The sequence below is a fragment of the Teleopsis dalmanni genome, chromosome 1, assembly GCF_002237135.1.
Source record: "Teleopsis dalmanni isolate 2A chromosome 1, ASM223713v2, whole genome shotgun sequence".
NCBI classification, from domain to species: domain Eukaryota; kingdom Metazoa; phylum Arthropoda; class Insecta; order Diptera; family Diopsidae; genus Teleopsis; species Teleopsis dalmanni.
Genome location: NC_051846.1, coordinates 178,231,791 through 178,375,969, shown reverse-complemented (window position 1 = coordinate 178,375,969; position 144,179 = coordinate 178,231,791). Strand labels below are relative to the sequence as shown.

The 144,179-nt window shown below is 27.7% G+C and overlaps 11 protein-coding genes across 18 annotated transcripts; 4 read left to right on the top strand and 7 right to left on the bottom strand.

Annotated features, from left to right (window-relative positions):
* Positions 1-31,796: 31,796 nt before the first annotated feature.
* LOC119671261 (mitochondrial amidoxime reducing component 2-like) lies at positions 31,797-34,956 on the bottom strand. Its single transcript, XM_038081810.1, has 3 exons — positions 34,178-34,956; positions 32,095-32,399; positions 31,797-32,039 (listed from the first exon to the last, which is right to left on the bottom strand). Exons 1-3 carry the CDS (start codon positions 34,742-34,744, stop codon positions 31,913-31,915), a joined length of 999 nt encoding a protein of 332 aa, XP_037937738.1. The 5' UTR covers positions 34,745-34,956; the 3' UTR covers positions 31,797-31,912.
* Positions 34,957-38,852: 3,896 nt separating this feature from the next.
* LOC119670424 (mitochondrial amidoxime-reducing component 1-like) lies at positions 38,853-41,319 on the top strand. Its single transcript, XM_038080680.1, has 4 exons — positions 38,853-38,997; positions 39,069-39,685; positions 40,722-41,008; positions 41,066-41,319. The coding sequence occupies exons 1-4, from the start codon at positions 38,991-38,993 to the stop codon at positions 41,184-41,186; spliced, it is 1,032 nt and encodes a 343-aa protein (XP_037936608.1). The 5' UTR covers positions 38,853-38,990; the 3' UTR covers positions 41,187-41,319.
* Positions 41,320-43,860: 2,541 nt separating this feature from the next.
* On the top strand, positions 43,861-45,337 carry LOC119671244 (mitochondrial amidoxime-reducing component 1-like). Of its 2 annotated transcripts, XM_038081797.1 has the most exons (4): positions 43,861-43,995; positions 44,065-44,681; positions 44,739-45,025; positions 45,111-45,337. In XM_038081797.1, the coding sequence occupies exons 1-4, from the start codon at positions 43,989-43,991 to the stop codon at positions 45,217-45,219; spliced, it is 1,020 nt and encodes a 339-aa protein (XP_037937725.1). In that variant the 5' UTR covers positions 43,861-43,988; the 3' UTR covers positions 45,220-45,337. The 2 variants fall into 2 exon arrangements, with proteins under 2 accessions (XP_037937725.1, XP_037937717.1); XM_038081789.1 differs by lacking the exon at positions 43,861-43,995 and having other exon boundaries at positions 44,012-44,681.
* Positions 45,338-46,675: 1,338 nt separating this feature from the next.
* Positions 46,676-51,086, bottom strand: LOC119670423 (vesicle-associated membrane protein 7-like). 4 transcript variants are annotated; one of them, XM_038080678.1, is made up of 6 exons: positions 51,048-51,068; positions 50,925-50,956; positions 50,497-50,860; positions 50,197-50,425; positions 48,596-48,663; positions 46,676-46,927 (listed from the first exon to the last, which is right to left on the bottom strand). In XM_038080678.1, exons 3-6 carry the CDS (start codon positions 50,698-50,700, stop codon positions 46,769-46,771), a joined length of 660 nt encoding a protein of 219 aa, XP_037936606.1. In that variant the 5' UTR covers positions 50,701-50,860; positions 50,925-50,956; positions 51,048-51,068; the 3' UTR covers positions 46,676-46,768. The 4 variants fall into 4 exon arrangements, with proteins under 4 accessions (XP_037936606.1, XP_037936605.1, XP_037936604.1 ...); XM_038080677.1 differs by having other exon boundaries at positions 50,497-50,956; positions 51,048-51,086; XM_038080676.1 differs by having other exon boundaries at positions 50,497-50,970; positions 51,048-51,085.
* Positions 51,087-52,656: 1,570 nt separating this feature from the next.
* LOC119670421 (transcription initiation factor TFIID subunit 5-like) lies at positions 52,657-54,950 on the top strand. Its single transcript, XM_038080674.1, has one exon. It carries the CDS (start codon positions 52,875-52,877, stop codon positions 54,897-54,899), a length of 2,025 nt encoding a protein of 674 aa, XP_037936602.1. The 5' UTR covers positions 52,657-52,874; the 3' UTR covers positions 54,900-54,950.
* A 70-nt stretch (positions 54,951-55,020) lies between these two features.
* On the bottom strand, positions 55,021-56,084 carry LOC119670420. The gene is made up of 4 exons (XM_038080673.1): positions 55,774-56,084; positions 55,532-55,707; positions 55,206-55,475; positions 55,021-55,139 (listed from the first exon to the last, which is right to left on the bottom strand). The coding sequence occupies exons 1-4, from the start codon at positions 55,972-55,974 to the stop codon at positions 55,055-55,057; spliced, it is 732 nt and encodes a 243-aa protein (XP_037936601.1). The 5' UTR covers positions 55,975-56,084; the 3' UTR covers positions 55,021-55,054.
* Positions 56,085-56,831: 747 nt separating this feature from the next.
* Positions 56,832-60,275, bottom strand: LOC119666801 (luciferin sulfotransferase-like). The gene is made up of 5 exons (XM_038076079.1): positions 59,898-60,275; positions 57,732-57,966; positions 57,459-57,663; positions 57,266-57,392; positions 56,832-57,205 (listed from the first exon to the last, which is right to left on the bottom strand). Exons 1-5 carry the CDS (start codon positions 59,980-59,982, stop codon positions 56,832-56,834), a joined length of 1,026 nt encoding a protein of 341 aa, XP_037932007.1. The 5' UTR covers positions 59,983-60,275.
* Positions 60,276-60,284: 9 nt separating this feature from the next.
* On the bottom strand, positions 60,285-63,526 carry LOC119670419 (probable tyrosyl-DNA phosphodiesterase). Its single transcript, XM_038080672.1, has 8 exons — positions 63,404-63,526; positions 63,238-63,327; positions 62,971-63,182; positions 62,638-62,917; positions 62,472-62,574; positions 62,023-62,412; positions 60,616-61,207; positions 60,285-60,545 (listed from the first exon to the last, which is right to left on the bottom strand). Exons 1-8 carry the CDS (start codon positions 63,414-63,416, stop codon positions 60,417-60,419), a joined length of 1,809 nt encoding a protein of 602 aa, XP_037936600.1. The 5' UTR covers positions 63,417-63,526; the 3' UTR covers positions 60,285-60,416.
* Positions 63,527-65,263: 1,737 nt separating this feature from the next.
* Positions 65,264-82,095, top strand: LOC119670418 (protein phosphatase PTC7 homolog). The gene is made up of 6 exons (XM_038080671.1): positions 65,264-65,367; positions 65,423-65,992; positions 76,926-77,105; positions 77,971-78,287; positions 78,356-78,494; positions 81,527-82,095. Exons 2-6 carry the CDS (start codon positions 65,755-65,757, stop codon positions 81,574-81,576), a joined length of 924 nt encoding a protein of 307 aa, XP_037936599.1. The 5' UTR covers positions 65,264-65,367; positions 65,423-65,754; the 3' UTR covers positions 81,577-82,095.
* Positions 82,096-82,521: 426 nt separating this feature from the next.
* Positions 82,522-87,626, bottom strand: LOC119670417 (derlin-2). The gene is made up of 4 exons (XM_038080670.1): positions 87,266-87,626; positions 86,836-87,192; positions 83,093-83,256; positions 82,522-82,980 (listed from the first exon to the last, which is right to left on the bottom strand). Exons 1-4 carry the CDS (start codon positions 87,353-87,355, stop codon positions 82,749-82,751), a joined length of 843 nt encoding a protein of 280 aa, XP_037936598.1. The 5' UTR covers positions 87,356-87,626; the 3' UTR covers positions 82,522-82,748.
* An 8,506-nt stretch (positions 87,627-96,132) lies between these two features.
* On the bottom strand, positions 96,133-141,505 carry LOC119670416 (broad-complex core protein). 4 transcript variants are annotated; one of them, XM_038080668.1, is made up of 7 exons: positions 141,117-141,505; positions 129,347-129,535; positions 128,871-129,270; positions 127,656-127,911; positions 127,444-127,586; positions 126,129-126,179; positions 96,133-98,033 (listed from the first exon to the last, which is right to left on the bottom strand). In XM_038080668.1, the coding sequence occupies exons 1-7, from the start codon at positions 141,300-141,302 to the stop codon at positions 97,390-97,392; spliced, it is 1,869 nt and encodes a 622-aa protein (XP_037936596.1). In that variant the 5' UTR covers positions 141,303-141,505; the 3' UTR covers positions 96,133-97,389. The 4 variants fall into 4 exon arrangements, with proteins under 4 accessions (XP_037936596.1, XP_037936597.1, XP_037936593.1 ...); XM_038080669.1 differs by lacking the exon at positions 96,133-98,033 and adding an exon at positions 102,304-102,982; XM_038080665.1 differs by lacking the exon at positions 96,133-98,033 and adding an exon at positions 109,457-110,922.
* Positions 141,506-144,179: the final 2,674 nt, after the last annotated feature.

Sequence of the window (144,179 nt, the reverse complement as noted above, 5' to 3'; positions counted from 1 at the left end):
GTCCACAACAAGTGCACTTTTCCCATCGATCAACAATGTAATCATCGACAGTCTATTAGTGTTCCATCGAAACTTTAAGAACGCAAAATTAAACTTAGTTGAGAATAAGTCTCAACTTAAGGTCTTAGAAGAAACTTCTGCTTTACTTTATTGCACGTTGCAGCCTTTCTTGCACGTTGCAGCCGTTCTTGCACGTTGCAGCATTTGCAGCAACACCAAAAGTTGTGGAGCACAATATCTGCTGTTTTTATTAATTCTTTCTATTTTTTATTCTTATTTTTGATACTCTTATTGACTTGATTATTATTGTTTTTGATGTCAAACAATTTCCTGTAGTTGCACAAAGACAACAAAATAAATTAACTAAAATCAACTACTACTAGCAATTTTCTTGATTAGATTTCTCTGGTGAAGTTTTCGCTGGAGACCTAATGGAGCTCCAGTATGGTAGCTACAAAAATTGACAATAAAACACAAACAATTTTGTTAAGCCTGAGGCTTTAATCAGAAAGCAAAACAGTTTCCGCTTTTAATTTCTTTCGGTTTTTCATTTATTAACGAAAATTTTGAAAATAACAGCATTTTTCTCCAATTTTCATTAGCTTTTGTGAAATATTTTTAGGCTATGAGAACAATTAAATGACAATTTCAGTTAAGCATCATACGAATTTGCTATGACAAAAAACCAATATTGGAAACTGACAAGTAATTTACTGTCGTTTTTCGATTTTATAATTGCTTTCAGTGCAATATCTTGTCTATTTGTTTATGCAGCAAAGAAATATATATGAAAATTCATAATAAAACTCCTTCCAAATTAAGTTCTCCCATTATTAGAACCAACAAGTATAACTTTTATCTATAAAAATGAGTATTTCGCAATATATAGAGTACAAGTAGAACATAACTGCCATATATTCAAAAATTATAAAGTATCTATGCACCTGCGATTATTGCTTCTTTTTCGTTACCACAAATTTCAACGCAACCATTCATTTGCCTTGCAAAAATACCAGAATTCAAGTAGATAATGCCATACCTACTATATTTGGCATTGTGAGCGATTTTGCTGTCATTTTCGTGTTCCACATACACGCAGTGAAAGTAAAGTATTTTTACATACTGAACATGAATTTTGATTAAAAAAATATGATTGGAGTATTCATTTTCTTGTCCAATTCTGTTAAATTTGTGCTTAATACCAAATCACAAATCTACTCCAGCATTCAAGTGCAATATACGACAGCGAGAGTTAAGCCATTACATTTTAATGTGACCAGTCTAAAGGCAGGAAACTACCTGCCAGCAATATAACAACTTCATCGCCACGAAGCAATGCTCACGGATGTCTTATTATAATTGAATTTCTAGTTTCTACACATATTTACCCAAATTCAATCTGACAAACTTAATCTTTGTAAGGTGTCTATTAAAAGATGCTCCCGTTTGATTTAAGCCCCAAACATGTTTCCAAGTAGTTTTGAAGTAGTTTTTGTATATTTACTAGATTTTTTGCATAAATGCTCTTCACATAGTTGAAGTAATACTTGTAGTAATTTTAAATCAAATATCGATATTGCTTGTTGACATAAAAAATGACTGAATAATTAAAAACTTTAAGTAAATTTTGTTAAAAACCTGTAGTATTATACGTTCCTGAAGTATATAAAGAAGCAAAAGCTTTTAATAAATTTTTTAATAGTTCTCATTTACACAGAAAGTAAATAAGTATTTCTCAGTTCAAAACAAAACAAAAATTTAAGAATGACGTTAACATATATATAATGTAATCAGAAAACTTAAAATAATATACAAGAAAATAATCAACATACATTCATATATAAATTTCTAAAAAATCCATAGCAAACAGAGTTGGTTAAAACAATACAAGTACTTTAGTACCTAGCAAATTTCAATGTATATGTAAAGGAAAATCTAAATTATACTAAAGTAAAATATACTTAAGAATTTTTAGTAATAATATTCTTGCACTGTCAGAACAGTATAAAATCTTTTAAGCCGCCATTAACTCAGTACAAAACTATGCGTCAGAGTTTGAAAGATGAAAAGTAGTGAGAATATAGAATAACTACTCTCTTACTTTTTGACTGTATTTTTCTACTACCGTCGAATACTCTAAATTACGCTATTTACTTAGAAAGTGGCCAATAATTAATTTATGTTGAGAATCTCATATCAAAAAACCATATCAAAAACATGAGCATTACTATGATCCCATTGGATAATAGATCTCCAAAACAGCTTGCTTCTCAAACTGCTATATAATAGAGATTTGTGTTTGTAAGCATTAATAGGAATAACAGAAAGTCGCTTAAAACAGATAAAATTTATATTGACATCGACTCGCATCAGCGGTAACTCATAAAACAAAATCAAGAACAAAGAGAGATCACTATATATATAATGCAAAAATATATTACTTCAGACGAACTTACGATATGTTACACTCAGGCCCATAGTTAGAAATTTACTTGGGATGACTTTGATAGGTGCATCGACTTCCATCAGCTCAAACTCTTAAAACAAGATCAAGCAGTGAGAGATCACTAAATTCACAACGCGAAAGGGTTACTGTAATATGTTACTCCAAACAAATATACAACGAACGAACAACATCCTTCAGTAAGTTACAATTAGGCCCGTAGTCAAAAATTTACGGTGAAAGCTTTTAGATAATATGTTAAATTAATTACAATTCTGTTTACTATTGTCATTTCATGGAGCATTAATAACAAATATTACTTTTATGTAAATTAAGGAAATAAGTAAAATAAATTCAATTCATTTTATAGAGGCTTCAGACCTTTAACAAACAGCCATTCAAACCGCTATGTGTCCGTTTATAACGCAATCTGAAACATTTAAACTACACGTGCAATTTTTATATATGGTATATTATTATAAGCAATATCTTGTGATTTTAAATGATGATGTTATAAAATGATGTTATGATTTAATATATAAGTGGATTTTGCATTATTATTTCTAACAATTAGTTACATATATTGTCCTAAACTGCTGAAACAATACCCAGGTAAACAATAACATAAGTATTTTTTCTCTTTAATTTGCCTAATACAGGTTTTATTATTATTTTTTATATAATTTAGTAAGTCAATTACATTTCTTAATCCTAAAGCAACTTATTATTTCTTCTTCAACTTAATACTTCTTTTTTTTTATAAAATTGAAGAGTGTTACAGCCGTCTTTACTCTTTAATTCCTCAACTGCATCCTCTTCCCTAGTGCATTTTCTTTTTTAACCAATCTTGAAGAACCCAGAAACAGTTAAATACTTAAAGCTTCCACGAGTTTTATTTTTTTATTTTCCTGCCTAAATTTTCTGACTACATAACGATTTTTTGTCTCTTTCTTACCAATCAAGTAGCTGGCTTCAAAAATTTCATATATTTTTCAAGTATTTTATTTTATATGTAGTTACTTATTTGAAATTTATAGGGCTCTTCCAAAGGTGTAAAAAGTTTTTAGTATAAAAATTATTAAACAAATGAATGAATATTTAAATTGATTTATAGAACCTTAATCCATCATTCCCTCTTCACTCAAATAAATTAATATGCATAAATTAAATGAGCCTTAAAATATATTTGAACAATCTCCATTTAAATCAAGATATTAAAAAAAAGTTCATAATTTTGGTCAACCTTCACAAATCTTTTATTATCAGTTCAAAAAATATATTTTCCGCTCCATGAACTTTGCCACATTTACTCCCCACCATTGCATTTTATTCTTCAGCACTGAACACGGAAGAAATTATTTATAATATTATTTTAATAAGAACATGCGAACACGTACGAAAACATTCCCAAATTTTATGTAGACTAATTAACGATTATGCTGTACATAAATATTTTAGGAGTTGGGAGCTACGACTTACAACTTACGACTTACAACTCACAGCTCACAACTTTTAGTAAAGTCAACATTGTTTAGTTTACGAAACACTAATAACAGTAAATTTACAGGTGCAAACGTATGAAAATTTCCGGACATTTGACCACCATAGGAGATATTTGGTAACACTTACATATGTATTTGTGTGTTTGGCTGCTTGTTGTTATTGTTGTAGTTGTTGTTGCCAACGTGTAGTTGGTGTTAATGTCTGTCTTTGCATACGCTGAGACTCTTGCTATTGTAGTTGTTGTTGCTTTAGCTGCAGAGTTGGTTGCATTTCACATTGTTTTTTTTTTGTTTTTTGGTTATTAGTTGAGTAATAGCACTAACTGTTGTTATTGTTATTTTTTGTTAGTGTTATTGTTGTAGTTTTTTTTGCTGTTCGTGAGTTTGTACTTACTCTTGCCGACAGAGGGTTACAACTATCGTAAGTTGTTTCTGTAGTTGTTTAGGAATTTGTTGTTATTGTTGTTGCCTATTGTGCATGGTCAAATAATTTCAGTTGAATAAAGTAATTAATTTATTCTAATGTGGAAATAGTTGAGCACACTTATAATTATTTTTGTATTTTATATGAATTTAATTTTTTTTTTCTATAAGAAAAGTACAAAACATGAAAGTATGTACTGCACTTTAACTTACTTCTGAATATGTACACTAAAAAGTAATAAAAATAATATTTAAAATTCATATATAATAAGTATAAAGGTAAATAAATTAAAATTGTGATTATATAGTGATTAAAATTACGGGGTATATATAAAATTAAATAAAAATGAAATAATTAAATTAATAAAATTTAATACAAATTAAATTAAATATATTAAAATATGAATTTAAACATATATATTTGAATTTTATATATTTTATATATATTGTTTTACACACATCACTATATTCTGCACTCTTAATAATCATAATGATTAATAATTAACTACTATATACAATAAGTACATATTTTCCGAATTCCCTAACAACCACAGTAAAATTATATACACTATAGTTTCTCAATTTCAAATATATATTTTGTTTAGCCGACGAGTTTTCTTAAAAACTACTATATACTGCAAATAATATATAGTATACCATTAATAAAACTTTTTTCTAAAGAGGTTTTTCGAACAGTAGTGAACTACAACAACAAAAATTTATTTTTTATATTATTTTAATTAATTTAATTTTTGGCTGACCATACAGCTGTTTCGAGTATTGCCAAATACCCATCATCAGTGGTCTTGGAAATAATTCTTGTATTTAATTATTCGTAAATAATTATTTTCTAAATTCACTTACAATCCGGGACTATATATTTCAATTATTTCATATATATTTTCATTAATTATTTCAGTGATAAACTTTTACTGATGAACTGAGCACAAACTATGTATACCCATAGATTACTCAAACACCCTTAAAAACAAGCAAAGCAACTTTTATTAATTCACCACCCAAGAAAATTATGCTGGGTTTCTCGTAACGAGCTAGCCAGGTGGGTCAGTATTCAGTTTATATCGGTACGTGTGCATAGGGAAATCTCGAGTAACTGCACAGCAGACGAATTTTTCAAGACAGACACTCCGACCGACAAACAGTTCTTAGATATTGACATCCCAAATATAATAGCCAAGCTGGTGATAAAAAAAAAATAAATTAACATAGCTAAACAAACCTAGATGAACCCTTTTGTCGGCTCCAAGATCAAACTATCTCAAACTCAACAAAAAAGACACCAGTCAGCTGCTTCAACTAATTTGTAGCCAGCTCAGCACTATGATATCGATACTGACGAGTCACTGTTACTGGTACTAGGAAGACATACCAGAGTCTAGGTAAGCCTTATAATGACTTTTGTCGAGATTGTGAAAATTATACACTACCTCATTTATCTGATTATCCATCATTGACTAGGAGAAAATTTAAAATCTTGGTAACCCAACCTAAATAAACTGTCGTTTATTTCGTTTAATAAACTTGGACAAGTTTATTAACTTGTCAGGTTGATTTACTTTTACTTGGAAGAGTCGTGCCTTTTAGCATTGTTTGTACGCTGATGTCTAATTTGTGTATGAACAACATTAATATGTGGTATCACAACGAGCTATTATTTGTGCTCAAATGGACTAAGGAACAAGGCCACCATTTTAACCTAATATAATAAAAAAGATTTAAAAGAAAGGTTTTTGGGTTTATAAACGCGACTTTTAAATGAACATGACAATTTTTGTCCACTTGTTTAAATTGTAATTATTATATAATATCCAGTATTTATATACTTTTTTTCACGTAATAGTAATATAAAAATTTGATATTTTAAAACGTCATATCTTAAGTAAAACTAAATACCATATATCGTACATCTATTTATCCATATCTCTTATAAATCTATAACTGTATTTTAATTAATATATTTCATCCCATTTTACTATATGAGATTAAATAAATGATTTATTAGTTTTAGATTTCAAAAAATTATTGTTCGTTTCTAATGAGAAAATCCAATAAATTAATATTCATATAATACAACTGAAAAAGTAAAGATGTACGAAGTTAAACAAAAGATTTATCTGTTCTTATTCAACCTAAAGCTCTACTGCAATAAAAATGTTCCATCTCTCAAAAATACCTTTAGTCATTTAGGACCTATTATCTTATAGTTATACCTATGAAACCACCAAAGATTAAAATAAATTAAAAGAGCTTTTTTCACAGATGCAGCTGTTTTTAGTTTAGTTTATATTTATTTTAATAATAATAAATTCTGTTATTTTAAGTTTAACAAAATAATTTCTACAGTTGCATTTTTTAATATTAATAAAAAAAATTTCAAACAAGAAGTATCTAAAATTCTAAAAATATTTCATATAGGGGATATGGGTTTTTATAAATTGCCGCTCTGGTGGTTTAACTAGCTAAATGGATTTACCTCTCCTACTTTTCAGGTTTACGATTGGCATTAAAATTTAATTTATGAAACATGTTTGCTTCTGTTTGTTTGGTGTTAGAAGAGCAAAATATTCTTTCAACAAAAGTGTATTTTACTAAAATGGAAGACCTCATAGTTAGAAATAAAAGGGGTGATATTTTATAATTTATTAACAACATAAAAAAAACATTTCCACGATGTATTTATTAATCAGTTAGTTGCATTTACCGCTTGAATGCGTCGCTCATATATTTGTTAATAATTGAAAAATGTGCAGGTGTGGCTCATTGGCTCATCTTGAACAATTAACCACACGCAGCTCAAAATGAAATATATCTTTTTAATGGATTGTTTATACCAGATTCCTATAAAAGAATGCAGAACATTTAATTAGTTAATTGAAAATTGTACGTTTTTAATCACTTTTCACAAATGAAATAATTAAAAATAATTCAACCATGGGACAAATGTGTGCTGCTTCTTGTAATAAATATAAAGGTTAGTTTATAATACAAATAAACATAGATGTGAACGATGTCATTAAAATAAAGTAATAAAGTTCTTAATTTAGCCAAGGCAATTATTTATCTCAATTCGTTTCATTAAGCGACATAGTACTCACAGTAAAAAAAACATATCTAGAATTTACCTTTAGGTCAATAAAATTATCACTTCGATAGAAAAGAGTGTGAAGTTTAAGCGTAGTCTATGATTTCATTACCGATTTCCTAGTATATGTAGATAATTGTAAGACAAAACTAAACATAGATAAATATTTTATTCCACTTCTATTAAGGACCTAGCCAAGTTAATTGAATTATCAAGTTGCTTCACCTTGACCTAATGGGAGAGTCGTATCTTTCGGGTTTGCTCTAGTACTGACCTTTAATCGGCGCACGTATAAGCACTTATTCCGTGATACTACAACGGGCCATTATTTGAGCCTAAGTGAGCTTTGGACACAAGACTCCTTTTTCAACCTAACCTAATACTTCTATTGGCAAATACAGATTCCTAAGATTACTTTGGCTTTAATGACATACCTAAAGATTTCTATACAAAGATGATGAAGGAAAAAAACGATGGGACCTTCCATTAAAAATATTCATTTTATTTAATTAATTTTTTTTATTTCACTAAAATAAAAAAATAAAACATATACAACAAATTGATTAAATTAAATGCTTGTTAATTACTAAATGCAATTTTTAATGTTCAATAAAGGATTCATTAAACTTTTGCAAATTAATTAACATTATAAGAGTCATGAAATATTAGGTATCAAGAGAAGTCATTGCCTTTTATGTTCATCATAAGAATTCTAACATTGAAATTTCATCAAATTTTAAAAATAGTTGAAGGATTTTAATTTTATTATATTTTTATTTATATTTTATTGTTACTACGATACGTCAAACATAGTACTTGTATCTTAAAATTGACAATTAATGTTGCATTTTGCGTACTAGGGGTATTTGAAAAGTTTTTCAACCGAACAATAAAAAAATATTTAAGAGCCTAAGAGTCTTAAAATAAGCATTAATTTTGAACATCATTTTTTTGGTTTAACTATAGCATAATTGCTATAATGTACGGAATATATGGTCTATTGCATCTGCTAGCTGTTACATACACAAGATAAGGCAGCAATTTAAAATATATTGCAGTTTAGCTGCTCACAATCACAACTAATATCTTTTAATATTATACTATTAGATCTTATTATAATATTATAGATTATAAAATCTAAGTCGTTGATTTTCTCCAAGTTCTTGATTTTTTGCAATGTGTGATCGTTGGACACCAATAACCCAACAGAATATTAGTTATTGATGATTTTTCTTTCATTAATGTAGTGCCCAATTTTATCATTTAGTGACAATATTATAGATTATTGATATTATTGCTTTCATACAGCACTAAATAATTTTTCAAGTAAATAAAAGAATAAATAAATGTAATATCATGTGTTAATAAAATATCTTGCCTCATTGATATGAGTCGATTTTGTAATTTGCAGAATGAAAACTCCAAATTCAAACATTATCAATCAATTTATTTTAACAAAGTAGAATTATTATAACGTATTATGATTATTATGTAAAAGAAAAGTTTTTCAATAGACCATATATATCACTACTGTTTATTATCTAAAGGAGTTGTTTCAATACACCATTTAGAATATTTTATGCTCAACAAACAATAACATATATAATTACCGGTTCAATTCAACTATTGAGCAGATTTATACTTAATGGTTCAACATTATATTTTAGCGATCAAAAAACGTCTGCTTTAGCTGAGAAAACGTTTTATTTCGTGGAGATAATGTACCGGCTTACATTTAAAATTGTAATTGATTTATAAAATTGGATCGCATTTCCAAATCCCCTATATTCAGTAGTCTTGGACTCCATTGATTATATTGATTTTTCAGAATTATAAGGTTATATTAAAGAACAAATAATCGCACCACATGAGCGGCGATAATAGTTAAGTATTTTGAACACATTTGTGTAAGTTCCTAATTATGATTTTAGAGTTGTTCAAGATATCATGTTAAAAAGATTTATAAGAAAATATATACAACAGAATATGCAAGCACGCTCCTTACTGTTTCAAATGCAAAATTTTTCAAGCAACCCTCGTACAATTAATTGAGTTTCTTAACAACTTGAAATGTAAAGGCTTAAATCAGTGTTTCCCAAAGTAAGACATGTGCTCCACAAATACACAATTCTTGTTTAAGGAACAATAGGGAGCATCTTTTAGGGTAATATTAATACAGATTATACGCACGTTGAGACTATTGTTAGGGTTTTATATTAGCTAGAATTAGTGACCAGGATGAGTGAACTATAAAGTGTAAGTTTTATCGGTCAAGTGAGAGCTTTAAATCTCAGTTGCGTACTAAGCCAATAGTAGCCTATAAGCTGCTAAATGCTTTGATAAATAGTGTGTATTACAATTAGCTAGATCACTTAAAAGGAATTAGAACTTGGCTTTACTAAAAAAACTTTTCGTTACTTCGCTAGGAAGCAAGAAGACTAAAAGATTATAAAGATTGTCAGTTACTGCATAGCACGAAAACTGTTGGGAAACACTGCCTTTGATCATATGTTGCATGCACGTAAATTAAATTACTTTTATATCATTTTTGAAAACTTATAAAAATAATTAAAATAAAATTAATTGCTAGTATTGTCTTCAGGGTTTTCGATTAAAATGAGAATTATTACTGCTAATTCAAGTTTCATGTTTAACCAACTGCTGCACTAATCAACTACAATTGACTAAGGAAGTTGAAGCCATAAAAACGGATATGCAAAATTGTACATAAATTTTATTTTATAATATATTTTCACACATCTTTTATGCCAAATTAAATGTGCTTAATTGACATAATGATACAAAATTACCTAAAATATTTTCGCTGTCCAATCAAGGTAGCCAAACGAAATGCCCATTAAGCAACCAAAGAGAACCTTGCCATTCTCTGTGATTTAAACTGAACAGCTACACCGCCACTCAACGGCTGCTATTGCCACTTTATCAATGATTTAGTGCATCATTGCTGAAAACACTTTGAAGGCACTCATCGTACTTCATTTCATTTTTATTTCATTGGTCGTTTAAGCGATTCGATACAGTGCGCTGCAAATCGCAAATGAAACAAACGAACAACATTTCTACACATCGCACCATTGCCAGCGAATCTTCTACTATTTGCCACTATTGCCACCATTACTTGGACGCATTCTGGTTGCTGCTTAACAGTAGCTCCTTTGCGCTTTGCTGTGTGTAACTGATTTCGCTTTGGTTTTTCACTTTTTATTGCTTTGAAGTTTTTTGCCGTTTGGTCGCTGGCTAATAAATTTCTCTAATCTGACACGATCTGTGCAGTTGATCGGAGCAGTTGAATATATATATTTATACATATATATATAGTATGCTTCAAGTTTAGATATGTTCCGCTTTGCATTTTACCCTCAAACATGCTCATATGCCCTCGTTAGATGCATGGTTCGAGTCGTTCGAGTTTGTTAAAACAACAAGTAACAGATACGACACAACAACAACAACAGTACCAACAACAGCACAAGTGTTGCTAGTGCAAAAACGTGGCAAGGAAATTGTAGACGAACAATGTTACACGTGAATCAAGTCAATGCCTATATGAACTTACTTGCATCTTAGTGTTTGTGTTCACTGATAAGAACAGAATGGCAGCAACAGGAGCAGCAACAGCAGCAAAAGAGTAGCAATGCATCGCATATCAGCGTATCACATCGGATCGCTGCGCTAAAAGTAGAAAGAAATATTCCCAAGAGATTTCAGCGGTGCAACTAAAGATGCTTGCGATAATTATTTTGTCTGTGGCACTTATCAGGCTCGTTGCATTCAACAACATTTTTGGTGTGTTGATACGCTACTCACAGGTTGGCTGTCTCCCAGTCTGTCCTTACATCTGTCTGTGCCCGTCTTTGTGGCTGTGTGCGTTCGATTGGGTAGAGTCAATGTCGTTTTGTTAAATACAGGTAGCAAGGCAAGTGCATTTTGCCATATTAACGCCACAGGTGGTCCAAGTTAATGTTGCCTTTTGGCTTGATTTAGTTTTCCCATCAACAATTGAACGGATTGCATTGCACGCTGCATCGGATTGGTTTGGTTCGTTATATTGTAGTCCATATTACAGTAGTATATACCACTGTACTGGTATGGGGAAAAGAGTAACATGAACCAAGTGTTGGCAATGATGAGATAAGCTTATCTTCTGCACAAAGTATGCACATTTTAAGTGGTGGTCAGATTGCAGCACACATAAGCAATTTTATTGTCAATTGAATTGTCACATTAATGAAGCCTTTTCGTTAATTGATTTATAAGGCAATGAACATTTTTAATAAACCTCACCTTAATAAAGGTAGTTTCGAATTTTCGTGGAATTGGAAGCTAATAAGTTTTATATATCAACAATTTAATAATATATGTGCTGATTTTTAATATTGTTTATTAAATTAAAGAATTTTGAGATTTTAATATATATAGTGAAATGGTAACATAAATGCCTTAGTGAAAGTGTCAACATACTGCATTTATCCGCGAAGCGCATTTTACTTGATTATTTTATGACTAAATTTATAGCGCATTTAAAAGTAGAAAGCTTCGACAATTTATCCGATTTACCAGTCACTCCCATTTGACAACGGACTTAAAAAAACAGCTTTTAAACAACTTTTTCTACTAAAAAATATTTGTCAACACAGCTAAATTTCAAGATATTAGGTTTTACAGTTGGAAGTCTTTACAATTTTAATCTAAATAGAATTTAGCTAATTCCACTACTAGCTATAAGACTTTAATAATTAGAACATACTGTTCTCATATATATAAGTATAAAAAACAAGAGTTTTTTGCCAATAAGAAACCTTATTTCTGAATTTTTTCAGACTTTCAGATGCTCCGATTATCCGTGCACGCGCATTTCACAACGGATTTTATTATAGTCAGGTCTTGAAGTATCAAGATTTAAGGTTCAACACTTTTTACATTGATTTTACTATTTAAATCCATCTAGCAACATTTAGTCGATCGGAGCATTTTCCTGCTGTTGGTGATCTTCATAAAATGTTTTTAATTATAAAGTCCGTTGTCTCGAGAACTATTACCGTATAGCTTAATGAAAGAAGTTACTCTAATTGCAGTCTTAGCTTAAGTTCGTTGTGAAGTGGACGGGGTCGTAATAGGAAACGTACGCAGTTCTGCATACCAGAGCAATTCATTTTACAATTCACGTCTCATAACTACCGTGCATTTCCATTTTAAGGTACAGCATGTTTGCGCCCAATTCTGAAACCATTTTAAAGAAACGTTACAGGTAGTAAATTCGAATTGGCATATAATAGTTTAATTGATATAGAATATATGCATGTCCTAACCGATAACAATAGCTCACCTCTCTCTATCCAATATAATTGCCGTACTGGCAAGATATTATCTAATATGGTGAATAAGTATGTCGTACGGATAGTGGATCAATCTGAAGACTAGTGGTATCTGAAGACTATTCTAGTTAAGATAGAAAAAGGAAGTTTTAAACAATTTAAGTAGCTTAACTTATATGATTTTTATAGTAAACTATAACTTATAGCAACGATGTGTCCGTTGAAATTTCACTTGTGAAGACACTTTCCCACTTTTTTCTGCTGGTATACAAAACCAGGTCTTATATGGTAAACATTTTTTGTCGTTTTTTGCCATTGATCATTATCAAATTCTTAATATTACTAGTGATAAAATCATTCATTTCATCTGTCACTTTATGACAAAAAAACTATGACCATAAAAACTACGGTATTGTAATTATATCATTTTGAAGGATTAATTAGGTCATCATCTATAAACAAATAGATAAGTTGCAACTGATATCTATTAACATTTCTGGCAAATAATAAAATAATTCTATGAAACTATAATATTAAAATTAACCTTTACAAATAAGTGCTTGCGGAGAATACTTAAGCTATCTGGAACCGGACAAATCCGCAAATAGCCGATTGAGATTAAGAGCAGTAAATGGCATTGAATTGAGCACACGCTTCGAAAACCTGCGAGCTATATTGCGAAAGCATTTCGCTAGAACCCTCAGGGGTGTCGACGTCCGGAGACTAGTGCCCGAACCTGGCGCAGAATCATTGACACTGAATATAATGCCGCAAACTACTCATGGAATGAAATTTATAATGATACTCGAAATAGATTAATATTTAGAGCTGTTGTAGAGGCCCCATGCTTCATGACGAGAAGTGGACTACAGTAAGTAAGTAGGTAATTATATTAAAATTAAAGCACATTATTTAGCAAATTATTAGCTTGAAGATAATAATATATATTTAGAAATTATTTGAGTTATTTGGGGAATAATTTTAAAACGCTGATGGTTAAGTAGTAAATATTAAAAACTATTTTAATAAACTAATAGATTCATTGAACATGGAAAAATATTTTTCAAAAAAACTTGTAATAAATTAATTCAGAAAGGTTTTCAAATAACAGTGAAACAACAAAATTTTATATATAATTAATTTTATTTTGGACTAAGCATACAGCTGTAACTTGTCTTTGTAAAATACCTATTATCACTGATATTTTTAAAATACTACTTATATTTAATTATTATTATTTTTTTAGCCTGCAGTTTTTCTTTTAAAAATGTGGTTTCGTTCGTCATAATTAACTTTAATAATCAAATTTAATATAAATTAATTAAGCTTTGAAACGTATCGTTAATTATCATAACACTATAAACTACGCTATAAACTTAGTATTATTAAAATTGTGGAGTTAATGTAATTATTCAAATATTCATATAATAAGCTTATAAAAAAGCTATAATTTTGAAATAAATCAATTTAAATTTAATTTTCATCAAATTAATTCTACGGAAGTTAACTTTGTAATTTATTTACATTTTATGCTAAAGCAATAAGTCAACTAATTTTCTAAGACTTTGAATTAAAGATGGATTTTTTATCATTATTATTACAATTTTATTCCTCAATAAACCCAAATATACTCTGTTGGCAGTAACAATAGTACTGTTTGGGAAAATAGTAGACCGGATGTTACTGTGCTAACCAATTTTCATTTGTACTGTGGCTTTTGACATAAGAAGGAGCAATTTGCATAATTCATTTTTATGCTTTTTTTATTTCATTTTTCCAAATATTTACTTTTGTGGCTGCGTTATTGTTTAATTTAATTATTATTTTCATCTGTCTTAACTTCGCTGTCATTTTGCTGTCATTCGCTATGCCGCGCCACTCCACGCCACGGACTACCTTCGGACTACTCCCTCCACACAGCAACAAGTTGTGCGTATAATCGTTTTACGCATCTCTTTCATAATGGTTTATGTTAATTTTTCCTTCAATTGTGATGAATGAATGAATGAATGAACTGAAGCGTTTTAAAATTTCATAAAACATTTAACAGATAAAAGCCAAACTAGCAAACAGCAGAAATTATCTACAGCAAATGACCAGCAGCGGCAAGAGCGGCAAGAGCGACAACAGCGGCGGCAATAGTACCGCGAAGACAATACAACAGTCAAAGCCGCAGCACATTAAATGATAACGATAATTTTAATTTAAATTAATTATACGCCGTGTATTTGAACGGGCCTCAAAATGGTTAAAGTAATTTGAATATGAAATAATTGCATTAAAATTTTGTTGCTCTCATTGTCCTTTTGAATTTTTTATTTAAATTTAATTTTTGAAATATGAAAATATTTTCTTTACTCGCGTCGGTAGATAACCGAGCTCAGGCATTTTGTCTGATCCCGCTATACATCTGTTGTTGTAAATTGTATTGTATGCTTTATATCGTTTAAAACGCGGTAATTTAATCTCATAAAAATGTTCATAAACTGCAACCAGAATCAGTGTTTTCTGTCCCTGCTGTGGAAATGTTGGCTCCCATTTATTCAGTTTTTTACTATATATTGAAAGTTGAAAATTCCATTGAACCACTCGCATGCATTGTTGCCTTTGTGTATAATCTCATTTGGTCAAAATGGTGAACCACATCAAACATCAAAGGAAATTTTTCACAAACTAAACGTGGTAAGACTTATCGTTCAACGTAGCGGCCTACAAGGAACAGTGGGTGTTAGTGACTCTGAACGTTCAACACAACTCGTCCTCCTTTAACTAATTTGGAACATATTTTTATGCTTGGTCGTCCTGCGAGCGACCAATATTTCTAAAATAAAAACAGCACAAAGGCATATTGATGTGGTACGATAAGAAGAGTCCTTGCGGTGTTGTTGATGTACAGCTTAAATTTTGTTGCGGCTTTTGTCAAAAAATGAATTTGGTTTATTTTTGTTGTGGCAAAACATATTTTTATAAATATCAAAACATAAATAAAAATTTTTATATATTCAAAAAAAATTATTTAAAATTCCACATCCTTATATTTTAAAGTAAAGGAGATTTTTGGTTATTAATTCAAAATGCAACCACATTTTTACTTTGTTAGATTTACATAATATTTTAAAATAATTAATAGTATTGCAAAAATGACGTATGCTGTATATGTAATTAACAAAATCTTATATAAATATATTGTTCTTATTTTATATTATACCTCCTGTAAAACAAGAATCACGTTATACTAGTCTTTTATCATGCCTGTCTGCTGCATGATGGAGAAACGTGGACAATAACCAATTGCGATGAAGAGGCAATAAAAGCATGAATCCAGTATTATTTAGCGTGGGCACCTGCCTGTAAAGGCTTAAGACCACGGCGCTTTAAAAAAATACGCGCATCACGAAATGCGGTGATAAACCCACCATTGGGAATTCGAAGAAGTTTCCAACCAGCACCAATTGAAGTTGTGTATATGGCATAACTTCCTCCTTGATAAGAAGCGAGACCCAATCTACTTCTACTGATCTTTGAGTCACAGCATCCAGTGACTTAATGCCGAATGAAAAATAAAATACAATCATTCTTTCCGCGTAAATTTTGCATATTAACCACGGCTACTACCTTCGGTTGGGTGTCGGTACCATTAACACTCCAAACTGTGAGGGAATACCGCCGAGATTTTAGTCGCCTCTTACGATAGGTATGCCTTACCTCGGTTATATTCTAACCCCTTACCCACAGGGGGAAAGCATTAGGAGCAAAATTTGAAATTATTTAAAAGTCGTAGTTTTATCGTAGTTTTATTAAGACATTGACATAATTAAACTTATCACCACGAAATGATTCAGCCAGAAAAGAATAGTACGATAATTGAGAGGCGTAGACAATAACAGACAGCCATATAAAGGCTTTCGAATAGTCAAAAAAAATATAAATATTGATAATAAAATATCGCAATATGTCTTTCTAAACGCTTCTGATGCGTGCTTACCTTCTTCAATCTCTTTCATCAAGAGCAGTTAGTGCTTTCTTGATTTAATCAATGCACCCGAGACACGGTCTATCTCTATGCGTTTTTGCTCCAACTATCCCTTCAATTACGTTTTTCATTGAAGCATCATCATCCATTCTCTGGACATGACCAAGCCAGAGAAAACGCTGGATGATAATTCGCTGAAGTGTGTATGTCAATGTCGTGATAAGGCTCGTGATTCATGTAGCTATGATAGTTGTCATGAACTCTTAGAGTACCAAAAACTTACGAAGAACTTTTCTCTCAAAAACTCTCAGTATTGGTTCATCATTCTATGATACCGTCCATGCGTTATACAGAACAATATTTAGGATAAGACAGCTACAGAGCATAAGTTTTGTCTGTCATGAGAGAGCACTTTCTTCCAATTGGCAATAGTGATTTTTCATCTGATCTCTAAGCAGAGAACGTTGTTGTTACGACAGTGTCAAGATAAATGAAATACTTAACTGATTTGTATAAGTAGTTTCCAACCACCAGCACGGCATCCGAAAGATACACATTTCTACCAATAGCCGATTTATACTTCGTTTTGAATTGATTTACCGCTAAGCCCATTTTCGCTGATTCCTTTTCGATAGCAGCAAAGGCAGCTCTAACATCGCGCTTGCTACGCCCAATGATATCGATGTCGTCAGCGTAAGTACAGAGCTCGAGACACTTGTAGCATATTGTATCACTAATTTGATTTAATATATAATTAAGTTTAAAACCAAACATTACGAAGAAATATTATTTATAGTGTCATAGAATTCAATTTAACTATAAATAAATCAAAATATTTTGATGTTAAATTAATTAATATATATTATATCTGCAATGAAGGGATCAGAATCTATATTTGAATAAGTTTGACAATAAAAAGAAAGCATTTTTAAAAATTTGAATAGAAACTGTGGCAAACTGAATAGATAACAAACCAAAATGCATAACGCCAGCAACTCCTCAAAGTTCTTAACAATTTAATTTTCCCATAATGCAAATAAACTGGCTGCGGTGCTAATTGATGTTACTTCTGTGGCTAATAATCCAAAGTAATTTAACTCGTATAAAATTCGCTTAACGCTTGGAAGCGTTTGAGCAAACTTTCACTTTAGTGTGTACATATCTCGTAACGCCGAAAAGCATGCAATGAATATTTGAGGAAAAAAATCGAATGCCAACAGCAGATTTGCACACAAATGCAAATTATTTGACTTTTCAACTCATTAAAATAATTTCACGCTGACCAAACAGCTGCCAAGAGGGATATCACGATAATGTTGAAGTTCATTTAAGGAAAGCATGTGAAGTCAGTGGAGCCACTGAAACCAGTGATGCCAGTCAGTCCTTTACTATTGCACATAACGTACGCACTCCAGGGTCAAATGAAATTCTTACCACAAATTTCTATAACAAAAAATAAAAAAGGAAATCACCTAAAATAGACAAAACTTTGCACATAAAATGGGATAGAGTTTGTTTTTTATATTGCATATAATTTAAGTTTCATCTCCAACTTTTTTGTTCGTTCTCGTAATTTACTTTTTTACACAATTTCGGCATTTCTCAGTGCAATTTTTACTTGATGCTCTTAAGCTCCTTTTGTTACACTTTACCGCTCAATTTTTAATCTACGCCCATATCCGAAAGTTGGAAATTATAACAACTGCTGACAGTTTCTCATAAAGTTACAAATTCCCTTTGGTGTTGAATGCTGCTTGCCGTGGCGTCCTTCGTTAACTTGTTTGACTTAAGTTCTCATCAAGGATTGTCACTGAAACATTACAGCTATGGAATACACCAACAATGTGTTGAATGAAACAAAGCTGATTTTAGCGCAAACTGAGAAAATTAATGATGCAAAGAATTCTATTTTTTTTTTAATATTTTTCTTTTAACCAAAAAGTAATATGTAATGAAAAATTATGTAAAATAAAAAATATTAAAAAATGCATTGAGCTTTAGATTTAATTAAAATCTTGCAAAAGTCAAATATTAAAAATTGAACGAATTACAGTGGCACAAAAAAAAACAGAGTCTTTTTGTTTGAACAGAGTCTTTTTGTGCCACTGTGCAAACTTTTTAATGCAAATATTTTACTACTATTTTTACTCTTGTTTGTCTTTATTTCTGTTAAACTTTTTTCATTCTCCTTTGTTTTGTTTAACTGCTATTATTATCGTTTACTTTTTATCACAATTTCACAATAATTTTCTATTTCTTGTCAAACATGAATGTTTGCGCTTAAGGAAAAAGTAATTTTAAAGTTTTATTACTTTTTCACATTCCCTCATCACAATCAACAACATCATTATCAACAGTAACTGAAACAACAGCAACAGCTACAGCAACAGCAACAGAGTTCTAAGTCTTGTCCTGCTTGGAGTTGAAAGACAATAAGATATGATACCAATGCCAGTAGCAGTGGCAATAGCATCAACTTCAGCAACAAGCAAAAATTATCAACAACAGCAACTCTGTCAGCAGCAACAAAGACCAACAATAAGTAATGCTGCAGTGCTATTGAGTACACGCTCCATTTCCATTTGTCTCAGTCTTGAGTTTCACCTTCACATTATAATCAACACAACCATAAAATGACACAAAACGATATCCTGAAAATGAAGTCTTTGAGCTCAATGGCAGCAAATAAAAATTAAAATGGAAGAAAAAAATTATAATAAATTAAAAACAATTTGAATGTTACTCGAATCTTAAGGCTCACATTACATTCGCTTCGTCGTTATGCCCGGTCCAACTTCTATTACTCCACCAACATTTATCACAGTCCCTATTCATATAATAATTCAAAACTTTAGGTTTCATAATTTTACATTGAACTTAGATACATTTTTATTATTTTTTTTCAAAACTTTAGGTTTCATAGTTCAACATTGAACTTAGATACATTTTTATTTTTTTTTTGTTTTTGTAGCTGTCTTGGTTTAGAAGATTGCATTGTCTACACCGTAGAGTTAGACTTACAGTACAGAAATAAATGCGTTGAAATTTAAATCTCTTTTTTTTTCAAATATATTTGAATAGCATAAATTTGATGAGATATATATCAAAAACCATTAAAACCATTAAAATTGAATTAATAGTACTTTAGCGCTATTTGCTCCTCAAACATTAATGATGTAATGAAACAAACTCTTTCAGCAACCAATTTTTCAAAACATTTAATAAAATCATTAGTACAAATCAATCCATAAGTCACGAGCAACTTTTTATGCTGCATTGTATACAACAATCTGTATTGGGTTTACACCAATGCCCATATAGACTAAACCTTAAGTATCTATCTTAATTTTGTATATTTTGCTTAAATACTTGACGGATTTTCTTATTCATTACTTATGTACCAATATTCAATTCAGAGTTATTAGTAAATATGCCAACTACATTATATAAAATGATTTTATATATATATAGTAAGCTGTAGAGTTGTAAATATTTCGATTTATTTATTCTATTTACTTGGTTTACATACATTTTGTCATTAATTTTTTGTACAACCTAAATGAATACTAATTTGCAATGCAGTGATCCATCAGCTGTTGGGACGTATATACCTAAATGAACACTAATTTATAATGAGTTGATAAACATAATTAAACATTTATTCTAGTATCACTCCTAACAAAAATTATAGAGATTAGAATGAAAAAATAAGTAAATAAGTTTAGTGTCACTCCAACAAAATTTAGCAATAAGTTTGGAAGTTGTGCTATATTCATACCTCATGGTTTCTAAACAGAAATATTCAATTACTATTGTAAATAAAAGATTTGTGAAAACTGTTATGGATGTCAGCTGTAGCTGTAGCCGACCAACAAACCTTGTTATATATACAAATATAATATATATTTATATTTACGTATATTTATATACATAAATATATATACTGATTGATTACATATTACAGTATTTTATAATAACGCAATGAATATTTTCGAATCTTATTCTAATATTACACTAACAGAAATTAACAATTAGTTTAGAAATTTTAATCTACTTATTCTCTAAAATTTCTAGCAGTACAATCGGGCTTGCCAAGGCAAGCAATATGCTCACTGCACACTCACACTTCTCAGATCTCAGCCTTTTATCAGATCTCAACATCGAATTGATCCAAACTGAATAAAAAGCGTACCAGTCAGCTGCTTCAACTAAGATGTAACCTATTCAGTACTACTGTATCAGTGCTGACGAATCACTGCATATTAGGAAGCTATACTATAAGACTAGGCCTATTCTATAATGCCTTACGTCGGGGTTATGACTCTGCGAATAAGAGGGAAACTGCACTCCACCTCATGAGTCAGTGTCCATCATTGACTAGAATAAGATTTAAAGTCTTTGGGGCCCCTTATATTATTACCTACCTAACACAGCTGTCATCTTACAAAATTAGAGGTTTGCCCAAATTTCTGAAGTTGCAGATTTGTTCACTATTACTTAGTGCGAGTCACGCTTTTCGGTGTTCTTCGAAGGCAGAGTAAAAGTTTACGTAAACTCAAGTGGACTTTATGTACAAGGCCGCCACTTCAGTTTTGTGTCTTAAACTAACCTATCTTGCTATCTCTAGAATGTAGCCTACCAGTTAGTTTAAAAGTTATAATTTATTCATTTATTATGAGTAACCGCTGATCATGCATTGCTCGCAATCAATCAACTTACCTTACCCTTTGTTGAAACGATCCTTATGAAATTTTTTCCCCCCTTTCTGATGTTCCCTCTATGTTTATCGCTAGTTTTCTATTGTTCTTCATACTCTATATATTATACGTAAATGTTCCAGTAATTACTACAATCACTCCCTCCATGCGATAATTATAAAGAAAAGAACTTTAAACATTTTTACATTTATTTCTTCTTTTATTTTATACAACTTAAGCATAAAAAACAACAAAGGAAAATGTAAAACTTTTACATACACAAAATTTACAATAGAAAGGACGAATTTTGGAGGAAAAGCTCTTGTGTGCAACATTTTTGCAATGCAAGCTACTGACTACAATGCGAAGTGGAGAGAGTGGAGGAGTGCATGTACGCCTCATTATATCCTCAGTTTATTGCCATATTTGCAGTTATTAAAAATACTTAGCAGCAGTAAAAATGATAAAAGACTTTTGTGTTTAAAGTTTTTATTACAACAAAGTAAATATGTTTTGTTAAAGTCTTCAAAGAAGCTCAAAGAAAAATATCCATTAAAATAAACTTTAATATTTAACAATTAAAATTTTGTGCATACAGACAGAAATGTTGGCGTACTTAAAAAATATATAAAAATAATAAAGAATAAAAAACAAGGAAGCAAATTAAAAATTAAGTTAAGTAACAAAATAAACACATTAAAAAATTCCTTATGCAAATTTTATTTAAATTTCATTTTAATCTGCATTAATCAAGCATGAAAATAATTCATCATGTTTGCCAACTGAAAGCAAAAATCACACCAAGTGAAGGATGAAAATGTATTAAAAAAGGAGCAAACAGAAAGTAAAAATGGAGCCTGAAAACCAATCGAAAACGGAGGCTTTCGAATGTCTTTAGCTACATCGCTGCACAGAAACAAGTTAATCGAATAATAATGTACGTCTAAAATGCCGTATTGCCTTACAAGTATTTATATAAGTGTATATATAGTAGGTACATATATATCTTGTATATATATATATATAGATATTTATAAGCTAAGGTATGTCTCAACTATGCTTGCGAACAATGCTCCGACCCTAATTTCAAATTCAAAAAGTCAACTTGAGGGTACGTTAAGAAGGCCAAAATTCAAATTTGCACATACATCAAGCATCGAAATCGAGGTTTGATTTTCTCGTATTTTCATTTGAAATTATTTCAGCACGAAAAAATTTGCATTAAATATTCATTGCCTACTTCCGTATGTTCTGCTTTATAAAGTTCATTCTTTTTCTTATTCCTTTTCTTTTCTTTTCTTTTCTTTTCTCATCTTTATTTTTTATTATTTCCTTATTTTTCTTTCTTTTTTTTTATTTTTGATTGTACGAGTATATCGGTGCTTGTAGGTAGTGGCTTGATTTATTGCCTACTTGTAATGTAAGTAAGTAAGTACGTCGACAGTCGAAAATAAGTGGGGTTGAGTTTGGTTTAAATAAGAAAAGCTTTGGCATTGTACCTACAACAGTCTTAACACGTAGTGTCGGTTCCTTTAACTGACTTTGACTCGATTCCACTGACTGCCTATACCCGAGTCGCTTCTACCAAACAAATCGAATGTTACTCATACGCAACGTTGTGCCACTGTTATTGTGTCAATGATATTTGTACGATTATTTTAAAATGAAAATTTTTGCATAATTTATTTTCATTTTCGTTCACTAAATAGGTACGTAAAAACTGATTTCTCTATACAAACTCAGTACGATAACAATATTTTCATTGTACTTTATTTAAATTGTTATATTACTTTTACGTAAACAGTGGCAGCCATGGTAACTCAGATTGCCTTGCAATGTAAATACTTTTCTTGTGGCTTTACTGAGTAACTAAGAAAAAATCTTCCACTTTATCTACTTAACCACCTCAGTAGCTGATGATACTGGTGATGCTGTTGATGATGATTCTGCATTCATCTCAATTTCAATTTAACATTGAAATCGAGGTATACTTTATTTTATTTTTATTATTGTTATTGTGTGTATTATGTGTGTGAGTGTGTGTAAATAATGTAGATTTGTGCAGCTTCTTTTTGTGTCAAAATGTGAAGAAAAAATTGCACGACTTATCTTCTCAATTTTAGCTTTAGGGTTTCAAATCAAATTGTTGAAGTTTTAATTCAATAAATTCACAAGGTTTTCATTTCTTTCGGTTAGTGCAGCTTCTCTTGCTGTCAAAATATTATTTAAATTTAAATTGAAAATGGAAATGGAATTGGAATTCCTAGAAATACAACTTGATAACTGACAATGAGCTCGATTACTTAAGCTAAAATTACTCGCATGGCTTATGGTACCCCTAGATGCTTTTTAAATTTATTCTCTTGTATATCACATAATTTAAACATTTAACTAAAATCTTGAGAAAAAGAAATAGTAAAAATTAAACTAATATATTCAAACATATTACTGCCTCACTTATTTATAACTTATTCAGTTACTTGGCCATTATAGACGTGAGTCGTGCTTGGCCGATCAATGGCTTGTTGTCTCCAGTTGGTAGTGCGGAATGTCTTTATATTGTTGGTCACCTGGCTATTCACCAAAGATGCGTAAAGCCTCATCTTAATGACTTTCTACTTCGGAATCTCTTGGTATAGTTGGCTACCTAATATTTTCACCGAAGATGTGGGCATACTCTGCCACGTTTCTAGCCGAATTTACAAAAGCAGATCCTGCACCAATTACTTTTATAACCAAAGCATTTGACGAATATATTAATATTGTTGGCACCTAGACTCTCCACCAAAAAAGCGGGCAGCCTCCACACTATACTTTAAAGGCGGTTACTTAATCAGAAACCTTTCGCTGAATTCTTATGCGCTTAAGTATCTCAATGTTATGGTATAGCTCATACAGCTCATTGTTCCATCTAATTCGATACTTATTTCTATCTCTTAAGGAAACGTAGATCTTTCAAAAAAACACTCATCCAAATACTTCTAATGTCGCTACATCACTATTAGTTATTGTCCAAGCTTCTGTATAGTGTGTACAGCAGCAAAGGCACGCTTGTAGAGCGTAAGTTTTCTTTGTCGAGAGAGAACTTAACTTTTAAATGCCAACTCAGCTAACATATATTACCAAAAGTGAGTATTAGTTGAATCTTAATCATTTAATCATTATTGGTGTTTACGCTTATCTGCAAATAAGTTCATGACTCATGCCTTATATTTATTGTGTTGGATATTATCAACATAGTCTGTCCTGGACCAGATAGGACTAATCGAAAAACAACACAAACTATGTATTATTGTGATTTTTTGCTATTCAATTAATTAAATATAAAAATTTTGATGTTGTGATTCATAACTATTCAGAAACTTTTCTATTTAATAACTATCAAGGTTGTCCTGATTATTTTCTATCTACTCTGAAATATTCTTCGTTTGGGTTCTTTTGGCTTTTTTAATAACTTCTATCCTGCATTCTATAGTTTTATTATTGGTATGTATTTAAAAATCCACATTTCATCACCAAATGCAATAACGAACGTTTTTATTAAATTATCTTTTGAAGATTATACAAATCGATTTACGATATTGAACTCTTTAGTTTTTCGGATCGCGCATCAGAATATGTGCATACGTGACGCACAAACTTTCTGTATGCCAAATCTTGAGTAAAAATTTGACGAAACTGGTATCTTAATTTCCTCTTAGATGAGACTCATATACAAATATCAATGTTTTGATAAATTTTTTTAACCTTTTCAATATTTCATTTTTGATATAATTGCTTGGTCATGTTCTTCAAGGTCTTCCAACCGTCACAGCATCGACCAAGCCAAGGAAAATCTGATGCTCATGATATGCATCATTAGTCTAAAAATTATTTACCTTTCATCTATATCGCGCTACTTTGACCAAAATTCAGAACTCGTTAAATATTCATCCTCTTTTCAATTAAAAGTAATATCAACTCTTCATACAGAGTTTAAAATCCTCATTAATTCATTTGAGACTACATAATTATACACTCTGTTAATACAAATAGTTTTCCTCTTTCAAACTATCATAATGTGAGATATTTTCATTTACGTTACTTTTATCAGAATTATCCTTGAGTAATAATTACGTCTATCCTTTTAGATGAACCAGACCGTTACTTGTCTGTTTAAATGAATAAAGAAGTTATGAAACAAGTTAAGAAAATACATTGATTTATCGAACCGAAACAAAATTTGGCGAGACAATTTCTAGTCATTGTCAATTTGGACAAAAGTAGACTAACAAAAACATCTAACAATCCGGGGTAGTTTTTGCGATAAGCCTGAAAAGTGAAGAGAAACATCTTCATCAGCAAAACCACAAAAATAACATATTGCAAAGTTTTTCATTTGATAAAATCTGAAAGACATGAAATGGTAGTGAGTTAGATATTTTGCTGCAACAACACTTTTTCGTTATTAATAAATTCAAACTGACTTACGATAAAAATACGTAAATCATATCAAATGTCCTATGAAATATTATATTAAATTTATTGTATTATTGTATTGGTAGCGATTGATTATTTTACTATCAGTAAATTTCACTACACATATGTTATATAGTAAAAATATATTTAAAGTAGAAACTTATACTGACAGTTATAGTTGGAATTGTTTCAAGGGTTTTGTGAATAGTTTTGAGATATTACTGCATACTAATTCAGTAGATATAAATAAAATATCTATGTACTTCTTCGGTAATTATTACAAGAAATAAAGCTTACTAATAGAAAACTGGTATCTTCTTAATAAAATTGATTTAAAAAGTAACGAATCACAGAATCATGCATATAGTTATATGTATTAAATAAAAACAATATTTACCTTTTGAACGAAATGTAAAATGTATCTAATATATCTCCTAATTCAATGGAACGATGAGTTTAAAACAAACTTTATTTATGTCTTCTTCTCGCGCTGTACTGGTAACATGACCGACTTAAAAATTTGCTCAAAAAACAACAACAACTGTAACTCTTGCGGAATTGTGTCTTTGATGACACTATTTCATCGATAACATTTAAACATGGATTCAAAAAAAATATATACAAAGTCTCCAAATGGTAATCCTATAGGGACTGCAAAATATTGGGTGCAAAATCCATGTCAGTCATTGAATGAAATACACAAGGTTCATGAAAAAGGGGTAGCCCAATCGATTACGATCGGTAAGAGCAGAATATCGTGACAGAGGCTTTTGGCAGGAAATAGAAAGAATAGCACAAGATTGACAAAGCTGAAGGGAATTTTTTGGTGCCCTATGATCCGCAAGGGGCGATATATAATTTCATTACTTGTGTTTAGCCAGATAATGTATCTATTTATGTATACATACTTCAACATACTTCTTAAATATCAAGGAAAATACAAAAAAAATTTCTACGTGTCCATTTAGACTAAATCTATGTATTAGGCTGGCTCTTTTAGGTGTACCCATCTAGTAATACTGTTACTTTGGCAAGATGGGTGAGAGTGATAGCATATGTTTTAAACGAAAGCTCTAGGTAAATTGATCTTTGAGCTGTTCCCACCATCCTTATAGAACACACTGAACCTAGAAGGATTTTTCAAACAATTATCGTAAGTAATAAGGCTTATTCCATATTGACTGGAACTATGAACTATGAAAAATACTTAAATTATTGAATAAGCACCTCTGTTAACGTCAATCAGGTGCGTTATCGAACAATGTTAACCCATTTTTAACTTCATTTTTAAACTTAACTTCAGTTTAATTGCGACATTTTACAATTTTTTAAAAAAAAAATGTTTAGATATAATAATTTACAGCTCTCCTTGTGGAGAGCTTCTTTTTCTTAAATTAAGATTTTATTACATGATCTGGAATGATATTTTTCTTTTAAGCCTAGTAAAAATTTTCGGGGGATATATCAAATTCAAAGCAAGGTGTTTGGAATAAATCTGTATTCGTTCGTTTTTTTTCACGTTTTTTTTTATTGTCAAATCATATGGTCCAGCTTAATCATATGGTCCAAACTCTTTACTCTATAAATTTCAAAGTTCGAAACTTCTTAACAGATATGCACCTTTCAGTTCATGGCGATATTAAAAGTATCAGTATTATTTTTTCTCTACTTGTTTAAAATGGAATTGTTTCTGATTCATTTGTGATTTTATTCCTACACATCAAGTTAAATTTTTATTTTTCTGTAATTTATATTATTAAGCAAGTAAAAAAATTAAATATTATTTTTAAAAAAAATTTTTCCCTCTGCACTCATCAGCAGCACACAAAAATCAATATTGAATTTTATCATATACTAAAAACAAAATCATTTTATTCCACTTACTTAATAATCCTTTAATTCCACAATTGCTAAAAAATAAAAAGGACAATACAAAAATGCAATAAAAATGCAATACCAAACAATGGAAAACCAAATCCCATAAGATCCACATATGCACTCGTAAGTAACTTCATAGTCTGTTGCATTCTCATATACAGCATACGAATTCCGGATGCGCTTGGCATTCCCAAAACAGATGTTTGTTCGTCTATCCGTCAGTGTACATGCCATCCAAGGATGACCACATAATCAATGTAAATACACACAACAGCATATACACAAATCTACCCATACATGTCTACTTAAAGCCAAATAAAAACTTAATGCCGCCACAAACTCATACTTGCCAGCATACGAAATAAGTTGCTGGTGCATTTTATGCCATTCGAAAGGAGTAAAACAATTTCATGCAACTTCCGTTTCATATTAAAGTGACATTAAAATTTCGCCCATGTGTTACTTCTTGTTTCATTGCATTTCAGTACAAATACTCAAATACTCAAATACTCGAATACTCTTACAAATACAAATGTAATCATACTCGTACATACAAGTGCACAACTGCACTGCTACACATTTATAATAAACTGTTATACTAACAGCTTGATAGCATATCAACGATTGTGGTTATGTCGAAACGGAAATGCGTCGGACTGACCGGAAGAATGAGTATACAGTTTGTGCATCAATATTAACAAAGGCACAACATGTACACAACACCATCACAACACGATGACATCAAGCCAACAAAAAGTGATGCGAATATTGAGACACACAATTTCAATCTATCCAAAGTCCTATAAAACACATCGCATGCCCTGACTGTCTATGGTGCACCTGTGCCAGCATTTGTGTAATAAGTATTTTTATTTTTGAAATTGTATTCAATACGAGTGTGCACCAACATATCAACACACCAGCATACCAACTCACTCCCAGTCAAACTCGATAGCAGCTCAATTAAAAATGTTCTTAACGTTGTTGTTCACGTAGTCAAATTTCAATCAAGACCAACGCGTTCACATTAACTACAAACCACGTTCAGGATGCATAAAGTTCCTCTCGCAATACCAACTATTGCATGCGCCTGTAATGACAAGTAGCAAAATTTCTAATCAACTCAAATGCACTTACACACACAGCTGTACACACATATACACACATCCACATGCACTCAGTCGCAGCGACTGATGCATTTCTATAAAACCAAATTGGCAAAGTTTGAGGAAAATTGCAATTTTCCTGCTTCAGCTTTTGTTGCTAATGCAGTTTGTTGTTGTTATTGTAGTTGTTGTTGTTGCTGCTGCTGCTGCTGCTGCTGTTATTGTAACATTTGTAGTAATGCAGAAATAATGTGGGTTTCCATTTTTAATTAAGTTAAAAAATATACTTGGAAAAATGTTTTCTGCATTTTCCAAATATTAAAACCACATTAAAGAAGCTTAAAAGCAACCACAGAAATGGCTTATTTTAATATTTTTGGTACGTTGATTCAAACTAAAATGTGGCCAATGTGGAAAATTCAACAGACAAATAAAACAAAATTTTCCTCATTATGAAGTTTAATTATTAAATTTAAAATATAATTCAAATATTTTTCATTAATAATATTATTGGAAAATAAGTATCTAATTTAAAAATTAATGCTATTAAATGAAACTAATTAATATTGATACCGATTGTGTGGGAAAGAATATGCTATAGAAAATTATAATTTTATAAAAATGCATTGGAAAACTCAAATTATAACATATTGTTTATTAAGCCTGTAATGTAACGAATAACAGTACAATATTTTGACATAACTTCAATTTATTTATCAACAAATTCTCCTTAAAATACATCTCTACATGGCACATCAGCTGGTAAGTCCATAAGATAACCAACAAAACCACAACTTTTTAGCACAGTTTGAATCAATTTATCAGCAAAGTCTTCCTTTTTTTGATTTATTTTGTGCGGGATGAAGATCGCGGTTCTACGCAAGGGGATCCAGCGCCACAGAAAGTGAGCGCCCAGTTCGCACGGAATTGCTTTGAGAAGGTGTCACTATTAGTCATTTACGACTTCCTTTGGTTTGACATGGTTCCAGGCCTTATTCCTACAGACACAGCTATACCCCAGGACAACGATTGTATTACTTTGAGGAGGTGTCACTATTAGTCATTCACGACTTCCTTTGGTTTGACATGGTTTCAGGCCTTATTCCTACAAACACAGCCATACTCCAGGACAACGACTGTATTACTTTGAGGAGGTGTCACTATTAGTCATTTACGACTTCCTTCGCTATGACCTGCATCCAGACCCAGTTGCTGCTTTAGGTGAGTAGTCTTGCATTTTGTCTTGGTGTAATATATCTACTTGCTTCAGCTGCCTTCTATCAAGATCTATTTTCTCAACTTCAGGAACTTTACAATAAACATTGTTATGCGTTCCTAGTTTGTTTTATTTTCGATCATTTTTTTCCATCAACGTCCTTGGGAAAAAAACACCAACTTGCGCTATTAACACTTCTCATTCGGGTAGCCACTTATTCGGTTAGTAACCTAAAAAACTACATCTTTTCAGAAAACAAAGGAGACTTCAAATTTATTCATCAATATAATATGTACCTACATAGAATGTAATACAATCATTTCAGTGCTCCTCAAACATTTCAATACCTCTCTTGTAATATGTTTTATCTTTGCCCTTAGGTTACGTCTTAGCTTCGACTATGACTTTTTTATCGGAGCAAAATCTATAACCCTGGAGCATTTTTTTGAGGTCTGCAAACAGAACTTTCCAGAATATTTAAGTATTAAAGTAAAACTTTGCTATTTATGAGACCCTATACTTTACTATATCCTTACGAATAGTAGGCAAAAATTTATGCTATCTTAGTTTAAGGCACATATGCATCCCCTGCCTTTTCCTTTAGCATCTCCCAACTCTTAATACCAATACTTCTATTGGGCGTTTAAAATAATTTTAATTTCATTAAAATAAAACTCTTTACATTTTAAATAATTTATGTGCTATTTAAGCCTTTTTATATCGCAAAGCAGTTAATGATGTGGAATACAAGATAGAATTAAATAAAAAATCTATTTAACCGCAATTTTTGTTTGCGTTTAATATAATTTTTTTTATGATTTTGTGGATTTGATTGTATGAGCCTGAGCAGTGAATTGTGGTTGACCGCAAAAAGCATTAGTGGACCACATTGACAGGCGGTCGGTCGGTTCTATTGCATTTTACAAAACCGGTGAGTATGCATGGATAAATGCACTCCTTCATATTTCTGCATAAGCCTATTTACATTAAAAATTAATATGCACACAAATAAAGTTTGCAAAACTTATTTATTTTACATTTTTTCACAGATATTTCATTTATTTATTTTAATTCATTTTTATGCAAGTTTCCACATCCTTTTTTGTATAATTTTAACAAATAAAAAATAGAAAATTTTGGACGCAAATTTGAAAAAAGTTTATTTCCATGCAAATTGCATGCCATGCCGCATCAGTTTTATTTGTGCTCTGTGCCCTTCAGCTAATGTTGCCATAATATTGAATAAATCCAACTTTTTTCCAATTATACAAAATCCATATGAATTTTATAAATATTTGAGCATTTCAATATAAATGAAACGAAAACATGCACACTACAAATATTGGACCTTTGCTTGGATACTGCCAAATGTTTCCGGAGTTTGGCAAACTTATGGTTTTGTGGCTGATGAGGATGAAACAGTCTGAAGTGAGTAGGATCGTGAAGGCTTTCGAAGCTGATTGTTGATTATGTTGAATATGAAATCACTATTGGTAATGGAAACAGCATTGGTCTCGTTGTAATCATTTTTATTTTCGTTTTTATTTTTATTTTTATATTAATTTATTTTTATATTTTATATATATTTCAATACAAATAAAAAAATTACAATTTTTTCAATTATATATTTTTACAAATATAATTGCGCATATAAAAATCTGCGAAATGCATTTTAATTTACCATTGTATTGTGAATTTAAAATGATTATATTATATTTGTAATTACATATTGATTAAGTGAATAATTAACAATAATTGCTTATATAAATAAAAATAATTATAACTCATCAACTTTTGTTTTCACCTGAACATAAACGGGATCGCCAATGAAAATTTTACCCGTTTTGTAAACATCAAAATAAATACCCATTTCTGGCTCCAAAGGATGAGAACGTGTACGAAATCTAGATATATAGCAAATATTGTAGAGATTTTTCTGTAATTCATAACATCTTTTACCTTTTTAAAGTTCTCAAGGGCTCATAATTAGGATTACGCTTGCAAGTGAGCGCATCGATGTTGATTATAGCACAACGTTTACAAGGCTCAGTAAATTTTAATATAGTTGTATCATCCACTTTGCCAGATCTTTTACCAATTTTCATCCAAGCCCAATCATCCTCCATAAAAGGTTGATGGCATGATTCACTTTTAACAAGTAGATTACCACGGAAGCGCAAATGGTCAACTTGTTCACTCTCTGGCAGTCTTGAGTTTAACTCCGTAATTGATTTGTCATGTACCGCCATGACAGGATAGACATCCTAGATGGTAAACAAATGATTTATAATATATATCACATATATTTATGTATGATGGAAATAAAATTTAATAATATTAGAAATTAATGAAATTTAAATTTTTTTTTATAACAATATTACAATATATAATATATCAAAATATTATCTTATTTTATTTTTTATATATTTTATATATTTTGTTTTGTAATATATAGATTTAATCATATTATTTTCATATCATAATTTAATATATAATTATATTAAAAGGTATGATAAAAATAATAATTATAATTATAATTATAATTATATAAATAGAATATACTATTATAATTATTATTAAGTATCATAATATAAATATATGATAAATACAAATATAATATTTATAATATGTATGTATTTATAATATATGTTACATTTATATATATTAGTTCTTATTTTTTATATCTATTTTTTATATTATAAATTATGTACAATAGTTTTTATCGAAATTACACCAGAAAAAAGTGTGAAAGTTGATTTTTAATATAATATACAAATATTTCAATAATTTACTTGTGTCCAATATAAATAACTGGAAAAATATTACCATTTATTTTTAAAAGCTCTTCTCTAACACACTCTGTGATATTTAAAACTTTGGCAATGGTCGGACACTCGCATTTATTACTCGCTGGTTCTAACTTGACCACTCTTCTACCCATTATTACGAGAAATTGTGGAATCAAAATGGTTTTCTTATCTAATTAAAGAGGATTCGTTCCCCCTCCACTTCAACTAACTAACTACTACCATATGTGTATTATTATAAACGATGATGTGAAGAATACTATACACTGCGACTTAAAATGATCCATTGTGCTAACCGCAATTGTATCAACCGATCATTAGGAGTTGATCACCATTGACGATTTCAGCCATTTCACAAAAGCGATAGATACTGGTTTCTGAAAAGCCTATTCTGTTAAAATGGTAACAAATCTGCAGAGCCTTGTCTGAAAACCGGTAAGCATTTGAGAACATTAAAAATCTTGGTCAAAGTAAGTAATCTATTGTAGACTATCTGAGATGGGTTGGTAAATATCTTGACCTATCTTTCTCCCTTAAATAGTTATTAAATCTAAGACTCTTTTGAATATCAAGCTTTATATTCAAGAAATCCCCTTGTTCAAGAAATCAAGTAATGTATAAAACATAATACATAAATCATTATAGGAAAAAACCACTGTATGGAACTAAGTCTTCCCTCACAACATTAAAATCATCTGAAAACATGTATAAAAAACCGTATCAGAAAATTTTATGGCATTCTTCAACTTAATTTTCCATAATAGTTATGATAGTAGAGTACTACCCTTACTACATTTCTACATTTATTATGGATTATTATTATAAAAATAATGCATATTTACGATCAGGTTGAACTATACTGTACTTTACTATACTATGAGTATTAAAAACTCCAAAGTACTATAAATTTAGAGTAAATAGAAAATAAAATCAAAGATTATTTTAATTCTCTATGCGTATATATATACGATTTTTCTTCTGTTGTTTCAATTATTTTTTATATATTATATATATTATAACTATATATTATAAAATATTTATTACTAGCAATCGAATAATAGAGTAATGACTAAATGAAGGATCATAGGACATATCAATTTTTGTAAAAATTCTTTTTCATATACCTTATAATTTTAAATATTTAAATGAGTATGAATTTAATTATTCAAATAAATAATTTATCTAACATACTACATTTGCAGTTTTAGACAAACTAACACAAATCCATTACTTACACTCTTCTTAATTTTCCACCATTTCATCTCTAGACCTGGATCTAATGATATAAATAAGCGCAAACCATTTGAACGTTTAAGCACTACCTTAGAAACCCACATATGATGTTCTGGTCTACATTCAACCAATAACAAACGATAGCCCCCCATAGATTTTCCCCTTGCTTCTGCTCCTTCTAATATTTGTTTTAAATTAACATTAATTGATGGCATATTAGGTGCAGATAAAGTAAGCTGATTTTCGGATAAAATTTCAGTTTTTATGCTCAACATAAATGGATGTGTCATAGCGGAACCAAGTTTGTTATCATCATCAAGCACCAACAAATTACGATCACGTATATTACGAAAACTTAAACCATCTTTATTGCACTCAGCCGCATCAACATTAGTCGCTGCACAAGATTTAATTGGAAACAAATTGATTGCGCCTATTTGACCGATATAAATCCACTCCTTAGCCGGGTGTGGTCCGCGTCTTTTGCGATAGTGCGACCAAATGAACCAAGAAACAGTAATTGCGCCAACAGCTAAACTAGCAGCAGTTAGTATAGAGACCGGTTTCATAATTAGTTTACAATGTTTTTATAACAATCTGACTACTTAGTGAAGTTGAAATATTTTATTAAATTTTAGTTTACATTAATTTGTTTGGTACCAATTTTGTTAACACTTCACTTAGTTCCGACTAACACACAACACATGCACATACTAAGTATATAACGTTACTTATTTCCCGCACTCTCAGTCACTAACTAATTGTGAGAACCTTCCACAGCATTTGCGAATTTTTTTTATTTTTTGCTTTTTGATAAACAAATTTAATCCGAAAGATAACTGATGGACAGGAGCGTATTCGATGTATAGTAATAGGGAGACGATATATGAATTTACTTTCAACTATTTTACATAAAACTATAAACGATCTTTCAAGTCTTATAAAGTGTTTAATACAATATATTCAATTATTTTTATATTTTTTTTTGTTTAAGATGTGTCCGAATATGGTTATAGAAGTCTATTAAATTCAACCTTTCTGAAATTAAATTAAGAAGATGCTAATACCTGCAGATTCAATAAAATGTATAGTGGTAAAACCACACATTGTGTCTACTCATGTCCAGCTCTTGCCAAGAAACGGGCCATATGTCTTCATGTGGCTTTTACTGTATTATTATGGCAATTCTCTGATTTGATAAATTTGTAATCCTAAAAAACCCAATAAATTTTGTATTTCAGAAGTAAATCAGAAATATCGAGGTTAATATATGTCTTTTCAGGTCACTACACCATAGAATGCATGAAGCTAAGCTTGGCCTACCGTGTAGTATCTTCAGCAACGCATGGGTAACGGCGCCAGACGAAACAACACCAGAATACCTGTTTATGCCTATGTCTAGGGTTGTCTATGTCTAGACCTCAGTTTTCGGGAGCCCACTTTTTTAACACACTCAGCGATGTCTTCAGCATTAGCATAGGACAAACTAGCATAGGTGTTAGTAAAAATCGCATATATTTAATATAAAGACCATTAAAAAAAATGTTTGTACTTATACTGTTTCGCCTTCGTCTATATAAATAAATGTAATAATAAAACAATAATTCGAGCTCCATAACAAATATACATATATAAAATAACCTATAGAGATAATCATATGAATCTGATTATATTTTTCTGTTTTATGAGAATAAATCTGAAAATTAAATGAAATACAATTATATTAAAACTATATTAATAGACTTGAAATGTGAAAATAAGTCTACACAAACACTTCGATGCTTTTGTTAGATATATATAACTTAATTTTAATGGTTTATAGCTATAGCTATAGCTATGGTAATGTAGAACTAAATAACATTTTTTACTGTCAGTTCTCTAGGTAAGTTCTCTATTATATTAAAATTTTTATGATTATTATTTTGTGTCCCTTGTCATAGAGATATTTTTAGCAATTGCAAAGCAGATGAGCTAGCCAGAAAGGGTGCTTCAGGACATCATTCTGAACATATAAGAAATCTGGACATATCGTAATTTAATTGTTACTACGTTCTTTCCGTGCTTAAATTTTTAATAAAGGATGGAAAGACTCAACAATATGGTGGCATCTGTATGCAATCTAGCCACTTCCATTAAAAGGAAATCTAATATTCTCATTGAAATTCCCCAGAGAGTTATCAGTCTTATGGTAGGTTTACTTAAAGGTCACTTGAAACTATGGAACCATGGTAGAAGATGGAATCTCTCTTTCAATCGCACCTGTCACAGTAAAGGGGAAGACGATGAGAGTACCTCTCATCTATTATGTTTCTACTCAGGTAATGCACGGCGGCGATTTCATACATTAGGAGCCCCTATTCTTGAAAATCTTGACCAATTGCAAGACCTGACACTAAATAGCATTTTAAGCTTCGCCAAACGTTCTAGGATGTTTTAGACCTATATACATTTATTCCTATATATGGCAACACAATGGGCTAATAGGCTTAAACGGATCCTCTAAGGATCGCCGGTATAACCTAACCTGGTCTAATAAGTTCTATTATACTAAAATTTTTGTAATTCCTATCAACTTCTGGAATCAATCTCCTATCTGTATTAACAAAACTGCGCAGAACTAGAAGTCTACCTTCCATATCTTCCAAACAACATTTGAATATATAATAAAATATGTATATATTATTTATATATATAATGGAACTTTAGATAATAATACCCTTTATATAATTAGATACCCATCTATTAGAATACAGCACTGTAAAATATTGTTTGTAGAACAACCGTAATAATAAATGTTGAAATAATCTCATTTGTGTTGGTATGCAAAAACAGTAAAAATAATCTAATTTTTTCCAGTGTCTATATATAGAACTTCATTTCGAAAATGTGAATATAAAAATTTAATATTGGCTTTTCATTATCAATGCACTTTTAATAGCCCATCGTAAATTAAACACATCTCAAATCCCACCACTTATATTAATGAGAAATTTTATATTCGAAATAAAATAAAATTCTTGTTTGTTTGTAAAAGTTGAAACACCGGCTATATTATAAGAGAGCATAGTCGATTCTTCTGATCGTAACAGGTTAGAGATAATATATAGAGTTTAAAGAGAACTAGAAATTGATTTGAGGAGAGCACGCCAACTTTATTATTATGTATTATTTGCAGTCATTTTTGAAATTGATATGCTATCATTTAGAAATAATATTGAAATAAAAAATGTTGACCGAAACTTCAACACCCTTCACACAGATCTTATAATCACTTATATTCAAAGTCAGTTATTGTTTTTAATATTGTGAGAGAAACTTTCTTACATCATTATTACTGCGCTGTGCATAACATTCTCAGAAACTGTTTTATATATCTCTATTTCATCTATTGGAATAGCAAAAAAAAAATTTGATGCGAGAGGTTGGACAAGGGCCATGATATCGGTGATAGTAAATTAATAACCGCCAATATGAATTACTTTCGAGGAATTATTCGACAAAAGCATTTGAGTAGCATATGTTATCAAGTATGCACTTATAATTAAAACAACAAGAAAAACAATCACCATCTAGTAAAAGGAAATCCCAAAAATAATAGGAAAGATAATGTATAGCTAGATAAAAGACGAACGATTAACTTATAGCAATAAATCTTATCTTTGTTATTATGGTAATTGTGTCTGAATCTACCTCGCTTTAAACACAAAAAGGTAAGACAAGAAAATAAATTACTCCTGTATAAGCAATTCATTAAACCATCTTTGTTGTATTATTCTGTCGCTTTTAGTGAGATAGCCATATTCAACTTTGTGGGGCTGCAAAAATCTTAAAACATCACCCTTAAATAGAGATTTAAAATTTCCTGGTGTGTCAAAAACTGTTTTTTATGGAGGTCTTTCTAGCAAACCCATCAGTAAGTACATAAACGTCATAACTTTCACACCACTTTTCTTTAGCTCTGCTGAGATGAATTCAAGCGACAGAGGAAAAGTTTACCAATATCCAATCTGTAAGACTTTAAATAAAAACAGACATTACAATAAAAGTCATATATATGCAACATGAATCAAATTAGGTACACCCAGCAAAATGAGTAAAGATATTAACCGATGACAATTCCATAAAGTCAAAATTCATATTATTTTTATTTTCAAAGAACTGGTGATAAAACCTTTTTCACCTTGCTAAATAATTTTACTTTGCTAGAGAAAAATGTTTACCTCTTCATTCCTACCAAATTCATCATTTAATCATTTTCAAGGGTTTTTCATCAACCTTTAAAATCCCTATTTTAAAATTTTAACCCGTTATTGCCAATGAGCCAGATCTCTTGCAGTTTTGAGCTCACAGTTGCTCAAAAACCTTAACCCAGAAAACAGTCAAAAATAAGATACAATATATCCTTTTTATCGCACAGTGTTATATATATATATATTATAACTAGTTTAACTATAACACAACTATATATAGCACATATGTTGCATACACCTATATTTTACCGATACTTTCAATAGCTTCTGTCAGTTAATAATATATTACCGGTATAGCAGCTTCAGAATGTCGGCTAAGACCATATAATTTTTAACATTCTATTACTTATAAGATTTGCTCATTCTCTTTGCTCTAATATTCGCAATGTGTGCAGAAACGTGAGCTCTTCCCATGCGCATCCAATATGCGGTATCAGTCGCTCGGTGAGCACAAAATGTTATAGAACTGTAAAACTGATTGGATGCAAATCGTTGTTGTTATTTGCATATTTTTATCGCTTTAATTATATTTAATAAATTAATTTAAAATTGTTAGCAAACCTCAATGTCAAGTAAGGTTCTTTTACATAAAACTATAATATTTATTTTTTTGTGCATTTTGCAACATAATTTTATACTCCAGGCACATCAACGGCAACAACAAAATTGGCGTACATTGTGGGCGCAGCCGTGGGCGTCACAGTAGTAGCAGGCCTAATACACTGGTATCGCAATAGTAAAAAAAAGGAAGAGATACCAAAAAAATGGCGCCGAGTCGGTACACTCAAGCAACTTAATATGTTCCCTATTAAATCCTGTGCGCCGCTTATTCTCACACCTGACACGGTTATAAGCTGCGATATTCTAGGACTACGTTTGGCTACACTACGTGATAGGCAATTTATGATCATCGATACGAAAAATCAAATTGTAACTGCCCGTACTTATCCGAGATGCGTATTGATCAAGATAACAATAATAAGCGCATTTAAATTGATGATATCAGCACCCGGTATGGAGAATATTGAATTGTATTATTTTTTACTTGCTCAGGATAGTACCAAACCTGATGTGAACACCAATGTATTTGGTTCCAAAGTAAAAGGTGTATCATGTGGTGAGATTTATGATAAATGGCTGTCAAAATATTTGTTGGGTAAAGATAGTGGGCTTCGTTTAATTTATTATCCGTATTCCGAACCTACCAAGCCCATCGACAAAGGTATGAGAAAGGAACCACATATAACATCTTCAGATACGGTAAGTAAAATCTTGTACAAATTTCAACTATATCTGTAAGACAGCTGATTACCTTCTTTTAAAACTTATGAAATCTGTTTTCTTATCTGTTTTGATACCATTTATATATCTACTTTAAGTACTTAAAAATAGATTGGCAGTAAGTGATATTTAAATCAAATATATTTTTTTATATAACTGTTTAGTTTTATTAGAAAAGAATATACAAACTAAAAGAATTTTATTTATATTAATTAAATAATTAATGTATATTAATTAAACTTTATAAACAATAATAGAATATATAAATATATACATAATATATGTGGACTATATCTTAACCAAATTTAAAAAAAATACAAGATTCAATACCTTGGGACGAATGAAATCGTATAGAATGGGCTGCAAGATTTTCAAAGATTTGTCTTTATATTTCTGAAACATTAAGATTTTTATTATAAAAATTTTTTTTCTAAATATTTTTATAAAATGTTTGCCCATGTTTTTTATTGGGTCCATCCCTATACAATTTGCTTTGTGTGTTAGGGCCATGTTATACAGATAGGCATGTGACAAAAGGTCACGGCAAATTACGTACTACTACCTTTACTACTATTTTGGTACTTTTTGTACATAAAGTTAAGGGGTAATTATTGAATATGCTTACGTATCCACATACTTACTCCTAAAGCCAGAAATTCTGACATTTATTACTGAGCGACACTGTTTTAACCAACGTGATGAGGAATGGGAAGTTTTGCAACCAGGACCAAGTGACTAAATTGAAATTTCTCTCTCACTCTCATTCTCAATTTTTTAATCCACATTGAAAACAGTAACAATTTCACATTTGACGTGAGCGTGATCGTGACCGGGACTGTGTATATAACAAGACCCTTAAAACAAGAAATCACACTGCATATGTAAATTTGAGTTTAATCTAGCGAAACTCTTGACGTAAGATTCGTTCCTTATAGATCTTATTACCTTATTTTCTTGTCTTTATCTTTTCAATAACAAACTTAATTTTCTCTTGACACTAATATTACAATTATAGGGTGCCTATAACGATGCAACCAGTTATATGCTAATGAATCTATCATCTATAAAAGATTTAAATACACGCATGGAACATCCAGTAGACCCATTACAATTTCGTGGTGGTTTTTATATTGAAATGGATAAACATGAACCCTATGCTGAAGATGAATGGAATTGGATTAAAATAGGAGACAATGCAGTATTTAGAGCAGTAGCTCCATGCGGTCGTTGTATTCTTCCTAACATCAATGTTAAGACTGGGGAACGTAGCCCAATCAATGAACCACTCAAAACTTTAAACAGGTTTGGAAAATTTAAAAAACTTTTTATAATTATCATAATCTTAAATATTTTTTTTAGCTATCGAAGAAAGAAAAATTATGGGAGTCCACTACTTGGTGTACATTTGGGTCTACGTCAAGCTGGTGATGTAAAAATGCATGACGTTATGTATGTGGAAGACAATTCAGTGGATGAATAGATTAATTGCAAATAGAAATTTCTTCATTTGCAAGTATATTAAAGTTAAAGGTTTAGTTTAACATTGTTATTCAGAAAAATTATGTTTTGAGATTTGAAATAAAATTTAATAAATATTGTTTGTATTAGAATTACAGGTTTTTTTGTAACCAAGAAGTGTAAGTATTTTAGAGCAAACATCGTTTTACTATCAAGGATTATCAAGCGAATAAGTATTGCCAAATATTCTATTAATTAAAATTTATATTTATTAACTAATTTAAATTTCATAGGTTAATACTACTACGAAAAATTTTTTTTCTAAAAATGTTTCTTTGACCCACAGAAACTTTTTCTGTTAGATCATTTTCCACTTCTTTTCCACGGTTTTTTAATTGGGTTCTATGTTTGATGTATCACTAGCTATTCTGAAAAATATAATTTTGGTAACTGCAATTACTGGCACAACAGATCTTTTAGGTCGCAGTGCACAATCCCTTCCTTTTAACCACAATTACTAAAATTACATTTACGATGGTCAGAGGTCAGCTGAGGCTTAATCCTATCGTCCCATTTATTTAAAACTCATTTTGAAAATATACATAAGATATCTACTTACTTAAGAACTTAATTAAGTACTCCCTAGACTCAAAACAGTCCTGCTGAAATCGAAATCGAGTCGGCTAGGTTGGACAACCAGCGATTGTAGGGGGTGATTATCCCCAAAAGACGTGTTGATCTGACTAGGTTATGCATAGATTTCAGTTTCTTGGAACATTTCAAAATATAACAGATAGATTGTAATATAATTCAAAAACTTTTAATATCATGAAAATATATTGACTCCAATGATGGTATAATCTTCACCTTTATCTTCTTTTCGTCTCGATTTCAATTTTAGCGGAACAACTTTATTTTTTTGTGCGTTATGTCGCATCTCAAGATTCTTTAAATAAGTTATTTAGTTAGTAAATATTTTAGATATATCTAAAATTTGCTGTTTATATTAGTTTCTAAAATAAATGACATTAAAACTAGGAAAACACAATGCCCCCTTAACATGTCTCTATGACAGTACAATAAATATGTCTCAAGTGTTCTTTTTCTATTTTACTATAATACATAGGTATATAAATTCTAAATTTAAAAAAATTTCTACATTGGACGTAAATGCAATGCAGTTTCATATTAAACCAATTTTCAATATATAGTCTAGCTTAGATGTTTATTTCAAGCAACGTTATAACCACAAAACTGGAACTTTAATCAAACTCTAGTAAATCAATCAAATACTTGCATTTGTAATATATCTAAAAATGTGGGCTTGTATTATTTTTACGACCATACTGTTTTTGTTTACATTTTATAATCTTTTTGATAAAATCACTTAGTATTAAAAACAAATTCAAGATAAGATTATTAAATAGTTATCTTAGACTTTACTCTTAGCAACACTGCAGTAACATATACCTATAATTGACAAAGTCAATAATACAAATAAAAATATATTCCAATTATATTCTGTTAATAGACTTTCTTCTATTTTAATTTGGTGTAGTCTTGCGAAGCAAGGTCACCCCTGCATGAGCGATGAACCTAAAATTATACTTTTACTATATATTATATTAGGTAAGCTAACCTGTAACATACTTAAACAAATAATCTGATACTTGAATCTGGTTGTTATTCCTGTAACCTTAACTACTAACTACTGGTCATTTAGCACTCTATCTTATTTTAATTTAGTTAATGTGAACAAGGGTATCCGCCTGTGTAGATTATAAGCTCAAAATTAAACTTGCACTTTATATTAGTTAAGTTAACCTGTGGCGTACTTAAATAGATAATGTAATACCTACATCTGGCAAGTGATTATTCCAGTAGCCACTACGACTAACGTGTGGTCACTTTACACAGTTTGTATTAAGAAATTTTTTAAAGTAATTTCTTCCATAATAAATCTAAGACATTGAATAGTTTCGCACTTCTTAACATTCATAAAGGACTTACTGTAATATCAAAGAACTTGGTTTGACCCTAAAATACCACGTTCATTAGTCCATCCTAAGAGAGGAAACAACAATAACGATTCCTGCTTTAAGACTATAACTTATTATACTTTCTACAATAAAAACTGCTAAAATTGCCAACTTCCTATTCTTTTATTATCAAACAAATATTTTTAAGACCCCCAGACGTCTATAATGTGGAGTAAAGAACTTATAAAAAGCGAAGATGCTATCAGTTTAAAACTATGTATATAAGTATATAAGTAATAAATTCAAAAATAATATTTAAAAATTAATATTTTTAATTAAAAATTATATAAAACATTAGGTCTACATGCAATAGATCTAAAATCTCAAAAACAAATAAAAATTCGTAAATAAATTAATCATCAAATCATTTCAGTAACAAACCGGCAAAATATTGTTGATAGTGTTTTCAATATATACATATATATGGTATATGGTTTCTTCACATAGTTTACCTATCGCTAGAAACCTGTTTAAATGACACACTTATGCCAGCTATAGACGTTGTACATTCTCTCTCAATGTTCCTAAAGTGAGAAAGCTATAAAAAGCTGTACATTAACCCACAATGTACGGCGCTCTCTTTCGGTCGGTTTGTTTTGATTGACACTCCACAATTTTTATGGCTTTCCTTTCTTTCATATAATATAGCAGCTGGCAGTCTGCCTCTTAACAATAGTAAAACGTTTGCTATACAAAGCGAGAGTGCAGAAGTCAAACAAACGTTATCTAAATTTCTTATATTTTTGTTTTTATTTTTTATAAATTTTTTTAATAAACAATTAAAAATGTCTAGTAAGTGTACAAAAAATATTTTTAATATTTAATACTCGATCAACAACAAAATGGATTACTCAATTGCAGATGCACCACCGACATCCAATACATTGCTGTATAGCATCGGCTTCAGTTTGGGTATAACAATGTTATCTGGTATATCTTATTGGTATTATAAACGTTTCAAGACATTGGCCACTCCACAGAAATGGCGACGTGTAGGCACATTGGAACAAGTCAATTTATTCCCAGTGAAATCATGTGCACCACTAAAACTCGCTGATGACGTCGAAGTGGCATGTGATGTGTTAGGTTTACGTTTGGATAGTTTTCGTGATCGTGGATTTATGATTGTTAATGAAAATTATGAGTTTGTTACCGGGCGACAATATCCGCAAATGGTGTTAATTGCTACCAAAGTTTTGGATGCTACAAGAATTGAATTTTCGGCGCCAAATATGGAAAGCATAGTATTGAATTTAGCAAAAATAGCTGAAGAAGAACCTGTTAAAGATGTGCACACAACAGTGTGGGAATCAAAATTAGACGCTATGTTATGTGGTGATAAGTATGATAAATGGTTTTCCAAATTTATTCTGAATAAGGAAGAAGGATTGCATTTAGTATATTATCCATACCCAAAACCAGTACGCACAATCAGACAACGTATGGCTAAGGAGCCACATATAACTAATGAAGATACAGTATGTATAATAAGACTGCGTTGGTATGTTATGTTAATAATTTCCTATATTATTTAGGGCACATTTGGTGATGCTACCAGTTATATGCTAATGAACTTAGCTTCTATATCGGAACTTAATACGCATGTACCACGCCCAGTTAATTGTTTACAATTTCGTGGTAATTTCCAATTGAAAATGGATGTAGATGAACCATATGCAGAAGATAGTTGGGGTTGGATTAAAATTGGTGAAGAAGCTGTTTTTAGAGTTGTGTCACCATGTACACGCTGCTTGTTCACAACTATTGATGTCGTAACTGGAAAACGTGACCCTGACAATGAACCACTGAAAACACTAAATAAGTAAGTCAAAAATTTTTTATGGAGATAATTTATTTAATTTACCTACTGTTGATTTTTTCGTCTTTCATTTATTTATTACAAATAGTATCAGAAAATGGAAAAAATATCCTTCGCCAGTGTTGGGTATACATTTGGGTTTACGTCAAGCTGGCATAATCAAAAATAAGGATGTGGTATATGTGGAAGATTCGTGAAGAGCTACGCTATGCAACTGATTTTACCTAATTCTTTGTTGTAATTTTTATTTAAAAATATTTATATGTTTTTAACAGGTTATTAGGTCACTAGTATATATAATCTTTGTTACATATATTCCGATTAAATTGATTTTTGTTACAATTTATTTGTATAAATTTTTAAATACATTTTAATTTTTAAATTAAACATTACTTCTTGTACTTGTTATTGTAACCCGAAAAGACCTGTTGATATTCCTATTAGAAGTAGTGAGTGGCACTAGATCATATGTATAGAAAAGCGACTGAGAGGCTTACACTTGAACGCTCCTTTGTTCATTTTACTGACGTTAATTTACGAAATACTTTAAATATATATTTTGTGACTAGTGTCTAAACTAAAACTATCAACTTAGAAGTTAGAAAAAAACTTTAAAAATAAAATAAAAAATAAAAGCCAACCAAAAGTTTTCTATTGAGATTCGCAAATGCCTAAATAATAAAAATAATTCTAAAAAGTAAACTCTAATGTTGTAGTAACCCGCTGGGACCTGCGGAAATACATGTATTCGTCATGTATTACCTTCAGGCTACAACGACAATATAATATAATAAATAATAAAAAAACAGTAATATTTATCAATACGTCATTCTATAGTCAACTCTGCTAAAACAAAAAATCGGGAATAAAACAGACGTTTATAGATTGACCAACCGCGATAAATTTTTACAATTATTATTGTCAAGTGCCTTTACTTAATTTAATCGAACATGTATATAATTCGATATTTTCTTAAATTTAATAAAATAATGATTATAATAATTTTTTTTTTTCATACAATATTTATTTAATATATCTTATTCGTCCATGTCAATCACTTAAAGTAGACTATATTATATATTTTTAATGCTCTTTCAAGCAATGGCTGCTTTTATTGCCTAACTTTAATACAATGTTATATCACCTAATTTACAATTACAAAAAAATAAACAAATGCAAATGAATAACATATATAAGAATATAAATAATAAAAATTTAATAATTGTAGCCAATTGTTATAATAATTATAATGAAAATAATTATAATATTAAATGTAATAATAATTATAATAATAATTATAATTAAAAATATAATCATATCATTAATTATATAATTGTAAATAATTAATTATAATTATAAATAATAAATTATAATTATAAATAATTAATTATAATTATAAATGATTATTATTATAATTACAAATAATTATTATAATTATAAATAATTATTATTATAATTATAAATAATTATTGTTATAATTATATAAAATATTTGAATTAAAATTATAAATAATTATTATTATAATTATATAAAATATTTGAATTAAAATTATAAATAATTATTATTATAATTATTTAAAATATTTGAATTAAAATGAAAAATAATTACGTTGACATTAATTTTAAAAATAACATATGAAATATTTATAGGGAATATAAAAAAATCCTTTTTATAAAATGTGTGTGTATATGAAAACTAATCTATAATTTATTACCCTTTCGTTTCTTTTGTTATCAATTATGTGATTTAATTCAAGCATTTTTGCCATAAAAGGCCATTACAAATCATACTAATAACTAAATATCCGCCAAATATTATTGCGAATCCAACGATGACATATAGGCGTATCTTTTTCCAAAACATTTGACGTGCTAAGTTCCGTGATGCTTTACGGAATGCGACTGACTGAAAAATAAATTAAAAGTTTTATTAAACGACAATCCCACCATAATGAAAAAAAAAACGACAATTTTAATAGTTATAAAAAAAGTTAGTATATATACATAATAAATATATAATAAATATTTAATAAATATATAATAAATATTTAATAAATAATATAAATATTTAATAAATATATAATAAATATATGATTGAAACAGGGATTATATATATATATATATATAGATATATCAGGGATATATATATATATACATAAAAGAAACTGATGTTATAACACATTTTCAAAAAGTGCAATCCGTTCTTAATTAATTAAACGGACCCCACATCTAAGCTTGAACGAGAACCTATCTATTTCTATCTATATATCTATCTATCTATTCTCTATTATTTTATGCCTTTGCTGTATTTTTGTGTTACACTACTATCGTACCTAGTATTGATATTATATGTTATTATATATATTAGACTATAAATCATCAAATTTTTATTTTCATTTTAATAATTCTAGAAAAAGCTCCAAGGTACATATCGTATCTATAGACGAATGTGATAATTTTTAAGATTATAAGAGTCGTGTATTAAATATTTTAAAATACTTATAATTTTTCGGAATGAACGAAATGATTAATTGAATTTTTGATAATTTGCACTCTAAAAATATAAATAGCTTAAAATAAAAGTGAATGACCGAAACAATGATAAGCATAATTTTATTTATTAATTATTTATTTATTTTTTCTTAATTTATTTGAGTTGGTAATCAAGTTCTCTAAAATATTTTATTATATTTATCGGTGGGCCTATTAGTATCTGACTAAGTCTATAAGGTGATTTTAGTATATATATCAGTCTATTTTAGTATATATATCAGTCTATTTTAGTATATATATCAGTCTATTTTAGTATATATATTAGTCTATTTTAGTATATATATCAGTCTATTTTAATATATATATCATCCAATACTTTTTTAGTATGTGTATTTTCACATTTTTGGTTATTAAGTGTGTAGTTTAACGAAATTTTAGTTGGTTTAGAGAGATAGTTGACAAAGTTCTCTGACTGGAATCGTGACATGATTTTAATGCTTACATAGATTAAGCGCCTAATATGTTTTTTAGTGTGTGTAATTCTGGATTTTTTTGTACGGTTATTTGATTCGAACGGATTTTATTGAAGAGATTTAATACTTTTTTCTTTTCTATATAATTTAACTATTACAACCTTCAGATCTCTGTGAAAATCCGTGTTTCTGAAGTACCGAGAAGTGTTTAGTATACTTCTCAAAACGAAATTTTAATGGATTTAAAGTTTGCTAATATATGTTTTGACTAGTCTTTCAGTACTGGGTTGTCTGGGCAGTATTAATGAACGCAACATACGTAACATAATAGCGCATTTAGTTAAGAAGCATTGATACTAAGTTAATTTAATATATTTATACAACATAAGATTCGCATAGAGATTATCGAAATGGTATTTTTAGATTATATTAATATTTTTTATTGATTTTTTCTTTCGCTTTAATTAAATAAATAAATAAATAAATAATAAATAAATAAATAATAAATAAAAAAGTTAAATATAATTTATAAGTTAAACAAAATTATTATAAAGAATTATATTATAATCTTACATTATATAAATATTTATTTGAAAGCATTCACTTACATTATTGCTTAAATTTTCCGTTTTATTTACAAGTAGTTCTAGTTTCTCTCCGCGATCTCTAAGATTATCTACAAAAAAAAAAAAGAATTAGTTTTAAAAATATTTTTAATTAAATTTTCAGTGACTGTTTTTAAAATAATAACCTTACAGACCTCAGATTAGATTAGATTATAAAAACGATCCTAATAATGAACCACTTAGACCTGTTCGTCCACTGTGTTACCATATAAAATTTGAAGACGATCAATTTTAAGATCAATAATAAAAGCTTAAAAGTTTTTTTGAAAATGTTCAATATTTCAATTCTAATTATTAATTCTCCGCGTGCGAACCCTGCTACTTGTAATCTGATATTTATGTATCAACAGTGAACTTAAAACTACTTTTCAAAATTTACTGACAATCTAAACAAGCTGACAATCTTTGTTGTTGTAACCCTCTGGGACCTGCTTTATAAGTCCTTCTGAAAGGTATCGAACGACACTTGTTCGGGAATGGCTCCGGAACGTAGACCCGGCTGTTCTTGGAATCATGTAATTCCAATTATATTATCTGCTTTACAGATTTCCGTGGGTTACATCAACAACAACAATATACACAGCAAGCGTTAACAAACGCAAAATGATAACATTTGCAAACAAATTTTATTTAGAAATGAAAAAAATTGCAATCTTCTCTTGAGATGTTTTTCCCACAAGTGATAATTAAAACTCATTTTATATAATAAAAATTATGTAAGTAAATTAAATTATAAAAAATTAAAATAATATTTCATCAGTTTTAATTTTTTCAAATATTTGATTTTTGTTTTTGAAGATAATGTACGAGTATAAAAATATATATTTTTTAAATTAGTATGGTTGTACTGACAAGAACAATTATGTTCTTTTGGCCCATATTGGTGATGAAGCTGTAGCTTTCAGAATGATTTATAATTATTATAAACAAGAAAAATTAATCATGGATTCATGTAACTAATACCTTAAGGTATATAAGTTATGTGATGTTTTGCTTTCTTATTGTTGTTATTGTTGTTGTAGCCCGCAGAGATCAATTAAGCAGATAATATAAACGGCATAAGAAGGATGGGTTGTAGATAGATGATGGCAGTGTGAGAGGGGAGATCGAGTAAGAATAGATTAAATATCGGTTATGTGTCATCTCATCGTGTTAATCAATTTTATATAAAACATATGTATATACTTTTTTAATTCTCCAACGTCTCTCTAACACCACGAAAGTAAACATTTTTATGTGAGGGGTACAAAAGTTAAAAATGAAATAAATTTGATACGTTAAAGTAATTGAGACACAGATGTTTTGTGGTTAAAGTTGTACGTGAAAACTAACCCGTTTCAAAATTATAGAAAATAACATTTTGTGAGACAAACAATGTGCAACAGTAAATAATAGAATAAAAGGTACAAAAAGAAAATAGAAAAGCAAAACTGGGTGGCCTAATTTACTGTATTTCCGTAAGCAAATGAGCATTTAAAAGTTGTTTGCCTACAAGCACTTCTAAAGCTTCCTTGACTATGTGTGTGTGACTAACTTCATATTTCATACTTCACACTGCTACTCCTAACCACATTTATATTCACCTATATTCTTAATCATTATGTCTTTTAGTTCGCCAATTTGTCCATGCACTTTTGAAATGGCTTCCACTTCGCGTGAATGACTAAAGAACTGCATTTGTTCTGCAAGCACCTTAGAGAACTCCGTATTCATGGCATAAGCAATAGCAGTGGCCACTTGTAGTCCATAGGTTTGTATGAATTTTTGTTTAATGTCAGCAAGAAACAGAAAGGCTCGTGTGCGATCGAATTCCTACGATAATAATAATATTAATCATTTTCTACTAAACAAATGAAATATTTTACAATTCAGTAATTACTTACATTATCGGTGATGCACATGTAAATAATTTTATTTTTACAAATATAATGTATTAAGTACTGACTGTGTGTAAAAGTCAATTTTTCATTTTCCTCATCAATCTTTGATAATATATGTTCCGTCACCACAGCAAAATTGCCAACGCATCCAGCATACTTCGCCAGCACGGTGGTGCCGCGCGAGATGACGCTATATAAAATCGGCATATTCTCAGATTATTCCGTATGTCAAAACTGTTCTAATTATTAGAGCACAAAACGATCCGATTGTAGTGTGTTTTTACGGCCTGAATGCAAACGATAAATGACTAATAAATACTTGTTTATTTACGTCGTTGTTGTATTTGTTGTTCGTTTTATGTATTTACTGAAAAAAAAATCATAAATGTAAATTCCAAGAACGTAGTTATATATGCGATTGTAGCACCAACTTCTGCCGCACCCTTATCGGAATCCCCAAGACCTACCATAAAATAACTTCGTTGATAAATGCAATTATAAAAAAAAAAACAATTTTTATCACTTTTTTTAATAAATTTTGAATTTTTACTCACTTTTAATAATTACACATTTATTTATTAACTTCTTTTTTAAAATACTTTTTTATTTAATTAAATATCAAAATTTTTCCTAAGTACGCGTCATTGTTTAAAGGAAAAATATAAATAAATAATAACAAAATTGCTGCAGTTCTTCGCACAAATACACTTGCACTTGTTCCCTATAAAAATGCAAGATTTTTCACAATATTTTGAAAGAATAAAATGTCATGCATAAAGTGTTGCCACACTTTTGCAAAATATTGTATGCCAAGATTCAAATACGTAACGATCGATATTTGGAATTTAGATATAGGCCGTATGCGAGTTCGAGTAAATTGTTGATAAATTAAGGGAAATAGTATATTATATCGGTATGGCAGCGAATGTTGGTATTTACCAGAGTTTCGAGTAGGATAAATTAGTTAAAATTAGGTAAATTATGTTTTAACATTGTGAAAATTTTATAAAATGTTTAAGAAATAAATAAATAAATTTGAAAACTTTTAACCAAAAATAATAAATAAATAAATATACATTTACATAAGTGCAGTATAAAAATCCCTAGGAAATTTCAATTTACTTTATCTTAATTTACTCGAACACGCACACGGCCATAATTGGAATGCATTGAAAATTGTGTAAATTATTATAGTGATTGAAAAAACAGAATAATACAAATATTCCGTCCACAATTGTTTTTTTGCAGGCAAGGTTCTGTCAAATTGTTGAATATGTGTGTAAAGTAAACAGAATAAATGTTTATCTAGCAGTGATAGTAGTCTGTAGTTTCTGTTTATCGGTAGTCTATAGTTTCTGGTAGTCTGTAGTTTCTGGTAATAGTTTATGCTGCTAGCTTAATAATATGTTTCCGCTTGTCTTCTTTAAGCATTAAAGCCGCTGATGAAGATAATAACGCTACAAAATGCTTTCATATAAATAAGCTAACTATAAATAATAATATATTTCCACCACTTAGTAAACGTTATTTACTAAGTAAATTTCAATACCCATACAAAGGGCTTACGTGCTTTTTAACTTACTTACACATAAAGTAAGTACAATTAGACCAAAAATGTCAAATACAGCCCTTAAAAATAAATTTCCCCTAAAGGAAATCCCAAAATTTCAATCTAAATTTACTCTCGATCTGTCAAATTTTGTTGCCCAATCTAACGTTTTTAGGGTAATTCAACATTTTTGTAGTTGTGTTAGAAGGCATTTATATATATCATACATACATATGTCAAATCAAATCACACTTTATTTGTTGAGTCATATAAAACAACTGTTTATTTCAGGGTAATCTTGCTACTCTGGCAAAATATCTAAAGTACTATGAATTAAACTCAAGTATTGTACATTTCGAGTGAATATCGATTAAAAAAGTTACATCAATCGTGAACGGCATATGAAACTTTATGAATTTCAAAAAAATTGTTAAATTAAATTATACAAATTAATTGTACAAATTAATTGTGCAAATTAATTGAAATTATTAATCATAAAATGTTTCTTTTGCTTTTCTACACACACACAACTAAGCAGAGTACATGTATATGAATTTTAAATCTCCGGAATTCATAAAGTGTAGCAAGCATCAAAAATATATTCTCAAAAAATACTGAAGTGTGTCATGGGTTTCATATTAGCTTACGTTGACGTACGTAACCACTTACGTTACAGATTTTTATGTTAAATAAAAATTATATGGCAACACTTTTCACACTCTCTGAATAATGCAGCAAATAAACATTTTGTTGTTATTAGGACTGTTTAGGTGAAAAGGCGCAAGCAATAAGTTTTTTAATAAAATTGATAATCTAATAAAAAAACGTAAACATGAGCGATTACTCAACAATTAATGGCAATGGCGTTGTTTTGGACAAACAGGACATGTATGTCTTGATGAAATTGGTCAAGAAATACAATTTAAAGCAAAGTGAAGAGATACTTTTCAATGAAGCAAATATACGGCGCGAAGATCTGGTGGAACTCAACGATCCCGATAATAATTTTAATCATAATGAACTCATAACACGTGATGGTGAACATAGTCCATCATACGATAAATCAATAGATCCCAAAATATACATTAAAGCCTTCGAAGATCTGCGTACTTTTGTTGGTGAAGCGCTAGACATATACAAGCATGAATTGTCTATGGTTTTATATCCTATCCTGGTGCAAATATATTTTAAGTTTATCGAACATAATATGGCTGAAGCTGGCCAAAAATTTATAGAGAAATATGGTAAAGATTTGGATTATTTTTATCGCGAAGATCTGCAACAACTGTTGCTGCTGAGGAAACGCGTGCACTTAGTAAACAATGACTTGGTGGAAGCAATGGATATAGATAAATTCATTATACGTATGTCACGTGATTCACACTCACTTTTCAAACGTCATATACAAGATCGCAAGCAAGAGGTAATCGCTGACATTGTGGCAAATCACCTGCATTTCGATACATACGAAGGCACGGCACGTAGTAAGGAACAGTGTGCTATCACGTCTGGTGCATCGATAGGTGAAGCAAAACGACAAGATAATAAGGTGCGTGTTTATTTTGGGCTACCGAAAGAAATAGATATACAGTTATTGACCACACCAGCACCGGCACCGCCAGAAGAGGAAGAAGATAATGATCCTGATGCACCAGACAAACCCAAAAAAAAGAAACCTAAAAAGGATCCACTATTTTCAAAAAAATCGAAAACTGATCCAAATGCACCAGCAAATGACCGCATACCGCTGCCAGAAATGAAAGACTCCGACAAACTCGAAAAGCTGAAATCATTGCGGGAAACCATGAAGCGTATCGCACTTAACAGAGATTCATTACCTTCAGTTTGTTTTTATACAATACTTAATGCACATAATACAGTTTGCTCCGCCGAAGTTTCAGAAGATTCAACAATATTAGCAGTAGGTTTAACCGATTCTAGTATAAAAGTGTGGTCCCTTACACCTAGCAAACTGCGTGAAATGAAGACTGCAGAGCAACTAAAGGATGTCGACAAAGATAGTGAGGATGTAGTGGCGCGTATGATGGACGAACGTAGTGGTGAGCAATGTCGCGTGCTTTATGGTCATAATGGTCCCGTTTTTCGTTGTGCCTTCTCACCTGATAAATTGAATTTATTATCTTGCTCTGAGGATGGTACTTTGCGTTTATGGTCTTTACTAACGTGGACTTGTGTTGTAGTATATAAAGGACATTTGTTTCCTATATGGGATGTGCGTTTCTCACCACATGGTTACTACTTTGCATCTGGCTCATATGACAAAACGGTACGCTTATGGGCAACTGACACATATCAACCACTACGAATATTCGTAGGGCATTTGGCTGATGTAAGCTGTGTGCAATTTCATCCTAACTCTAATTACATTGCCAGTGGTTCTGAAGATCGCACAGTACGTTTGTGGGATGTCTTCAACGGTCAGTTGGTGAGACTTATGACTGGTCATAAAGGAACTATCACATCATTAGCATTTTCAACTTGCGGTCGCTATTTAGCTTCGGGCGCGGCGGATAACATAGCAATCGTTTGGGACTTAGCACAGGGACAATTGATCACAACTTTGGTGAAACATACAGGTACTTTAAATACCATGACATTTAGTCGTGATGGCACTATATTGGCTATTGGTGGCCTCGACAATTATTTAACGCTTTGGGATTTTTCAAAACTTGCTGAAGAGTACATCAATCAAAGCACAAATGCGTCACATAATCCTGATATCAACGATGGAGAAAAGTATTTGCTACGTGCATATCCGACAAAAGCGACACCTTTTCTTACGCTGCATTTTACAAGGCGAAACCTACTATTTGGAGTAGGTACGTTTAGGTCATAATATTTTCTATATGAATTGTCTTAATCGCTAATTTAAATTTTTTTCATTAAACAAATTAAGTATAAAAAAATAAAAATTTAATTTAAAATACCGAAAACGTATTTCTTTTAATTTTATTCGCCTGTGCCAAATTTGCATTAAACATTAACTTTAGTCTAATTAACATATTCCATGGGAACGCACTCCTCTGCGGCTACATGCGTAGGCGAAGAGCCGTCAATTATGTGGTCATTCGATTCACTGAAAAAAAAAAAAACAAATTTCATCAGTTTTTTACTCAATACTCAAAATACTTTTATTAGTTACCTGTCTAAAGAGGGTTCATTGCTAAACATTTCTGTGGGTACAGTGGCGGGAGCGCGTTCAGGCATTAATTCCATAACAGTTTGTCTTGATTGCAGATGTCGTTCGACTTCAGCCGCTGTCATATGTCCTTGTTGTGTGTCCAATGCGGTTTGCTGCTCTTGCTTTTCGCTCTCAGCATAACTACTGTCAGCTGTTACTGGTGGCAATGCAAATCCCTTTCTCTTGCGCCCACGTACTGCAGCATTTGAAGTATTTTCATCCAATTTATACCTAAAGTTTTTTTTTTAATTTTATTATTTAATTTATTACTTAATATTAAAAATTACCTTTTTGGCACTGGTGTAGCATCGTCATCGGATGATTCTGTTTCTTCGCTTTCTGATGATGTGTTTTCTGGTTTTTCGTACATCAACAAACGTTCCAACAAAAATGTTGAATCTCTATCAATCTTAAGCAGACGACGTTGATTCACACGCAACGCTTCTTGAAAACTTTCATTTTCCTAAAATACAATTTATATATATAATATTGATTTTTTTATTACTATTTTTACTTATAACAAACTTACGTATATCAAAAATTTAAACTTTCGTTTTAACTGACGATATTTCTCTTTGTAATCCGGTTCTGCTTCATCGGATTTTCCTGTCATAGTTTGTCTTTGTACTTGTTCATCGTCTGAACCTGAATTTTCATTCGGATCTGATGTTTCATCCTGTTGTGCAGCTTGTTCATTAGCCATTGTGCGACAATACCAGCCTTCTAGCATTTTCTTATCAATTTAATTGAGATTGTTAGTAATAGAGCCTTTTGTGGAGGAATGGGATTTTGACAGCTAAAGTGCTGTAAACTGAAACTGCCTTACCAACAAACAAATAACACACTGTCGGTGTGGTGGCTCACTTAAGACCAGATTTTAAATTTATACACAAACTTGTATTTAATAAGTTTTTAAAGCGTTCACTAAATAACAAAAATACATACACAAGTTTTTTGAAAACATTTGTTTTAAAACTACTTAAATTCTTTCTTTGTATTGTAATTTCTTTCTTCTTTTACTAATTTTATACCAATTGAACACAATCAGGGTTGTTCACTGTTATCGCTCTCGGTTATATTTACTATGCACTAATTAATTATATGCGATATAAAGTTTTATTTAAACATTTGTTTAATACTCTACTATTGTTATTATTGGATGCACAATAGATCAAACTGGTCGCAATGCATAGGGGCCTTAGCCTAACCCGAAAACCCCCAAATACAATTGTTGGCTGGCTGTAATAATTTATTTTTCTTAGTGAAACAAACGAATAGAACGTTTTCACTGGCTTCGTTAGACCAGTGGAAACATACTATAAGCGTTTTACTGTGAACGCAATAAGGACGAGACGAAACTTAAAGGACCAGTACAACCCAACTGGGTATAGCTCACCATTAAAAAAGCGCTGGAAAAGGTCTTTATACAGTCAATGCCAGTTGAACGTATTATTATTATATTATTTTAACTCACTTTAAACATATTAAGCAAAGACATACATTATTTTATATATGTATATTTATATGTCTATGTATATTTCTATATAGTAACTATTAATTAAAATATGCTTTAAAAAAACAATAATTTCATATTAAATCAATTTGTTGCCTTTCCAACCAATTATTTGCTTTTTTCAGAATTTCTGGATTATCTGTATACTCCTTTTGCACACCACTACCGCCAGTACGCACAAAACTCGCTTCTCCTTTATTCAGAATTCCGATCGCTTCCATTTCATGACCATTCACGGCAGAGTTTTTACGAAAATTCGTTATGTTCAAATGATTGATAAGATTTTCTGAACCTTCAGTGGTCAGGTTGCAATCAAGAAAACTAGCAAGTTTTGTAATGGTGGCACTCAAATCCTTAAGCATGTCTTCATATTTCAACATCAACACATTAGGTAAATGACTATGAGCAAGTGCTTCTTTAATATGACTGTGGTATGGTAACCAAGGATCTTTAAGATAAACAATATTAAGAATAATTTAAATAAATAAATAATAATAAATATATATACTTAGTCCTCTTTCAAAATAAGACCAGTAACGTGAGAAATCTCCTACATAACCTTGTGTACGATATAATCTGTTAAGATGATAATAAGACACTGCTACATCTTTAGGATCGCGTGTTACATAAATGATCTTATAGTAGAAATAATATTTTTCAACGATTTATTTAATATTTTTTTTTGTTTTGTAAGAACTCACCTTGCATTTCTTCTCCAACACACTGGGTGGCAATAATGAGAATGGAAAGTGTGTCTTTATAAATCGTCTTTTACCGATTTCAATTTCACTTAAAGACTGATAACCTGGACGTGATATTAATTCTATGAATTTCAAGTTATCTGCATCATTTGCATTTTCTTCTATTAATTTGCTTTTTATCTCCGGATGTACGAACAATGGAAATCTATAAATTTTATTATAATTGGATTACACATATTTTTTTTAAATTTTAATTTAACATATTATACTAACTCAAAGAATGGAAATCTTTCTGTTAGTAGTTGACTCTTAGCTGCATCGAAATCCAAATTATTTGCTATTAACCAAATCATTTCTTGTGTCCAAGTGGTACCGGAACGTGGAAACGTTGCAATCCACACATCATCGGAGCGTGCTTCAAAATTATAATATTCCTTTGCCTCATTTTTGTATTTGTTAGGAAAAAAGTATTTTTCCGGTCCAACTTGTACGAAGCCAGTTTTTTCACCTTTTAATATAAACAAAAAATGAAAAAAAATATATGGGTTAATAATATAATACTGGACTTTCAAAGATTATATATTAAATTCTGAAAAACTGTTCAATTATGCAAACTACATATTTCTTTCTAGCATTGCTACATTCTTTCACTCAAAAGTGGAGAATAATCCCATAATATTTATGACAACCATTTCATAAATCCCTAATTTAATCATAATCCAATACTTCTCTAAAAACCAATGCAAATTATTGAGTTTAAGTTTTCAATCAAAACTGTGCCTGAATATAGAATCGATCATACAAAATCTTCTTTAAAGTCGACTTTAATCCGGGTTACAATAGTAATCTTGTGTTAAAGATAACGTTAAAGATACTTTACGATACGTCAGAGTGATACAATATCTTCCATGCAAAAAATGTATTGACCAAAGATCACTTCTTCAGAATAAATCTGTAATATAAATAAAAGGGTAAAGGTGCGTTTCTGATTTCTCGGGCACGCCTATTTTCGACAACGGATAGTAATTAGATAAGCTATTTTGGAAAACTTTTTCTATTATAAGTTTATAGCTATATGTCTATATAGCCTACTTCTCGAGATACTGTCGTTTTAACTGCTTAACTTTTTATATTAATTGCTCACGCAGAAAACTACACACTCATCTGGTTCCAACTAGTAAAATAACTTTTACATTGACAGCATAAACAACGCGTCACCAGAATAGACGTGTCAAATATATTCGAGGCTTTATAACACTTTAAAGCGGTAATGTTTATATATCACTTTACTTAGCAGCTAACAATAATCTGTATCCAGAATTTATTTCCAGTTGGTGTTTCTAATTGTTGTTGTAGTAGCCGGTGAGGATCTCCTTGTAAAATCCCTGTTTGGTCGTCAAGATTGACAGGTGGCTCCGTGACGTAGACCCTGCCATTTTTGGAACCGGAGCGTTTAGTTGTTGTTGATAGTTTTCATATTAAAATATTCAACTTCAAAGTCCATTATTTTGGAAACTAAACTTGGAACTTGAAACAACTTCAAAGTCCATTATTTTGGAAAGTAAACTGTATAGACATATCACTTACTTACTTAGGGACTCTACCATTGATCTAAATTTAACTCTATTGGGTGCTTCGCTGCATATATTATTCCAGCTATAATTTGCATTATTGAGATCTCTGCCTGTTGTTCTGCGCCAAGTTGTGCTGATGCACTAAGCTTTCTTGAGCCTTGGGGGTTTCATTAGTGCTGTTCTTGCAAGTGTAAAAAGTTCACAGGTCTATAAAGTGTGCAGTCAATCTATTGTTATTTGCGTCGACCAGATTGAGTTGGAACGGTTTCTTGTTGTGTACAGCTCTACAGATTTTTATATCTTATTCTTTTACGCTATCTTATACCAAGTATTCTGCGCAAATACCTATTTATGATGATCTATATTTTTGACTCAATGAAGTTGGATGCTTTCCATGTTTCACAGCCATAGAAGAGCACAGATTTTATATTTGATTATATTAGATATATAGTGTAGTAGAAAGAGTAGTTCAAAATAGTGTCTATATTCAGACTCGTTGTTAAATAGGCGTCCTCAAGAAGTTAGCACCGTGCTAGAGTAGATTATTTCTTGTCTTTTGTTTTTATATAGGACCAAATTTTCTGTGATGATTTCTTATAACTAATTATGTCTTATGATGATTCTTTTAACTTTACTAATTATGACTTATGACGTTAACTAAAACTTTTTTATATTTACTAATTATAACTTATAGTTATACTAATTCATCTACGCTAATTATGACTTCAGTTTTCGCACAAATTATATTTTTCATGTAATGTAACTTTAGATCTTTAAATATAATATAAAAAAATATATTTATAAACGACTTTATTATATTTATTTTATATATATGTTTTCTATATACTATATCCCATAATATTACCGTGAAAATATTCCAATAATTCGGAGTTCAAGTTTGACTCAACGGTTTCGATTTCGAAAGGAAATTCATATTTAAATTTATTCATGTTAATATTTAGTATTTTCACACCGAACTTAAACGCTGAACTAGTTTTCAGTTAGCGTACTTAGAAGCAACTGAAGTTATGCTTTGCAATTGAAGTTTTAAATTAAATAAAGAGAAAGTCTGATGCTGCACACGAGGTAAACAAAATGCAATAAAACTTATTTTGCAAGCGCTTCACTAGTTTTACTTGTTTGCGGTCAGTTCGGTTCAAAAGTTGTGGACTTAATAAATATAAAAAAAATTATTACTTAAAATAAATTTAGTACATGTTCAGAAAGAGCAATAAAAACGAATTAAAATTTTACAAAACATGGGTTATTAAAATATTCTTCGTAACAAAACCGCAATTATTTCATAATACAACGACTTAAATTTAAACAAAAAGCCATGAAATATAAAACTAAACAAACTTTACGGCACAAATAACAATTTTGTTTAATGTAAATAATCCATTAGAAAAGGTTTATCGTCTGGCGCATAAGGCGTTAATGGTACATCGTACGGTAGTGGGAATGGTGGTATGCCATCACGTATTTTGCCCAGTGGAAATGTTTCTTCGCCAGTCTAAATTACACAAAAATATATATTCGCTTTAATTACACAGCAAAACTATATATTATGTTTATTTACTTACCACAAATCTGGGCAAGAACAGCACACCGGCTTCATAGTTTGCTATGCGCAAGCAAGGCTGTAGTTTAACATTTTTGTTGAAGGAGCCCCAAGCAGCTTTTGATAGATTGGCTGAGGTTAACACAAACCAATAAATTTCTTCCTCTTCAAGATTTACACGAGTGTAGGATTTGATGTGTGGCATGGCATGTGTACGATAACGCGCATTTGAACGCCACTGATGCAAGTACTCGCGTAACCAAGGTTGTTTATCATTTGTGTTTTTACTATAAGGTAAGCAGCCACCACCTAACATGCCATCGTGACTATTACTCACATTACCATAACTCGGATATATCATTTTGAATGGTGGTATTTGTTGTAAACCAGTAGACTCTGAGTCTTTGCGCAAACTATTAAGAAAATCATGTTGTATCCACGCCTGTACATTGGCGCCTAAGCTGCCTATGCTAGAACTTTGACATATCACTGGTATTTTATAGTTTATTTTAGTGGCATGTTGCTTCAGAAGGCTATTAAGCCGCGCATGTCCCCAAGGATGACCACGTGGTCCTTCGAAAAAGCCTCCAGGTACAGAACAAACAAGGAAAACACTGTAAATTAAATTTATTAATAAAGTGTGGTATGATTTTTGAGGGTATTAAGGTTCATCTCAAAGAAGACACTATTCACTTAGGCGCTATATGAAGGCCTAGAATTTAACGTTCATACCTGACGTGAGGCCTCAACATCACAATGTTCTTAACACACGCACAATATATTGCGGCTATAAACATCCCATAAAAATTCCGCCGGTATCAGTTGAAGTTATGTGCTTGGGCATTACTTCGCCATTAGTGCGGAGCGAAGCTTATCTAACACCTCTGATGGTCTTTGGATCATAGCACCCGATTGGAAAATGCAAATCCACATCGAATGATTGTAAATGAATACAATTATTCTACCCGCGTTATTCCCTTTAAGGAGACAACCTTAGTAGTTAGGACAGCCTAAGCTGCGGGCCCGGTCGGGCGTCGGACTTAGGCCCTATATGTGAGCCCAATAAATATATAATTTTCATATACCTAGTTGTACTTAGTAGTGCAGACTGTCTCACAAGAAGACACGAAATACTTAGACACCGCACTCATAAGTGCTCTATGTAGCCTGATTTAAATATTATAATTTTTATATAGATTTAAAAACTAGTGGTAACCTATCTCACAAGAAAAACTGAATAAGGCAGTTCCAAGAACGGCCGGGTCTACATCCCCGAACCACTCATCAATTACGATGATACAGTGCCGTTCATCACCCCCTCAAACGGATTTTACAAGTAAATCCTAGTAGGTTAAAACAACAACAACTCACTAAGGCTCTACATATGTACAAATTAAGCCCGATGTAATAAAGACTATCAAATACTTACTTAATAGCACCGAAATCAGTGCGACGTATACGATTAATCCATGGTTGGAGTGCAGCAATTTTATACTCCACCAAATATAACAATAAATCTTGTCGAAATTTTGTAGGACTTTCACCAGCAACTGTATCAGCGTCTTCAGGTAATGGGTCTAATTTTGGACTAATCCAAATACCTTGTGTACGATTATTCCAATCATCTTCGTACAAATTCGCTGTAGAGATAACCACACGCATTGAACCATCCTTATAACCTATGAGCATCATTTTTGTATGTGAAGTTGCAAAAGGTGTTGGCATATTTACTTTAATAGCAGTAATTTGTGGTTTATGTTTGGAAATAGTAGCTAATTCAGGCATATCATCACCATATAAAACAAGCAATGGTTTATCTCTTAAATAAAAAATAAACTTTTAACAAATATATATACAATAAAGTAAATAACAACTTACAATATACCAGCAAAATAATAATGACCAAGAAGCCAACCAATATCAACCATAAAATTTATCTGGGCAGTTGACTCAACTTCACCGAGACTTTCATCAAAGATTTCTATACATAAAAGAAAAATATTTAACTTCACAAACATAATTATTATTAACTAAATTATCACACCTTGTAGCGTTACTGTCAATGGTTCATGATGAGTCTGTTTGCAGTCGGTAATGGCAGTAAGGAAAAAATTATAGGGAGCTGACTTCTCTAGCTTTTCAGCCATTTTTCCTTTCTCCAACACAACGGCTATGTAATCCTTAATGTTACGATCGATTCTTGGCTTTTTTCGTAAATTGGAATTATCTTGTTTAACTGCTGCTGATGAAGTACTTGGCACTGGCGATTTATTACGCTCCACTCGTTCAACTTCATCCTGTTTAGTAACAGTCACCGTTTCGCTCTTAATTAGAAGAATATATTATAACAATTTCATTTACTGTAAGTTTAATGTACCTCTTTGGTACTACCCAATCTGTAACCACCGTTCTGGCTTTGTGTAGTGTTTTGAGTTGTGGTAGTTTTGGTTTGTTTCTTCTCAGCCTTCGGAAATACTTTTTCCAACAGCTTCAGTTGTAAAACTATAATATCTGATGACATATCGTACTCGTCTGGTATGTCATACTTCTTAGTTTGCGGATTTATGCCCTTTTCGTATATTTTATCCACTACAATATAGCGTTTGTTATTTGTATATATTTTAAATATATGTAATTTACTTACAATGTGGATGCGAATATTCACTAAAATGTATGGGATTTTTCCTATAACAATTTTCACCATATTGGCAAACCTTTAATTTTGTTTTGTCGGCTAAAATGTTAATGATTTAAAAATTATAAATTTGTTAGTAAGAAAATTCATTATAAACAATATTAAGAGTTATTACGTTTTGTTGCCATTTTTTGTTTATAAACCAAAAGAAGCCTAAAAACTAATAAACGTAGCCGCGAAATTTTTAGCAACAATGTCGATAGTGCAGTAGTCGTACAAACGTCAAATTTATATGAAGGGATGGCTAAGCTAATGTTTTGATTTAGATGTGACAAATTATTAATAACTTATAATTTTATTTTATATATTTTAAATGTACGTAATGAATTTTGTAATCTTTTAAAAATTACACGAAATATATTAGAAATATTTATTTTATGCATATTACATATATATTACTTCATAAAAAGTCAATACTCACAATCTATTAATAATGCTTTCTTATACCATGTTTCTATTGCCTTATTAAGGCAGTTTTATTCATTAATACTAATGAGGATAGTTTACAATATAAATAGCTTTAACATAAATGGGGTTATTACAATTAAATCACTTGTTAAAATCACTTATTGAAGGCGAAAAATATCGAATGTAATCCTTAAAGATAAATTTCACACAAGTTAAATTACAATAATTTAAAATATCTGTTGCATGTTTTATAAGAATAATGTTAACAAACAATTGCTTCACATGCATAAATCAGCTAATGCCAATGGAAACGCCCAAGTCTTAATTTTATTAACGTAAGTGATTTAAGCTACAATGTGAACATGTTATTAGTTTTTGATCATTTTTAAATTATGACACTTTTAGCGAATATATATATTTTTTAATCATTTAGTATTATTATTTAATATTTTCAAATCTTTCATTGAATAATTTAAAACATTTTACTATTTTAAATCTTGTCTCGCGCTGTTTGTGTTTCAACTGTAATAAATTCAATGATATGTGTACTTTAATCATTTCAAATAAATATTTTCATTGAATTTAAATATATGTGAATATTTCAAGCAAAATATAACCAATGAGTTGCAGTTATAGCAAAATAATTATTTGATTTCTACAAATAATTTATAAACACTAAAATTTAGATTATGTAACATTTTTTCTAAATATGCACGATTTGCACGCCCATTTAGAAACAGATTACTTTTCGTAGTATGAAGATATAATATTGAAATATTTTACCTTGATTACATTAATCAAAACAACTTCCATTTAGCATCAACTAGTACATTGCATGTACTAGTTAAAACAACTTGATTACACAAAGGCCTGGTCGTTATGTGACGACATTTACATTTACATTGTTGCTACTTCCCATTTAAATGTCAAATTTTATACCCCGATATCTCTAAAATTAAGTTATATTAAAATATAGCTTAATGGAAAAAATTGTTTAAATAGCTGTCCTTATTAAAATCCATTATCAAATAAGTCTGTCCAAATGATCAAAATTTTTTCACGCGGCCTAATTGTGAAAATCAAAATCAGTTTCATAACAATTGGGATTTGACCATTATGATATATCCTTTAAAATATAAATATTCTGAAATTTATGATTTACATTTATTTACTACTTGCACTTATTTTTCATAATTTTCAATATATTTAATTTAATTTAATAAGTTTCCATTAATAATCTTATTAACCACTTTATTTTAATACTCTTATTAGCGTTTAGCTGATTATTAACAATTATTCTCATGTATCACGTCTAATATTACCATTAATTTTGTATGATAACCTGTCAAGGTAATTAATTTTATATGAAAACCTTCTTGCCATTAATTTTGTATGAAAACCTTTCGTTGTCATTAAGTCTGTATGACAACATTTTGCTTACATTAATTTTATTATGTCCACCTGTCATCTGTCATTTATTTAATTAATAATTAACATTGATACCATTTTATTTTTATTGTCTTGGCAACCCTGTCAAACGAAACCAAGTAATTTTCCAATACAATTTTTTTCTGCAGTCAAAAATTTTTGGTCTCACGCGTAGTTCGTACATTTCACAATTTTCATTGGGAAAACTCGTTGGACAATTGTCACATGGGCAAGATGAGTGATGTATAAGTAATTTTACATTAATCGATGTTCTAATATATTTAAAGTAAATTTGTAGTTATGTAAACGAAACAATTTGTCACGGACTTTTCAATCGAAATCTTAAACGAAATGAACTTTCATAATCCGTTTTGAGCACATTTTCGCTTCCCTTGTGACTTTGACGTATTAAAGTGTGTGGCAAAAAATACAAAAAGAAAAAAAAAAAAGAAAATTGGCACGAAAAATCAGTGTTTTTTTTTCCTAAATAAAATTACATAAAAACGTTAATAGTATGAATTCAATTGCTTTGAATGTGAATTGAATTTTTTTTGCAAATGTGAGTGTGAATGTGGAATTGAGAATAAAAACAAAAACCAATAAAAATAATATTAGACGCAGTAGTGTAGCATGCATTCACTCAGCTGGACTTCGAGATTAATCTCGCGTGCTTTGCGTAGTGGTTTCTCGACCTTAGTGGAATCCGCCAATAAAAGTGCACCTACTCCTAACGCCAGTAAATCAAAACCACATTTCGTGTCGGTCGTGTGTGGTTTCCCCAAAGACTTTCTAACATCCCGCTACAAACCAGGCAAATATGGAGAAGACTCATATTTCAAGACTTCCACCAATACGGCGGACGTAATTGGTAAGTAAAATTTATAAATTTGGATAACGAAATATTATTTTATTTCGTTATATGAAGGTTTCTACATATAAAGAATACGATAATATATATTTATTTATTAAAAAAAAAAAAACACGAAATAAAACAGTTCATAAAAATATATATGATACCTAAAGCAAATAGAAGCAGCAATAAAGATAACCCATCAACCAATATTTTGTTTAAGATTATTTACGCTTTATTTGCTTAGTGCTGCGCTATTTAATGTTCCTCGTTTTTTTTATACGGAAATTTTGAGCTAAGACAACGTGTTTCTGTGTTTCTCGAAGACGACACACTTTAAGGATGAGTGGGTATCAAATATCCCAGCATGAAAAACATGTGTGGATTGTCTGGTGGTAGTTCCAGCGACACTAGTGGAACTGTCTTTAATCTTAAAATTTTTCACACATTTGGACTACATGCGCACATTTTTACACGTTTTTTTTATTTAATTTTTTTTATTTAATTTTTTTTTTTTAAATTTTTTTTTTAATTTTTTTTTTAAAATTTTTTTTTTATTTTTTTTTTTTTTTATTTTTTTTTTATTTAATCAATGCAGCGACGTGAAAGCTGAACATGTTTAATGTGTACTTTGCACCGGGTTTGTTGGCAGTTCCTTCGGACTGGACTGCACTGCACTGCACTATACTTAGCATGACAGTGTGATTTAGTGTTTATTGACAATTCTATGTAGCTCAAGTAAAACATTTAATTTCAGTTTATTAATGTTTATTACTGTATATATATATATATATACATACATATATGTGTATATATATGTATATACCTACATATATTAATGAAAGTGTTATATAAGAGAATGTATCACTTAAGTGGAGTAGCATAAAAGTCGTTAAACACAAGTGGATACAGATAAATAAAATAGATATGAAACAGTTATGATACTAATTAATGGGTAATATAAAAAGTATTCGGCGTTTTTTATTACATATTTATTAAAATTTTCTTTATTGAAAATTATTTTTTATAAAGTTTTTATTGGCCATTATAATTTCTTGTTCTTTTTCGGTTAGCTTTATAATTCTATCGGTGTAGAACTACTAAGTGACTTGGGTCTTCGAAAAGCCAATTTTTTACCAATAAGAAACTGTGACAGAAACTCCAATTTTTTATAAATAACAAATTGACCGCAACAAATGATAGGCAGATAGTTCACGGTCCGAGCTATACGAATAATAATGCATTAAAACTTCCAAAATCGATTCCTTCCTTTTGGGTTCTAATGTGTGGGGTCTGGCATTGACATGCTGGAACACAACTTCTCTTCTGTTAGACAATTTTAACTCTTGCTTTTGTTGTAGGCCACAGTGATCTGAAAAGCAGATAACATAGATGAATACATGGGTTAGGAAGTGCATGAGGAGTGTAAGAGGGAAGGGGATTATTATGAAGTGAAATCCAATTGGAGGATTAGTAAAATTAAAATTAAAGTCAACCAAAGTCAAAATGGAGAAACTTAGCCTCATCAATTGAGCGGGTACAAATATCGATTGACCTCGATCGAGTTAGTGTACGCGTTGAGTACGAAAATAAATGAGTGACATCATGACAGGTAGAGCGGCAGTTGAGGCACACATTGGGAATTGTTGCATTTATACGTGATAAATTACTACTTAGCAAATAGATACATTGTGACCGAAAAGTTTCCGGAAATTTTAAATAAAACGCAAAATTCTTAATCTTCATCAATATTTATTTTATCTCCTTCAAAATATGCTCCATTAGAAGCGATACACAAATGCCAAAGTTTCTTCCAATCATCAAAACATTTTTTATAGGCGCTTTCCGGTATGGCTTTGAGTTCCCTCTGCGAATTCTGTTTTACGTCTTCTATGGATTCAAAACGCGTTCCTCTGAGTGGTAATTTGAGTTTGGGAAACAGGAAAAAGTCACACGGTGCAAGATCAGGTGAATACGGTGGCTGTTCGATTGTATTTATTGAATGTTTGGCCTTAAAATCGTTGATAATGTTGGCTCGGTGCGAGGGAGCATTATCGTCATGAAAAATCCATGAATTATCCTTACACAATTGAGGCCGTTTACGGCGGATATTTCACGCAAACGTCTTAAAACAGTCCAAATAATAGTCTTTATTGACTGTTTGTCCTTCAGGGACGAATTCATGATGCACCACACCACGAATATCGAAGAAAACAATCAGCATTGCCTTGATTTTCGAGCGACTTTGGCGTGGTTTTTTCGGTTTCGGCTCGTCTTTTCCTCTCCATTCCGATGATTGTTGGCTTGTTTGCATGTCGTACTCGTAGACCCATGTCTCGTCACCCGTTATGATGCGTTCCATGAAAGTTGGATCGGAATTGGCACGATCAAGCATGTCTAACGAGACCTGTCCACGATGGTGTTTTTGGAACAAATTGAGGTGAATCGGAAAAAGCCGAGCGTTGACACGTCGCATACACAAATTGTCCACCAAAATCAAACGAGCCATCTCACGACCGATGCCTAGCTCTCGTGCTATCTCTCTAACACTCACATGAGGATTTTTGAACACGATTTCCTTTGCCTTTTCAATGTTTTCGTCGGTGGTAGAGGTCGAAGGTCGTCCAGAACGCGGCATGTCTTCGACGGTCGTACGACAGTCCTGAAAGGCTTTGTACCACTCATAAACTTGAGTTTTCGATAAAACTGATTCCCCATAAGCCTTTTGTAGCATTCGCAACGATTCTGCACACGAAAATTCGTTCGAAACACAAAATTTGATGCAAACTCTTTGATCAATATTTTTTTCCATTGTTTTTTTCGCAACGCACTACTGAGGTGAACTGGTTTCAACAGCTGCCGAAAACGAACTGTCTGACAGATCGCGCTCATTTTTGGCATAGTAATTAAGGACAGTGCTGCCAAACTACATAAACTTAAAATATCGAAAAATATACAGCGCGCGAATTTTAAATGAGAATTTCCGAAAACTTTTCGGTCACAATGTATATCCTGAACTCAATTTAGTTAGAACAGTTCTTGCTGCAAAGGGAAGGCGTCTATCTTTATCGGAAATTTTATGCCGGGAATTGAGAACTTTGTTGCAGTGCAGTTGTGGTCTCAAAGAAAATATTGCATGTGTCCAATTCTAATCGCTTTTCATTTTGTTCTAATTTTTTTTTTTATTAAAGTTTTCTGAAATTCATGAATATATACAAAGTTGTTGACTTCATGAACTCAGATTCAGTTTAGCCGTTATAGTTTTTCAGGCAGTAGTTCTTACCATACAACGCCAACATTATCATATATTTGCGTTATCAGATTCTATAATCTATAAAATTTAAACAATCTTGTGCTATTATATCCCAATCGGTCCATAGTTGGAAAAATATCTTATATAAATTGACTAAAATATACTTTTTCGTAATATTTGTTTGGATATCTGGTCACGTGACATTCGAAGGTAACAAAACAGTTGACAATCTTTCAAAGAAGGATGTCTGAACTCTGCCTTAACTTTATATGGAATATCTATTCTCCTAAATGTTCACTTGTCAGACTGCATCAATACTTATATTTAAAAATAAATTGATAGTGGAAATACAAATTGTTAGCAAGACCATGGACCAAAGACTTAAGGCAATCTAAATAGGTTAGTCGTGTGAGAAGAAAAATGCTGACAAGTTCTTCTAAAGTTTAAATAGATCTAAACTCAGGACCATTTTTTTTTACATCGACATTAATTCTAATCTCTTTTAAGTAAATAATAAATTACGATTTGGATGCCTGCAAGTTTAACCTATTTCTGACTGGACTAACGAGACTGCCCATTGTAATTTATTGTTTAAATAAATTATAAATGTTTAGAAATCATATGATCTTTCAGAGAATAATTCCATTTGTCTGTAAAATAATTAATTTTCTATTCAAAACTAAAATAGTGATTTTCAATAGGTGAAAATTACTGGCAGAATGCCATCTCGATCTATTGGATTAGTACATTAGAAAATTCGTAAAACATATTTTCTGTAAATACAACAATTACAACCACTTTAAAGGCTCATGGCAAAAATCTTATGACCAAAAATCATTTCTTTTTGATATTTTATTAGTCTAACTCAAAGAATTTATACACTTTTTTTCTTCAAATTTTAAGTAGACCTTGTCAAATTTTATAATTTTACTATTAGTGATGTAACAGCAGATACCCCTTGCTCTTTCGTGACATAGTACGTTGCAACAACAGCTTATCACGATATTTTTAAATACCCTACGTTAGGCATAATACACTAATAATAATAATAATAATAATAATACAAACATAAACTATTTGAAAAACTTTTTTGTGGATAATATTTACATTCACTGTTTTTTTCCTTTATTTTCTTTTTTAAATTGAAAAAAAATTTAATTAAGTTTAAATAAAAGTATATTGAATAAGGGGATGGAATATTCGATATTTAAGAATTCAGTTTAAGTGCCAAAAAAGATGTGTTCATTTTCGTTGACTAGATGCGACTACTGATTGCCGTGGTTACGGTATCATGAAGTCGACGTTGGATCGCTTGCGGTCTCTTAATAGAAGAGTGCGAGAAATATAGAAGTCTTGCTTTGAAAAATCATAAGAAATCATAGAGAAATGATGGAATCATTAAATTTATGGAATATCAGGTGGTGCTAGTTCTTTTAACAGCAGCAAATTGCTGTTTAATATATACTAATTTTCTTTATATAAAAAATATTCTAAATGCTGTTACCACTTCCGTTGAGAACTAAATAATTAGGTTAAATAGTAGGATATCAGGTTAAGAGATAGTAGGTATGTACTCGTTGTTGTGTAATATATTGCCGTGAAGAATAGAAGTAGGAAATTATATATACTCATTGATGAGAGTTGTCTTTCAAGAAACCAGGTTCTGACATTAGGTAAAATAACTTCGTTAAAGATGGGAGAGGTTGGAATTTGTACTAAAAAATTGTACAAAAAATGTGTCAAATACCTTCTCTACTGTCGGGAACTTGATAAGACCGTTTACATAAGCAGTAATACAAAAATGCTTGCATGGTAATATGAAAGAATAAAATATGTGTTATGTAAGTGAGGATTGAGGTTGCTAAAGCATTATATAATGAATTATCATTGACTGCGGTTTCTTCTTTAGAAGATAGAACTGTCTGACATAAAGGAATGGTATCTCTGTCTGGAAGTTATGAGACTTCTTTTCACTTCGATAACTATTATGTAGCAAAGACTTGTTCCAACGGATATTTTAATCCCTCATTAAATTATTAATTTATCAAAAGTTTATATGAGAAGATTTGTTTGATAAATGTAAGTCAAATCAATTGTGAAATAGTCTTACATGTTGGAGGAAATACTTAAAATCCAAAACCTCTACCCTCCTGGTATACGCCACTGCTGCTCGGCGTGTTAGAGATTTGCTTTACACCTGAAAGATTTGATTTGATCGATTATTTATTAATGCAACGTTTGTATATAAATTTTTTTTATATTCTATAATTTTAGAAAAATTAAAATAAGTCCTACGTCTGATTGGCAGTTATAAACAATATATATGGCGTACATTTTTTGTACATTTTTTAATAACAACTTATTATTCATCCCATATATGTGATTTTCGTGAGCTTTATCAACTTTGTTGATTTAGTCACATTATTAGTGTTTTTGTATTTTACAAATAATATATTAAACTTCATTTAAATGAACAAAATATGTAATTATTATTACAATAATAAAATTATATATAATTGATTATATAAGAAGATTTAAATTAAGTTCTAAAAAAAAGTTCTAAGCTAAAAGTGTAACGCCTGAACACAAAAAGCGGTCATAATTACTTCGATACGCTCGTTCATCAACGGTTTAGATCATCCATAAAGTTTGACTCATAAATAGCCTATCACACCTTCTAATTTCTAAATAATTACTTATCGCGCCGTCTATGAATTTGTTTAGTTTTCGTTAGCAATTTTTGAATAAATTATAACAATTAAATACAATATTAGCATTTCAGTGCAATATTTGTTAAATGTGTTATTTATTGTTTATCTGACATCATATGCGGTCAAAGTTCTGTTCTGTGATATACATATAGAAAATGCTTCGTAAGATATTTTGGAACAAAATCTGGTTCTAACACTGACTACTGCTTCATTGCTCATTGCTTAAATAATTTTGAAATGATTTATTTTATCTTCACATAACTTAAAGAACTGTTTATAAATATTGTATACTTAAAAATTTTAGTTAAAACAGATTTATTTATTATACAGTATCTGCAAATATCTTTTTATGGGTTATATATAAACACATTTGTTGACTTTATTAGTCATTTTTTTTACTTATAGTATATATATTTATAAAATTGGACTTGATCTATTTCACTAACGATCAAAAGTACACGTGACGAAAACATCTGGAAATATTTAAAAAAATTTCATTACAGCTCAAATACAGAAGGGGTGTGATGGATACGGGGACACACTCAAATGATTCGTAATGAAGTTACAGTTGAACTGGTTAATACTGGTTTAATGCAGTTTTCCAAATTAAATGTATAAATTAGTTTTTAAATTCAAATTCTGCTGGTCCAAAAAGCGTCATTATGCAGACTAAAAATCGTTGTATTCTCTTGATTATATTAAAAACAGTTAACATAATAAATATATTGTTGAAATACATTATGATCTCTCCACACTTTAAAATGTGTTAATATCAGTTTAAAAATATATCGGAGGCTAGATACCTTGAAGTTCAGTTCAGCGCTGACAATAATACAAAGAATATATGCAGCTGATAAGTTAATTTCGGCGTGCTGATAGAGACTAATAGTATGTTCAGTAATAAAATCTGATTAACTGTATAAGGAGCTTAGGTGCTTTATAACCCTTCTCCCTATAAAGTATTATTATTCCATGTATTTCGTCTGGAAACAAACCCTGCCTCTCTCTATAGCAGTTCGTAACCATATCTGGTTTCATTTTACGTACTTTGTTTCAATTTCGTGTTATCTTAAGTTAAAATGAAAAGAAAATCTTCCATTATATAAAATTTTCCATTATATAAGTAATTTCTTAGAAATTCAATTAACTTCATTTTTCAATTATTTAAAATGTTTTCAATAAATAAAATATTTTAATAACAAATTTATGACTAGCTATTTTCATACGAGTATCAGGTTACATACGGTTATTATCATATTTTTGTTATAATATTAAATTATTATATTCCAAGTATCTTAAGTACTATATATATATATATGGGTATATATATATATATATATATATATATGTATTTCCGAAATTAATTTGACCTTCACTGTAGTGCTAATAAAATATAAAACTTTGACAAATTAATTTTATAATTAAAACATTCCTAAGGTGTTAAATTAATTTTTATTATCAGAGTACTACATACATACATACACTCAAGTCATTAATGTGAGTATTCCAATTGTTTTGTTTTCTTCAAATATAATTGATTGAATAAGTAGATAATTCCAGTTATATCTAAAATACTCGTATATATTTGGATATATTAATTTTCCATAACCCGATTACTATCAATCATTCGTTATATCAGAGCTATTGTCTAAATTTTATCATTCCCATTTCGAGTTTATTCTTCTCGTTATAATTGTGTAGCTAACTAAATCTTATATAAACAGCGATTTGGAATAATCACCAGGTTTTTTATTCAAGTATATTTTTCTTTTCTTTCAAGCTTATTCTTTACTTTGCATTCGTCTTGCTTTCATATTAGTAGCGTGCAAAGCATAATTGATTCAGAGTAAAAGAGAACGTTATAATCATTCAAGAGAGTTGTATATATTCAATTCAATTTACTATACACATAATGTTAGTTGCAGTAATAGTGTTAATATAACGCAGCTTAAGGTTTTATAAGTCGGGAACTAAGGGAACTAGAGGAATAAAAGGGCTTCTCATAGTATATCAAAGATAGGGCTTCTCGTAATATATCAAAACAGCAAGGGTGAGCATACTCAAGCCAATGGGCACTTGAAGTGTGGATGCGAACCAGATAGCTAAGAGAACTACTAAAAACAGGGTATTCTTCTAGTAGGTACGCTCCTCAATATAAATCATCACATTGAAGTATAAAGGGGAGGAGTCAAGGGTATGGATCACCCCATGACGATGAAATCTAAACAAAATACAGAGTTATATGACCAACGGTAGAGCGTTTTTTGTATAAGAACATATTTAGTCATTGGTCTATCCCAACAAATTCACAATGAGTTCTACTTTCGTTAGATACAGTCTTGAGAATTCGGAAAAATAATGAAAAATTTGATCTCCAATAAATGCAGTTCCCAAAATGTTTTCTTTAGTAACGCTCTTTCATTTTTTATCATATTCAAACAGATTTGTTTAATCGGTCGAATTTAACTTGTTTTTTCTTCTTCTTAATGTTAAATCCCATGCCTCTTAAACAACACTTTATCTTAAAGACCTATCGGCCATAGGTCAGACTGCCACTCGGTGGTAGCACACTTACCTACTATTCAATATTGTACAGCTTTTTTCAACTAGTCCATAGGTGAAGTAGCCATAATCTTCATCATTGACTAGACGACCCGGTTCGGATATTAATTTCCACAACGGTTTTTGGATTATAGGTTATTAACTATACTCAGGAAAATCCATTCTCGTTTTTTATTACAATGATGGGAGTGTGTATAGATAAAATTTTATAAAGACAGCCACGTGGTATCTGATGCCTGATCTGATGTCGTTTCTTTCTTTGGTCTTATATCCGCTGCATAATCCTTCTTGGTTAATGAAATTTTCATGTCTGTCTTGTGTGATTTTTGTAAAGGATCTTACCTCTTTCATATAACTGGGCACCCTGCTCTCATATTTTACCGAGGGAATACTGTTATATTATACATATATATACATGTATATATATATTTTGTTTTTACTATCTAATGCGTAATGTAGTCTAATTGTTATTAAAGTCATTTATGTAATTACAGAATTATTTATAAATTTTTATTTTCAAAAAATCGCATGATATTATTACTTTATGATCCAGTACTACTTAAAGACTTTAATAATGTCAAAAAATGTCTGTGTGAAAGTCTAAATAAATATTTTAAGTATTGACCTTGATATACTTTTGATCTATTTTTAATTTTTTTATTTGTAATCTATATTGAATTGGTTTCACATAAGGCCAAACCTTTAAAAACTATTATTATTGCGTTCATTTATTTCAAATGAAATTTTTTATCAAATAATGTGTCCAATTTTTTTAAGTAGTTAATTACCTTTTCTTTATTTGATCAATAAAAAAAATCTATAAAATTCCGTTGATTATAAAAGTACATTGATATATTCGTAATTAGATAACAATTAGGTATACATAATAATATAAAGTATTTAAACATATATATACTTCCTTTACTATGTAAGAACCGCAGTACAGAATATTTTTTTAGTCAGGGTAATTAATATGGAATATATCAATCCAGATCTGGGTATATAAAAAACTTGTTCAGTGAATCAGAGGGAATATTTCGATTTATAGTGCCCAATATCTAGAGTCTATCAGTATCACAGTTAAATTTTAATGGTTGATATAGCAGATTATTTTATTTGAAGAGTATTTCGTCTTCAAGGCTTATTAGTATGATGACTGCCATAGAAGAATGTATTAATCTTGTCAGGTGAGCATTTGGAATACCAATGTTATTTCTTTTTTTTCTTCTAATGTTTTAGATACCTAATGTTTTAAAATGGGTTTCAACTGGTTATAGTCTTTTTAGCACTGTATAGTTTTAAAATGAATCTTCGCGATGTATAAAATTTATTTTATTAATAATAAAATAAATTATAATTTATTATTAAATAATAAAAATTTTATTTACTAAAATAAATAATTTTTATTTGGTTTGTTAAATTTAATAAACTTTTTATTATGTCATTAAGGTATAAATATCATAAGGTGATAAGGTGTTCCATACTCATCATTCATAGTGAAATAAATCAATCTTACCAGGTCTCAGGTTGGTTAGATTTCAGGTTGCCGGGGATACCTAATGATTTGGTATGGGTGTCCATTAGGTAGTGGTCTGTGAAAATTGCAACAATCTTAGTTCTGCCTAGAAAGTCAGATTAAATTAGAGAGTTTGGTTATTTCGATTTTTCTTAATTCTTCATAGTTTTCTATTTATATTCTATTAGGCTAAGAAAATAATTATGGATATGTACTATTTCGATTTACCAGACACAATAGTGAATAAAGTTGCTAAAAATAGCTGACTATACTGAAGTCCGTTGTCAAATTACCGTACTCGGGATCGAAATCGCATCATATGTATACATGCTTATGTATTTATATATTTTTTATTTTATTATATTATTATGCATTTAAACAATATTTATATTTAAGTGAATATTTATATTTGTTTGTCTTGTTTTTATGTTTTTATATAGTCTTCAAATATATAAGAATATAAAAAATATATGAGAACACATAAATATAAAAATTTAAAATATATATATAAATATATATATTTTAATGAGTTTGTCTCTGGTAAAAGCAAATTTTTAATAAAAATATTTTACAAAAAAATTAAAAATATCTTTGTCTAAATATATATACATATATATATAATAATTATATTTTATATATTATTATTATATATATCATATTATATATTATTATTATATATATTACTATTATATATATTATATTATATATATTATTATTATATATATTATTATTACATATATTATTATTATTATATATTATTATTATTATACATTTTATTATTTATATTATTATTATTGATATATTATATTATGATATATATTAATATTATATATATACATATTTTATTTTATAAATTGTATTAAATTTGTTTATTAAATAATTATATTTTAATTTTAAATTGTATTTCAGGCGTTGCCGATGGCGTTGGGGGATGGCGTAGTTACGGTATTGATCCCGGAGAGTTTTCATCATTTCTCATGAAGACATGTGAACGTCTAGTCCATTGTGTTAATTTTAACCCACAACGACCTGTTAATCTCTTAGCTTATAGTTATTGCGAATTGTTAGAACAAAAAAAACCAATTCTAGGTAAGTTCAGAATAGTACCGACGACTATATCCGATCACTGCTGTGGCAAGTGCAATTTTATCATTTATAAGTCTTTTAAAATAAATAGATTAAAATTAAATTAGTTAAATATTTGAAATAAAATAAAATAAAAATACGATTAAATTAATTAAGGTGAAGAAGTTGTGTAAACAATCACGACGCCTGACAAATAATCAGTTAATATTTCGAATGTTGTTATATATGCACTGCGATAAGAAATATTTGTTTTGGTTTTTGTTGTAGACATTTTTTTTTTCATTTAAAAAAATATATATATTAAATTGTTCTTTTTAATAAATAATGAATGTTTTTTTTTATTTCTTTTTTTTAAATTTTTTTTATTTTTGTAATTTATAAATACGTCTTTAAACTTTTTGATAACAAAAATAAACTCGAAATTTCAACAAGAAAACACAGAACGAAGGTGCACATTCATCATGAAAGATATATATACTCGTATATATATATATTTTAATATATATAAATTAAAAATTAAAAAATTTGAACATTTTCTTTTCATTTGTTATGTTGAAAATAGATTTTTAAATTATAATTACTTTGAGTTTAGTATTTAACTGAAAAATTGGCAGATCTCCAAATTTTTTTAAATAAAAAAATACTGCTACACAAAAATAAATAAAATATTTATTTAAGCTAGAAACATGTAATTTATATAAATATAGGTAATTTATTTAAAACAATTTATACATTATTGCTGTGTTATATGAATTTCAAAAAAATAATTTTTAAAGAGAAAGTTTCTTTTATTTTCACACCTTTAACTTTACTAACCATACATATTATCTGTAATTTATTATATCAAACTATTTTATATAAATTACAGGCAGCAGTACAGCGTGTGTGCTGGTGCTGAACCGTGAGAATAGCACAGTCTATACAGCGAATATCGGAGACAGTGGCTTCATGGTGGTACGAAGTGGTGAAATCGTACACAAATCAGAGGAGCAACAACACTATTTCAATACGCCTTTTCAACTATCATTGCCTCCACCAGGACACGGCCATAATGTGCTTAGCGATAGTCCAGATTCAGCTGATACACTCAGCTTTCCCGTAAAGGATGGTGATGTTATATTAGTAGCAACAGATGGTGTATTCGATAATGTGCCAGAAAAGCTGTTATTAGATGTACTCAAAGAGGTAAAAAACTATTACAAAAAACTGTTATCAATTAATTGTTAATATTATTAATCTTAATGCTTGAAAAGGTCGAAGGCGTGTCAGATCCAGTCAAATTACAGATGACTGCGAATACATTAGCGTTTATGGCGCGATCGTTATCGTTCGATAGCGAATTTATGTCACCGTTTGCAATAAATGCAAGACGGAATAATATAAATGCAACAGGTATGTACTATAATGGTGGTTGTGATAAAGAGTTGGGTGTGTTTATGCCCCGTAGAAACAGTATAAAAAATTAAGAAATATTTACTTGGAAAATGGTTTATATAAATATCATAATAATTCCCTCTTTGTTATAACATAATTTTAAAACGCAGCGTATCAGATTTTAATTATCCTTGTATTTATCTGATAACATTTATATTCTAAGTAGTTTTTTTTAGGCTATATCAGATTTTTTTCTATATAGCAATCTAGCAAAAAATTTTTATATTTATCAATTTCTTGATTTATTTTAACCGATAGAAAGAAATTTATAAATTAAACAGAAACAGACATGTAAGTGGAATGCGACTGTGCCAATAATTATGACGAATATAAGCTTTATCGCATTTAGCGCAAATTTATAAAGGGAAACTTTATTATAAGCTATATATTTTATTTAGATTATTTCACTTTTATTTATTAATTTTTAGATTAGGTTACAAAGAAATACTTTAGAAAGTAAGATAAAAATTTAGCGTATATTTTGTTAACCAATAGAATGATACCCATTGAAGTTTTTGTATATTTATATATTTTCCACATTCTGAAAACTTAATAATCCCTGTTAATTTTTTTTAAGACTTGCTGTCTTCATAGCTTTAGAAGTTTTTTCTAGATCGAGTAGTTTCTCATGTCTTAGAGAAAACTTTTTTTGAACAGTGTCACTTCGATGGCTGTTTGGAGAACCACTTTATTATCAATAACAAGTGAATCCAATAAGAGCATTTAATCCAAAAGGTGGACACTTAATCGAACAAGCATTTCAAACCAACAAGTGGATTCAATATAACAAGTGGATTCAAGTAAATTTGATCCAAAAAGATTTAATGGAACAATTAAATTTAATCCAAATAGATTTAATCCAACAAGTGGATTTAATCCACCAAGTAAATTCAATAAAACAAGTGAATTTAATCAAAATGGATTTAATACAGCAAGTGGATTTAATTCAAGTACATTTATTCCGACAAGTGGATTTAATCCAACAAGTAAATTTAATCTAAATGGATTTAATCCAAGTGGATTTAATTGTATAAGTAGATTTAATTCAACAAGTTGATTCATTCCAAGAAATGGATTCAATCCAACAAGTAGATTCGATCCTGATCGATCCTGGAAGCACTTCACTTCATTAAGGAAGTTTTATGAGGTATAAGAGATTATTTAAGAAAGACCTATCTTTCATTTTACTAGGTTTTTTTTTGTTGCGAAATGATCACCTATAGGTTACTTTAAATTAGTATAATATTCACCTACTTTTATGTGAAAATATTTCAATAATTAAAATACTAAAGCAAACATAGTTTTAATTTATCAATAAAATTAAAACTATTACACTATTCTATTTAGATTGCACAAAAATGTTTTTATATAAGTATTAGTTGGAGAATGTGGAAAAAGTTTGAGTTAGATTTGATATAAAGAAAATCATTAAATGTCAACAACAGTGAATACCTGCTTCTCAAAGGATAATACCTGATTTCAAAGTTGTAACAACCATCCAAAAAGTTAAAATCTGTTTTTCTTAGAAAGATACGTCCTGATATAAAAGTTGTTATTATCATCCTTTTACCTATTTAGCATTGTGTAATGTCTAAGCTTTATTGATCGATGTGAGTTTTAACTTCATCATACATCACAATAGTTTGTTTAATTTGCCATTTACTATTATAGCATTGAATGAGTTTTTGCATGTCACCTTGTTTATTATAATTTGTTTCTAATTTTCTATTTGCATTTTTCATATATCATCTATTATACAGTCAATCCATCTCTGCTCGGATCCATTACTTTGCAGCGCATACATTACTATCTGTCTTTGGGGACAATTTTCTTCCATTCTTAGACCTCTTCTATCGAAGCAATTTCATTTTTTAGGGCTAGGACGTGAAGTAATGGTAGTGTGAGAGGATAGTGGATTGTTTAGGAATAAGAATCGGGATTGGTTATTAATTGAAATCAAACTTGGTTACTGCGGAAAGACTTAATTACTTCAATGGGACGGATTCAAAGAACAAGTAGATTCGATCGAGTAATTAATATGTGCATTGTCTTAATGATATCACCCAACTATTTTTAAGGAGGGTAAGAGCTGAATTTAGGGCACACATTGAGAAAAGACGAATTTATACATGACAAGTAACTGTTTATGGATATATCCCAATCTTTATTCAGTTTTTGCTGCACGTGGATTGTTGTTCTTTTCGGGAGAATAAAATTTTTACTCATCTGTAGAGCCACAATCCTGACACAAGTCGGTAGAAGATAAACCAAATCTTATTGCATGACTTTTTTTTTATTACAAAGTGGCCTATCAGCTCCGATAGTGTAGTACTGAGTTGGTTCCGCTTTAGTTAAAACAACTGCTTGTTGCGAATTTTGTCTAACTTGGTTTAGTTGAGTATTGTGATCTGACAAGAATCTTTATACATCCAGGCTTCCGATGGGCTCTATATTGAAGACTTCAACATTAATTTTGATTGATTGATGTTTCTTTTTGTATTTTGTTCCATAATTCCAAACAGTTTTTGCTTGTAATGTATTTCAGTAGTAACTGATCTGTTTCCACCGTTGGCTATTCACACTTCAGCTATATTTATTATTTTTAAATATATTTAATAATTAATTTGAAATACTTATTATTTTATGATCAAACGATTTTAATACAGTGTTTTTGCAGGCTAATTGGTTAAATTTTTTATTGTTGTTAAAAATAAAAATTAAGAAAAAAAAAACACGATTTATTTTACAAGAATTTTTATTTCATCGTTATTTCGACTTAAGTCTAAACTGATGATCATCAGTTTACTTATAAAGTCGAAAAATTATTGTAAAATAAATCGTGGTTTTTTTACTTAATTCTAAAAAAATTAACCAATTACCCTACAAATATACTTTTTAATTAATTTTATATATATTAAATAATAACTTTTTGTACAAATAAATATTTTGTAAATATAAATAAAATAACGAATTTTTTTCCCCTTCTTTAGGTGGTAAACCTGACGATATAACTGTGGTACTCGCAACTGTAGCAATGTGAAATTAATTTAAATATTAGTTTTTAATTATAAGAATAGAATTTAATTTAACTTTTAATTTTAATTATTTTCATTTTGCTGACATGATTTTTTTTAGATTTGACTTTTGTTATACACACGATTATGTTTACGATTAATGTTTTTTTCTAAGTTTAGTTTGTAGTTGGCTAATTATTTTTAATGCTAATACTGATATTTGTTTTTATTTTAAAACGAATTATAATAAAAAAATGTAATTATTTTATTTTATTTTTATGAGTGTAAATTGTCAGTTTGTTAACGTATTTTATGCTTAACGATTTATTTATATATAAAAAGATTTATTAAAACAAATAGTTCCTCGACTTCTTTGTTTTGATTTTGATTACCTCATTTTTTTGAAAACTCCCTAACTGTCACTATATTGCAGTTGCGAGTATTATTTAATATAATTAACAAAGGCCACTTGCCACATTGCATGCTGGTGGATAATCGTTAATAAATTTACATTTGAGAAGTGTGCTTAATGATGTTTAAGTATAGTGAAGTTATGAATTATGAATATATGCGACTATATAATGAAATAATCAATAAATATATTATAAACAAAAAATTACGAAATTCAAAATAGAAAACAATGAATGGCTAAGTAGATTTAGAGAACATATTGAAATATTGAAATATTAATGATATAAATATGAAATTATAAATAAAAATATCGAGTTTTTTGAATAATGTAGTTAAATATGAAATTGAATTAATTGGACTGATATATTGCAAAATATTGTCATTAAAAAAGAAACATAAAATAAATATAAAATCATGTAAATCCGTGTAGTGCAATGGGTCATTGAAAAACTGCTTTAGTTTGGACCATCATTGCATTCAAGTAGAAAACGAACAATAAAATAAAGTTAATAATTACAAAAATTTCAAAAGCAAAAGTATTTTAATTAATATTTTTTCTCTATTTTTATTTTAATTTATTATTTTTTTTTTTATTTTACATTAATATACAGTCAGGCATTTTAACCTAAATTAAATGACGGGACGCAGTGCTTAATAGGCAAAAAAACTGCTCTGTCACTTTTAACATTGTCCTAACAAATTTTTATAAACCTTTTATTATCGATTCTAATAAAATACCAACACAACTATTGCATGTAATATAAAATTTCACAAAAAAAGTGTATACTTAAAACAGTTCCACATCCGGTCTTTGTCTATTTTGTGCTGGTCGTTGCTCCGGCGCAGCATTATCTCGTTGTTCATTATCAGCGGGAGCAACACCTTCAGCACCATCACCAGCAGCTGGGGCGGCTGCTGGTCTTTGAGCTGCATCTTCCCCACCCCAATTAAAACCACCAGGTCGATCTTCAGGCATCTGTTGATAATCACGGTCAATATGTTCATTAAAAAGTACTTTTCTGTAAAGAAAATAATACAATGATAAGCGAGGCAAGGAGTATAAAGTGGATCACAATCCAGGATTACTGTTAAACTACATAGACTTCAAAAACAAAAACCTTATATACTTACAAGAAATGTGGAGTCTTTATAAATTTATAGCCGTTGACTTGTGAAGGAAAAACATCTTCTAGGAAAAAGTAAATATGTCCAACACCCATGCCAATTATATCCACCCAAACAGTGCTACCCAAGATCATTGAACAACATAACAAAACCCAAGGCAAGTAAGGCGCCTGTAAATAAACAAAATTAATTATAATATTTATAAAATTAATCAATTATTAAAATATTATATATATAAAACTATTCTAATATAATAATAATTATATAATACAATTATAGTACAAATAATATAATATTTTATATATAATAAAAAAATATATATAATATATAAAATAATACATATAATATAATAAAGTAAAATAATATATATAATATCAATTATTAATATAATATAATACTCTAATAATAATATAAAAATAATAATAATATAATATTTTAAGTATATAAAATATATATAATAATATACAGGGTTAGGCGATTGAACTGTTACTGTTACACTTATTCATAATTTTTTTATGTGAAATTATTTTTTATTTATTCAAATTACAAAAATTTGTGGAAATAATTAAAATTTCAGAATCCATTCACTCTAGCTGGATATGGCCACATTTTGCCTTGACTATGCATGCTTCACGAATGTGATTTTCCGGTATTTTGACCCATTCCTGAACAATGATTTTCTTCAACGTATCCATACTGGCATATTTTTTAGTTCTCAACTTGCTCTCCAAAATGACCCAGGTGAAATACTCCATTGCATCTGGGGAATTCGAAAGCCATTGTGTAGACGAAATGGTTTTTTAACCATTCTTGGTTTACACGAGCGTTATGACCGAGTCTTGTTGGAACGTCCATGGTGTACGACCGAAATGTTTGCGCAGTCACGGCACTAAAGCAACTTCCAAAACATTTTCCCGATAATTAATTGCATTAACTTTGACACCAGGTTCGATGAAACCGATTTGAAAGCGTTCATCCCACCAAAGAGGTAGGTATGCTTTACCTTTCCTACCTTATGTTAGAGAATGGTAGAGCAATTATATTGTTGACATCATACTGAGATGTATGAATACAAAAAAAACACATAAAAGTTTATAATAAAATTTAGAACCTACGATGTAATCAATACCATATTATAAGAAACAAATTATTACAAACCCAAATAACTATATTCAAATAATGTTTGATTGCCTAGATAGGTAAGCGAATGAAATTGAAAGACGATCGAATCCTCCTCAATTTGCTGTTTTAATTACATATTTTTCGTAATTTTGGGAAGAAATTACGAATATTAGAACTAGCCAAACATATGATTGCCTATTAACTGGTTTCAAGAACGACCGAGATTACGTTCCGGAGTTCCTCGTCAAATTTGATGATGAAGTGCTGTTCGGTACTCTCAAAAGTGACGATACAAGTAGATCATTGCGGGATATTAAAACAACATGGCCTATGAACTGAATAGATCTATAGCAGGTTCAATAATTGACGTCAAAATAAAATAAGAGTTTTGAATAGATCTATAGCAGGTCCTATAATTGATGTTAAAATGAAATGAAAGTTTTAAGATTATCTAAAGTCGTAATAAAAAACATTTCTACTAGGTCCATGCGACGTTCTAGTTATGTGTCTCATAAATCTCATAAGACTACATTAATAAATATTTTCAGAGCAAATATTTGTCTTCCGGGTTTACGCTTTTGAAGTGAGGGGCAGAATCTTGTTTGTATTCACGTTCAGAAAATTTTATTGAAAAAACATAGACACAGATAATTGTTATTTTAGCTAGTAGACGCAGAATAGAATTTAATCAAAAAGTGCAGTTTTATATAAGAAAACTATGTATAATCGGTAAGGTTATACGTAATTAATATATGTTAAGTAGGTCAATCTGATTTGAAATGACGTCTTTCTTTATGAAAAATGGCGCATGAAGATCGAATGAGAACTGCATTACTAGATGAAAGATCTCACAATAACAATTATTGTATTAAAAAGAAATGTTGAGGTATTGAATTATTTGCTAAAGTTATATGAACAGGTCGGGGGTAAGGAGTAACAATCTTGGTGCCTGCATGAAATATGCGTTATATCTCGATATGTCCACCTTTTTCCTTGACTATGGTCTTCAAACGGTTAAAAAATGAGTTGCATGCTTCAGGTATGTGATCTTCCGGTATTTTGGCCCATTCCTGAACAATGGCTTTCATCAGCGTATTCATATCGACATATTTTTTACTTCTCACCTTGCTTTCCAAAATGGTTCAGATGGAATAGTTCATCGGATTTGCATCTGGTGAATTCGAAAGATATTATGTGGACGAAATGAAGTGTGGAACATGATTTTTTAACCATTCTTGATTCACACGAGCGTTATGAGATGGTACCGGGTCTTGTTAGAACGTCCATGATCTACGATTGAAATGTTTGCGTGATCATGGCTCTAAACCGACTTCCAAAATATTTTCCCAATAATAAATTACATTAACTTTGACACCAGGCTTGATGAAAACGATTGGAGAGCGTCCATTCTACCACCATGACTACAATCATTTTATATTTGAACAGCGAAGAATTTAATATAAACATACAGTGGTAGGACTATATGTTTCAAGAGCCAGTTTAGGCGATAGATAACGGTGTGATGAATCAAGAAGTGTTCTTCGCGGTTAAAATTAATAATGTTCTTTTATTGTTATTTTAAGTGTCTAATCTTAATGACTCAGTCACGTGCTTAAGTACACGTGATTATAAATAATTATGCATATAAAGTAACACAGGAAGCAGCTGTACATGGCTCAAGTTGCACATAATGAACTAGCGATTGCATTGACTCATTAATGCTTACACTGCAGTTTTTATAGCGAGAACTATTGAAGTGAGGTTTGTGACAGGGCGTTGCCTGTGGTGGTCATATTACTTAAACAATCACAACTGTTAGCAATGCATTTACAACTAATAGCATTTTATCACAATTAGTAATATAATAAAGTCTTGCAAATTAATATGATTATTATAATGGACATATATATGCTACAGTGGAACTGAACAGATTATAATAGCTCCCACTGTTGGTTTAAACCCGGACACAAGTGCTATCCTTGCTTATGGAGTGAAATAGCTCAGTATATATACAAAACTCTAAAAGGCCAAAGTGTGAAGATGGAAAATTAAACTTTAATTGGTAAAGGTATAACAATCGATACGAGTATGTAATAGTTCATTGTACCTAATTTGTGATTATATATTTCAGCATTCAAATTAGGTCATTTATTGCTTATTTGTTGAATGCTACAGTTTCTATTCCAAGTTTGCTCTAACAATTTTGGAACTAATTGTGCTTCGAAGTAAATTAGGTCACATAACGTATGGCTCATTGAAGGTGTTTTTATACAACAATATATTTTATTTATGTATGTTACACTAATGAATCCTTTTAGTCTTGGTACCCACGAGTGTCCAGAAACGAGCGGCACCATAACACTGTCGCATTTGGGGTTAGAAGAATCATTAAAGCCTCTTGCGTTAAAACATATTGTTCACGGCACAAGAACCGTCACAACGGGAGTAGTGTCCCTCCGTTGTATATTGTATGGTTTTTTCATCGAAAAGTTCCAGTACCGTTGGTTTCTGTATGCCCATGAGTACAAAGGCTATGAGTTATTTTATGCTAACTAAATCAACTTGATAATAATTCAAATAAATAAAACCAAAATCTTAAAAAGTTTTACTTAAAAGAAACTACTTACTTGAAAATAAAGCACTCCGAAGAAGTTCATGCGTACGAATGGATTTCGCCGCGACCACACGTAAACGAGCATTAACGTGAATGCTTGACCAAGGAACAATAAATTAACGAACAGTCCTAGTATAACCATAAGAACACCGCCAAATAAAAACATCATCACAAAGTCAGAGCTGCGACCGCGAAACGAGCCCTCCTCGAGCATGCGGCAGTAGCGGTAGGTGAAAATCATATTGAAAAAAAAGCTCATGCCCACTGAGCCAAAAAAAAGGAATGTGGTAGCTAAACGCCATAACTGAAGTTTACCTATTATCGATGTGGGATTAAAGTAGAGCTGGAGTGGAGTTACTAGTTCCAAATGCTGCAATTGAAATTTGTTAATTTCTTGTTAGGATGACGTGTTTTTGTCACAGATAACCGTTACTTCCACTTACCACAGCTAATGTAGTTAAAACGCAGGCTGTTGTGTAGTATCTCGTCACCGGAGGAATCTCCATATAGAATTGACGTAACTGTAATGCCATCGCTATGGCAGGCTTAACAGTTCTTCTCCAAGTTTAATGTTATTGAAACACTTTCATTTGTTCTGTAAACACAACATTGATTTGGTGGATATTCTCTAGCCTCTTTAGTAAAACTCTAATTAGTACAAAATATATGGTGACGTGTATTAACACTTTAATCACAATTCTTAGCGCACAATATACAAACAGAAGCGTAAAATATTATCTATTTACAAGTGGTTAGAAACACAAATCTTCAATCTGCCAAATAATGACGTTTCACTATTTGACAGTTCACATTTCAGTCATCAGCAGCTTTTCATTTTCTATTCTATAACGTAAGCGCTTCTTCAATTTTTGACAATATGTACGAAGATCGTATTGTTATGATACGGTCTTGTGTCAACTGCTACTGCATTAAAGATCGTATGGGTTTTGAAATATGAAAAGTTATGAATAATAATTAGGATGTGTATGTATGTTGCATTGATATTAGGATGATTAGGATGATTGTTGTGCATTTATATATATTCATCTATTTTCGAAGAAGGTATACATGAACATTATATTATTCTATTGTTATGCTTAAACTATTAAGTAACTTGACAAATATAAAATAATGTATGTACATATATAATATAGTATAGTATAAACACCATATAATATAATATAATATAGTGTTTATCAGAAAAGAGATTTTGGTAATAGAAGGGTATTCTTCGGTGTTTTTACGATCTTTGAACCTTGCCGTATATTTGTATATGTATATATGTATATTCATTTTTTTATCGAAAAAGTAATATAAATTACAAATATCATATTAGTATAATATTATTATTTTATATTATACATTATATTATAATGAAATGTTATATTAAACATAATAATATGTTTAAGTTATTGTACATAACTGCAAAAACACATAATTGTGTTTACTTCAAGCAGTAGTGTTCAATAGCGTTTACGGTCTTTGGAATGGTTGTAAAAGAAACTCACAATAAATGCGAAATGACAGTTTTTTATACGATATTAGCAAAACACCGTATATTTACGCTTTATTTTCACGGTCTCTAAAAAAATTAGTTTGCATAAGAACCATTCTATTGACATAGAGTTGTTTTCAAAAATGAACAGTTTGAATAATATTATAATTAAATATTTATAAATAAATTTATTTCAGATGAAGGAATATGATTCTCTCTCTTTGGTCTTGGAATCTTCTGTAGAATTGCCATTCTTTATGCCATGTAAGGAAATTTAAAAATGAACATTTATTATAATCTTCATTCTAAATAAGGTTTTCCACAACACTATATATTCATATACCCTAAAAATGGTGCGAATATTACTAAGAATATTGTAAGGTAATCCTAAGTAATCTTTGATCTCAATATTATCTAGGTTTTTGATTTGATGAATGATAGTGATATCGATAGTGTATCTGTTTAACTAGAGAGACTCTTTTTTAAATCCTACTACTTCTGTCTCATAAACACTACTGTTAGGGATATAGACACATAATTTCAATCGTAAGATTTTTTAAAGTCAACTCTCCCATCAAGTTAGGATCCATCTGTGTAAAGGCCTTCAGTATTTACTACATTTCCTATAAATAGTATGTTTCCACTGACTTCGTTAGACGAGTTAGCTTACTTAAGATTCAAGTACTAATGGGAACATACTCTTACTCCCAAAAGATGTCAGTCAGAATCCCTGTTCTTTTTAAAGACGCATTGTTCATTTTCTTTTAGAAGTGTTTCTTTTACTAAATAAGCAAAATGCTATAATCAGCAGAAAAAAAAATATAGCTTATCAAAAATTTTCTATTTGTATTTCTTAATTAAATAAAAATCTCAATTAAATTTTTTTTAAATTTTGTTTTTATTATGTTTTTGTTTTTTGTATACATTAAATTTAAATAATGATTTTTCGAAAAAATCTTTCTTTTTGTTTTATTACTTAAACATAAAAATTTAATTTTATATTTTTTTAAATATATATATTTATATATATAGATATATATATACTTTTATTTTGCTTTGATTCACATTTACATATATAATAATAATTTTTTAAGTTTTGTTTTTCGTTTTTTTTCATCTTTTGTAAATTATTTTGTAACGCTACTATTTTTATAAATTCGGACTTTGTTAAAAATACAAAAATATTTTAGTGAGTCTAAGATAGAGGGTAGAAGTGTGGATATGAAAGGTTATATACTATAAACCGTAATAGGTGTTAAATTTAATAAATAATTGCTTTTATGATTTTTGAAATGATTAAAAAAATTAAAATATTAATAGATAATAATCAAGATACATAGGGGTTATTGTATATAAAATTATTTTTAATTTGTAAATTGAAAATTAAAATATTAAAAAAAATTTGTAATAAGTCTTTAAATCAGAATAAAAATTTGAATGAATAATAAAGATTTTTGAATTATAATTTGGAAAGCTTATATGTTAAAAAAAACATTAAATGACTATTTAAATTAAAAATAAAATTAAATAAAATATATATTTATAATTTTAAAGCGCAAATATTGTAAAATAAAATTTTATTAATAGTTTAACTTGAAGTTTAAGTTGAAGAAATTAATATGTAAAATATATATTTTTAAATTATAAAAAATTATAAATTATTATTAAATTAAATTATAAATAAATTTAAAAAAAATTAAATTTTTATTTGAATTAGAAAAAGAATTTAAATAATAAATATATTTAAAATTTGAAAGCGCAAATATTGTAAAACAAAAGTTTAATAACTGTTTAAGTTGAAGTAAATATTAATATAAAAATTAAATATTTTTAAATTATAATTAGAAAGTTGAAAAACTAAAAAAAAATTAAATATTTTTAATTATAATTAGTAATTTGAAAAAATTAAAAATAACTATTTTCTTCGTGTTATAATTAAAATGAAAAATAAATATTTTTAAATTATAAAAAGAAAGTTCAAATAATCAAAAAAAAATTATTATTTGCAAGTGTAAAAATTGAAAAAAAATTTAATGACTATTTAAATTAAATAATTAAATAAATATTTCAATTTAAAGTTTTCAATAAAATATTAAAATATTTATTTTAAATAATATTTATTTTTAATATTTTAATATCTACCTATATGAAATATTTTTTATATAATTTTTATAACTTTAATTTTAAAATGTATCTTGATTATTTTTTTTAAAATAAAAATATTATTTTTTTAAATAATATTGAAAATTAAATGTTTGTTGGTTTGTAGAAATTTTTTTTTACTTTCAGTTTTAATGTTAAAACAAATATTTTTCTAATAATGAGTTTAGTGTTCTCCGGATAATATATTTTTTTAAATTTATATTTAAGACCAGAATTAAATGCAACCGTAACATCAACAACACGTATATATTCGAAGATAATTTTTTTTTTTGTTTTTCAATTTAATCAATTAATTAATAATTTTTGTTTTTCTTAAATTTTGTTCTTAATAATTTTACATATTTAATGCTTAAAAATTAAAAAATTCAAAAAAGTAGAATTTTGAGACAATTTAGTAATAATTTTTGGTTTTTTCTATACAATTAAGTTTTTAAATTTAAATTTTGTTTTAAATCACAGATTTTTTGTTTTAAATTCCGAAATAAAAGACGAGTTAAATTTTTAAAAAAGAAGAGATTAATTTTTTTTTCGTATTCTATATGAATTCATAATAATAATTTTGACTAATAATTTTTAATTATCTAAATTTTGACTTTTTAAAAATTTTAATTTTGTTTTGTTTTTGTTTTTTTTTATAAATTTTGTAACATTTTATTTTTTTACTTGATATGCGTTGCATTTTGTTATGGTTTACTTAATTTTAAATTTTGTTTAAATTTAATATTTTTTTAGTGCCAAAATCTTATTTTTAGTTTTAATTTTAAATATTAAAATTTTGAAAAAAATTTTTTGTATTTGTTTTAACATAATAATTATTTTTTTGTTTTGTTTTATTTTATTTAAGAATTTAATTTTAATACAAAGTAGTTGACTTTGCATAAAAAGTTTGTTTAAAACAATTGATATATAAAAAGGTAAATTTTTTTTCAGGGAAGAATTGTTTTTTTTTTGTTTTTTTTTTTTGCAAATAGTGGGAGTGACTGATATTTTGTATTGTATTTGGCAGCGTCTCAAAGAGAAAGTCCTTTGTTATTTGTTTGAGCTATTTTGTTCCTGTTTAAGTTAATAATATTTAAGTTTTAAGTGCTAACATGAGAATTACTTACTCGTTACTTCTTATTAAAAAGTTGATAATAGTTTAAATATAATTTTTTATACTAGAATTAGTTTTAATATGTATATTATATTATATTAAATATATATATTATAATAAAAATTTTTACAACTATTAACTCTACATAAATATTATTTGTATTTAAAATTAATTTTTCTTCATTTTTCATTTTTTATTATATGTATTGTAAATATGTTAAAAATAAGCCAATAATTGCTATAATACCAATTATCGGTGCTATATAATCGTATCCTTTTTTGTTTGTATAATGTTAGACAACTTGTGTTTAATTATTTTTTTATTCATCTATTTTTTTTGCTTTAAATTATTTGTCTTTAAAAACTATATTGAAAAATTTATATTTATTTTTAACTGTTTTTATTTGTATAATAAAACTAACAACCTGAGGTATTTACCGTGGTCCTTATTTCAACAAGGATATGCGAAAGAGTTTTTAAAATATTTTTGTTAATATTTATTTTAAAATATTATTTAATTTTATTTAATTTTATACTTAAAATTTGGCACTTATTTCTATCGTTTTAAATGTAGTGAAGCAGCATTTTTTTAAAAATAATTTTTTAATTATAAACCATTTAGAGTTTGAGCTAAAAGCGGTTAATACTTAACATATATAAAGTATATAATTTAATAAATATAAATAACTTAAATAATTTTTGTTATAGTAAAACTAAAAGAAAACCAAAAATTTTGAATTTTGTATTTTTTTTGTGCTTTTATTTCCAAACAGTAAAATTTTGATTTTAAACCAAAAGTAAAAAAAAAAACATATAAAAAGTATAAAAAATTTTGCATTTTTTGGGAGATAAATAATTTTTTTAAGCCTAAACATAAATTTTGTATAAAAATTTTTTTTTCTTAATATAACAGCCAAAACATGAATTTTGTTTATAAAAAAAAACAATAAAATTTGAAAATAGATCACAGTTTGTTTTACTTTCTCATTCAAGATTTGCATTATTTTTAAACTTTTAATATGCACGAAAAAAAGTTTTTTTTTAAATTATATATAATAATCTTAAATTTTAAATTTATAATATATAAATTAAAAATACTTAAATTAATATTTAAACGTAATTAAAAATTAAAAATTTTGCTCAAAGTTTTATTTAAAAAATAAAATTAAACTTAACCGCCCGTGAAGAATTTCCGTGTCCAAAATAAATTTTAAGAAAATTTTGCTAAAAATTTATTGACAGATTGTTAATATAAAATGTAAGTTGTTAAAAAAAATATATATATTATAAAGAAAAAAAAATCTAATAAAATTAGGTTAAAAATAATATAGTATATACATATATGAAAAAAAAATGCTGTTGTTGGTATTTCTTACGGTTATTGTTCTCTACTTTGAATATGAGTTACAATGACCCAATATCGGTCAATATGACACTGAGGTATTTCGTTATATAAATTTAAATAAAAATTTTTTTGAAAAATGTGGAATTTTAGAGATAGCTCTTGATCAACTTTTAACTTTTAAAAAATAAAAACTTTTTCAATATAAATTTTAAAAGAGCTTTCAACTGCGGATTAAAAAAGTTCCAGACAAATGGTTGTAGATTTGCTTTTTGAAGATAATCTCCCTCTTTTCCGGATTTTCTTTGATGCTTATTATCCCATTTCAATCCCCATATTTTTCTTTTTTCTTTTATTTTTAATTTATCCAGCTTACGGGCTTGAACTCAATAGTCAGCTGACTAAGTGCCATGGGTGTATACCTGAATTTCAACTCAAGTAAAAAAAATGTAAATCAATGTAAGATTTAAATGAGTAAAGGCTGGGGTTCTATAAAAGATGAACATATATCCTTAGGCATTGTAAGTATGCTGAACAAGAGCTATATATTATTGGCTTAAATAAACTGTTGTTGAAATTCTAAAATAAATGGTTATACGTATGTATATGGTATATATAAATAGCGGTTTGGTTTTAGTTCCAGGGAAAGTTTTTAATGAGTAAAAGTTCATGTATAGATAAAGACAAAAGACTCAATGAGTTAAGTATACTAAAAAAAACTAAATATATTTCTTTGAATATTATTGAATATTAGTCATCATGATGAACAAGGTTTATTCTCTTTCATACATATTAAAAGTCTAAAACTGTGGGTATATGAGTACTTCTTTGAACATTGTAAGTTTACTTAATTTTAAAATGGAACTTTAATGGAAACTTTTGGAGGTGATTTATAGATTGGTACATTTTTATTTATGGCAGTACAAAATAAGTAATATTGAGGCTAATTAGTATATATATAAAAAAGGCAGTTTTATTATTATTTAGTATTTGTGGAATTGGTAATAAGTTTTGTATATATTATATATTGGCAGTATAAGAGAGAAATGTACCTAACGTAAGTAAACTTAATGTAAAATGTGAAATACCCAATTAACGTTGATAAGTTAATAGAATTGTTTTAAAATAATATGAGATCTAAATAAATTCACCAACACTTATTGTATGTATTAATATGTAAATATTTTCTTTGAGTACTTTACGTGTTCATATCAGTACTTTAAAATCTTTACAGAAATTACATAAAATAATTTGAGGTGCTTTAGTAGAACTTTTCATACAAAATCTATACAAAAATGTGCTACTGCAAATAATTTCCAATGAGAAAATTAAAATATTCGAAGTACAATATATATTTGCAGCCATACAGAAGAAACGAAGGCCAATATCTACTCACAAGCGATATATTCGCTTTATTTCACTTATTATATATTTTTTGCACTGTGGTGAATAAAATTGTAAATTCACCAAGTATGTTGAATATTAATTTTTTTTAATATTTCTCACTTTTTTCCATTGTTTGAGAACAATAACTATGTAATACCATTTTTATAGATATTCTTAATAATTTTAAGTGTTTTTTTTATTATAAAAAGTGTTTTCTATATAATTTGTAAGTTACAGTAAAACTGATGGCACATTTAATACTCTTTCGATAAACCGTGCTAAATTATTTTCGTTTTTTTTTTTTATTTCCCTTAAAATTGTTCTGGATACTAATATTTTTTGTGTTAATATTAATATTTTGATATTTTGGATATTTCAAAAAATTTTCCACGATATGGCGGACAATACATATATATTGATATATGTATATTAAATACATATATATATACACAGAGTGTGTACATATATAAGTTTTTTTTGTTGTCTAGCTTAAAAGTATGGTTTTTTTCATTATTTGTATTTTTCTTAATAATACATAAATTTTTAATAAGAAATTCCTGAGACATTTTACTGGATATGTGCGCAAATAACAATTCGGAAATAATTTTCTCTCTTCAACTATTAATTATTAGTTTTTGTTTTTTGTTTTTTTTTGCAATTTACTTCCAATTTGTTAAAACATTTTTTTTCGGCCTGGTTTTGTTTTTGCTATTTCATTTAAATTAATTTAATTTAATATAACTTGATTTGATTTGATTTCATTTATATTTTTACTGAAACATCTTATTAAAATACAATAGCATTTATTTATATATAATAAAATGTTTTGTTTAAAAATAAAATTGTATTTTAAAAATATAATTATGTACAAAGTATTGAAAGTTTTTGTAATTTTTTAATTATTTAAATTAATTTTTTTTTATGCATTTAATGTACATTTAGAAAAATATTATTAAATTTTTGTATACGCGCATATGTATTTTCTTCATATATATATATATACTATTTTTTATATATATATAAAAATGTTTGTTATATTTTAAAAGTTCTTTTGAAATTAAATTTATAAATTTTGGATATATTTTATTTTGTATATTGTATTTAAACATTAAATAATGTTTAAGTGAATTTCCAAAATATATAGTATATATATAAATTTTGTAAAATTTCAGAACATTTGTACTTCACTGGTGAAAATCACTGAGTTTTGTGTTTATACTTTATACTTTTTTATTTTAAATATTTTATTTATATATATATATATATGTATACATATATATTTAAATGTATTGTAACTTGTTTTGTCGTTTGTTGTTAAGCTTAAGTATGATTTTTAGATTTTTAATGTAAAAATATTCTTAATTTCTTTTTGTTTTTTACTGATATTTATAATCCCTGATATTGTATAATTTCTTTAAACTTTTTTCATTTTGTTTTTTTTTTAGCTTAAAAATTATTTAATATTTTTAATGGCTGAAACCATGGCATTCCCGCCCATTTACTTTTAAAGTATTTTCAATTTATTTTATTTTTCATTTGGAATATGATTTTTTAGAGAATTTTGAAAATTATTCATAAAATTAAGTAAAATTATTTTAATTTTAAATGAGTTCCAATACAATGTAAAATTGAATTAAATAAATATTAATATTTAATATAATTAAAAATTTTATCAAATTTCAATATAAAAGTGTTTCAAACAAATTAAATAAAAATGTTGCGCAAATGCTCACTGTGATATGTTGCTTCATCAGATGTATTTTAACAAATTATTATAAATTTATTAAAAATAAAAAATAATTATTTAAAAATGATTTTTAAAGAATTTAATTATGTACCATTTGGTACTATTTAAGCTGTGTTTGCGATTCTAATTGACATATATGCGTATATATATTTTTTTTAAATTTAAAGTTACTATTTTTATTTTTCCTGCTATATGTAGCATTTTTATGCTATTTGCTGTTGCTATTTTATGTACTATTGAATATCTATATATTTCTTAATGTATTTTTGGAAAAATTTCAAAGCTGCTATTGTAATTAATTGATACAAGTGTTTAAAGTATTAAATATCAAAATTAAAATTTAGAATTTCCGAATGACCGTTGGATTTCTGCTTTAACTAACTGTATTATTTAAACTGGAAAACTTATTTTTTTGTTTTAAGACGAACTGCCACTACTGAAGCACACTTAACCTCTAACTCATTCCTTCAATTCTTCTATTAATTTTTCACCACAAATATTTTACAAAGAAAATTTTGCTTTTTGTTATGAGTTTCTTTAAAAAAAGTCCTTCATTCTCTTTCTTTCAATTCCACTGGCTGGGCACAATTCTTTTGCAAAGTATGCCAAACTGAGAATTCTTATGTTAAATGTATTAGAACTAATTCTCTTAAAATAACTAAATCATATATTAGAATAAAGCATATATAAGTAAGTAATTAAACTAAGCTAATTTGCAATTTATAATTAAATTAAATTAAATTACTTGCTACAACTATTTATGTACAAAAACTGTTTCACTGGAAACGCTTTAAGCTATCCCTGCAGTAAATAACTGCACGACTTCACACTTGGTAAGAATATTACCAAGAAGCTGAAATTTCTTGCCTAGTTTAAATTAAGCAGCTGCAATTTAAAACTTTTTTCTTTTTGATTAAAAATAAAACAACAAATGCAACATTTTAACATTTTCCCTGCTGCTCGATATTAATATAATGTAATGCATTACTGCACTCATTACTTTTACTTTCCTGCAATATTGCACATACAACGCGTACATATACTTTTATATTTCCTCATGTAGCATTTAATAATTGTAATTTTAAATTAAAAATTAATTTAAAATTATTTCAATTTTGTTTACTTGTAAAATTTTGCATGTACGCAACATAACTAAACTAGATAGAATCAATTAGATTGTTAATTATAAAATATATTCATTAAAAATTAATTATTAAAATAAATTAATATAAAATTATAGCTAATGCTTGCGTGTGGTGAATTATTTGTTAAATTCACCACACCCATTGAAATCAACAACATTTAATGAAATTCTCTAAAAAATTGCATTCCATCTTAAATCCTATTGTATACCTGGTGGTGGTTGTCCCAACTCGCTGGTGAAATCGAATAGACTAGCGCGTGGATGTGACAACGCATGATGCGGATGATGATGGTGATGATGTGGCACCAAAACATTTTTAATAGCCGATGTCTTTAGTAGACGCTTAAGCATACCACTGGAACCGCGATGTTGTAGACTCTTATGTGTGGTCAGTGAGTTTTTGGTGCGATAGCGTCGATGGCAGAATTCGCATACGTACAATGTATCGGATTGTTCATGCTTATCCTGGAAATGCCGTTTCAGTGAGTAATAACAGGAGAAGGTACGTCGACAATAGGGACATTCCTGTGGTTCATTAATACCACCACTTGTTGGTGGTGGCATACGTAGTGGCATTTGTGGCGGTGTTGAGGTATGTGTTGGTGTTGTAGGCGGTATGCCATTATTGCTGCCACCACTACCGGGGCGTGGCGGTGAGGTATCGTGTAAACTATAAACACCTCCACTATTGCTGCTATTATGTAAATTATTGACACCAACACAAGCCGCTGCCATTGAGCTCAGCGAAGAATTCGGTGATGTCAAGGCGGTTGGCGGTGATGGTGGCGATGAGGTAGAACTTGTTGGAGATGTAGCCGCTGAACGTATTGAATTGTGTGGTCCTATAGATATTTCATTACATTATATTAGTATTTTATTGAAATTATATATTGAAAAATTCTATTAAATTCTTTAAAATTAAAAGTGCAAAGTTAAAGTGAAATTTTAAACGGAAATGAAGAAAATAAATTAAGTTTTTTGTTTTTATATATAAATAGTATGAAAAGGTTGTTTTGTTTAATAGACGTAGCGGGGGGAAATTAATAATTAGGCGCAGCGTTTAATTGTTAAAATTTGGGTTTAATAAAAACTAAATAAAATAGTAATTAAATTCTTTGTTTTGTAGTAAGCAGCAACGCGTCTAATTAATTTTTTTTAAAGAATTATAGTTTTAGAAAGTGATATTTAATAATTTAATATATATATAAATTATTTAATGAAAATTCTAAAGCGAAAGTAGAGTAAAAACTACAGATTTATTTTTAATATATAATTTTTTGTATAATTTTCTTTTGTATTTAAGTAATAAATGCTACATATTTTTGTGAAATTGTTTAGAAAAAAATATAAAATTACATGCAAATAATTAAATTGCAATTTCACAAAAATAACTGTCAGCTTATTACAATTTTTATATATAATATATATTTTCCAACTGAAAAAAAACGTATTTACAAAAATAAAATACTAAAAGTAAAATATTTTACTATTCATTATTACAATTTTTTTTTAAATTACAAGCATGCAAACGAAACTAAAATTATTAAATTATATTTACAAAAGCGTAATGTTAAGTAATGTCAAGTAAATTACATTACTTCAAGCAATTACAATGCAAGTAATGAGAAATGATGAAGTTTAAGCTTAGCACAGCAGCGCATGCAAATATCAAAGCTGAGATGTAGATGAAATTTATACTAATTTTAATAAATATATACATACTTTTCTAATACTGAAATTTATATACATAAAAAATTAATATTTAAATAAATAAATTAAAGTAATGAAAATAATTAATTTATTAAAAAACTTACCAAATAAAAATGAGTTTTTAAATAATATGTTTAAAAATATAAATATTTTCTTTTGAAGCATAGATAATGCGCTAAAGAGAGCAAACTAGCAAGAGAAGAAAGAAAGAGAACTTCAAATTTCATTGTAAGAATATAACAGTTTGTTTACTTACAGAGAAAGTAGCGAGAGAATGCAACTTGTAACCTCCTACATTAGTTGCTATTATAAAGTATATATTATATTGACTAAATTAGCGAGTAAAATGTTTTAACGAGTATAACGTTGTGGAAAACGAATTCCTTGTATGTTACAATAGTTTAAGAATTAACTTAATATACTAAATAATTGTTTAATAGAATCAATAATATATATTAGACATAATTGAAAAATTTTATGCACTCTAGGTCTAGCTAGTTTTATTTCCACTCTTATATAAAGTAGAACATACTATCAACGAGTCGCAAGAAATCCAAAAAATTTATGCTTAATCCATTATAATAAGAAACTATTTTTATTAATAAATACAGTATTTAGCCTATTTCACTATTTAATACATTTTTTTTGTAAAGTAGTGACACAATGTGACAATAAAGTCAAGTTCAACAGAAAGACTAGTATATTAATTAGTTGTTTAATTTTAAAACACATCAGCATAAATAGAATAATAGGACAACAGCCCTATTGTGATAAACCATTTAAATAAATAATAAAAATATTTTTTTATTAAAAAGATAACTAATTCGAAAGCATTTGTAATCTACGATTATTTGAAAAAATACTGTACTGTTAAAGAAAACCAACTAGTACAATTTTTTTGTCCAGGGTAGATTCAAAATATCTGATATATTTCGCAATACGACTATAAGAAATATCTTATGAAAGTATAAATATTAATATTAAAAAAAAAAATTAAAGCATTTTATATCACAATAGTTTTAATATTTTATATTACCGAGGAACTATATTACTAGAACTTACTATATAGTTGGCATTTATTGAAATAAAATAACTAATAGTTAAGACCTTTTAATACAGATTTCTTTGATAGTTTAATATGATAGTAGACACTATTTTTGAGGCATGTATATATATATATAAAGTATTTAATTCTTATAAGAATATATGGGGTACTGGTTCCTAGTGGAGTAGAACACTGCGATTATGGTCGATCTTTTGTGTCGCAGTAATTGTAATTACATTAAACATATTTTTCATCATGCTGTTAAAATCAAGTATTTACTAGTTTTCTAAAAATAAGGTTATTTTGAGAACCAAAAGAACTAATTATTAAAGTTAGTATTAAGGTAAACCTTAAAAACGCAGCAATTGCACTTTACCTGAATTTCAAATAACTGGTGATGAATGGTTTGTTTATATTCTTAATATTAGAAATACGATTTAATTACCCTAAATAACTGTTGTTTGCTATACACATGCTAAGTGTATATACATATATATTTAAATGTATATAGTTAGTTTGATATGACATAATTCAATAGGAAAAATTTATCAACTTTTTCAAACTCTATCAACATAATCTACTTTCTAGGCAAAACCCTTAAAATATTAAAGCCCAAATTACAAGATTACAAGACTACTTTAAACCACAACCAATATTATCGTAGCATCATATTTAGGCCCAGTGTAAACTTGTCCAAAATAACGTGCGTGCATACTATGGAGTAGTGCACACCAGCCAGCTTTTTCTGGCCGTAAGTGTGCACCTAGCCTTAATATTAGAAGGACATGATTATACATACACCGAGTAGATGAAATAATTATAAATTTAAGTGCTAACTACTTAGTTTAGACCAAAAAGACCATCAGTAAAGCTTACATACTAATTCATTTAAAAAGATAGTCTCTGACTAAAGTTAGTTTAAGATAATTATCTATTAAATAAACCATAATACAATATAATAGCATTTATACAGTTTATATAATATATTTTTGACTAGTAATATTATAATAGCATTTCATTTTAACTAGTAAATAGTAACTAGTAAAGCCAACTTATTTTAGAAAAGTACTTAAGATAACCAATGAGCATATGTTTTAATTACAAGAGAGAAAGAGAGAAAGAAAGAGAGATGGTGTTTAGTGTAAGATATTGTGTAAAAGATTGTGTCTTTGTATGAGCACCAGAGTGAAGGTGTGTGCATGTTTATATAGATGAATTGTTTTGTGAAAAAAATATAATATAATAGCAAAATTTTATTTTTCATAACAAACTTTTATACTACAAATATATCACTAGTAGTAAATGCTAGTAGACCAAGTGTATAATTACAGAGACAGCTGGTGTGGTAAAGACAGCATGTGAGTAGTGAATATTTTTCTTATAATTATTATTATTATTTTTTTTTTTTACAAAGAGACAGACCAAAAAAGTTGAAGAAGAGAGTGAAGGTGAGAGAGTTATAGGTTTTGAGAGCGGTAGTAATTATGAAACTAACTACTTTTTTTAAAATGGCATATCTACACAAACAATTAGCACTAAACTTTTTTTCAAAATAGTTTAGCTTGAATTGTTTATTTTTTACTTTTACTTTTAGCTTTACTTTTTTGTTGTTGTAGCTAAACGTATTCTCACCTCGTCTCTGTTACAGGATTAAATACACAAAAGAAATTTCTGCTTCCCGCTTCTTTCTAGACACAAGGAGTGTGTGTAATTTGCTAAGGCCCGCAACTACACCGATGACACAGCATTTGTACGTTAAGTGCAGCGGCTGACGTGATAAGTGACTTCATGTTGAATGCTTTATTACAGCACTTTTTAATACTTGTTCCATTAGATTACGCGTATTTACATTTAAAGTGTATATTATTTTTTTTATTTTATAAATATATATAATTTCTATAAGTTATTATATAGTAGTTAATTAGTTTCGTTGAGTTAAGTTTTTTTTTTAGTTAAGTTAAGTTAAGTTCTTTTTCTTTTTATATATGGAAGTCAAGTGATTTATATATAACAAGTTTAACAAGTAACAAAGTTTCTAGTAAAAAAGTACTTTAGTATTTAGTATAAAATTGACTACGTTAAAAAAGTTGTATGTATAAATTTGATTGAGTGTATAGAAGGCCACGAGAGATATAATAAAATGGTCCATAAGCATAGTTCCGCGAGTTTTAGAATTGTTTTCCTTGTAATGTATAAATACGTATATATGTAAAAAAGTTATAAAATGTCTTTGAAATGTAACTAATTAGTATATAAAACGTTGCTTTAATTTCACTATCACTACTTGTATTGTATATATGGCATTGCTTTTAATATGTTTTTTACTTCAAATGTCTTTTCTTTTTTTTTTTTATAGTAATTAATATATATTATTAATATTATAATTATAATTAAAATAGTTATTTCTATCATAGTGATTATAATCATTATTAAAATTAGAACGTTTCTCCTGTTGTAGATTACAGTAGCCAGCTCGGTAAGTGTCACCAAGGCTGCCATTACTATAGATCTCATTGTAGGATCTAGCACTAATGGGTTTGTTGTTGGCACCATTATGTTGTATATAATAATCATAAAATGTCATTAGAGGTTTTACTGGTTTAGGTGGTGGTGGTTGTTGTTGTTGTTTCTGCATTTGCATTTGTTCGTAATTATAAATAAATTGTTGTAATTTTTCATTATCATTATCATTTTTATGTTTTTGTTGTGATTTTGTTATATCTAAATTCAATGTATGCGTTGCATTAATTGCTTTTGTTGTTGTTGCACTTGCGTTAGTCTCGTTTCAGATTGTCGAATTAAATTGATTATACAACTTCAGATCCTTCATTTCCATTTCGCCGGGCCGCGATTTGTGGTACGTGTAAATGTGTGTCATCAGCGAGTTGCGCGAGCAATAGACCCTTTCGCAGATGATACAACGGTATTCCTCCTGACGTACGGCATGTTTATCGGCAATATGGCGTTTAAGTGAGGCTTTAGAGCAGAGTAGCTTACCGCAAAGTTGGCATGAGAAGAGTTTCTTGGGTGAATTTCCTGGAATTTTTTTAATTAAAGTTTTTGTTTGTTGTTGTTTAAAAACACTTTTTTTTTGTTTAAAAAAAATGCAATTTATAAATATTTTAAGTAGAGACAGAGTAAAAATGATAACAAATTTTTTTTTTTATAGTACTGATAACAAGTTCAATAGTTCAATAGTTTTAACTTAAAATAGAGTTTTAGAATAATAGCTCTATGCAGTGGTACTGGTAAACTAAGTTCATGTAGTGCAAATTGTGGAAATGCATTTTTAACTATTTTTATTACTAATAAGTTTTATGCATATATGATATGTTTATATGTATGCATACATAAACTATGATGATTGTATATATACGATTCCCACACTATATATGTTGCTATAATTCATTTAATTTGCTATGCTTAAATAAAAATAATATTTTAAACTTAAAATTAATAAAATTAAATTATTATTTTTTGTTTTTTTTTTGTAATATTAAGTTATGATATATCATGAGTTAAGCTTGAGCTCTAGCTTCGCCTTATGAATTTGTGAAAAAGTTTTTATATAGAAACGAAATAATTATTATATGATAAATAAACAATAAATGCAATTTGCACGAGTATATAAGAAGTAGAGTTGTTTTGATAGAACTTTGAAGAGAGTACGTTTAACATTGAGAGAAAATTGTAGTGGTAAGTAGCGCCAGTGTTAAGTTTATGATATATTACACCTATCGATATCTTTATGTTAGGAAAAAAGAAACAAATTTAAAATTAATTCACTTTTTATTTAAATAACTCAATAGTTCTTAAATTTTATTTATGAAAATATTTGTTGTTTTTTTTTGTTTTAATAAATTTTTATTTATTAATTTTTTCAGAATTGTGTTCACATACAGCTTGCAATATTTTAGTTATTCACATAAATTAACATTTACATTTATTTGGTTTTTAGTTTTTATTAAAATAAAAAATATTATATATAAAACTTCAAACATCCGGCAAATGAACACAAAAAACATTATATTAATTAAATTTAGTAGAAAAATTTTATTACAAGAATTGTTTATTATTTAATTTATATGCTTTTGCAAAATAAATAATTTAAGATCTTGAAAAAAGTTACATTTATTAACTAATAAAAAAATAATTTCTTTTATATTAAAAAGCAGTCACATTATAATTTTCATATAAAAAAATATTCAGTATTTATAATAAAAAAAAGTGATAATATGATAATAATATATGCATATTTTTTATAAATTTTTTATTTAGAAGTGCTAAGCGATTATTTTTCTTATATAGATATATATAACGTAAAACGCCAATTTAATAATAAAGAATAAGTAAATAATTTTTATATATAAAAGCTAACAAACAATAAAAACCTATAAAAATAAAATTCAAAAGAGCAAACAAATAATTTTTAACAAATAAAAAATTTAAAAATTTTTATAAAAATATAAAAAAAAATAAAAATGTATAATATATAAACATTAATAAAAATATAAATAAAAAAAATGTTTCAAAAATAATTTTTATATTAAAAGTTAACATACAATAAAAACCTACAGTAATAAAATTAAAAAAAACAAATAAATAATTTTTAAGAAATTTAAAAGAAATTTTTCACGAAATATAACAAAAAAATTTAAAATATATAAATTATATATATATATTAAAATAAAAACTATAAAAATATTTTAAAAATAGTTTTCATATTTAAAAGTTAACAAACAATAAAGTACTTATAATTCAAATTTAAAAAAAGTAAATAAATAAATTTTAACAAATATAAAAAATAAAAATTTTAATGAAAATATAACAAAAAATAAAAATATATATATATTTCAACATATATTTTTAAATATTTTAATCATTAAAAGTATTTTTAAAATAACTAAAAATAAACAAACAATATTTTTAAAATATCTTAGAAACTTTTAAAATTATAAAAATTATTAAATGTTTCAAAACTTATTAAAAATATTTTAAAAATTATTATATTCTTTATTTTCTTATATTATTAAAAATAATTCTTAAATAATTTTTAAAAGTTAAGAATATTTTTTAAATAACTTTCAAAAGTTAAAAAGATATTTTTAAATTTTAATTATTAAAAATATTTTTAAAATAAATATAAATAAACAAACAATATTTTTAAAATATCTTCAAAATAATTTATAAAGTTTTTTAAATATTTTAAATATTATTATAAGTATTTGTAAAATATTAAAAAAAATATAAGAAATAATTTGGGATATTTTGAAATATTTGTAAAATATTTAAAAAAATATAAGAAATAATTTGAGATATTTTTAAAATAATTAAAAATATTTGATTTTAAATAATTATAGTATATAACGTAAACCTTTGTTCAGTTTTAGGCTGCTATTGTATAAATAAATTAATTATATTTAATTATTATTGACTGCTTTTTAATAATTATTGTTCAAATATAATTTATTAACAAAATTTATATAAATGCTGTTGTGTTCAAGTGTTGTATGTGTAATTTGTTATTTTTTGTATATTTCATTTCTTGTTTTTGTTGATATTTAAAAACTGAAATATTTAAAATTTCTTGGATATTTCTATCATATTTTTCATATATGTATAAACTTGCTTGTTACTATTTCCTTATATCTGTTTACTATATTAAAATGTATCTGCTTTAGGGTATTGGTATTTTTCTCTTTGCTGTTTTAATTGTGAAAACTTTAATGTTAAATATGCTTATAATAAATTATTAAAAGTATTACGGATTACCTTGGCTTGGAGCTATATAAAGGTATGTCTTATTTTTTATATTGTTTTTGAGCTTATTTATTTTAATAAAAGAAGAAGTCATTCTATTGAGTTTGATTATTGATGCTATTTTTATTTAGTTTAAGTTTTTAGTATTAGTATTAATAACTATTTTAATTGTAAAATATTTTGTTTTTATTGTAGTAAATTTATTTTTATATTGTAGGCTTATTTTTCTGCTGTAGGAAAATGCATTCATATTACAACTATTTAAATGTAACGTAAATTTATTTAATTTATTTTTATTTTTATTTCCTTGTTATATATGTTTAATATAATATGAAACAACGTTTAAAAAAAAAACAAAAGCATTTATATGCTTACTGTAATTGTGTGTGTGTGTGTGTGTGTTTATGTGTGTTGGTGTGTGTGTACTGTAATATGTAGTTTTGTTTGTGTCAAGTTCACCTATTTACAACTGCAAACAAATTAAGTTTCATTTTAATAATTTTTTTTGTGCTTTTTTATTGAAAACATTTTAGAAATATAGTTTATTACTCATAGATATTTTGAACTATTTTATATATGTATATATAAAAATTTAGTATTGGAGTTTATTTATAATTACAAATTAAAAAAAGTATAAGAACAAAATTATAATAATATTGTAGTGGTTAATATAAAATAGCATAACATTTATATATATATATACATACATACATATATATATATATATATTTATATGTTACATTTGAATTATTAATGTTCAAGTTTTATGTATATAAAAATAGAAATTATGGACATTTTTTCGTGCTATATTTTTTAATACTTAAAAACTTTTTTTTTCATAATTATTAATTAATTTAATTTAAAATTAATTTTAAATTACAAGAAAAACTTTAAGCAAATTTTAACATATTAAAAAAAAACATGATTGATATAAAATTTAAACAAATATAAAATAAATATACTTTATATATTAAATATAAAAAAAATATTAATTAACATAAATTTATTGTATATATAATTTGGTATCAAACAAAAATCATAAAAAAATTTCAGACTTTCCTTTTTTTGTATAATGCCAACATTTTTAAAAAAAATTATTAAAAAAAATTTTTTTTTTAAACTTATTTTGAATTTAAATTTTAGTTTTGTTTTTAAAACGCACATTCTTATAAAAATTTCATTTTCATAATGTTTTGCAAATTTTTTGTTTTTGCAATTTTCGAAAAGCTTAAAAAATTCAGTCTTCATAAACAAAAATATTTTATTTTTTTAAATAATTTTAATGCTTAATTTTATATTTAAAAAATTTTGATTTTATTTTGTAAATTTTGTAGAAAAAATATTACTACTTTTATTTAATAACAAAAAAAAAATAATTAAGTTTTAAATATATGCCAATTGTTGCCAAATCACAATTCAAATTTTATTTTTTAATTTGCAAATTATTAATTTTTATATAAATATTTTTGTTTTTCAAACATTTTTGCAATTTTACCTAAAACTATCAGTCCCTTCGATATAACAAAACATTACTTATCGGCGATTTTTCACTTTTCTTATATATAATTTAGAAAAAATAAAATTATTCTCAATTTCATGTCAAAGCCAAAATGTGCGTTGGTCCAAAAAATTAAATAAATTTTTTTCATTTAAATGTAAAATATATTAGTTTAAACGATTTTTTCTTTAAAAAAAAAAAACTTAAAATGATATATTGAAATTTTTATGAGATTATAAGAAAACGGTTCTCCAGTTAAAGATTTTTTTATATTTTAAACTGCTGTTAATAACAGATCGCTGTAAAGAAGTAACAGCGCATGCAAATTAAAAGATTCGAATGATTCAGCTTAAAGAAAATTTAACTTTTTTATTTAATAAAATTAAATAAAAAATTATATTATAATAAAAAAAATATATTTCTTTTCAGAAAAAGTATTTAGTTTCATATATAAATATTATAAAATAAAAAAAATAAATTCGAATTTAATAAAATTTGTAAGAATTGACATTAGGTATTATAATTTTTTGCTAAAATTTAAATAAATAGAATTTTCTAAAAAAAAAAAATATTTATTTCTTTCATTTTAATTAGCTTTAGCTTATTAAAATTAGCTAAATTTATTATTAGCTTGACTTAAAAAAAAAAATAAAGTACTTTTCAAAATATTAACAACCCTGTCTTTTAAATTTTTCCCTTTTAACTTTTAAAACTCTGCAACAATATGAAGTAACCGTTTCCTCTCTTTTTTGTTTTTTATAAATTTGCTGCTGTATTATTTAAAAAATACATTTATATGCTATAGAAATTGTATTAAATACATATATACATTAATATATTGTGGCATTTTTGCGCTATAATTTCTTACTTAATATTTATAGGTTTCTTCTAGAAACTATTATAAGAATTTCTTTTAAAACTTTTTACAACAATTTTATTTATTATGCTAAAATATAAAATAATGAAAAAAAAACATTTAAAATATTTTATATATGTATATATATATTATAATAATAAATTAAAAAGTACATTATAAGTCCATTCAAATAGTTAGTATACAAATAATGCGTTGCTTTAATTTGCTAATAGTTTGCAATCCTTAATGCATTAAAAATGCTGATTTTTGCTCTTCGGCATGCTAATAATAATTTGTTTATAATTATTATTATTATATTATTAAAATTATAATTTTATGCACAGTTAATAGATTTTTAAAAACTCGATTCATTTACATATTTATATAAAGCATGTCATATATGGTATATATTAAAATTTATTTTTTTACAAATGCTTGAAGAGCAGAGTTTTTATGTAAATTATAGTTTTTCTTTTTTATGTTATATATATTATTTCACACATATATATATAAATTTTATATATTATTTATATGTATATATAGTATTGTCAATTGAAAATATAAAAAAATTGCACATTCATAATTATCATTGTAATTATTATTATCATTAAATGTTTCTTAGTATGTTTCTTAATATTTTATGCTATACAAAATTGAATTTTACACTAAAATTTTTTGGTGGGAGTGGACTTGGGAGTGGATTCAAGGGATATATATATATATATATAATTACTACTGCATGATTTTAATGGGTTTCGATTTGATGAGTTAAAATACAATAGGGAGATCTATGTTTTATGCACACATCTGTAGTCATTTATGCATTACCTATACATAAAATAATACTAGAGAAAATAGGGGTCGGGACTTGCGGTAGATTACGTCGGTCAGATCCACCTTTTGCGCTTTTTCTCTTAACAGTCTTTAATATTTTCATTTTCATTATTTTTTTTTTAGTTCATTTATTTATTTTTCATTTAATTATTTTTCTTTTTCTTACTCATACCTCTTTTGAGCTACACATTAACATTCTTTTAGAAATAATGAGAAATTACATTTTAGTGAGGTGAAGGAACATATTGGCTTGGTTTTGCATGCAATGTCCTGCAGGCATTTTGATTAAATGGATTTTTGTGTAGGCAAAAGTCTACAAAGAAAGTCAGTTAAGTTGGGAATTCACTTCTAAAGTTGAATCCAAAGAGAACTAACAAATTTTTTTTACGAAGTCATCTAAAACATCACAGTTTAATTATAATATTAAAAAATTTTTTTTTTCATTTTTGGCCTAAAAATAATGTACTTCTTTCACTCTACTTCTCCACTTGCTTGTTCCAAGTTCTTGAAAAGAAACTCGAGATCTCAAGTTGCTTTACCATATTTTATAAGAAAAAAAATCTTTTTCTTTCTTATTTTCTTCTTTCTGCTTGATTTTTGTTGTTTCTTTGTTTGTTCTTTGTTTTTGGGGTTCAGTTAACATACATGGACTATAGGCGGGGTCTGTTAAATAAAATACTACTTGTTTTTCTTTAATGTGTTAGTTGAGGAATATAGGCGTACGCTTTGCTTAATGTTCTAATAAATTCATGCTATCGTCATATGTTTCTGCGCCACTCAAATAGTGTTCCATTTGTGTGGTCAGATCAACAGTTGGCGGTTGATTGTAGGCCACCAATTCTGCTGAACTTCTTTGGATTGCTGTCGGTGTATTATGCTGTTGTGCCGTGCTGTTGGTATTTAGTGCAACATGGAATAGTTGTTGCAATAGTTGCTGTTGATCTTATAAGTAATCCATACAGGGTTTCACCATACTTGGTGAGGTCTGTTGTTGATGTGCTGATAGTTGTACAGTTGGTCCAGCATTGCCGCCAGCTACAGCAGCTGCACCGACAATGGGTGAGAGTAGTAATTCAGCTGCAGCAGCGGCAGCAGCAGCTGCAGCAGCAACAGCATTACCATTGCCAGCACCAGCGTTATTAACTGCAGCTGCAGCGCTTAAAGAGCTTAACGATTGATGCAAGCGACTGCCCGGACTGCCAACAGCGCCACCACCACCGACGCCGCCATGATGGAAATATGAATGATGATTTTTCTGACGTCTGTGATAGATACTCTTGTGATTATTTAGACTGTTCAGCGTACGAAATACTTTATGGCATAAATTACAGACAGCATTGTTTAATGGCTGCAAATGTTGTTGCTCCTTGTGACGCTTGAGCGTTAGTTTTGTGCTTAAGAGTTTACCGCAAACATCACAACGATGACAGGCGTTTAATGGTAGCGGCAACAATAAACGATTGGGTCCGGCTACATCACCAGCACGTTGTGATGATAATATGCCAGCGGCTGTCGCACTAGCAGAGGAACGTCCAGTCGGTGAGGGTGACAACGAAGAGCGTCGATGGTGTAAAAGATGATGATGATGATCCAACGGTGATCCTGCCCTTGCCAAATGGTGATGATGATGATGTGAAGTTGGTGACATGTCATGGTGTCCATGCAAATGATGTGTTGGCAACATTGAAAGCGGTAATTGCTGATGACTAAAGTGTGGATGATGATGATGATGTGGTGAGGTTGTCTGCTGACTAAGAGTTGGTGGTGGTGGTGGGGATGGTGTTGTTGTAACACGCGAGGAGGCATGCATTTGTTCATTTTGTTGCTGTTGACTTTGAATACGTTTCTCTTGTAGCTTCTGATCGTTATGATCTTGCAAATGATGTGGTTGCAATTGTTGATGAGTGGAATGGTGATGGTGGTGGTGGTGGTGTGCTTGTTGTTGTTGGTGGTGGTGGTGATTACTATTATTACTGTTAAGATTGGTACCCGGTACTATAACGCCACCAAGTAGTTTTGTGCTTCCACCTATATTTTATATAGGAAGAGAAGAAAAAAAGAGACAATAGTGACTTTCTGTTTTTATTATGTTTTGTTTTTGTTTTTGTTTGAATTGTTTTTGTTTCTCTGTTTTTGTCATTTTTGTTTTAATTTGTTTTTGTTTCGATTTTATAAATTTTTTGTTGAAGTGTTTTTGTTTCTGTTTTATTTTCTTATTTTTTTTTTTGGTTTTTTTTTGTTTTTGTATATTGTACACTAACAAATCCAGGCTCAATAATGTAACAAAGTAAAAATTTTTTTATAAAAACTGCCAAATATGTAAAAAATTTTGACTTTTTTTTAAATTTTTTTTGTTCTGTTGCTATTGAAATTTTTTATTTTTTATTTTTTTACTCTAGAACGCGTTGAAAAAACGTAAAAAATAACAAAATATCTCACTAACTGCTGAGTTTACTTTGTGGTTTGATTGATTCAATTTGATATTTGACTGATTTTGTTAATTGCTTTTAATAAGGCTTTTTGGGAGGAGGATTTTATATACTTTTGATTAATTAAATAATTTTTATATTTAATTGAACCTTACAACAAATTTGGGTGCAAAAAAATTAGTTCAAACTAAACACACTGTCAGCAAATTTTTAGCATTTTTAGCATTTTTTCTACATTTTCGCGGTATGAAAAAAAAATGTTGAAATATTTTTTCAAAAAAAAATAATTTAGAATTTTTTTTACTAGAAATTTGCTAACAGGGTCCAAATGACATTGGAACCAATTGTTAAAATTTCAATACGAAAACGATAAACAAACAAAACATGCTTTAAATATTAAAACTTTCTGTAAATTTTAGTTCACAAACACGTTCAATTGAATTTTAAGTTTAGTTTTAAATTTAATTTAAAGTTTAATTTTAATTTTTAATTTTTGATTTTAGATTTTGTAAAATTTTGAAACATTTTTGGCCTGATTGATTTGTAGTTGTTTTTTGTAGTACTTCAAATAGTACTCAATAATTTATTTTATTAATTTTTTTTCTTTTGGTTGTCACTAGTGTCTCTTTTTAACTTTTTTTCAGCACATCAAGGAAATCTTTTTTTTTTGATGCGCCACGCGTCATGAATTTCAGAGATGCAGTTTGGGGGAGCAAGGGTACAAAAATTAATTTAATTTTTTTAAAGGATTTGGATATGGATAGTGATAAAATTTTTTTTTTTTGGAAATATTTTAAACAAAAATTAAACAAAAAAATTTTTTCTTTTTTTTTTTGTTTGTTATAAATAATATATAATAAATTTATTCAAGCTCATAATTTCCAATTAGAAATGTGCTCAATGATAATAATGTTGTGCATATCGGGTGATTTTAATTTGGTGGTGGTAGTAGTGCTGAATGTGATGGAGTATCAACTAAATTTATAACTAATATAATATTAGATACTTTTACATTAAGACTGAAAAGTTTTCGGAAATTCTCATTTAAAATTCGCGCGCTGTATATTTTTCGATATTTTAAAATTTAATATATATTATAAAATAATTGTATCATCAATTGGTTCCAACACAGTCACTATCACATACATACGTAATGCTTGCATATATACAAAAGAATCGAGTTTTTAAGCTACTAATTTGCATACTAACACTTTAATGTACTTAGAAATACTTAGTTATGAAAAAAAATTTAAAAAATAATATATAAGTTTATATTTATATATATTTATTTAAAAAAAAATTATAAAAAAATATGCATTATATTTGTAATTATTTTGTTTTTAATAAATAAAACGAACACAACTGAAATGAATAAAGTATCTCGATAATAAAAGTTTTTAACTTAGTTACTAAGGCGCTATAAGTGCTTAAAATATTTACAATAATTTTTTTTTTTATTTTTATATAGTTTTCTATTTTTATATATATTTGATTTTTTAATAATTTTGTGTATATTCAATTTTTTAATATTTTTGTATATATTTGTATATAACATATGTTGGTCGTTCGGTCGGTCACACGATTGGTCTTAAAACAAATTTTATATACAAACAATTTTTTGTTTTGCTCTTTTATACATAATAATTCTGTTTAATGTATAATTTATAATTAAACTATAACTATGTAATAATATTTTTGTATATATATATAAATATATTAAAATTTTTTATAACAAATAACATAGCAATTTAAAGCCATTTTTTTTAAAGAAATTTGCTAACCTGCACCTTTGATTATGTTAAGTAATATTTTGTTTTCTGATATAAGTGATTTACAATTTTTTAATTAATATTTTAATTAATAATTTTCAATTTGTTAGCTATGCTATATTGCTTTTAATTTACTTAATTATTTTAATTTAATTTTATTTAATTTAAGAAAAATTTTTTACTGCAGTATATACGTTGTATCCTTTTATGTTAAATAGAAAAGAAAAAAACTATTATATTATATATGGCTAAAGTTCACACACAGCAGCGGATAATCTTATATAAAATCTAATTAAAATGTGGAGTTTTCGAATGGAGTTACTTAAAAAAGTGTTTAAGAATCTGTAAGGTCCAAGGAAATACACATCTAAATGATATCGATAAATATGAAGCGTAAAAATGAAAGACAGGCGTGAAAAGTGATAATAGAGTAGTAGGAAATGTCATGGTAAAATATGTATAATAAATGGAAATGGATGTTATAAAAAGAATCTCTATTTAAAGATCGATAAATATATAAGTACAGCAACACTGTTACTCTGAGTTACTATATGGAAAACCACTAAAATATTGGTGTAAATTTATAGATATACAAATTAATAACAAAAGAGCAGGAGTACCAAATATCGATAACTGATAGATTTTCGCTTTGTAATTTATAGAATAAGAAAATTTTTTTTTTTTAAATTCATAGAAAAAAAATATTTATTAAAAATTATAGATCAGTTTGTTGGGGAATATTGAATATCCATTTTAAGTGACGTTAAGTCTTCATAGGTCAAAGACACTCAAATTGTGTAATAAGTACTTATAGTATTTATATATATAGTTGTGGTAGATTTTAATTTTTTTTTGACGGGGTGGATATGCTAAAGAATATTCTAACAGATATAAGTTATTCAGTAATGACTAAAATTTGGATTTGAATAAAATTTGGAACTTCAATGTTTTCCTGAACTTATCAGTTGGAATTTACTTCCGGACTTAAAGATAAATCTTAAAGAAGTTTTCATACTCTAATGAAACATTTTGAACAAATAGGAAAAAGTGTTTACACTTTGAAGGCAACTAAAATTCATAAGTAAGCAACTAGTATTCCTAAGTAAGTAACTAGTATTCATAAGTAGGCAACTAGTGTCCAGGAGTAATCAACTAGTGGTCATAAGTAAGCAACTGTATCCATAAGTAGGTAGTTAGTACCCACATTAGGTATAAGTTATTTACTTATTCGACTTATGCGTAGGTAACTAGTTTCCTTAAATAGGCAACTAGCATCTTCAAGTAGACAACTAGCGTATATTAGTAGATAAGTAGTATCTATGAGTAGACAATGAATGACACTACTAAGAACAAGTGTTGAGAACAACGTAACTGGTGTCTTTAAGTCAACAACTATTATTAATAAATGGGAAACTACCGCCCATATGTAGGCAACTAGTGTCTACAAGTATGCAAATAGTGTTAATAGTAGATAACAAGCTTCCATATGTAGATAACTAGTGTTTATAAGTAGGTAATTAGAGTCCATATATGTATATAACTAGGGTTCATAAATTTTTCTAACTATTATTCACATGTACTATCGATAAGTAGACAAATAGTGTTTATAAGAAGGTAAGTAGTGTCCTAATTAGACAACTAGTGTCCACATATAGGTACCTAATATCCGTAAGTAGGCAGCTAGTGTTTTCAAGTATTAAAATCCATAATTTATGTTGCAAATATTCGATATAGCTACACTGCTGTATGTTTACTTGCTGTACTTAAATATATTATAGTATAGTTAGAAAATTATTAAAATATTTTTTTTTTAATTTTAAAAAAATGATTTAAGCATATATGAATAACGATATTAATTGTTGTATAAAACTCATTCATATAAGTTGTGGATTTTGTGTATATGATGTTGAATTTAAACTCTCATTTTTCTGTAAATGCTGTGGATTGCATGGCATTAACCTTATATTAATATATGTGTTTCTTTATATAATTATTTTTCCTTTGTTTTTAAAAGCTTAAACATATATTTTTGTATCTAAAAAAAATAATGGTTAGTTAGCTGTGAATTGTAGTTTGTTATAGGTTTAGAAATCTATAACTATTTTAATTGAAGCATTGTTTTTGTATTGTAGGTGTGGTGAATAACTTAAAGGGTCTATATATTTCCGTATTTATTTCAGTACAAACTATGAATTGTGTGGATTTTGAGTTAAATACTTTAATAATATGTACTTTCAAAATAATTGATTTTTTTTTTGGTAATCATTCTATTATCAATATTAAATTTTACACAATTCATGTGGATTATATTTAAATTCTGTGGATTGTATGTTAAATAAGTGAATTGGTTAGTGTAATGTTTTTATACATTGAGTTGAGATAAAATTTCGAATTTCATACAATTTAATTTACTTAAATATGTAAAGTGTATATTTTGTGGATTGCATGTTGAATAATTAAACTTTGTTAGGGGTGTCCGGAGAGATATTAATTTTTAGCGTAGTTAAATTTTGTTTTAATTATGAACAGTTTGAATAAAACCTAAAGATAATGTAATATCATTCAAGGTCATATATCCTTTATACAAAATCCACATTTTTATAACTTGTGGATTGTATGTTGAATATTTACATTGTTGTTGCGAAGTTCTTAGTACTCGCTGTTTCTAAAATTCAGCACATAGTCAGTATATTTATGGTTACAAATACCTATTTTATCAGTGATGGTATGTTATGTTTTTTTAAACTATTTTGTGACATATCTGTATTTCTTTAAATTCCACTTTTGTTATAATTATTTATGTTACGCACACCTATTATATCAGTAATGATAACACATATATCCTGTCAGGAATCACTGTAACCTCAGTTTAGTTTTATGTTTCTTTAAACTAATTTGTGATTTTGTTTTTTATGAATTTCTTCAAATTCCATTTTTGTGATAATTATGAATCATATGGACTGAGTTTTGAATTACTGGATGATAATAGCTTTGATAATATGGATATCCATAACCATTTAAATAGTGAACTCTATTTTGTATGTGTTGAATATGTTAGCTCTTCATTCTCTTTTCATATTTATAATTTCTTATAACTTAATCCACATTTTAAAAACTAAAACTTTGCTGTTGTTATATACAAAACTTTAACTTATAGCATTTATATAAATATATATATATATATTATTATATCTACATAAAAATTTCGTTATATACTTATGTAAAAAAATTACTTATAACATTTTTAAACTATTATAATTTTACTTATATGCTAAGAATAAACATTTTTTATTATTATAAAACAAACAAAAAAAATTATTTTAATAATTCACATTAGCTATATAATCGAAATACATGAAACCCTATGTGGATGAGCGATGGTTTAACGTCGAATAGTAAGGATTATGTACCAAACCACTTGTTGGAGTTACATCGGCAGAGCCGGGCTCCTGTTTCGGCTGTTTAAGATTTCGGTGATATATGCTCTTGTGATTGCGCAAACTGTTCAGTGAGCTATAGACACGTTTGCATATATTACAGACGGGTTCCTTTGTGGGACGCATATGTACATTTTGTATATGGCGTTTGAGGCGTGTCAATGAGGACAGATTTTTGTTGCACGGTTCACAGCGAAAATCATCACCACCACTCGATGTATTCAAACTGCTACCAGATGTGTTCATCACATTACCGCCGGGTGAGGCGCTTGACGAAGCAGCCGCTATATTTGCGGCCATTGCTGCGGCAGCTGCAGCAGCAAAAATCTGCGATTGCTGTTGTGCAGTCGGATTACTGCAATTGTTGTTTGTATTATTATTGCCATTGTTGCCATTGTTGGCGTTATGTTGATGCACATGACCATGCGAGTGGTGAGAATTGCTCTGTATGAGCGTACTTGGTAGTAATTGATTGCCAAGCGCGGATACAACGGATGCATTATTGCTTCCATTATTATTCAAATTATTACAATTTGTCGAAAAGGTTGATAAATTAAGGCCACATATACCAGAGGCTGTTGTAATTGCTGTTGTTGTTGTTGTGGTTGTTATTGTAGTTGTTGTTGTTGATGTTGGTTGTGGTGATTGTGGTGATAGAGATGCGGTTTGTTTAAATTTATTTAAGTGAAATATTTTATTATTATAATTGTTGTTGTTGTTGTAAAAGATGTGATTATTATTATTATTGTTGTTGTTGTTGATGATGTTGTTGAAGAAGTTGTAGTTTTTAGCAATTGTCGTCAGTTGACCTGACGACAAGGGGAAAAAGTCAGAAAACGTCGTATTAGCCCAAAGGATAATTGGTAGTAAAATTTTATTTAATTTTTTTTTAAATTTTTTTTGTGCTTGGATATCTTTTAATTAAATTTTATTTGTGGTTAATATGTACTAATTAACTACAATAATTTCAAAAAGTAGGGTTATATATATAATGTATTCCCTACAACATTTAACTTTGGATTTAAAAATTTTATTTTAATATTAAGAATTTTGTTTATAATTAAAAAAATTTATTTCTTTTTTGATTGTTTTTTTTTTTAAATTTAAAATTTTTTTGGATTTTATGGATTTTTTTTTCTAGGAAATCTGCTGCGGAGTTTTGCATAATTTGCAATAGAAATAATTTACTTATAATTTGTTTAAATTTTTCTTGTTGAGGTCATAGTGCGCGCACCGTGTGTGTATGTTTATGTGTGAAGAGGGTGTAGGGGTTTTGGGTATAATACATAATTTATATAAATAAGGATGGAGTAGGCGATTGAAAACTGCAGTACAAACGATAAACTTTAATTTACGTGGGTTAATAATTTGTGTTCCGTGTGTGTGTGTTGTGTATAAAAATTGTTTGTGTGTTTGTTTACAACACCATCACCATTTTGTGTGTTTTTTTTTAAATTTATTTTTAACACTAAACTTTGTGTGCCTATGAGTTTATTTTTAAATCAAAATTCATTTAAATTTTGCCATATTTTATCTTAAATATTTTGAGAAAATAAGAATTATAAGTGGTCCAAAGGATATTCTCAGGTTAAAGTTAAGGTAAATTACATACAAATGATTATATGCAAATTATATACAAATTTGCAATTTACAGTTGGGATAAAAAAAATTAAATTTGGGTACTTAATATAATTTGGTGGTTTTAGTGGGGGTTCAGTTGGTTTGAGAGGAGAATTTTTTGGAACAAACTACATGTTATTAAAATATTTTTGTAATTACAATTAAAAATATAACAAAACTAGCAACTAACAATTAATTTTGAATATGTATATCCTTCCGTCAGGAACTTGGCTTTGCACACCTCAACTGCTCGAAATTTGCTCTACGCGAACAGCGCAACGTGCACTTTTAGTTTAATTTTTTTTTTTTTTGGTTAAATATACAAAGTTAAAAATAACAAAATACAAAAAGTGCAAGTCGCTTTCCAAATTTGTTTTAATTAAATTAATTAAAATTGAATAATTTTCTATTATTTTTTTTTTTTGCTTTTAACAAAAAGTTTCAATTTTTAATTTTTGTATGTATTTTTTTATTTTTATTTTTTTTGGTTTCCATTAAAGGTGCGTAAATTTGCTAGTGTACAATTTTTTCATATTTTTCGTTTTGTTAATAATATATGTTAATAATTTTTGGTTGTACTTGTTTGTTGTTGTACTTTCTTTACAGTGTAGCATTTAATTATAATTTCGTTATATATTCAATTAAATTATTTGTCCGTTTACCAACGCAATGCTCTGCGCCTTTGTGTACTTTGTGTAATTAGTGTTTGTGTACTTGTCGTACCAGTTGCTTTAGTAGTTGTTGTACTTGTTGTTGTTGTTAGCCTTATTTCAATAAATTTACTTAAACTATAATTTAATATAATATTGCATAAAACGAGTTTCATTTTTTATATAAAAAAAAATTACAAAACAACAAAAAATTAAAATTAAAATCATCACTGATTTAACGAATATCAAATTTTACACAATTTTTGTGTAATCCATTTATAAAAGTAAGTACATTGGCTGGCACAACATCATTAGATTTTTGCAAAAATAATTTAGCCAATTAAATCAATAATTTATTTATAATTTTATAATTTGTTATTTTAATGACCAAATTTTGTTTATATATTTTTAAACGGACTAATTGTTCAATTGTTTAAATAATACACAATTTTTTAAATTATTAAAAAAAATATATATTACTGTCACCAATATTTCAACTATAGTCTATAGTACCTTGAATATGATTATAGTACCCTCAAGGTGACTATAATACCCTTAAGGTGACTGCAGTACCCTGAAAGTTACTTTAGTACTCTAAAGGTGACTATAGTACAGGACTATAGTACCCTCAAGGTGCCTATAGTACCTTTAAGCTGACTGTAATACCCTGAAGGTGACTATTGTACCCTTGAAAGTGACTATAGTACCATGAAAGTGACTATAGTACCATGAAAGTGGCTATAATACCCTGAAAGTGACTATAGAATCGTGAAGGTGACTTTAATATCTTGAAGGTGACTATAGTAACTTGAAGGTGACTATAGTGCCTTGAAGGTGATTATAGTGCCTTGAAGGTGACTATAGTACCCCGAAGGTGACTATAGTACCTTGAAGGTGACTATAATACCTTGAGTCTAAGTGAAGGTGACTATAGTGCCTTGAAGGTGACTATAGTACTTTGAAGGTAACTATAGATTATGATCGAAATATTCTTGAAAATAAAATATATTTTTTAATAACTTTTTATTTTTAATTTTAGTTTCTATTATCTTTTTTTTTTTTAAATATAAAATCTGTTTGTTTGCAGTTTGCCAATTAAATTTTTCGAATTTTTGAAATTTTTTCTTTTGTTTATTATTTTGTAATATACTTTCTTTTACATTAATAATTAATATTGAATAATAATTTTTTAATAAAGCAAAAAAATAATTTTAAATAATTTAAAAAGTATCTTATAAATTTTTTTTAAATTTTGTTGGTCAAAGAATGAAGTAAAATTTTGCACTTAGCAGCTAAAAATTAATTTGTATTGTAAGTAAATTGTTTTTAAATATTTCCTCTTGTTGTAAATAATTTTTGTTGTATTTGTATATATATAAATATAAATATATTGATAAATATTTTCAATAATAATTATAAATACTAATTAATATAATTCTTGTTTTAAACTAAACTAAAAGGATTAGTCATTATTGGTTTGTGTAATTAAAAAAAGCATATTCTTATAAATTGTTCGATATAAGTTTGTATGTTGTTGTAATTGTTATAATTTTACATAAATTTTTTTTCACACATTTTTCATACAAGTTAATTAAACAAAAAAAAGCACAAAGTTAATTAAGAAATATAACAAATAATGTTAATTGTAGTAGTAGTAATTTATGTTAGTAAAGCCAATTGTAGTAGAAAAGGATTTGTGGTTTTAGAGTAGTAGTAGTAGTAGTAATAATAATAGTAAAAAAAGTAGTGGTAGTAGTTTTTTTTTGTATGAATACATTAGTAACATGTGATGCAAAAGGCGATTTTCTTAAAAATTATGTTATGATTTATAACCACTCTTGTTGTTGTTGTTGTGTAGTGTGTAGAAAAAAAAATTGTGGTTCAATGATTGCACACACACTGTGCAATTCATTGTGTGTGTGAGTTGTGTGTTGTTCAAGTGCAGGTGAGTAGTGAATAGAGGCCTTCTATGCCCGTACAATGTAGTTTTTTAAATTTCCGAGTAGAAAATTCATAAACAACAAATAAAAAAATCCTTATATATAATAATCATATATATAGAGATGAATTATTGTTTTAGTTGCTTAGTGTTTATTGTGTAAGTTATTCAAACTGTTTGGGTTGGTTGTTGAAAGAGAGAGAGAGAGAGAGGTTATGGCTGGTTATGGGATATTTATAGCCAATTTGCTTGATTGGATATATGTATATATATAAATAGTTTTTATTTATTATTTTAGCCCAATTATATTTATGAATGTTTGCTTAGCAAAATTAAAAACAAAATTATAATAATTATTAAGAATTTTTTGCCTAATACGTTTATTTATTAAACGGTGCACAACTCTTGTATTCGTAGTAGTGTTGGAAAACGCATTGAAGTTGTAAGCCTTTAATACACAATTATAATTAATTCAAAAAACAATTATTTTTGTTATGACTGTTAAGATAAAAAATCTTACTAAATATATTTTTTAATTATTATAACAATTATTTTTTATTAATATATAAGAATCTTATGTAATAATACTACATAAATTGTACTATAGTTAGAGTGTGTACTTTAATTTTTACCACTTTAAAGAAACGGGTCCTGTGTGTCCATAAACCGTTCAAGATGCGGAAGCGGTTTAGATAAATTTGGTTTGCCCAAGTCAGATTTGGATACTAGGATACTTATTCCATGTATAATTACTAATCTCACCAATGAAGAGATTAATACTCTCTATTCAAGCTATTAATATTGTCAGAAAAACTATATGGTACCTTTATAAGGTGGTCTAGGGTATTTAATTAATGATATAGTCATTTTGTCTGGTTTGAATTAGGTGCAATAACCGAAGCGATCTTAGTGTATGTAAGTTTATTTATTCTGCATTCTAATAATAATAACATAAATTCAATTTTATTATGATAATTTGTGGAACATAGAACTTATAATCTTATAAAGAATTTTATTAATATAAGGAAACTTCATAAAGTATATGATTGAAAACGAAGTACTATTAGTTAGTGTGTGTATTTCACTATTAACCACAGGTTCTGTTTATCCACATAGCATTCATGGAACCGAATGGGAGTGTGACCAGGTCAGATTAGGATAATTATACCTTGTATAATTACGAACCTAAATAAAGAGATTAATACTATTAGAAGATGATGTACTGCAATAGCAGAAGATCACAGATCATAGTGAAAATATATTTCCGCTTACTACAATCACCAAAAACCCTTAAATATAAAATATCTCTGCCTTAGTCTCTTTCTCATTCTCTATTTTTATCTCTATCTTTGTCTATATTTTTATCTTTATCTTTACTTTTATCTGAATTTCTGTTTCAATTGCTAACTTTTACTATATACAATTGTTTTTTTATGTTTAACAGTCATTTCTAAAAATAATATATAATTATGTTTTATGAAGGCTACAATTTCTGTAAATGAACTAATTTTTTTTTTTCGTTCCGGAGATATATTTAATATTTATTTTGCGCTTACTGCATAGGCATCGTTGCTCAAGTTAATCATTTATCAAAATAAAAATGTAATTGCATATATAAATATTTAAAATGAAGCTGGTTAAATTGTAATTTAAACAACGCATAACATTAAACAAAAATTTGATTAAATTTACACAATTACCAGTTATTATGTTATTTTACTTTAGTTGAAAAAAATAAAATATATAATTTTAATGAATTTTTTAAATGAAATTGAACACGAACAAAACGTACATAAAATTTGCAAGAAAATTTTTGTTTAGTTAAACAAAAACAAAAAAAACAAAATTATTTAATTGAACACAAAATGAAATATTGATTTTATATTAATATTTTCTAATAAAAATAATATTAAATTTTCAGTTTTTATTTTAAATATAATAATGTTTAAGTACATTTGTTTGGTTTTTCTTTTAAATGTAAAATTTTTTTTAAAAACACACATACACGACGTTAAAAAAGAAATTAAATTAAAGCAAATTTTATTTTAAAATTTGTAAATTTAAAAAAAAACAAAAAACTCAAAACACATTTAAATATGTAAATATGTAAAATATCAAATTCCAATTATTTTCTATATTTTGTTTTAGTTGTTTTTTTTTTTTGCTTTTGTGGAACAAAACAAATGTTAAAATTTTCAAATTATAATTTAGAAAATATTAAATAAAAATTTATTTAATTTTGTTAAAAAAATTATACGAAGTAGAAGCATATATATGTATATAAACAAATTATATATTTTTTTTAATAAATATACGAATACAAAATTAGCACACAAAAACAAATTCACGGAAAATATATATTTTTATGTCAATTTTTATATATTTGTTTTTTTTCTTTGTTTTATATAGAAAAGATATATTGGGGAGTATAAATTTTGCTATTAATTAGAGAAATTAGTTTATTGTCTTGTGATTTGCTGAATGAGTAGCAAAATATTTTAATCATGTATTATTTAACATTTAATTAATGTAATAATAAAGCATTTCAGTTTGATAAAATTTAATTTATAATTTATTTTTCTATTTTGTATATTGCGGCGTGTTAACGACGATATTATTTTAATAAAAAAACTATTAGTAAAAACGAACGCCTCAACTTACGCGATTTATAAATGAAAAAAATATTTTTTACGAAAAAAAAAAATTTTATATTAAAATTTACAATGCGAGGAAATATTATTAAATTCATTTATATAGTTTATTTAAATTTGGAGCTAAAACAAAATACAACAGCTTATTTACGCTTTAAATAGTGTTTATTACATAATATTTAGTATGCCTCAACGCTGATAGTTGGATGAGACTCCATGGAATGAGAAAGTGAAACTGTAGCTCTCTTATCTATTTGTGCTTCGCGATTGCAGGGAAGCGAGTCCAGTGCCTTTATTTTATCTTTATTGCGTCGAACCTGGCATTTAGAACTAACATGCAGAGTGAGACTTTTGTGCCCTTATCTACTCGTGTGCTGCGATTGCCAATAAACTACTGCAGTACCTTCATTTGACTCTTATTGAATCGAATCTGGGATATAAAGCCAAAATGCAGAGTGAAGCTACCATTCTCTTATCTACTCGTGCCCTGAGATTGCCAAGAAACGATTCCAGTACTTCCAGTACTGACTTGCCTTGAGTCGAATCAAGGATTTAAAACCAAGATGCAGAGTGGAACTACCATCCGCTTATCTATTCGTGCTCTGCGATTGCCAGGAAACCAGTCCATTAATTTCATTTAACTTGCATTAAGTCGAATTGAGGCCTTAGAACTAAGCAGAAGAGTGAAACTACCACGCTCTTATTCGTTGTCTCTTATATTATTTCTCTTATAGTGTGATATTGGTAGTTGTTTACCATTTACCTTTTTAATAATAATAATAGTACCGATCGACGACAGCGTTACTGGTCTTTGTTTCTTTATATTATTTTAATTATTTTCTTAGTTATATTTAGTTCTATATTACTGAATAATAAAATTAAACTTTAAACCACACTTAAGCAATTGAAAGTGTGACATTCACTATAGCAAACTTTAAAATGCGCAACTGGTTGGTAGCTGTGTTAAAAATGTTGCTAATATTTGTGCTGACTTAATTATGCATGAATTTGTTAAACGTTTTGTGCTACATAATCAAAACATCAAGCGAAACTCAACTAAAACACTTAACACACAAAATCACAATGTTGCCAACATACCAACATACAAACCAGCCATACAGGATACGTTTAGTTATGCCGGCAAGATTAGTTATTCGACAACATGAAGTAGTAAATTTCATACATGGTGTGAGTAGATGGCCGCAAGCCACAGCATAACTTCACACATAAAACAATTTACATGCTCATGAATGCGCCACACTACTGATACTAAAAAGCTCTATTCGACTCGTGTGTTGGCATGTATGAATGTATGTGTATATGTGTGTGTTTCTACATGAAAGCCACTCATGCTTGTTTGTCGATACTATTAACTACACATTATGGAGTCTAATATGTGATTCTAGTTACAAGCAAGTATATTCGTTCATATAAGTTTATATGTTTGTGTATGTATAATTGTGTTGTTTTATTGTTTCACACTGTTTTGATGCTATCAAAAACTTTATCCTTTAAACTTTGATTTAAATATGGCGCATCTATTTTGTCTGAGTGTGAGTGTTTGTTGTTGTTGCTGTTACTGTTATTACGGTGTGGTAATATTTGTTGTTGTTATTGCTATTGATGTGGTTGTTGTTGTTGTTGTTAACCTCAACATAATAGCAACAATTAAAATTTTGTAGAGTTTTGTGTATTTTAGGCAAATTAAATGAAATATTCCCATCGCTGCTTCTTGTTTATCAAAATAAGCGGTGCGGCGGCATAGTTAAAGTGTTAAGGATTTCATTGTTGAAAAGTGTTAAATGAATTATGTTTCCAGTTTATTATTATTGTTATGTGCGTAAGTTGTGGTTACACATGCCAAAGCACACACACATATATACACGCACATACATACTATATCGGGCATGCAAAGGCAGAGCATATTTGTTAGAGAAGTTAATTAATTTTTGACTATTTAAAACCAAATAAATCGCTGTTGTATTTTTGTTAAATAATTAATTCATCAATTAAAATTGTACGGAATTTCAAAATTTTCATTTCACATTTTCATTGTAAATTTTCTTCATATTTTTCTTTTCATTTTTATTTTTGTAAATAGTTGTTTTTGTTTTTGTAATGTGACGGAAATAAATGAAAAAAACATTTACCATCGAAACAATCAAACAAGAAAGAAATTTATATATTTATCTATTCGCTTTTTTTTTTTGATATATTATTTTTTTAATTTTTAATTGAAATATTTTTTTTGAAATATTTTTTTTTTTTTGCTATATTTTTGCTTTATGATGTTAAAAGAATTATGCAAGTAAAACGTAATTGCCAATACAATCAAGAAAAATGTCTATTAAAAATATTAAAACAAAATATTTAAGCACATTTAAAAAAAATCTCACTAAATACAGCATTCAAAATTATTAAAAAATTTAATATAAAAATGAAAAAATTTGTTACATTTTTCTTTTGGCTGCAGTTGCAATTGCTTTACTTGCATTTTTGTTTTTTTGCTTACTTTTATTTGTAATTTATGCGCAGAGAAAATGAGTTCGATTTTTGGAAAAAAACTGATTAAAATAAAATAAATAAACCAAAAGTTAAATAAAGGAAATATTATATGTAATTATAATAATTAAAAAAAAATTAAATAAAATTTAATTTTCGTATAAGATATTGTTTTGCATTTGATGTAAAAATGTAAAATGATTTTGTAATTGAGTAGGAAAGTAAATGCACACTCACCTTGTGGTGAAACTGCCATTTCTGCTGCCGATTGCAATTGTGAATTAAAACCTATAAAAAAACATCATGGTGAATAATTTTAATTCTTAAATTTAAAATAAAATAATAATTCAAAAATTTTAATACATAATACATAGTTTAATTTTTTCTTTTAATTTTATTGTTTCATACAATTCTTTTTAATGGTTTAAAAGTTTATTTTTTTAAACTTTTTATTAAATATTTTTTTTCAATTTTTTTTTATATTTTTAATTTTAGTATTTTAATATTTACTATTATATTTAATGCATAATATATTGTAGAATATTATATATAAATATATAATATTTATTATATAATAATATTATTATATATTATTTTTATACTTATTTTATATTATTATATTCTTAATTATTATATTAACAGTTTCCATTATTACAGTTATTACAAAGTTAAAATTTTAAAAAATATTAAAAAATAAAAAAGCTTAATTTTTGATTTATACTTTAAATGTGAATGATTACTTTTAAAATGTGTTAGGTTTATTTAATTAATTTTTATTTTTATATACATATTTTTTTTTAATGTTAATTATTATTTTTTGAATGTGTGAGGACATCATTAGAATTAATTTTAATTTTTTAACTTCATAAGTTTATTTAATATTAAATATATATATATTATATATAAATATTATAATATATATTATAATCAATTCTAATATTATTTTAGTTTCTATTTTTTTGATTTTCTTTTTTTTACTACTATTAGATTATTTACTATTATTAGCTTATTATAATTAAATTTATTATTTTATTTTATATACTTATAATTTCTTTTTTTATTTATTATACAATATTGATTTTTTTGTTGTATATAACTATTGTCAGATTATATTATTCTTTCAGTATATATAATTTAGTTATTGTTTATTAATTATTTCATTACTTGAGGTGCTTTTTAATATCTTAAATAATTTAATATCTCAGTTTTTAACTTCAGGTTATATTATTTGGCTTAAATTATAGATAATTCTTTTATTTATTTATTTATTTTATTTATTGCTTTCTATTTATATTTTTATTTTTTTAACATCAATTTTAAACTTATTTTTATTTCTAACGCAAAATATTTTATTTTCTTAATATTTTCTTATTTATCTAATGATTTCCCATATAGTTTTTTTTTTAATTTTTTAAATTTATAGTTTAAATTATAAAAAAAATTAATTTTATTTAGTTTTTTATTTTCATATTTTAGTTATTTTTTAGTAACTGTCTTACTATAGTATAATATTATATCATTTATATTTTTAATTAATAAATTTTAAACTCACCAGCTAAAGCTGCAGGATCTATGTTGCTCATGGAGAAATTAAATGCGCCTGGTGGAAATAATTTTGAATCTGCTGGTGACATGAGAAATGGCGGTGGTGGATGATGTGGCAAGCTGTTATCAATTTCTTCATCATTACCGGAGCTATTAAAAATATATATATGTAAAATATGTTTTATAAATATTTATATGAAATAACTAATATAATGTTACCTTAAAGAACCTTTACCACCATCAGCGCTACTAGAACGATTAACATCATTTTCACCTGTTGAATCATTGCTGTGCTCATCTGTGGCATTTTGATTATTATTAGTGCAAACTAGTTCCATTGGTTCGGATTTGACATCCTCAGCTGTGCGTGCAAGTGGTGAAGGTGTAAGACTGCCTAGTTTATCATTTATTGAAATACCATTACCATTTCCAGTGATATTGCCATTGCCATTGCCATTGCCTGTGGGTCCATTGCCTATAAAAAAAATAAAAAATATAATATTGTTGTGATAATCATTTTTTGTTAAAAATAAATTGTATTAATAATAATTTGTTATTCTAAATTAATGGTGGACATATATTGGATTAAAAATTATATTATAAATTGTATTATTACTTCTCCTACCAATAAATAGGACAAAAACCGAAAAATGAAGGTCTGATCGCAGATCGTAAATCAAAAAACCTTGTTTTAAAATATCGACATAACAGAGAGCCTCTTTGAAGTAATGCGAAAGCTTATTCCGGGGGGAATAAGTCTCTTCAAAAAAGACGCGTTTTTGTTAGTATATTATATATGGAGTGAGGCGCAACATTCCAACGACAGTCGGTTTTGACGATAAAACCCACACACCGCAGCAAAAACAAAAAGAATTTAGTAATATGATTCTTAAATTTCAAGAAGAGAATTTTTTTTATACATTAACATATTTTGTACATTTTGAGGACATTGACTAACTCCAGAACTTCCTTCTAAAAAGCATTTCAAGTTTTCCCAAAGGTTCAAAGTAGTTTTTAAACCTCTGTATGTCTTATACGGTAACTCAATAGGTCAACTAACCTATATGGATAAATAGGATGTAACTTAATATATTTTTCAATCCCTGGTACTAGCAGTAAAACCAAAAAAAATAATTTACGAATAATTAAATACAGAAACTATTTCCAAGACCACTGAAGATGGATATTTGGCAATACTGGAAATAGCTGCATGGTCAGCCAAAAATTCAGTTAATTAAAATAATATAAAAGAGTTTTTGTTGTTGTAGTTCACTACTTTTCGAAAACCTCTTTATTAATACTCGTATAATTTTTAAAAAAAATGTAACGCATCCAATTTTTATATACTATTTCTATTTGAATGTAAGGAGCAACATTTTCTCCTTGTCACTGCATAGAACCTTTATCCTTAATAAATGTTTCGACTTTACTTACGTTTTTCTTCCTTAAGTGGTGGTGTGTTGTTGTTGTTGTGTTTTATGGTTGAAAAGTCGGCTGGTGTCAATTGTGGTGACGAGCTGCGTTGATGTATGATATCAGGACTATTGTTATTGCTGTTTGGTAAGCCATTGTCAGAGCCCCGTAAACGTTTCATTGCATTATTCGAATCTTCAGCAGACGGTGTGGAGTTATTGCGTTCACGTCGTAACATAGCCATGCTACGTTTGAACAATTGTGTATTGATGTGGGAGGAGGCCAATGGTAATTGTGGTGGTGGAGGTGGTGGAGAGCCTGAATTTCGTGCGTATGGAGAATCATCATGTAGGGATGAATGATGTGAATTGATTGGTGTGCGTACACCAGAATTAGCCAGATTTTGAATTTGTGCTAATTGCTGTTAATTTTATTAATATATATGGAAATAAATAATTAAAATTTATTTTAATTAATAAAAATACAAATACACTTACACTGTGTGTTTCTTCGGCTTGTTGTTGTGTCAGACCAGAGACTCGTAATACCTCTGCTGTTTTTAGAAATGATTGCAATGATTTCTGATGTACATTTACTTCACCATGATAAATGAATTCGACCAATGAATGCAAGTCCAGAAAATTGACATCCTGTAATAGGATCACTGGGTGTTTGCAGGGTGTGCTCTAAAATAATATAAGATATAAGTTACATATATTTATTAAATAATTTATAATTGTGAGTTTAATTTAATTTTGATATTTTTTTAATGAGCAATAAAAAGACAAGTGCAAACCTTGGCAACAGTATTAAATAAATATCGTATAAGAAATAAAAAAAATATATTTATTATCAATTAAGATTAGTGCAGCGCTAAATAAATGCATGAATCAACTTCATATTGTGACTTGTCATTAACACAAAAATATCGCATATGTTAAGTAAACAAATTTATTTAGTCAAGGAATTGTGCATATCATATTTGTATAATATTTTTTCTTTATTATTATATTTCTCTTATATTTTATTGCACTTTGCAGTTTTACTTCACTTATATTATTACATATAAATTTTTTTAAATTAACAACTTGCAGTGAGTCCGACAAGTTGCAACCTTCAATAGTCGCCTAAATGTCAACGCCAGTTTGAATTTTGCAATATTTTTTGTTTTTTTCTTAATTATTTTTTTATTATTTGTTGTAAAAACGCATTTATCTATATATAATTATATATGTGTATGCGTATCTGTGTGCACTTCTAAATTATTGCACTTCAGGGCCAAGCGTTTATGCGTTGCTAGCGTGAGGATGTGTATATGCCTGCAATGGTGAAGTATCTCAACGCAAATTTTATTTTATTTTTTTATTTTTATTTTATTTTTTTTTTTGCATTTTGTGCTTTGTGGAGTTGCAATTTATTTAAATAAGTAACATATATGCACATGGAAGCTTTTCTGGAATTATATGAAATGTTTGTTGTTTGTATTTATTTAATGATTCCTACTTAAATGCATTTGTTTTGTATAAATATTTATTTTTTTTTCTTCGGTTATACATTAGGAGTGAGTATTCAAGTTAAAGTACGAAACTATATGTCAAACAGTCAAAGATTTTAAAATTTAAAAATTAATTTTAAATCGAACATTATAAAGTATGACACAAAGTCTTTTGACACTCCTTGTCGATTCTGGGTAAAACTACTTAATTATTTTTTTGCTTTAATTACATGTTTATTTTTTTAGTTATTTAGTTTATAATTAATTAATTTGTTATTATTATTAAGTATTAAATCGTTTTTCATGAGACTTCGTTATGATAACTAACGTGAAAGTAAAGTTTATATTCTGTAACAATAATTTGTACCTAATTTCAGGCATTTAATTTATATATAAAATATAAAAAATTAATGAAAAAGAAAATTTCACATTTACTAAAGTTTTTAAGACATACATTAAAAATGTCACACCATATTTTTGCCTTACTTAATTTGCCTTAATACTCAAATTAACTACCATATTTGTATTAAATTAAAAAACAACTGTCAAGCACTTGCTAACGAATAACACCAAAAATGTTTAATAAGAGATGAAAAATAATAATAGATGAATAAATAATAATAGATGAATAAATAATAATAGATGAATAAATAATAATTCAAACTCTAAACTGCATTGTGTGGTCAGCTAAATTTCAATAAATTAACTAAATTTTTGTTCTTGTCTTTACTTTGTTATTCAAACTCTTCTAACTTTTAAAAAAAAACTTATTTGTCGTTATAAAAAACGTAATTTTCGGCAAAAATAATTAACTTAAATAATTCATAAATTAATAATTACAGATGCATAAATATTAATAGATAAAAAAATAATAATTGTTGAAATTATAATAATGGATGAATAAATATTAAGAGATATATAAATAATAATTGTTAAATTAATAATAACAGATGTATAAAATATAGGACTTTTTATGGCAAGCAACGGAGGGAGAAAAGAAAAATGAAAATTTGCGAATAAAAATCACATTTAACTTCAGTATTTCTATAGAAAACCGCTGCATAAAAATTTTTTTATTTAAGATTAATAAGATTAAACTAGATGAATTAATTAATTAATTGTAATTATTATTTATTATTAACTAAATAATTAATTAATAAAAAGAGTTGGTTAGTAAAGGTTTAAACAGTGATCCAAAAAATTTATTTCCACTTGTCTTTACACATTTAAAAAAATTTCTGCGTATGTAAGGTAGAGGAAATGATAAAAATAGTGTTATATATCTAAGTTTATAACTTTTATGTTATATATAGTTAAAATAAAAATATATTGTATATATATATATATATATATTAAATATTAAATATTATATTAAATTAATATAAAAATAATTTTTGTTGTTGTAGTTTATTATATATCTATATATATATATCATATAATATATTTATCATATAATAATTAAAATATAATAATTATATATTTTAAATTTAAAATTTTTTAAAATTCAAATTTTTTATTAATGTATATAGTATGTAACAGTATAAAAAAATAGCCTTGGATGCCATTACCATACATTTAAAAAAATATTTTTTTTAAAATTTTTTTTTTGAACTTTTTGTAGCAATTCTCGAGTATAACAATTCGTTGTGTGATCCATAAATTTTTTATTTTCCTTTTTATTTATTTTCCACTTCTTCGCTGTAACCTAATGCAACCAATACGGATGAAGTGAGCGCCTAGTAAGTAACAAAGTGAAATCTGCAGTTGGTTTCTTATATTTTTTTTCTTTTTTTGTGCTTTTTATCTTTAGCAATTTATTTGACTTTGTGTATAAGTAAGTATCTGTAAGCAAGTTTACATATCTGTGCTATTACATTGCTATATATGTATGTATATATTGCATATTAACGAGTGCACGCAAAAGGGTCTTTAAATGCGCTTTGCAGCGGGCGCATTAGCTGCAGTCAGCAACATTTGCAGTAGCTGCTGCTGCTTCTGGCATAAGTTGTGAGCGCACTTGGCAGCGATCATTTCATTTATAGAAATTAGGTCAAGCGACACAGTCAGTGATAAACCATCTTGAGATCTACACTATGTAAAAGGCTATATATATATACGATAGACTTCCTTGGTATTTGTAGTTTAAATACTTGAAATTTCTTTATACTTCAGAGTCGTATGTTCAGACGTATCTTGTATGTAACAGAAAATAATTTGTGATGTTATGCAGCAGCACCCTATATACTTAACATTTGAGTTTGTTTGCGTGTTGCAAGTGTACTTTTCTCAGCATTTTTGACTTTTCATGATCGTTGGCAGGATCGCTCATTTCTATTTTTTCGTCGCTTTTATTATTATTATTTTTTTTTTTTGTAAAGATTTTTATTATTATTTTTACAAATATCTTTGGCACAAAAGATGATTTTTTACTTAAGCACATTTTATTATTGCTAGCGCTGATTTTTTGCATAGCACTTTGTTGTTGTTGTTATCGTTGCATTACTGTTACTGCTGCTTTGAAAATGAGGTCAACAGATCGTGAAATCTTGTTTTAGCGAAACAAAGTTGTATATAATGTTTGCCTTTGATATACCTATTGCATGTATAATATATGAAACAATTATTTATATAGCTACATACATTGGAGTACTGTATATATGTAATATATGTTGTTGATAATAAAAATTGTTGTGTGCGATTTGTATGGCTTTTGTTGGTACTTGGGCTAATTTTTTCATTAAAATTTGTTTTCTTTACTGTTACTTTGTTTATTTTTATTACTGTTATGTGTGAGTTATTTTTTTATAGAAAGTAGCACAACACCCAGCTTATTTGATATTGCACTGCTCTTCTGTTAAATTGGATTATTCATTAAAAAAAATTTTGCAATTTGTTCAAATATGGCAATTCAATTTTTAAGGAGCCTAAACGATCAAATATGACTATATTATGATCATAATGCTGCATTACCGACTTAACCCTTTAATGTTGTTCGGAGTGTGAAAGTTCCTTTAATGTTGCAAATGCTTTGATGTAATTTCTATTGTTGCAGATTTTTGCATAAAATTACTTTTTAATGTAAAGTGTTTAAGTGTTTGGTTTTTTATATCCTTCTTTCTTTCTTTCTTCTATGCAAAAGAAGAATTGCATAAAATTTTACACCTTTTCAATGTAAATAAAAATAAACTTTATCCTTTCAACTAAACTGGCAATTAGTAGCAATGCAAAGTGTATAATTTTGTTGTTTATTTAATTGCATGCTTTAGCCAACAGAAAATCAATTCACAAATTATGTTAAAATGCGAATAAAGTTATTTTGTTAAAAGCGTTTCCACCAGTTCGTATCATAGGGTTCTGTAATAATGCTGATTACAATAATATTATATATTATATTATATTATAAAATAACATACATAATTATACAATATATTTTAATACCTTTATTTCATTATATGATAAATGATCATTTGAGCTGAATTGATAAACACAGCCATTTTGCATTTAAAACCACTCAATAAAAAAATATATTTCTTATAAAAACAACAACAATTTTTTTAACAACAACGATGTTGTGTTGTGCACAATAAAAGTTTGTTTAAATATACCGACAATTTTTTTTTGGCAACAATACTATAGAAATTAAAAAAATATCTATGCATACAAAAATAAAACAACACATTTTCAATAACAATGATGTTGTCTTGTGTTCTACTGAAGTTTCTTTATATGCAGAAAATTAAATTTTTTTAATTGTTAGTAAAAATTAGTAAGTAACTTATTCGAAACGAATTATTGAAAATCAAAACTTGGCAATTGTATATTGGCTAATACAACAAAGAAAATTTCTGTGTATTTAATGCTGCTATATCAATCCTATATATTTTAGTTCGATAACTCGAAATAAAATTGAGGAATTTTTATATTGATAGATTTTTTAGACAACTTTTTTATATTGATAGATTGTCAAAACTTGAGTTATTATATAGATCTCGTTTTTGTTGTTGTTTTTCGATTTTATTGGAGATAGTTTTCAATGTTGGACTATATCTCGAATTAGAAACGATCGATTGGGTCTACATAATAAATTAAAGTCAGTTAAATCTGTAATAACAGGTTCTGACATTGTTTTCCAATTTGTTTGAGATGTAAATGAGTGTTATTGTTTTTTAGTATTGATGTAAAGTGTTTACCAACAAAAAAGTAAGTCCACTTAGTAATGTGTACTTTTTCAATATCTGATTTAATTACTTTAGTAAATGATGTTGACCTCATAGCTTACTTTTTGTCTCACTAATATATTCTAACGTGATTTGTTGGTGCACTATATACTGCAGACTATTACGCATCATTATGATTTGATTCTTAATCCATAAAATCAAAATAAAATTCTCTAACATGACTTTCTAGCACTTTCGTTTCCTAGTTTATTTATAATGGTCTACGGATTGAGTGTAATCATTTGATTCTTAATTTACACGGCACATGGGTCAGTTAAATAAAGTTTCAATAGTTGTTTTCAATGTTACATATATTAAACTTCTGAAACTCATCGTTCTGGAATTAATTATATATAATATTATGTATACCATATTATATATATATATTATTATATTATATTACTATATTATTACTATATTATGTGTACTATATTATAATATAGTATATATAATATATATATATACATATATATAGATATATAGATTATCTGCAATTATTTAATCTAATATTTAATACAAATTTCTTATGGTTTCGCAGTGCGTCCCTAAGCGTGTAAAACAAAAGGATTCTACTATAGCCGCTTTACAATTACTAGAGACTATAAAGAAACTAACCCTATTATTTTAAGTACATTTATTTTATATACAAAGTTTTGGATGTTTTTTCAACTTTTTTTTGGTACTTTGTTACTCTATTTTAGTACGCCATTTTGTTGACACTTGGGCGTTCAAATGGCGTTTAACAGCATGCAAAGTTCCAACTGCATTTGGAGCACTAATTTTTTTTCAATTCTTTTTCAGTTATTTGTTTTTGTTTTTGTTTTTTCTTTTCATTTTGTTTTATTTGTGTCTTGTAGTTGTGTTAAGTTGTTGTCGCTTCGCTTTGTTGTATTGCAGTTTAAACCTAATTAAAATAATGCTGCAGTTAATTAAATATTTATGCATAGAAGAGTATAAAAGCTCAGCCATTTTAATGCTGTTACTTTTGTAGCATCTCAATGTTATGCTTGCCCCCGGTTGCCCTGCCCCTTGATTCGATGGCTTGTTTGTTGTTAAAAATTTGTATATTTGCCGTGGCGTCGCGTATCTTGTCCAGTCTTTGTAATAATATTGCATTCTTTTTTATTTGACATAAGCAAATTTTGCACTAAATGCCAACAAAGTTTTGTGCCTCTTTCAAATTTCTTATTTTATTTTGTATTTAAGTTTCTATATTTTTTTTTGTTAATTTTTATTTCTTATTTATTTTGCTATTTAGCAAATTAAATGTTGTCCTTTTTTCAAATTTGAAGTGTACGCCGTCGAAGAGTGATGACCCAAGAGTATCTTCTTTCTTTGTTACACGTTGCTTTTTTATATACATATACTTTTTTTGGCATAAGTAGGCCTATTTATTTATACTTTTTATAAAATTTTTAATTTGCAATTGTTGACAAAAATACAGAGGAAAAATAAAAAAAAGGTATAGTAAAAAAATCAAGAAATTAAAAAGTTTTTAACTAAAGTTTGTATTGCTTTTCTTCGTATTTCTTTAGAATATTTTTACATTTAATTTAGTAATTCAAATTGCATGCAAAATTTTTTTTAACTTCTGTCATAAAGACTGCAATTATTTCGTTTGGCTAACAAGATGTGCCTTTCTTATTAACAAAAGGCAACAAAAGTATAATTACATGAATTAATAGTAATATATAATAAAATTATAATAATAATGTATTAAAAATTTAAAGAAAATTTTATATAGAGTTTTTTTTATCGAACAATAAATTTTTATAAATTAAAATATGCAAAACCTATGTACAAAAAAAAAACAAGCAAAATTGCAAGAAGTTCTCTCTTGTGTACTATATGCGCTGGTATAAAGCTTCCATACCAAATATAATTTGAAACACATAATAAACAAAAATTATTAAATATTAGATATCAATACAAAAATTTATTTATTAAGTATTTATTTAACTGCAAATCTCAATACCTGGATAAGTAAGCTATATGGATCTAACGAGTAATGGCAAAGGCATGCAATTAATACAAAGGCAACAAAAACTTAATCTTTAAAACTTCAAGACTTAGAAATTCTTGGCTGAGGTGTGGTAACAAAATGGGCCCTATGAGTGTTAAATAACTAAGTTTAAATTAAATTAAGGTTAAATTATTTATCCGGCAAAAGACACAAATTGCCAATATGGTAAAAGTTTTTAGGTATATAAATAGGTATAATGTATTATATTAAATAAAAAAAAATTAATTTTTAAATATATTTAATATAAGAAATTAAATGTGTATCTTAAAAGATTATTTATTAAATATTTATAAAAAGGCTTTCGAAAACAGGTTTTTATTTATATATACATAAATAAAAATTATAAATATTTATTGAACATAAATATTATTTTTTATTACAAATTTAAATAAAATATATTTAGTAATTTAATTTTTAATGGCCAAATATTTTTTTATAATAATTTTCTTTTTTAAACGGGGTAATTGTTCAATGTTTAAATAATAAACTTTTTAAAATTTTTTTTTTCAAATGATTTTATTTTAACCAATATTTCGACTATATTCTACTATATAATACCCTGAAGATGACCAATTACCTTGTTTAAAAAACAAAATTATTATTAAAAAAATATTTAATTTATTTAACAACAGTTAATAAAAACATTATAATTTAGTTGTCCTCATTATTTATTGTTACTTTAACTCCAAAAAATAATTTACAATAATAATAAAAAAAAAATAAAACAAAAAAAAAACTAATGTATCAACTACATTAAAACAGAAGCGGAATGTTAACATTTCGTGAAGTAATTTTTAACTTAGCCTCTAACTTTTTGGTTGTAAAAATTTCTAAAATACTTTTCATACTATTTTAATCTTTTCTTTTTTCCTCATCAACATTGCTGTAGAGTTCAAGAAATGTTTAAAGTTATTATTATAAATAATTTATGGCAACAGTAACTACACAAAATGCAGTATGGCATGTCATATTACCTCGTTTGTACTAAATTAGAGAAGAAGAAAGCAGAGTATAGAGCAGAGTAGAGTAGAGTGGAGCAGAGTGTGGAGCAGCAGCAGAGGCAGTGAAACAACTGAGAAAAGCTGAAGGTGTGCTTTTTTATATATAAAAATTGCAGTTTTGTAAAAATTTTTATGGTTTTCAAGCCTAGCAATTTTGCTTACTTCAGTCATTTTGAATGTAAAATATAAATATTTTTTTTTTGTTTTTGCGGTGCAAATGCAAGTGCACAAATGCAAAATGCAAAATGCGAGTAAGTAAAGCAAGTAAAGCAACTAAAAAGTATCGCATAGATACAAAACTTAAATGGCAACCTAATTAATAAAATGAATCTATTTTAAATTTGAAATTTACGTGCAGCGGCGACGTAAATGAAATAATAAACTTTTGCGTACTGCAGAAAACTAACTTTAAAATATTTTTAATTTTTTTTGTTGTTTTTTTTTTTGGTATTTCATAAATTTCTTTTCCCCTCTCAAGCCAAAAAAGTGAGTTTCATTTTGGAAATTTATAGATGCATCAATGTTTTTGTTTATATTTTAATTTATTTAGTTTTACCCTTGCCTGTTGGTTTGGCACTTTTGTTCCGTTGGTTACTTTCTTGGTTGTTTGGTTGGTTAGTTGATGAGTTCTGAGTACTGAGTTGGTTTGTTGGCATTAGTGTGGGGACGAACATAGTATATATATAACTATAGTAAGTTACAGATAGAAGAGCGAGCGAGTGGTGTTGTTGTTACCAATTTTTGAGTTTGCCGTTAATGGATTGCATTACTTTTACCGTTAAGATACATATTATACGAATGAAGTAGTACTAAGTAAATGCAAATTTTTCTTTCCTATTTTGTTTTTGTTGTAAATGTTATTTTTTGTACAAAAAAAAAGATTTTGTTACAATAACTTAGGTAAGTACAAGGTACTTTTCAACTGCAAATGCTAAACTCACAACTATCATAATTTCTAGTTGCGTTTCTTTTAACAATTTGTTTATTTTCTTTTATTTATTTTTTTTTTTTTAAAGTATTTTTTTTTTTAATTTTTGAAACATTTTTGTTATTCTTTGTTATGAGTAAATTTTATGTGCAAACGTCAAAGTTTTTGGAAGTTTGCGGATGTGCCTTAGCAGTGCCGCCTAATGCATTATTATTTTTGCATATTATTATGACATTAAACAATGCATAGAATAAACTGCATTTTGTTTTGTACTGTACTATACTATACTATATTACAGTGTGCTAAGCTGAGCTGTGTTATTAGCAGCAACAAAATGGCAAAGTAAATGTACATTTGGGAAGACTTACACGCAATTGCGGTTCTGTGAAACAGTCAAGAACAACTAAATTATGACTTGAATTGAAAAAAAATGTTAATTTTAAAGGAAAAACTTTTAACTTGGCTAAAAGCAATAATCGTTAGCAAATTTCCTGTTGTGCTTGTACTTTGCTAACTTCAAAATGCACAGTTTTTGGGCGTAACATTTTCATAATCAAGACAAATAATGAAGTCGATTCGCTTTATTTCTTCAGTTATGCAATGAAGAATTTTATTTAAAAAAACAAAAAAAAAAAACTATACATAAAATAAAATTTAATTTTTTTTATTATTTCTTTCATATTAATTTTAATTAAAGGTTAGTAAGTTAAATTTGCAGATAGTAAAGTTTTTGAGAAGTAGAAATTTTTAGTAAGACAAAATTATATGCTTAGGGCACTCTAACCTGTATTAGATGTATGATATATAACTTAATTCTAAATTCTCTAATTAGTTTAGGTTAATTTGGGGCTATTGATCTAAAATTGCAGATATCTGAGTCTTTCAAAATAACGAAGAAAAGTTTAAAAATTGATGTTTTAAAGGTTTAGTCAGAAATATTAAAACAAATTTCTTGTTTTCAGTAGAGTGGCTACAAATAAAAACGAAAAATAAATCTATTTATCTTAGACATATTTTCCCGAAATTTAATCTTTCCTTTAAAAAAAAAGTGCAGGTGACTTTTAAAAGTCTGTCTTGAGAGTGAGCAAAGTGAAGTTTGGTATGGATTTCTGAGGTAAAAACTTTTATCTACGCATTAGTATGTAGTTTACTCAAAACACAAAATTCGGTTTCCTAAAATTATTATTATTATTTAATTTAATTTAATTCTAGACCCCTTTATTAAAAATATATTAAAAATTTTTTTTTAAAATTTTAATAAAATTTATATGAAAAGTTATATAAAATATATAGAAAATAAAAAGTTATTTCTATATATTATTAAATTAGAACATTTGATTTTTATTATTTAGTTCAATCAATAATTTTTAATCAATTAAACTAATTTCAAATTTCCAAATTCTATGAATTTTTAAATTTAAACTCATTATTGCTAAAAACCTAGATGTCCAGGAGATCTAAATCAACCTAAGACCCTGTAAAATTAGTATTTTTATAAATTATTGTTAAGTTTGGAGATTTTCTAACGCCCATTGTAATATATTATATTCTTATATCTTTATCGTGGTGCTGGAACCATTAGTGATAAAAGTTAAATGACTGGTTCTACTAATTTAATTTTTTAAATAAAAGAATTAAAAAATGTAACTTTTTTGATTCATTATATTTACATATTTAAGTATTGGAACCATCAGTTAATGATGAAAAATTTAAATGGCTGGTTTTACTATTTTAATTTATTAATTTGAAAATTTTTAAAAATTGTTATTTTATATGTTATATTTTTGTTTTGGTTAAGTTTTTTTAAACAAGTCACTTGAAAAATTAATAAAAATTCTACAAGCTTATGTTGGCAGGCCAAAAAGACCACGTGTAGACTATTAAAGTCCATCGCGATACCAGATCAAAAAAAAAAAAACTCTATAAACTTAAATAAAATATGAAGTCTAATAAGTCAATTTTCTTTCTCATTTATTAGCATTATAGAGGCCCTTCTGTGCTTTATTCCAAGAAGTAAGTAGGTCACATTTAGCAAATTTATGTGTGTGCGGAAAAGTAGTTGTTTGCTAACAAGTCTTGGCATTGCAACATGCAACATTTTTATCTTAAAATTTGTAATTTTTTACTATATATTTACTTTTTTTTTGATATATTTTATTCAGGGTGAACAAGTTTCTTGCAACTTTAAGTATAATTTTAAAATTTCATTTTAAAAGATGCCAAATAATGCTGAATTTATTTTACGAGTGCATAAAGAGAAGCACACATGTGCTAAACTGTTGCACTTTTGTGTGCAAATGCCCAAGAAATATGTATTGGCAATATTTTTGAGTTACTTTCGCTTGAGTTAGTTTAAAAAAAATTTCATTTAAAATAAAATTAAATACAGCAGTTATAACAAAAAATTTAACAATATTTATTTGGTGTGGTAACAGTTTATTTCGTTGTATAATTCATGCAGATTTGGTTAGTCTCACATTAAAAGAAGACAAAAAGCATTTATTTTTAAAAATATGCAAATATATTTATATGTAAATAAATATGTTTCATTTATATTTTTTGAGGGAAAGTGTGCAGAGCACACATTTCTACTTTTCACTTACCTTAAGCAAATCCCGAAAATATGGACTACATGCTGATAATACGACTCTGTGTGCTTTAATGCTGCGTCCCTCGCATGCTAAGGTTACATCGACAAAATCCTCATCATCACGTAAATTCTCAAATGCGGATGTTATGCTACTTTGGTAGTTGTTCCAGCGCAGACAGAAATGTTGTGTTTCATCCATGTTGTCTGCTTTTTTTACTTATATTAAATGAATTTTTATATTTTTAATTTTATTCCTCAGACGTGCGCTCCTCTGCTTCTTCGCAACTCTTTTCTTTTCTTTTTGTGTCTTCACTCTTTAAACTTCCCCTTTAATTTTCTGTTTTATTTATTTTTTTGTTATTTTTAAAGTGTATAGCGTTTATAATAAAATTTTATTTTATATATTTTTATAATGATATATATTTATTTTAAATTGAAATGACTTTATTCATAAATTATTGTAAACTGTAAAGAGAGAAGAAGAAATAAGTTAATTATTAGTTAATGTATATAAAAAATTGTTTAATAAATATTTAGCATAATATTAGTGAGAATATTTTTTATTTTATAATTAAGATAGGGTCAGAATCAGGAAATTTAAAATTTAATAAAAATTTTTTAACAAAAGTCTTTTTTAATATATTTTCACTTTATTTTATATAACATTGTATATAATATAATATAATATAATATAATATAAAATACACTGATAAATTTTCTTTTTGTTATGCTTATTTTTGTCTTCTAATTGATATTTTTATTAAATATCACAATAAAGCGCCAATAACATATTATATTTATTTTGTTTTATTATTTCTGTTTTTTATTTTATAATACCTATATACTAATAATAAACTTTTTTTTTTTATTTTAATTTTTATATTGTAATAATTTTATTTACTATGTACTATAACAAAATGGAGATTTTTTATTATTTTCATTTCATTTTATTTTTTTTTATACAATATAATATATATTAATAATTAATTTTTTCCTTATTTTAATTTTTTTTATTTAAATTTATTTATTTATAATACATCACAATATAAGTAAATTTTTTATTTTTCTTAATTTTTATTTTATTTTATGTTTTCTGTTTTATATATATTATTATAATCTTGATTAATCTATTCATTATGCACTACAATATAAAATAATATTTTATTTTTTTTTATTTTATTGTTTTATGTTTCTTATATTATAATATATTAATATTTAATTTTTTCTCTTAATTAATTTATTTGTAATACATCACAATATAAGTAAAATTTTATTTTCTTTATTTTTATTTTATTTCTTTACTTTTTGTTTTTTATATTATAATATATGCTAATAACGAATTTTTTTTTATTTTATTGTTAAGTTTTGCTATAATTATTTATTATACAGAACAATAGAAAATACATTTTTTATTTATTTTTATTATGTTCATAAATTCCAGATATAATATATTCCTTCCACATTAAACTCACTTAAATTTATTTTCATATAAATTATTTATTAATTACACAAACCATCCTCATTACTCTATAAAAGTTTGTTTTTGTTTTCTATTATTTTTCATAATTTGTATTTAATTAAATTTTATTTTAATTATTTTATTCGCTTTCATTTCAGATTAATTTAGATATTTTTTTTGTTTGTGCTATTTCAGTTTTAACGGCTGAGCGTTCTTAACTCCTTAGAGTCTAAAACTTTTTCAATCTATGCATTCCCAAACACTGTTGCTTTGGGCTTAAAAGTTCAAGTTTAAATTCAAATTAGACGATTGATCCACTCAATATTTTGCTTAGCAAATAATGTATAGACAATCTAAATTTAAATAGCAGCCGCAGCTGCCATAAAACATTTAAGTAAATAAAAGGCATATATTAACTTTATATACAATATGTAGTTTCTAATTTTAGTCAAGACAGAGTTCTAGTTTCTATGACGTCTTTATTTTGGGTTTACTGTTTGTGACATATGTTACCACAAGTTAGATGATGATGACGGCTTTAATTTGAAATTTTATGACGACTTGACTTTGTTTTCTTTGCCAAATACTAATATCATGTGCCGAGCAAAAAATTTATGAATGATTTTATTGTCTCATTTACAATAAGAAAAACAAATAGATATAGTTATAGTTAATACATCATGGAGTTGTATATTTTGGTTAAAGTAAACATCAAAAAAAAATAATTCTAATAATACTTTTTGCTGTTTTTAAAGATTTGTTTAATTTGGAATTTGCTTAAGTAGTAAATAATAAAGATTTTTATAAGATTTTACAAAAACAAAGAAAAAAAGTATTTGTGATAATAAAATAATAATTTTGGGTAATTTTCTACATATTGTTCGCTATGAATAACATGAGAATTATATATTATGGGTTTTTAGACTGTACTTATTAATTTGATATAAAAATATATTATATGTATAAGTTTGTCATATACCAAATCACCAAATTTCAGCTAAATAGCCTCCAAATAATGATGATTAATAATAAGATATATTTAGTAATAGTATTCGATAATGGGTGCTCTACTTGCCATCATAGAATATAAACCTTGTTGTATAGGGTATATTTAGTAATAGTATTGGGTGTTTAAAGGAGGGTGTTCTGTTTGACATCATATAAACTGAACTTTGTTGTATGAGATTCACTTATCAGACTGCATCTTTACCTAACAGCATGACCTAACTTTTTGCAAAAAATGTTACCGATTATAAAAATTCTAAACTTTAATACTGCTGTCAATAACATCTTTGTTTATATTGGTTCAGGATCTTAAACAAAGATGTATTATTAACATATATCCAACCATCTCATTTTTAATAATAATTTAAAATATACTTATGTCTACTGAGTGTGTGCAGTTCAGAGTGAAATATCCGTTGGTCTTATCTGTGTTTACCAGGATATAAGTCTGGTGCCTTTATATGGCTTAATCAAACATTATTTATATGGCCCAAGAAACATTATTATATATCTTTTTAATATGATATTAAAGTAAGTTGACATGTGCTAAGTCCTATCTCACTTGCTCATGTCCCGCTGTTATCAGGTCACAAATCAAATCAAATTAAAGTC

Bases quoted from the DNA above. Each gene is read 5' to 3' on its own strand.
- LOC119671261 (XM_038081810.1), bottom strand. From the start codon at position 34,744: ATGAAACCGGTCTCTATACTAACTGCTGCTAGTTTAGCTGTTGGCGCA. The intron at 32,400-34,177 runs GTAAGTAATGGA...TTTACCATCTAG, and splicing joins GGTGGAAAATTAAGAAGAGT to GATGTCTATCCTGTCATGGC. The intron at 32,040-32,094 runs GTAAAAGATGTT...CTATATATCTAG, and splicing joins CCCTTGAGAACTTTAAAAAG to ATTTCGTACACGTTCTCATC.
- LOC119670424 (XM_038080680.1), top strand. The intron at 39,686-40,721 runs GTAAGTAAAATC...TTACAATTATAG, and splicing joins ATATAACATCTTCAGATACG to GGTGCCTATAACGATGCAAC. The intron at 41,009-41,065 runs GTTTGGAAAATT...TATTTTTTTTAG, and splicing joins CCACTCAAAACTTTAAACAG to CTATCGAAGAAAGAAAAATT.
- LOC119671244 (XM_038081789.1), top strand. From the start codon at position 44,046: ATGGATTACTCAATTGCAGATGCACCACCGACATCCAATACATTGCTG. The intron at 44,682-44,738 runs GTATGTATAATA...TATATTATTTAG, and splicing joins ATATAACTAATGAAGATACA to GGCACATTTGGTGATGCTAC. The intron at 45,026-45,110 runs GTAAGTCAAAAA...TATTACAAATAG, and splicing joins CCACTGAAAACACTAAATAA to TATCAGAAAATGGAAAAAAT.
- LOC119670423 (XM_038080677.1), bottom strand. From the start codon at position 50,700: ATGCCGATTTTATATAGCGTCATCTCGCGCGGCACCACCGTGCTGGCG. The intron at 50,426-50,496 runs GTAAGTAATTAC...TTATTATCGTAG, and splicing joins ACATGTGCATCACCGATAAT to GAATTCGATCGCACACGAGC. The intron at 48,664-50,196 runs GTGAATATAAAT...TTTTTTTTGTAG, and splicing joins CATAATGATTAAGAATATAG to ATAATCTTAGAGATCGCGGA.
- LOC119670421 (XM_038080674.1), top strand. From the start codon at position 52,875: ATGAGCGATTACTCAACAATTAATGGCAATGGCGTTGTTTTGGACAAA.
- LOC119670420 (XM_038080673.1), bottom strand. From the start codon at position 55,974: ATGCTAGAAGGCTGGTATTGTCGCACAATGGCTAATGAACAAGCTGCA. The intron at 55,708-55,773 runs GTAAGTTTGTTA...ATTGTATTTTAG, and splicing joins AGTTTAAATTTTTGATATAC to GAAAATGAAAGTTTTCAAGA. The intron at 55,476-55,531 runs GTAATTTTTAAT...AAAAAACTTTAG, and splicing joins GCTACACCAGTGCCAAAAAG to GTATAAATTGGATGAAAATA.
- LOC119666801 (XM_038076079.1), bottom strand. From the start codon at position 59,982: ATGAATAAATTTAAATATGAATTTCCTTTCGAAATCGAAACCGTTGAG. The intron at 57,967-59,897 runs GTAATATTATGG...TTATATTAAAAG, and splicing joins ATTATTGGAATATTTTCACG to GTGAAAAAACTGGCTTCGTA. The intron at 57,664-57,731 runs GTTAGTATAATA...TAAAATTTATAG, and splicing joins GAAAGATTTCCATTCTTTGA to ATTTCCATTGTTCGTACATC.
- LOC119670419 (XM_038080672.1), bottom strand. The intron at 62,918-62,970 runs GTACATTAAACT...CTTCTAATTAAG, and splicing joins GATTGGGTAGTACCAAAGAG to AGCGAAACGGTGACTGTTAC. The intron at 62,575-62,637 runs GTGTGATAATTT...TTTTATGTATAG, and splicing joins ATTGACAGTAACGCTACAAG to AAATCTTTGATGAAAGTCTC.
- LOC119670418 (XM_038080671.1), top strand. From the start codon at position 65,755: ATGCATTCACTCAGCTGGACTTCGAGATTAATCTCGCGTGCTTTGCGT. The intron at 65,993-76,925 runs GTAAGTAAAATT...ATTGTATTTCAG, and splicing joins CAATACGGCGGACGTAATTG to GCGTTGCCGATGGCGTTGGG. The intron at 77,106-77,970 runs GTAAGTTCAGAA...TATAAATTACAG, and splicing joins ACAAAAAAAACCAATTCTAG to GCAGCAGTACAGCGTGTGTG.
- LOC119670417 (XM_038080670.1), bottom strand. From the start codon at position 87,355: ATGGCATTACAGTTACGTCAATTCTATATGGAGATTCCTCCGGTGACG. The intron at 87,193-87,265 runs GTAAGTGGAAGT...TTTCAATTGCAG, and splicing joins TTTTAACTACATTAGCTGTG to CATTTGGAACTAGTAACTCC. The intron at 82,981-83,092 runs GTAAGTATATAA...TTTTCTTTACAG, and splicing joins ATAAAGACTCCACATTTCTT to AAAAGTACTTTTTAATGAAC.
- LOC119670416 (XM_038080665.1), bottom strand. From the start codon at position 141,302: ATGGATGAAACACAACATTTCTGTCTGCGCTGGAACAACTACCAAAGT. The intron at 127,912-128,870 runs GTAAGTAAAGTC...TTTTTTTTATAG, and splicing joins ACCACTTAAGGAAGAAAAAC to GCAATGGACCCACAGGCAAT. The intron at 110,923-126,128 runs GTGAGTGTGCAT...TATAAAATATAG, and splicing joins AATGGCAGTTTCACCACAAG to GTGGAAGCACAAAACTACTT.